Genomic DNA, 144,179 nt, shown 5'->3' with positions numbered 1-144,179 from the left:
ATTTACAGGCTGTTATCCAGGAATGCAAGCCTGTCGTCCTGCTCTGGATTCAAGGCAGCGCGCTTTTTTGTTTGTTTGCATTGAACACAGAGAGGGGCGTGTACTTACAAAGCATTTTCAAATCTGATTCGCTGGTAGGATGGGACCAGCAAATCAGATGCTAGTTAACACGAGCAGGAGAAGAAGAGCCCGCCCACTGCTTGTCTGGCAGAAGTACTGTAACTAGCAAGGCAGGGTGCAGTTTCATTGATAAACTTAAATAATGTTATTAACTATGCGCGTTACAAAAATATAATTATTGAATCTATTATTCAGTATTTATATCGATGTATATAAGGAGGAATGGAATCAATCAAAAAATCGATTTAATTGTAGCAGCCCTAGTCCTGAGATTCTACAGTTCAGTAAAACACAATTGGGGACAGGCAAAAATACAAAACAAAATTGGCATGAAATGGTTATTATTGCCTTTGGAAAAGAAGGTGCAATGAAATTAGTTATTTACACCAGGTTTATTGTTTACAAATCATGCACAAAAGTGCCTTCTGTGGCCAAAACATAGCGTTTCATTTTGAATTTACCAGCTTTCCTTGATGAAAACGAATCCACGTCTGGGAGGTTACTAGACGTCCTCTGCTTTTCACCAACTCTGAGGACCAACTCATCTTTTTCATATTTTTAACAGCACTGTAATGATATGAATGCCTTGCTTTCTTGGATTTAACATGGTAACACTGGGCAGTCACGTGACAGGATGTAAAAACTAAAACTGAATTCACAAATGCACTGTCTTTGCGTTTTCTCTGCAGTGGAATCCATTCTGTCTGCTAAGAGCTGAGTTTACTGTTTTAGACATGTAATCAAATATGCATTGATCAGTTTCCATCAGTACTGTTCAATTGGTAGCAGCATCCTGTGTAAATGACACATGCCAGAGGTCCAGGCTCTGATTTAATAGAGGGGATTGTATCTTACATGATCAGTTATGACAGGCTCTGTATTAATAGAGGGGATCGTATCTTACAGGATCAGATATGACAGGCTCTGTATTAATAGAGGGGATCGTATCTTACAGGATCAGGATCACACACACACAAACACACACACTGCCCCATGCAGTATTTTTATAATCTCTGGTGAACTCCATAAAGAATTGTATTTAAAATAGCAACAACTTTGATAAGGTGAACACAGTTTAAAATAAGGTTTGCATTGTGTGAGACAGTACAGAGAAAACCGCGATTGCTGTGGTCTGTACTAGGAGTGATACGAGACTGCAACCAAAGAGAACACTTTGAACTTGTAACTTAAAAACAGCACGTTCCCTTTCAAGTTCGAAATGGGTATCAACCCCTTTAAAAAATAAATAAAAAAAGAAACTCTTCTGATAATAAGCTAACGTTTCCTGGAGTTGTTCAGGTGTTGTGGAGCTGAATTCTTCTTCTCTGCAGAGTGACATTCCTGTTTTGTTTTTGTTTTGGTTTTTTGTCGTCAGGGTTTCCATGGCAATTGTTAGGGAGCGTGTTAAAATGACGCGCTTTCACATTTCTATTTTTCCATTTCTGTGTTCACGGGTTTGTTCTGAGGGTGGTTGTGTTTGCTCACATTTCTGTGAACCCTTTTTGTGTGAAGTGGATTCCCTTCAGTCCGAATCAGAGTGTATTTCAAAGCCCGTTGGTGTGGGTCCGGGTGATTTTTCGGGTGTCCGGTTTCTCCATGTTCGCGGTGACTCCCTCATGGAAATGCAGCTCTGTCCTCAGATGGGATGCGGAGCGGCTGTTGCCGAGGTGGTTCCGATGTTGGAAACGCGGGTTTCTCTTGGATTGATCAGGGAGGGCTGGACGGGTTTCTTTATCAAGCGCTCCCGAGAGGATTGTGGGATGTGCTGCTGTTTAATATAACGTTATAACTACATTAATAACATACGCGTACAGACACCTTACAGTACGCTGCTGAAGAATAAGAATCACACGAAGCTGAATAATGTATAAAGAGATATTAAAAATAAAACATGTCTATATATGTTCGTTGCTGTGAGGACAGATTCACATCCCAGCGCTTTGGTATCTCTGGGTTTGAAACGACACTCCATAAGTGTAACACCAATTATTATTATTATTATTATTTAGTTTTATTTATCAGAAATATAAAAACATATTAGTATTTCTATTGTGTGTGTGTGTAAACATTATTTTTTAAACTATAATAACGTTCCACGGTGGAAGGGAGCAGGGAAGATGTAGGAGGGAGCAGGGAGTAGGGAGCAGGCAGGATGGTGGAGGGAGTAGGGAGCAGGGAGGATGCAGTTGGGAGGAGGCAGGAGGGTGCAGGGAGGTTGGAGGAGGGAGCAGGGAGTAGGGAGCAAGGAGGATGCAGGTGGGAGCAGGGTGGAGGCAGGAGGGTGGAGGGAGCAGGGAGGAATGAGGAGGGAGCAGGGAACAGGGGGAGGGAGCAGGGAGAATGGAGGAGGGAGCTGGTGGAGTAGTGAGGAGGGAGGATGGAGGAAGGAGCAGGTAGGAGGGTGGAGGGAGCAGGGAGGAGGGAGCAGGCAGGGTGGAGGAGGGAGTAGGGAATAGGGAGCAGGGAGGATGGAGAAGGGAGCATGCAGGATGGAGGAGGGATCAGGGAGTAGGGAGCAGGGAGGATGCAGTTGGGAGGAGGGAGTAGGGCGTAGGGAGTAGGCCGTATGGAGGATGGAGCAGGGATTAGGGAGCAGGCAGGATGGAGGAGGGAGGAGGGAGTAGGGAGCAGGGAGGATGCAGTTGGGAGGAGGCAGGAGGGTGGAGGGAGCATGGAGGAGGGAGCAGGGAGTAGGGAGCAGGCAGGATGGAGCAGGGAGCAGGGAGGATGGTGCAGGGAGGTTGGAGGAGGGAGCAGGGAATAGGGAACAGGGAGAATGCAGGTGGGAGCAGGGTGGAGGCAAGAGGGTGGAGGGAGCAAGGTGGATGGAGGAGGGTGGAGGGAGCAGGGAGGATGGAGGTTGGAGCGGGGAGGAGGGTGCAGCGTGGAGGGAGGATGGAGCATACAAGGAGAAGGAAGCATAGAGGAGGGAGGAGGGAGCAGGGAACAGGGACTGATGAAGCAGAGAGGAGGGAGCAGGGAGGATGCAGGTGGGAGCAGGGAGGATGGAGCATAGAAGAGGGAGAAGGAAGCATAGAGGAGTGAGCAGGCAGGGGGAGCAGGGAGGATGGAGGAAGGAGCAGGGAGGAGGGAGGATGGAGCAGGGAGTGATTTGAGGACGGCGCAGACAGTGACTGTTGTATGTTTCAATTCTATTTCTCTCTCTTTTTTTCTGCCCAGTGAATGAAGTTGCAGTTTACAGTCTGCAGGCTCCAGAGCCAAGGAACAGAGCTGAGTTTTTAAAATGTAAGTCTGTTTTCACTGAAACATTTGATTGAAAGATGTGTCACTCCATTGTGAGAAGAGCTAACACTACAGAACAGGGAGGGGTGGAGCTTGAGGGCAGCAATTATTATTATTTATTAGTAATTGTGAAGCCATTAATCTACACTCCTCTCCAACAAGTATTGGTTCAGATGAATACATGCAGAAACAGGCATTTGTTGCCTGTTTTTCCACTCAGACCTTTCTCTCCCTAAATATCTTGGTATCCCTGAATAGATAATCATCCCATCTTTTAATACATGTACAATGCATGTGAAACCAGTTGTGGGGTAAAATGAACAGCTATCCCTCCCAGTCATCCTGTGCTGGTAGTAAATGTATATTGCAGTATCACTGCACTTGTGGGATGGATTGCTCATTAAAATATTAGACAGATATTTGAAGAGTGGATGATATTCTATTGAAGATATTTAGTAAGCAAGGGGTCTGAGTGGGTAAAATGGCAACACATACCCTGTAGGAACATTAAGTGAACTGTAATTGTATGCAGAGCTGCATTTGATTGGTTCCAACTGAAGAAGTTTGATAAGATCGAGGAATTATAATGAACAAAACAATCAAACAGGTTTAATTACTAGCAGCAGCAGTTTATTGAAGACAGAAAAATAAAAAGAGAGAACTTATCCAGTCAGAAATAAATCTCAAGTAAGAATTATAGATCAAATCTATTGATTCTTAATTATTACAGTCTAAATATACTTGTCAATAAAAAAGCAGGGAGGAGGGAGCAGGGAGCCTGGAGCAGGGAGGAGGGAGCAGGGAGGAAGGAGCATGAAGGTGGGGGCATAGAGGAGGGAGGAGACAGGAGGTAGCAGGGAGGAGAGAGGTGGGAGCAGGGAGGAGGAAGCATAAAGGAGGGGGCATAGAGGAGGGAGAGGAAAAGGGAGGAGAGAGGATGCAGCAGGGTGCATGCAGGAGAGAGGATGGAGCATAAAGAAGAGAACAGGGAGGAGGAAGGCGTGAGCCTACAGGAGGGAGTAGGGAGCAGGGAGGAGGGAGCATAGAAGGAGTAGGGAACAGGAAGAAGGGAGCATGGCGGAGGGAGTAGGGAGGAGTGAGCATTTAGGAGGGAGCAGGGAGCATACAGGAGGAGGCAGGGATTAGGGAGCATACAGGAGGGAGCAGGATGGAGGGAGGATGGAGTAGGGAGCATACAGGAGGGAGCATAGAGGAGAAAGGATGGAGCAGGGAGGAAGGAATATAAAGGAGGGAGTAGGGAGCATGAAGGCGGGAGCAGGGAGGAATCGGCATAGAGAATGGAGCAGGGAAACAAGAGGAGAGGATGCAGCAGGGTTCATGCAGGAGAGGGGAGGGAGCATAAAGAAGGGAACAGAGAGGAGGGAGCATATAGGAGGGAGTAGGGACAAGGGAGGAGGGAGCATGGAGGACGGAGGAGGGAGGAGGAATAATACAGGAGGGAGTAGGGAGGCATGAGCAGGTAGGATTGAGCATAGATGGAGGAGGGAGCAGGGAGGAGGGAGCATATAGGAGAGAGCATATAGGAGAGAGCAGGGAGGAGGGAGCAACAGAACAGAGGGGGAGCATAGAGGGAGGAGGCAGCAGGGAGGAGGGAGCAGTAGGCAGCATACAGGAGGAAGCAGGTAGCAGTAGGGAGCATACAGGAGGGAGCAGGGAGGAGGGAGCATACAGGAGGAAGCAGGGAGGAGTAGGCATAAAGGAGGAAGCAGGAAGGAGGGAGTATAGAGGGAGGAGAGAACAGGAAGGACAGAAGAGGGAGCAAAGAGGAGGGTCCATAGAGCAGGGACTATAGAGGGAGGAGGAGGCAGGGAGGAGAGATCAGGGAGGAGGGACCATAGAAGAGGGAGGAGGGATCATAGAGGAGGGTGCAGGGACTGGTGAAGCAGGGAGGTGGGAGTGATTTGAGGACGGCGCAGACAATGACTGTTGATTTTCTCAGTGATTTGACTTTTCTAACCGTCTCTCCTCTACCCGTCCTCTTCTCTTCAATCAGATTCCTGTCAGCTCACACTGGACCCCAACACAGCGTTTAGAAACCTCTGTCTGTCTGAAGGGAACAGAAAGGTGACACTGGTTTGGACCCAGCAATTTGCTGATGATCACCCAGAGAGATTTGACAGAAAGGCCCAAGTGCTCTGCAGAGAGGGTTTGTCTGGGACTCGCTGTTACTGGGAGATTGAGTGGAGTGGGAGAGGGGCTTCTATAGGAGTCACATATAAAGGAATCAGCAGGAAAGGAGAGGATTATTCCTGTGTCCTTGGATTCAATGACAAGTCCTGGAGTTTGGAATGCTCTGGTTCCAGGTACACTGCCCGGCACAATAGCAATCACACTGCAATAACTGCCCCCCGCTCCCCCAGAATAGGAGTGTATCTGGACTTTAATGCCGGCACGCTGTCCTTTTATGGCGTCTCTGACACAATGACCCTCCTGCACAGATTCCAAACCACATTCACTGAGCCGCTCTATCCTGTGTTTAGGCTTTGGGATTATGATTCCACTGTAACAATCTGCCAGCTGAACTAGACTGTTTTGTGTTGTAAGAAACCCTTTGTATTGAACTCCCTGTCTGTCCTCTCCACTCCTCGGGTGAAGGGAATGTTCAATCTGACACAACTTTGGATGAAAGTTAGGGGGTAAAACGGCGCCACCTGCAGAGCGAAACGAGGTGAATTATTTGTTTTTTAGCAACGAATGGATTTCATACGAAATTACTGTATTTAATTTATTTTTTAAGAATTGTTATGTTTTATATATATTTTAGAAAATGGCATCCAATATTCAGTGCTGTAACAGTTTTTAAAAAAGTAAACTTAAGTTTGCTTTATTGTGTGTGTGTTTTTGTTCGCTGATTTCAATAAAAATGTTTGTTCAGTTTATTTTTTCAGATTTTAGGAATGTGATTTAATAAAAAAAATAATTTGATTAACTGTGACTCTTATTTATTAATACTCATTAACACATTTTTTAGAATGAGAAAGAAAGAGGGGAATGAGAAAGCATTGTAAAGCACAGAGAGGTGTGGTAAAGCATAGGGAAGCATTGTAAAGCACAGAGAGGTCTGGTAAAGCATAGGGAAGCATTGTAAAGCACAGAGAGGTGTGGTAAAGCATAGGGAAGCATTGTAAAGCACAGAGAGGTCTGGTAAAGCATAGGGAAGCATTGTAAAGCACAGAGAGGTCTGGACTCTAACCCTGGGCTTGAGACTCAGCTCAGTGATTTGGATTCCTGAACAGCTTCTTAGTAAAGGTATTATTCAGCATGCCGCCGCACCGTGAACTAATAAGAAAAGACTTTCAGTACCTGGCAGGCTCTTGTGACATATCAGGCGGGTCATTCTCTTTACTCCTTCTTCTTCTCCTTGGAGTCGGGTCCATGCCTCTCTCTACTGAATCACTCGTTCCTCAGTTAACTGTGTTTCTCCTCTGCAACACAATTGAAACAAGTCCGTTGTTAAAGAGTACAGAGCTTCAAATGTCATTTTTCTTTCTCTTTCTTTAGAGCGACCCCTTATCTTTTCATGCTGTTTGAAATCATCCCGAGCGCTTCTTGTTATCACAGTTACTCAAATGCTGGGTTCGTTTTTGGAAACGTCTGTGTTGCTATTTGAGTGCCATGGGAGCATTGTATTTTAAACAATTTTGTATCAATTAAGATTATGTTTCATTTTGAATTATTAATTTTTAACTTTAAATATACAGGTTAATATTAACAGTTACAACAGCACCTAATAGGAAAAAATACTATGATCTTTTTGTATGTTTTGTCCAGTTGTTCTGCTTGGATTTTGGTGTCTGATCAAATTTATATTACAGCTTGAGTTTCTCGCACTGTTCATGTCGTTAGGGTTACCAGATTTGCCCTGAAAAACTAAATAAGACGTTCTTTTTCTCCAAGTCACTGACGCAGTACCAAAATAACAGTATTGTGCAGTAAAGAAACAAGGACCAGGGGTCACAAATGGAGATTAGATAAAGGGGCATTCAGAACAGAAAATAGGAGGCACTTTTTTACACAGAGAATTGTGAGGGTCTGGAACCAACTCCCCAGTAATGTTGTTGAAGCTGACACCCTGGGATCCTTCAAGAAGCTGCTTGATGAGATTCTGAGATCAATAAGCTACTAACAACCAAACGAGCAAGATGGGCCGTACTGGCTGACTTTCACCTGGGATTATTAGTATTATATTTATGTGTGTAATAATTCTTCTTCTTCTTCTTCTTCTTCTTCTTCTTATTATGCAGTTTTATTAACCACTATCCTCAACAATACAAAGAATAACATCCATTCGCCACAAGCGCTCCTCTTCACTGTAGCTGAAGCGAACTGCGGGTCACATGACACAGGAAGTAAATGTCTTCAAAGCAGTTCCTTGGGTTGGGCAGCAGCTGGTTCATGACGAGAGAAAAACACAGACCTGTTCAGAGTCATGCGAGTCACGAACGACTTTAAATAATCCTGTGTGTGTCTTTATCTCACCTCGCTCGACCCGCTGACAAGTCTTGACAGCCCGCTATTAATAATGAACCGGGGAAATGCTGAGGTTCCCATGCAGCTGTGGAGACATCTTTGTTTCCTCCTCCTTGAAGTCATCTCCGTGTCTGTATCTCCGAAATCACTCGTTCCGCAGACAGCTGTGTTTCGACTGTGCAACACAACTGAAATCATTAACGAGGGGAGCACAGAGCACCCCGATATACTCACAGCAGAACAGCCTCCATTCACAAAACCTATAGCAACGCGATCATTAACGAGGGGAGCACAGAGCACCCCGATATACTCACAGCAGAACAGCCTCCATTCACAAAACCTATAGCAACGCGATCATTAACGAGGGGAGCACAGAGCACCCCGATATACTCACAGCAGAACAGCCTCCATTCACAAAACCTATAGCAACGCGATCATTAACGAGGGGAGCACAGAGCACCCCGATATACTCACAGCAGAACAGCCTCCATTCACAAAACCTATAGCAACGCGATCATTAACGAGGGGAGCACAGAGCACCCCGATATACTCACAGCAGAACAGCCTCCATTCACAAAACCTATAGCAACGCGATCATTAACGAGGGGAGCACAGAGCACCCCGATATACTCACAGCAGAACAGCCTCCATTCACAAAACCTATAGCAACGCGATCATTAACGAGGGGTGCACAGAGCTCCCCGATATACTCACAGCAGAACAGCCTCCATTCACAAAACCAATAGCAACGCGATCATTAACGAGGGGAGCACAGAGCACCCCGATATACTCACAGCAGAACAGCCTCCATTCAGAAAACCTATAGCAACGCGATCATTAACGAGGGGAGCACAGATTTGCAATTTCCAGTAAAATGTAATGTTTCTATATTCCAAGCTGTGCCAAACGTCACTTTTAAACCCGTGTATTATGAATGTAAAGCCTAGTCCGGGTCTGTCCCGCGACACACCCGTTTCATTCACAATGTAATGCGGACTCACATGAACATAATATTTCTACCTGTGCTGAGTGGGAGCTGCACAGGGACTGTGTTTTACGTAACTTCGTTAAACTGCAATAAACTCTCTGTCAGACTTTTTGTGTCCTCACCTCGGACTGTATAAAGCAGGATAGGACAGTCAATCCCGTGATGCAGCTCGGTACTTAATTACAGGCGCCATTTTTGGAGCCCACTCAGTACTGAATACAGTGCGGCGATGCTGTGGAGCCCACTCAGTACTGAATACATTGCGGAGATGCTGTGGAGCCCACTCAGTACTGAATACATTGCGGAGATGCTGTGGAGCCCACTCAGTACTGAATACATTGCGGAGATGCTGTGGAGCCCACTCAGTACTGAATACATTGCGGAGATGCTGTGGAGCCCACTCAGTACTGAATACATTGCGGAGATGCTGTGGAGCCCACTCAGTACTGAATACATTGCGGAGATGCTGTGGAGCCCACTCAGTACTGAATACATTGCGGAGATGCTGTGGAGCCCACTCAGTACTGAATACATTGCGGAGATGCTGTGGAGCCCACTCAGTACTGAATACATTGCGGAGATGCTGTGCTGCAGCGCCAGGATATACCGGTATTTTTTTTTAAATAACAGTACAAAATATCGTTAATATAAAGTGACTGACTGTTATTTATGTGAATTAATTGTTGATTATGTCAAGAATCATTTTGCCAGGGCGAGCGTGAACACGTTAAAAGCATTGCGAGCGCGCAGTGAAAGAGCTCTGCGGGCTCCAGAAATGTGCCACTGTTTACTAACTCCGCCCACTTGTGACATCATTGTCCTATCCTGCCTTCTATGAACGCACCCGCAATTTTATTGAGTGCGTGACGGTTACCAACTAATTTTACAAAACCCCGCCCACATCTTCCTCAAAACCCGCCCAATCAGCAACGTAAATTGTGACATCACAATTACCTCTAATGTTGTTCCCCATTGTAACCCTAATTACACTATTTGTAATGGGTTTTTTTGTGTTTTATGTTGTTAATTATGACACTGAATTCTAGCCTTTTATTTTAAATGCGCAATAACGCAATTTTTTTTTTAAAAAATGTTCATCTGAGAATTTAGTTTTGTTTTTGTTTTATAGTGTGGAAAACTAGGACCCCTGGCAATTACTAAAGATTCAGCTGAAACACGAATCAATCGCTCATTTTCTTTACTCAAGTGAAACCCTTGAGATCACATTCTCATTTCAATAACGCCTTGTTACCAGACTGTGCCTTTTAGAAAGAGCTCCGTTTGTAGCCCAGAGTAATACACTACCCATAATGCAGTGCACGTCACATCCACAGATATTGATGCGTGTTATTATTACAATGTTTAGCAACAGTGATGTAAACACTAACGGCTGTGTAGTATGTTGTTTAAAACATCTTTAATACTTTATAACTATTCAAAACATATCCAATTGTAATACCCGCACAAATGCCCCAAACTAGCCCAAAAATTAGGCACCCGCCCAAAGCCATTCTTTTCACGCACATAAAAATAAAAATTTGTCAACACTGCTTGCAACACGTCGATGAAATAACAGACGCTACCCACTCTCGCGAGAAGTGATCATTACTCAATGCACCATGGGAATTGTATTCCTTATACAAAATCAGACCAGAGATTGTTGATTGAAAGTCATCTGTTTTAGTTGTGAGCGGGAGAAAGGGAGAAATTGGATCATTGCTCGTTGTCTGCTGCTGAGGAGAAGCGAGCCAGGTTACAGATTACTGGAAGAGCCTTCATGTTGTTTGTTTGTTTTTGCAGGATTTGATTTTAATGTATGGCTATGTCTGTTACACCAAGAAAAACCCAAAGCATCTCCTGGATACAACATACATACAAGAAACAGGGGTTAAAGGTTTTGAAATGTGTTCTTTCAGCGATCATTTATAAATGTTAAAAACGCATATCACAAATTCAACATTTAAAAATTCAACATTTAAAGTCAGTATGACAATCTTTTTTTTTTTTTTTACACTTGTCAAGTCAACATTTAGCTGACATGTTAAATCTGGGAATCTAACAAATAATTCAGAAAAAAATACATGGATCATAAATCTGTATTTTACACTTGGCATCAACATTTACGAACAGATAAATCCGAATATGAAACCTCTAACACTGAGACATTGTCCCCCCCTGCTGTCAGAAACAAAGAACTGCAGTTTAGTCTCCTCAATACAAGGGTGGTTGGATAGCGGCTTCCCTTTGATCAAGGTGTTTTTTTAGAGCATTTTACCGCACTGAGGAATCCCCCTGCATTGCTGTTCAGATCAGTAACGACCCTGATAACTCTAATGTTACCAGTCGTAAATACTGAATACCATTGGAACTGAAACTGACTGGCAACAGGGAGATGCAGCTTCTATACATCCCAGAATCCATGCCAGGGATCTGGAGAACAACTGAAGCAGTCACTGCGGCTCTGCCTGGTTCTCATATCGCAGGGGTCTAGCATCAGTAAGTGCTGACAGGTCTGTGCTGTTCTGTTGTGTCTGTCATTGCTGGGAAACTGAACGTTCTGACTTCACTGTGATGTCACAGTGCCTGTGATGTCACTGCGAACACTGACACCCAAGCTGAAGTTTATTCATATGGTAAACCAAGTCAAACCTTTTGTGAAGGAGGGCTGCAGAGCAAACTCAGACTTCACCTCTGGAGTATAGTGATAGTGCTGCTTGAATCACTATACCTTTTCTACACTCCACAATATTAGAAGAGCAAATCTGTATCAAACTACAGCATGATTTCAATAACTCTGCCAGCTAATGCAAGTGAAGAGGATCTGGTGGCTGCTGTATGTCTTTTGAGAAGTGAAAACCCAAAGCTGAACCGTCAGTACATTCCAGATACATCTGCAGGTGTGATGAAGGACAAAAGAGCTTCACAGCTTATCATTGCAAAGCCTTTCATCACTCATGAAGAACACATGACATGTCCCTGCAGATATACAGAGAGTCCTCGATTTCTCTCCAGTAGAAAGGAAAGATCTCTTCTGACTCACTCCAGGATTTCTCATGCAAACCCATCACGTGTCCTGTGTATAGGACTGGGTTCTTGGAAGGAGGTGGGATTGTTTGTGTGGCCAGTGTCCCGCCCGCATTCAGAGTCTCTACTGGGAATGGGCCTGTCCCATTGGGAGAAAGCTTCAGTCTTGAAGGAGCGCTGTGACAGAGGGTGTCATTCTCAAACTCCTGTCCCACTCTCTCCTCTCCGCCCCTCTCACACTGATTCAGCAGTCTCTGCTCAGCTTGCTTGTCTAAACCTGTCCTCAGTCCCAAACCCTGCCTCTTAGATCTTTATATAACTCCTGGAATTCAGAAACACAGGGAAGTTTCGTTTCTTGTGAAACCCATCCCTGTCTCTGTATCATTTCAACAGAAACAGCAGAAGCACATATTGTGATTCCAGCCCAGGATCACACTTCATGGTGAATCGAGGGTATTGACACAACTATTCCAATGGCTGGAGTTCCATCCTTCTTATATTCCTGTTCAGAACTAGACACTCTAACACAGCAGTCAAACCCATTGTTAATACTGTGATAAATCAGGAGAAATGGACAGTCTAAACATGAAAACAAGCTTGTTCTTGTTATTCCGGGCCTCTGCTGGTGTTTTCTGCTGTTGTGCAGCTTTGAATGTTGTTGATGCAGCTTGGTTTGGTTGGGGGGAGGTCAGGCTTGTTGTTTAGCAGTCTTTGGTTTGTGTTGATCAGGGTCTTGAAGTGTACATGGGCAGCTGGTGTGAGTGCTGTGGAGGCGAGTCCATCACATTTACACACTGGTTCTCCTAGGACTAAGCTCTAACAGAAGTTGTTCATGTGTAAGTTCTAATAGGAGCAACAGCAGGGCAAGGGCCCTCCACAGATATGCAAGTACAGTATATTATGTGTCTGTGTGGCAAAGCTCAAGTTTCAAATCATGAGCGCATGTGCAATGCAGGTCCTTCAAGTTTCATTTGTGATCTTTTATTTAAACTCCACCATTATCATTATCAAGAAACGTTCATGATTACTGTGCACTTTGTTTGGATTTATTTGAAAGTCTGTCATTTCCCAGAAATGCATGTTTTGTTATTATGCAGGAAGCAGCTGTGTTCATATCTTGAGGAAGCACAGGTTTGGCACTCACTCCCACAGCTCTTATTTACAATGCTGGATGCCAAGCCTTTGTTTTATGGGTGGACACATAATGGAAAGCTGCTTTAGTGTTAAGTAGTTGTATGCAAAATATTAGACAAAATATCTATAGGTAACATGGATACAAAATATGCGTCATAATGATGCTCATTTGATTTCTCCAAACACCTGTATTATCTGCACATGTATATAATCTGTACCTAACCATGTGTTTGTTATTAGCACAATAAATGTGTATTCCAGTTAAGAATGTGTAAATACATTGTGAGGCTCCTCACTGGCCCTGGCTGCTTTCTGCTTCACACAGGCTTGCTTCAGTGTGCTGCCTTTCTGACTGAAAGAAAAAATGTAAAATCAAATGAAATGTCTGAAATCCTCTTTGAACTTTGATTATGGAATTTAGTGCACCAGGCCTCCAGAGGAAGGTGAAAGGCAGCAATGAGAGGCTGGTGAATTAGCCCAGTGTAGGACTAGGAGCACTAACAGGAGCCATGATTGAGACAAAATAAACCAAAATTGTTCATGTGTATGTTCTAATAGGAGCACCAGCAGGGAAAGGGCTCGCCACAGATATGCAAGTATATTATGCAGGAGATTCTCTGTGTGGCAAAAATAAACTCCAGTTTCAGATCAAGATAGCTGGTAAACTGATGGGTAACTTTACATGTGCAATGCAGGCCCTTCAGGCTGCATTTGTGATTGTTTATTTGAACACCATTATCAAGAAATGTGTTTTCCTTCAGTTTCATTATTACTGTGCACTTTGATTGGATTTATTTTAAAATCTACCATTTCCCAGAAATGTAAGTTTCATTTTTACTGTGCCCTGGGCGGTTTTTCAGGAAGTGGGCGGTTTTTACTGTTTACCTGGCGGGGTTTCAGAAAGTGGGCGGGTTTTTACTGTGCACTGGGCGGGTTTTCAGGAAGTGGGCGGTTTTTCAGGAAGTAGGTGGGTTTTTCAGGAAGTGGGCAGGTTTTTACTGTTTACCTGGCGGGGTTTCAGAAAGTGGGTGGGTTTTTAGAAAAGTAGTTGGGAAAGATCAACTGGTTGGCTGCCTTGGTTAAAAGGAGAAAACTACAAGAAAGTCACCTCAGAAAATTGGCAGCTGTGAAGAACACTTTTCTTATTATTTTCTATATATCTTCAAAAAGAAAATAAGTTAGCAGATATTTAATCTTAAATAACCAAGAGCTTTGCTGAACCTGAATCCTGTATTCAATCATTCAGAAGTCTGGTGAGTGACATTTTAATATGCATGAATTGTGTTTATTTTATTACTATTTTTAATATTATTGTGTATAGTAAAGTAAAAATACACTCAGACCAGCCAGAATTACTTATGGATTCATATTTGTAGTTTTATGCTGAAAAGTGGAGTTTGAGCTGTAAAATGGAGAGTTGAGAATTAACACAGAGAATGTTCTTGAAATTAAAACAAATCCTCCTAGATACATATTAAAACTATAGTTTATCATTTTATTATGGATCTGTTTGTTAAATTGCCTTCTGCATTGACAGATTCATATTAAGTATTTTAGTAGGAAATATTTTATTTTGGATTTATTTAGACGGGTACTGGTCCACACACACACAGACCCACAGACACACACACAGGTACTGAGACAAACACACAATCACACACACAGGTACTGACACCCGCACACACACAAACACACACAGGTACTGACACACACACACAGTGCTGGCGCTGGGAAGCTTGTCTGGAGACTTATTGATCCCAGAATCTCATCAAGCAGCTTCTTGAAGGATCCCAGGGTGTCAGCTTCAACAACATTACTGGGGAGTTGGTTCCAGACCCTCACAATTCTCTGTGTAAAAAAGTGCCTCCTATTTTCTGTTCTGAATGCCCCTTTATCTAATCTCCATTTATGACCCCTGGTCCTTTTTTCTTTTTTCAAGTCAAAGAAGTCCCCCGGGTTGACATTGTCTATACCTTTTAGGATTTTGAATGTTTGAATCAGATCGCCGCGTAGTCTTCTTTGTTCAAGACTGAACAGATTCAATTCTTTGAGCCTGTCTGCATACGACATGCCTTTTAAACCCGGGATAATTCTGGTTGCTCTTCTTTGCACTCTTTCTAGAGCAGCAATATCCTTTTTGTAGCAAGGTGACCAGAACTGAACACAATATTCTAGATGAGGTCTTACTAATGCATTGTAAAGTTTTAACATTACTTCCCTTGATTTAAATTCAACACTTTTCATTATATATCTGAGCATCTTGTTGGCCTTTTTTATAGCTTCCCCACATTGTCTAGTTGAAGACATTTCTGAGTCAACATAAACTCCTCGGTCTTTTTCATAGATTCCTTCTTCAATTTCAGTATCTCCCATATGGTATTTATAATGCACATTTTTATTGCCTGCGTGCAGTGCTTTACACTTTTCTCTATTAAATGTAATTTGCCAGGGAACTTGTATGTTATTGCATTGGGGTGGGAGTCTGTTCTCCAGAATGAGCCACACATAGAGAGAGTCCTATCACTGTGGAGACTGTTGTTCCTTGTGAATGAAACATCAGGATTGTGTGCAGTCTTGGATACGACAGTGAAGCGAGCACTTCCAACTGTCAGCCCTCTTTCAAAGTCACTGCAATAGGATCTGATGTGCTGTTCTACCATTGGAACTGAAACTGACTGGCAACAGGGAGATGCAGCTTCTATACATCCCAGAATCCATGCCAGGGATCTGGAGAACAACTGAAGCAGTCACTGCGGCTCTGCCTGGTTCTCATATCGCAGGGGTCTAGCATCAGTAAGTGCTGACAGGTCTGTGCTGTTCTGTTGTGTCTGTCATTGCTGGGAAACTGAATGCACATATTGTGATTCCAGCCCAGGATCACACTTCATGCTGAATCGAGGGTATTGACACAACTATTCCAATGGCTGGAGTTCCATCCTTCTTATATTCCTGTACAGAACTAGACACTCTAACACAGCAGTCAAACACATTGTTAATACTGTGATAAATCAGGAGAAATGGACAGTCTAAACATGGAAACAAGCTTTTTCTTTTTATTCCGGGCCTCTGCTGGTGTTTTCTGCTGTTGTGCAGCTTTGAATGTTGTTGATGCAGCTTGGTTTGGTTGGGGGGAGGCCAGGCTTGTTGTTCAGCGGTCTTTGGTTTGTGTTGATCAGGGTCTTGAAGTGTGCATGGGCAGCTGGTGTGAGGTGCTGTGGAGGCGAGTCCATCACATTTACACAGTGGTTCTCCTAGGACTAAGAGCTCTAACAGAAGTTGTTCATGTGTAAGTTCTAATAGGAGCAACAGCAGGGCAAGGGCCCTCCACAGATATGCAAGTACAGTATATTATGTGTCTGTGTGGCAAAGCTCAAGTTTCAAATCATGAGCGCATGTGCAATGCAGGTCCTTCAAGTTTCATTTGTGATCTTTTATTTAAACTCCACCATTATCATTATCAAGAAACGTTCATGATTACTGTGCACTTTGTTTGGATTTATTTGAAAGTCTGTCATTTCCCAGAAATGCATGTTTTGTTATTATGCAGGAAGCAGCTGTGATCATATCTTCAGGAAGCACAGGTTTGGCACACACACCCACAGCTCTTATTTACAATGCTGGATGCCAAGCCTTTGTTTTATGGGTGGACACATAATGGAAAGCTGCTTTAGTGTTAAGTTGTTGTATGCAAAATATTAGACAAAATATCTATAGGTAACATGGATACAAAATATGCGTCATAATGATGCTCATTTGATTTCTCCAAACACCTGTATTATCTACACATGTATGTAATCTGTACCTAACCATGTGATTGTTATTAGCAGAATAAATGTGTATTCCAGTCAAGAATGTGTAAATACATTGTGAGGCTCCTCACTGGCCCTGGCTGCTTTCTGCTTCACACAGGCTTGCTTCAGTGTGCTGCCTTTCTGACTGAAAGAAAAAATGTAAAATCAAATGAAATGTCTGAAATCCTCTTTGAACTTTGCTTATGGATTTTAGTGCACAGGGACAGAGAACCCAGGCCTCCAGAGGAAGGTGAAAGGCAGCAATGAGAGGCTGGTGAATTAGCTCAGTGTAGGACTAGGAGCACTAACAGGAGCCATGATTGAGACAAAATAAACCAAAATTGTTCATGTGTATGTTCTAATAGGAGCACCAGCAGGGAAAGGACCCTCCACAGATATGCAAGTATATTATGCATGAGATTCTCTGTGTGGCAAAAATAAACTCCAGTTTCAGATGAAGAGAGCTGGTAATCTGATGGGTAACTTTACATGTGCAATGCAGGCTCGTCAGGCTGCATTTGTGATTGTTTATTTAAACTCCACCATTATCAAGAAATGTGTTTTCCTTCAGTTTCATTATTACTGTGCACTTTGATTGGATTTATTTTAAATTCTACCACTTCCCAGAAATGTTCGTTTTGTTATTACGCAGTCCTGTCGGGACGCAATCAAATTGAACACAGTCACTATTTGTTTACAATGGGGAACAACAGGTGATTGCGATGCCACAACTTATGCTGCTGAATGGGCGGGTTCTGGGCGGGTTTTCAGGAAGAAGTGGGCGGGTTTTTGGAAAAGTCGTTGGCAGCTGGTTGGCTGCCTTGGTTAAAAGGAGAAAACTACAAGAAAGTCACCTCAGAATTTGCAGCTGTGAAGAACACTTTTCTGATTATTTTCTATATATCTTCAAAAAGAAAATAAGTTAGCAGATATTTAATCTTAAATAACCAAGAGCTTTGCTGAACCTGAATCCTGTTTTTAATCATTCAGAAGTCTGGTGAGTGACATTTTTTTTTAATATATGTGTGTGTGTGTGTGTGTGTGTGTATAGTAAAATACACTCAAACCAGCCAGAATTACTCATGGATTCATATTTGTAGTTTTTATGCTGAAAAGTAGAGTTTGAGCTGTAAAATGGAGAGTTGAGAATTAACACAGAGAATGTTCTTGAAATTAAAACAAATCCTCCTGGATACATTTTAAAACTATAGTTTATCATTTTATTATGGATCTGTTTGTTAAATTGGCTTCTGCATTGACAGATTCATATTAAGTATTTTAGTAGGAAATATTTTATTTTGGATTTATTTAGAAAGAAACGTGACTGAAGACAGTAACATTAATCTGAGTTCAGTCGAATTATAATAGAAGGAACCCAAACTTGGGTACCATTGAAATTAGAAGGCTAATTTAACTTCCTGATGAATATAAAGACATACTAAATGCTAAGCAGGACAACACAGCGGCTAATAAGAAAAAGCAAGATACTTGGAAAGTTGTTTTAAACTCTGGACTGCAGTTCAATGTAAAACATGTGCTGTGGGCTTTCTCATTGAATGGTGGAGGAACGTCAACATTTGCCCTGACCATTAAAAGTACAGCCAGGTGTGTTCGTTGTTTTGAATTATTTTCAGGTTATTCAATAAACAAAGTAACTTGACTTGATTCATCTGAGGTCAGTATCTGATGGCTAGTTGTAATTGGCAGTAATGTATTGGGATGTATTTTGTATTGTTTTGGCCAGGTTACAATATTTGCACTATTCCGATTATTTTATGAAGGGTATTATTTGTCAGAATTAAACAGATGTAGAAAATGCAGGTTGCTATATGATGTGTTATTTTATTCTGAATACAGCAAAAAGTATTATTTGGGACTCTGCTTTGTACTGCACAACATTATGCCACTGTAGCTTTAATTAGAAGAGATACGCGCTGTGGCTTTGCTGCTCAACTGCATCTTGGTACAAGTTGCATTGAGTTCTATATTTTAACTCAGTAAACAAAAGGAGAAACCCGTGCCTGAGGATATAAAGAGTTTTGAATGAAGAAATGTCGTCTTGGACATTGTTTGGACACTTCATGAAGCTGACCGGCTCCTCTGAAGAGTAAACTTACAGCTTTACCAGCTTACATACAGTGCTATGCTGTCTGCTTGTGGCACATATATGTATTTGCCTTGGGAGTGTAAGAGCATGGACTAGAGTTTGGGTAAATCGAATAAACGGAAATGTTGGCCCTGTGTATTCGAATAGGAAACTATTGGAAATTCCCATCCTCAATAAATACCAATATAAACCCCAGACATCTTTTTTTTTCCACTCTGAATCGCTACAATCGTCATGTGACTCGTTTGTGACTCGGTGATATTTGCTAGGACACTGCCACCCCTCGCCTCCGTGTCGCCACTGCTCCCCTGAGGAAGTCCTTCTCTGCGGTTGTTCTGGTCTGTGTTCTATGCGCATCGTCTCCTGCGGGTCACATCTAATTTGAAGAGCTGTGCTGCCCTTCTGTAGAATGAAAATTTCAGACCAAAATTACAAGCCTTTTGGGCGTTGGTGAGCGACAAATAAAAAACAACTAGAACTTTTTTTTTCACTATCCGGATCTCGGAATCCAAGCAGAACGAAATGGGTCACGTCGAGAGACTGAACCCACGAAACCACACATGCAATATTGTGAGCAAATCCATCGAACGGGGTCAAAGTTATTAAAATACAAAAAATGGGGTTTAACATTAAAGTGACTGCTTAACCCTAACTATACATGATAATCAGCGCCATAACCAGAGCTTACATTCTACCAGGTCAAGCTTAGGTTTCAAGCTCTAGCTGCATGTCACAAAGACGGCCGGAGGGGGTGGCGTCAGACCAGAGCCAGGAAATAAACGACAGAGAGGTGTGGTTTGGTGAAGCTGAGTGAATGGTTTCGCTCAGCATTTAATAAACAGAACAGAAAATAAAAAGGTTGTAAACATACAAGAACACAGGGCACGGCACTGGTAGCCAAAATAAAGAGACAAACAAAACGGACAGACACTAACAAACAGGGACGAACAAACACGGTGAGAAACACTTATTATTATTATTATTATTATTATTATTATTATTTTTCTTCTTCTTCTTCTTCTTCTTCTTCTTATTATTATTTTTACCTCCTCTCTCTCTCCCGTTCTTTCACCCTGAACACCCAACCCCGAGTGAATGAAAATGTGTCTATATATACTGTTGTGCTGGGATTCAATTACTAATTAATTATTCACTTGAATCCCAGCACGTGAATTCATTACATGCAACCCCGTGCTCACATATTACATTTAACCAGCACGTGAAGTGATTTGTGCCCTCCTCGTGCCTAAATACAAATCTACATTTTTAAATACATGTGAAACACAGACCCGTTTATATCCCGTGTACCATCTCTATACACCAACATTAACACACACACGCAACATACACCATATAACACACACATGCACACAGGGGCGGGGCACATTGCCACACTGCAGTATTTATATGACTGCTTGGTCTTTACTATTCAACCTCCAAATCTATGTTGCACAGCAAACCGACAGAGAACACGAAGGAGTCTTTTGCACTTTACCAGAATTTATACATGAGCATGGGCATTAAAAACAACCGAGGACACGACCTTGGTGTCGTCATAGCTAGTTACGGCCATGATAATAATGTATCCATAGTAAAATACACATTGATTTCCATTCTGTATATTTATCATTTTCAAAGCTGCAGTCTTGTAATGTAATTTCACTGTCTCAACACTGCACTACACTTGAAGATGGAAGCTACTGATCAGATGTGTCACCCTTGTTTTGTAGGGCCTCTTCTTCAGATAAAGCATGGCTAATGCAGGGGATGAGACGCTGGAGATGGCAGCTCTCGGACGACCCTTCCAGCTGGGAATGCTGTATGACTGCCGGAAGGATCGCCTCATTCCAGGTGACTGCTGACCCTTGCTTGCACTTATTCAGCCCACACGAGTGAGACAGAGCACCAGTGTGAGACGCAGGAACAGGAGAGATTCAATAGGGAGCCCCCGCAGGGTAATCAGCCACTCTGCATCTGAACAGTTTGCATGTTACAGTAAAAGTTCAAATCTGGAAAATCTTACGTTTTACCGGAAACTGTCAACATTTACCAAGTAAGATGGTAAATGTCTGGAATTATGAAGAAATAGATCGCTTTTCAGACATTTACCTGTTTATCTTACTATTTACCGAAGCTTTATTGGTAAAAGCACTTGGTTATTCTTGAGTAAATGTCTGCAGTAAAGCGGTATGTTTATTTCGAGATTTGCTAATATTCAGACTTACTGTAACATATTGTAGCGAACCTCAGTTAATGCAGACAGGAGCATCGCACAGGGCGAGGCAATCCACACACAGGTGGAGGGCGAACACGAACGCGGGACCTCTCACACTAAAGCATAGTGCTGATACCACTGTACAAAAGAGCCATTTCCTTTGCAAGGAGCGTGTATCGGGCTTAAGTCTTCGTGTGTGATTACATCACCCACCAGCCCTGCTGCTGCCTTCCCCCACGCATGCTACACTATATATGTGTATGTGTGTGTGTGTGTGTGTGTGTGTGTGTGTGTGTGTGTGTATATATATATATATATATATATATATATATATATATATATATATATATATATACCAAGCATCAAAAGAAACTTATCGCTATTATAAAAAATGGTATATAAATTATGGACATTTACAAAATGTTTTTGGTTTCTTTTTAATCACTTGAGTGACTATGACTGAAGCATATGCACTTAATCACCTAATTAGTGAGACAGTTGATTGGACACTGGATATGGAGTGATTTCAGCTTTCAATTTCAAGCTTGAATAAAAGCAATAAAAGACAATCACAGAAAAAAAAAAAATATGCTACGTCTGTCAAGAGAGCAGCGCCTTCGTGCGATCGGCATGTTGGAGGCTCGACTAGGGCAGCGTGCTGTGGCTCGCCATCTTGGGTGTTCACAGCCAGCGATTTCAAACCTGGCGAGATAGTATAACCAGACACACTCTGTCAATGACAGAGCCACGAACTGGGAGACCAAGAATCACAACACCTGCCCAAGATCCACAGATCATTCTGCACCATCTTCGTGATGTCAATTGTTAATCAGCACAATAAAAAGTCACTGCACCTGCTCTAAAACAGAGTTTATCATTTTTCAATCACATCTAGTGAATTTTATCCAGATATAAGTGATAAGTTTCTTTTGATGCTCAAATATAAGTGATACGTTTCTTTGGATGCTCAGTATACAGACACGCACGCACGCACGCACGCACGCACGCACAGACTGCTTAGTCCAGGAACATTAATGTGGATTTTAAAAAAGTTTGGAAATTTAAAGCCTGAAGTAAACTTTGCCTTGAGATGAATGTATTAAGTTGTTTATCTTGATTGCATGGCAGGAATTACTTTGTGGAACCCAGAAGAACTACAAAGCAGCATAAATAAAGAAAACCAGCCGATAACCGAGTTCAGTGTGAGCACCTCGGACTCCATTGAAGAGAAGGCTTCTGCTTTGAAAGTGGACGCTTCCCTGAAGGCGAGTCTCCTGGGGGATTTGGTTCAAGTGAGTGGAGCTGCAAAGTACTTCAAGGACACAAAGAAATCAACAAGACAATCCCGAGTCACTCTGCAATACTACACAACGACACGATTTGAGAATCTGACCATGAATCACCTGGCCAAAGGGAAAGTGTCTCACCCCAGCGTGTTTGAAGACAAGACAGCGACTCACGTGGTCACCGCTGTGCTGTACGGAGCTCAGGCGTATTTTGTATTCGACCGGCAGGTATCCTCAGAGGAGAAGAAACAGGAAATCCACGGAAAAATGGAGCTTGCAATATGTAAAATACCTAAAATTAAAATGGAAGGTCAAGGCTCTATTGACCTGGAGGAAAAAGAAAAAGCTGAAGTTGAAAAATTCGAATGTACATTTTATGGAGATTTTCATCTCGAATCTAACCCGTTGACTTACCAAGATGCTGTGAAAGCCTACTCAACTCTTCCAAAATTGCTCGGGGACAAAGGAGAGAATGCAGTGCCTGTGAAGGTCTGGCTGTACCCGTTAATCAAGCTGGACTCCAGGGCTGCCAAGCTGGAAAGGAACATAAGTGACTACTTGGTAACATCTGCCCAAACTGTTTTAGAGCAATTTAATACAATTGAAATGCAAAGCAACGACATGATAAAAGACATTGTTACCCAAACGTTTCCTGAAGTCAATGAGAAGATTCAACAACTGAAACAAAGGGGCACGCAGTACAAGCTGAATTTCATGAGAAAACTGTCCGCAGTGCTGCCTTCCATCCGCGGAGGTGTGCAAGAGGAAGAGTCGCTCGGAGAGATTCTAAAAAATCACGAAGAGTCCCCTTTTAACTTTAAAGCACAACATGCTTGGCTGAACAGCAAAGAAAGAGAAATCAATGCAGTGGGACATTGCCTTGCTATTTTAAAAGACATACATGCTGTATCTTCTGTGAAGGAGCTAGACCGAGAAGAATTAAACAATGAGACTGAAAACATTGTTTGCTTTACATTCACCTCACTGCACGAGCCAGAACCATATCTGGAAGATCTACAAAACCACCTTAAAACCCAAGCAAGTAAGAACACTCAAAGTTCAACTCCTAGTAATTATTTGGATCAAGATAGCAAGCAATGGATGAGCAGTGAAACTAATCTGAAGATAAAAATGTATTTGAAGGTATTCCAGGAGTTAGTGAACATCAACAGGGAGAATAAGAAAACAAAGTTCTTCATAGCGTCTAAGGAAGACCAGGAGTTTCCTGGAGCCTGCATTCTCCTGCATGAAAATGAATCATCGAAATACATACATTTCAAGATCCCAGCAAAACCTGACGTCCCTGAGGTCTGTGATGTCACCCATGACAGTGTGACTCTGAAGGTGGTGCCTCCCAGTAGTGATGCTGAACAAAAACTAAAATACCATCTGGAGTATAAGTGCATTAATCAGAAGGAATGGGCAATTCAGTCCAGCACTGATAAAACAGAGACCCTCACTGTATCAGGCTTGCAGCCGAACAAAGAGTATGAATTTAGATACACAGTGGAAGGGAAGTTGGGGTATTCTGTGAGCAGTGACACAACCAGCAAAGTCAAGACAACAAGTCCACCTGCACAAGCCACAGGTCAGTGGTTAGTTCCTTTTTTTAAATGTCACAAATGTCTTCTATCATCACCCTTCTCTATAGTAATCATTGACAAGTTAGAGTCTTATACCTTTTTTTAGGGCTGTGTCCGAAGGTTCGTTCTGTAGCCACGGATTCAAAGATTATTTTAAACTAAAGCATAGAGCCGATACCGCTCTGAAGCATAGCGCGGGGCTGACAGGGGAGAGTGTAGCGTGCACGGGGGAAGGCAGCAGCGGGGCCGGCAGGGGAGAGTGTAGCGTGCACGGGGGAAGGCAGCAGCGGGGCTGGCAGGGGAGAGTGTAGCGTGCACGGGGGAAGGCAGCAGAGGGGCTGGCAGGGGAGAGTGTAGCGTGCACGGGGGAAGGTATTAGCGGGGCTGGCAGGGGAGAGTGTAGCGTGCACGGGGGAAGGCAGCAGCGGGGCCGGCAGGGGAGAGTGTAGCGTGCACGGGGGAAGGCAGCAGCGGGGCTGGCAGGGGAGAGCGTAGAGTGCACGGGGGAAGGCAGCAGCGGGGCTGGCAGGGGAGAGTGTAGCGTGCACGGGGGAAGGCAGCAGCCGGGCTGGCAGGGGAGAGTGTAGCGTGCACGGGGGAAGGCAGCAGCGGGGCTGGCAGGGGAGAGCGTAGAGTGCACGGGGGAAGGCAGCAGCGGGGCTGGCAGGGGAGAGTGTAGCGTGCACGGGGGAAGGCAGCAGCGGGGCCGGCAGGGGAGAGTGTAGCGTGCACGGGGGAAGGCAGCAGCGGGGCTGGCAGGGGAGAGTGTAGCGTGCACGGGGGAAGGCAGCAGCGGGGCCGGCAGGGGAGAGTGTAGCGTGCACGGGGGAAGGCAGCACTGGGGCTGGCAGGGGAGAGTGTAGCGTGCACGGGGGAAGGCAGCAGCGGGGCCGGCAGGGGAGAGTGTAGCGTGCACGGGGGAAGGCAGCAGCGGGGCTGGCAGGGGAGAGCGTAGAGTGCACGGGGGAAGGCAGCAGCCGGGCTGGCAGGGGAGAGTGTAGCGTGCACGGGGGAAGGCAGCAGCGGGGCTGGCAGGGGAGAGTGTAGCGTGCACGGGGGAAGGCAGCAGCGGGGCTGGCAGGGGAGAGTGTAGCGTGCACGGGGGAAGGCAGCATCGGGGCTGGCAGGGGAGAGTGTAGCGTGCACGGGGGAAGGCAGCAGCGGGGCTGGCAGGGGAGAGTGTAGCGTGCACGGGGGAAGGCAGCAGCGGGGCTGGCAGGGGAGAGTGTAGCGTGCACGGGGGAAGGCAGCAGTGGGGCTGGCAGGGGAGAGTGTAGTGTGCACGGGGGAAGGCAGCAGCGGGGCTGGCAGGGGAGAGTGTAGCGTGCACGGGGTAAGGCAGCAGCGGGGCTGGCAGGGGAGAGTGTAGCGTGCACGGGGGAAGGCAGCAGCGGGGCTGGTAGGTGACATAATCACACACGAAGACATAAGCCTGATATACCGCTGTACGAAAGAGCCGGCTCCTTTGCAAGAAATGTCTATCGGGCTTATGTGTTTTCAGATTGCATCGCGTATCAGCCCTGTGCACGCTACAATACATTATTTGACATTTTACAAAATGCAATTCCAAAAAGCACTTACTGTGCTTTCTCAGTCAATTCTTATGCCAAAGTAATCAGACGTGCACGTTAACCAGAGACAGAAACAACAACAAGAAAGCGATCACAAACACAAACTGACTTTGCAGGGCGGCAACAAATCCTGTTTCATCTTTCTAACAGTACAGTAATGATATGAATCCCTGGCTTGCTTGTATTTAACATGGTTACCCTGGGTAGTTACGGGACAGTAAAGTGAAACTGAATTCAAATGCACCGTTTTCTTTTTACCTGCAGGGGAATCCATCCTGTCCTGCTAAGAGCTGAGTTTACTGTTTTAGACACGTAATCAAATATGCATGGATCACTTTCCATCAGTACTGTTCAATTGGTAGCTTCCTGTATAAATGACACATGCCACAGGTCCAGGCTCTGTATTAATAGAGGGGATCATATCTTACAGGATTAGATATGACAGGCTCTATATTAATAGAAGGGATCGTATCTTACAGGATCAGATATGACAGGCTCTGTATTAATAGAGGGGATTGTATCTTACAGGATCAGATATGACAGACTTACTCCCCCCACACTGGGGAATACATGGCAGCATTAACTTAGGATACTTGATGACAATAACCTGGCTAATTAGTACTTCACATCACACAGTACTAAGCAGCTGGGTTATTTTTTGCAAACATGTTAGTAGTTTTACAGTGTGTTTACTGTGTGAAGTAATAATATGTAATTGAACTGAGTGCGTTTTAATTTCAGAGTTTATGTAGAAATGGAAGGACAGAAAGGAGCTGTACAATATCTATAGAATACAGCATGGGGTGGTGTGTGATATGAGAATGTAATGCACACCAAGGGGGTTATCCAGGCATTACATGCTCATGTATCACACACACACACACACACACTGCCTATCACACTCTCATACACACACACACACACACACACACATTGCCTATCACACACACACACACACACACACACACACACACACACACACACACACACACTGCCCCATGCAGTATTTTTATAATCTCTGGTGAACTCCATAAAGAATTGTATTTAAAATAGCAACAACTTTGATAACGTGAACACAGTTTAAAATAAGGTTTGCATTGTGTGAGACAGTACAGAGAAAACCGCGATTGCTGTGGTCTGTACTAGGAGTGATACGCGACTGCAACCAAAGAGAACACTTTGAACTTGTAACTTAAAAACAGCACGTTCCCTTTCAAGCACAAAATGGGTATCAACCCCTTTAAAAAAATAAAAAAATAAAAATACATTTAAAAAAAGAAACTCTTCTGATAATAAGCTGACGTTTCCTGGAGTTTTTCAGGTGTTGTGGAGCTGAATTGTTCTTCTCTGCAGAGTGACATTCCTGTTTTGTTTTTGTTTTGTTTTTTTTTCGTCAGGGTTTCCGTGGCAATTGTTAGGGAGCGTGTTAAAATGACGCGCTTTCACATTTCTATTTTTCCATTTCTGTGTTCCCGGGTTTGTTCTGAGGGTGGTTGTGTTTGCTCACATTTCTGTGAACCCTTTTTGTGTGAAGTGGATTCCCTTCAGTCCGAATCAGAGTGTATTTCAAAGCCCGTTGGTGTGGGTCCGGGTGATTTTTCGGGTGTCCGGTTTCTCCATGTTCGCGGTGACTCCCTCATGGAAATGCAGCTCTGTCCTCAGATGGGATGCGGAGCGGCTGTTGCCGAGGTGGTTCCGATGTTGGAAACGCGGGTTTCTCTTGGATTGATCAGGGAGGGCTGGACGGGTTTCTTTATCAAGCGCTCCCGAGAGGATTGTGGGATGTGCTGCTGTTTAATATAACGTTATAACTACATTAATAACATACGCGTACAGACACCTTACAGGACGCTGCTAAAGAATAAGAATCACACGAAGCTGAATAATGTATAAAGAGATATTAAAAATAAAACATGTCTATATATGTTCGTTGCTGTGAGGGCAGATTCACATCCCAGCGCTTTGGTATCTCTGGGTTTGAAACGGCGCTCCATAAGTATAACACCAATTATTATTATTATTATTATTATTATTAGGAGGTAGGAGGGAATATTGAGGACCCGCCGCAGCAATACAGTGTTGATGGCATCCTTAAACTTGATTTCAACTTGAAATTACAGAAGAAAAAAAATGATTCAGAAATTATTATTATTATTATTATTATTATTATTATTTAGTTGTAGTTATCAAAAATATAAAAACATATTATTTCTATTAGTTGTGTGTGTGTGTGTGTGTGTAAACATTATTTTTTAAAATATAATAACGTTCCACTGCGGCTCTCAGTGATGAAGTTTCATGATTGCTTCAGCTCACATTCAGCAGGTTCGTCAGGCTGTGTGACTGACATATAATCTGACCAATGAAAACGCAGAAAGGGTGGAAACGGTTGTATTATTGGCTGATCGCCCCAAAACAGCAAAAAAAACCGTCTGATTACTTGTGGAGAAGGGAGGAGAGAGCAGGGAGGATGGAGGAGGGAGCAGGTAGGAGGGAGCAGGTAGAATGGAGGGGGGAGCAGGGAGGATGAAGGAGGGAACAGGCAGGATGGAGGAGGGAGCAGGGAGGGCAGAGCAGGGAGCATGGGGGAGGGAGCATGAAGGGAGTTGGGAGAAGTGAGCAGGGAGCATGGAGGAGAGCATGGAAGAGGGAGGAGGGAGCATGAAGGTTAGAGCAGGGAGGAGACAGGAAGGAGGAAACAGGGAGGAGGGAGCATGTATGTGGGAGGAGGCAACATGGAGGAGGGAGCAGGGAGTGATGATGCAGACTGGAGGGAGAAGGGTGCATGCAGGAGCCAGCAGGGAGGTGGTAGGAGGGAGGAGGTAGAAGGGAGCAGGAAGGATGGAACAAGGACTGATGAAGCAGGGAAGATGGAGTGATTTGAGGTTGGAGCAGGCAATGACTGCTGTATGTTTGATGCACAAGGGTGTCCTAATATGTACACTATACTGCTGGGTAAAGATATGTGATGGAGAGGAAGGAACACAAGACTCCAGTGCAGTGGCAGACGTGTTCACATTGACTTTGGCTGCTGCACCGATACAGAAGGAATACATATTCATTGTAATCATGAACATCTTGAAGTACGGATTTTTACATCCTGAAATGCCGTGAATAAGCCTTGTTTCTTTTCATATTGCTGTTTGGAGTCTTGTGTGTGTTGTGTATTAATCCACATGTTTCAATTCTATTTCTCTCTCTCTCTCTCTTTTCTGCCCAGTGAATAAAGTTGCAGTTTACAGACTGCAGGCTCCAGAGTCAAGGAACAGAGCTGAGTTTTTAAAATGTAAGTCTGTTTTCACTGAAACATTTGATTGAAAGATGTGTCACTCCATTGTGAGAAGAGCTAACACTACAGAAGAGGGAGGGGTGGAGCTTGAAAGCAGCAATTATTATTATTTATTAGTAATTGTGAAGCCATTAATCTACACTCCTCTCCAACGAGTACTGGTTCAGATGAATACATGCAGAATGACTGGGGGAGGGGCATTTGTTGTCTGTTTTTTCACTCAGACCTTTCTCTCCCTAAATATCTTGGTATCCCTGAATAGATATTCATCCCATCTTTTAATACATGTACAATGCATGTGAAACCAGTTGTGGGGTAAAATGAACAGCTATCCCTCCCAGTCATCCTGTGCTGGTAGTAAATGTATATTGCAGTATCACTGCACTTGTGGGATGGATTGCTCATTAAAATATTAGACAGATATTTGAAGAGTGGATGATATTCTATTGAAGATATTTAGTAAGCAAGGGGTCTGAGTGGGTAAAATGGCAACACATACCCTGTAGGAACATTAAGTGAACTGTAATTGTATGCAGAGCTGCATTTGATTAGTTCCAAATGAAGACGTTTGATAAGATTGAGGAATTATAATGAACAAGACAATCAAACAGCAAGAGGGTTTAAAGGGTTCATAAGGACCTTTGTATTTTATTGTGTTGCATGTTCCCATGTGATTCTACAACTGTTTACGTGAGGTGTGTGTATTGTTTTAATTATTTTTATTTTTTTACATTTTGACCACTTTTTTATACTTATAGATGGCTTCACATGTAACTGCATGGGCCTCTCAGAACTACATTTCCCATCATCCTCCTGCTCACATATGTGATTGAGATGGAATTACCAGTGAGCAGGAGGATGATGGGAAATGTAGTTCTGAGGGGTCCATGCCGGTCCGCGGGAAGCCATCTTGAGGCAGAAAATGCAATTTAAAAGTTTAAAAAAGTGGTCAAAATGTATTAAAAAAAATAATTAAAACAACACACACACCTTCCATAAACAGGATGTGAGGATGCAGCAGACAATGACTGTTGATTTTCTCAGTGATTTGACTTTTCTAACCGTCTCTCCTCTACCCGTCCTCTTCTCTTCAATCAGATTCCTGTCAGCTCACACTGGACCCCAACACAGCGCATATAAACCTCTGTCTGTCTGAAGGGAACAGAAAGGTGACACTGAGGGGAGAGAACCAGAGATATCCTGATCACTCAGAGAGATTTGACAGCCGGTCCCAAGTGCTGTGCAGAGAGGGTTTGTCTGGGACTCGCTGTTACTGGGAGATTGAGAGGAGTGGGGGAGGGGCTGATATAGGAGTCACATATAAAGGAATCAGCAGGAAAGGAGGGGATCGTTCCTGTCTCCTTGGATACAATGACAAGTCCTGGAGTTTGGACTGCTCTGACTCCAGTTACACTGCCCGGCACAATAACAATCACACTGCAATAACTGCCCCCCACTCCCCCAGAATAGGAGTGTATCTGGACTTTAATGCCGGCACGCTGTCCTTTTATGGCGTCTCTGACACAATGACCCTCCTGCACAGATTCCAAACCACATTCACTGAGCCGCTCTATCCTGGGTTTAGGCTTCATTGGTATGATTCCCCTGTAACAATCTGCCAGCTGAACTAGACTGTTTTGTGTTGTAAGAAACCCTTTGTATTGAACTCCCTGTCTGTCCTCTCCACTCCTCGGGTGAAGGGAATGTTCAATCTGACACAACTTTGGATGAAAGTTAGGGGGTAAAACGGCGCCACCTGCAGAGCGAAACGAGGGGAATTATTTGTTTTTAGCAACGAATGGATTTCATAGGAAGTAACTGTATTTAATTTATTTTTTAAGAATTGTTATGTTTTATATATATTTTAGAAAATGGCATCCAATAGTCAGTGCTGTAACAGTTTTTAAAAAAGTGAACTTAAGTTTGCTTTATTGTATGTGTGTGTGTGTTTTCTTTGATTTCCATAAAATGAGTTTTATGTTTATTTTTTCAGATTTTAGTAATGCGATTTAATAAAAAATAATAATTTGATTAACTGTGACTTATTTATTAATACTCATTAACACGGTTTTTCAAATGAGAAAGAAAGATAGAGAGAGGGAATAAGAGAGAAAGACGTATGGTAAAGCATAGGGAGGCATTGTAAAGCACAGAGAGGTCTGGTAAAGCATAGGGAAGCATTGTAAAGCACAGAGAGGTCTGGTAAAGCATAGGGAAGCATTGTAAAGCACAGAGAGGTCTGGTAAAGCATAGGGAAGCATTCTAAACCACAGAGAGGTCTGGTAAAGCACAGGGAAGCATTGTAAAGCACAGAGAGGTCTGGTAAAGCATAGTGAAGCATTGTAAAGCACAGGGAGGTCTGGTAAAGCATAGGGAAGCATTGTAAAGCACAGGGAGGTCTGGTAAAGCATAGGGAAGCATTGTGAAGCACAGAGAGGTCTGGTAAAGCATAGGCAATAACTGTAAAGCGCAGAGAGGTCTGGTAAAGCATAGGGAAGCATAGGGAAGCAGTGTAAAGCACAGGGAGGTCTGGTAAAGCATAGGGAAGCATTGTAAAGCACAGGGAGGTCTGGTAATGCATAGGGAAGCATTGTAAAGCACAGAGAGGCATGGTAAAGCATAGGGAAGCATTGTAAAGCACAGAGAGGTCTGGTAAAGCATAGGGAAGCATTGTAAAGCACAGATAGGTCTGGTAAAGCATAGGGAAGCATTGTAAAGCACAGAGAGGCATGGTAAAGCATAGGGAAGCATTGTAAAGCACAGAGAGGTCTGGTAAAGCATAGGGAAGCATTGTAAAGCACAGAGAGGCATGGTAAAGCATAGGGAAGCATTGTAAAGCACAGAGAGGTCTGGTAAAGCATAGGGAAGCATTGTAAAGCACAGATAGGTCTGGTAAAGCATAGGGAGGCATTGTAAAGCACAGAGAGGTCTGGTAAAGCATAGGCAATAACTGTAAAGCGCAGAGAGGTCTGGTAAAGCATAGGGAAGCATAGGGAAGCAGTGTAAAGCACAGGGAGGTCTGGTAAAGCATAGGGAAGCATTGTAAAGCACAGGGAGGTCTGGTAATGCATAGGGAAGCATTGTAAAGCACAGAGAGGCATGGTAAAGCATAGGGAAGCATTGTAAAGCACAGAGAGGCATGGTAAAGCATAGGGAAGCATTGTAAAGCACAGAGAGGTCTGGTAAAGCATAGGGAGGCATTGTAAAGCACAGAGAGGTCTGGTAAAGCATAGGGAAGCATTGTAAAGCACAGATAGGTCTGGTAAAGCATAGGGAGGCATTGTAAAGCACAGAGAGGTCTGGTAAAGCATAGGCAATAACTGTAAAGCGCAGAGAGGTCTGGTAAAGCATAGGGAAGCATAGGGAAGCAGTGTAAAGCACAGGGAGGTCTGGTAAAGCATAGGGAAGCATTGTAAAGCACAGGGAGGTCTGGTAATGCATAGGGAAGCATTGTAAAGCACAGAGAGGCATGGTAAAGCATAGGGAAGCATTGTAAAGCACAGAGAGGCATGGTAAAGCATAGGGAAGCATTGTAAAGCACAGATAGGTCTGGTAAAGCATAGGGAGGCATTGTAAAGCACAGAGAGGTCTGGTAAAGCATAGGCAATAACTGTAAAGCGCAGAGAGGTCTGGTAAAGCATAGGGAAGCATAGGGAAGCAGTGTAAAGCACAGGGAGGTCTGGTAAAGCATAGGGAAGCATTGTAAAGCACAGGGAGGTCTGGTAATGCATAGGGAAGCATTGTAAAACACAGAGAGGCATGGTAAAGCATAGGGAAGCATTGTAAAGCACAGGGAGGTCTGGTAAAGCATAGGGAAGCATTGTAAAGCACAGATAGGTCTGGTAAAGCATAGGCAATAACTGTAAAGCGCAGAGAGGTCTGGTAAAGCATAGGGAAGCATAGGGAAGCAGTGTAAAGCACAGGGAGGTCTGGTAAAGCATAGGGAAGCATTGTAAAGCACAGGGAGGTCTGGTAATGCATAGGGAAGCATTGTAAAGCACAGAGAGGCATGGTAAAGCATAGGGAAGCATTGTAAAGCACAGCGAGGCATGGTAAAGCATAGGGAAGCATTGTAAAGCACAGAGAGGTCTGGTAAAGCATAGGGAGGCATTGTAAAGCACAGAGAGGTCTGGTAAAGCATAGGGAAGCATTGTAAAGCACAGAGAGGTCTGGACTCTAACCCTGGGCTTGAGACTCAGCTCAGTGATTTGGATTCCTGAACAGCTTCTTAGTAAAGGTATTATTCAGCATGCCGCCGCACCGTGAACTAATAAGAAAAGACTTTCAGTACCTGGCAGGCTCTTGTGACATATCAGGAGGGTCATTCTCTTTACTCCTTCTTCTTCTCCTTGGAGTCGGGTCCATGCCTCTCTCTACTGAATCAGTCGTTCCTCAGTTAGCTGGGTTTCTCCTCTGCAACACAATTGAAACAAGTCCGTTGTTAAAGAGTACAGCGCTTCAAATGTCATTTTTCTTTCTCTTTCTTTAGAGCGACCCCTTATCTTTTCATGCTGTTTGGAATCATCCCGAGCGCTTCTTGTTATCACAGTTACTCAAATGCTGGGTTCGTTTTTGGAAACGTCTGTGTTGCTAATTGAGTGCCATGGGAGCATTGTATTTTAAACAATTTTGTATCAATTAAGATTATGTTTCATTTTGAATGATTCATTTTGAACTTTAAATATACAGGTTAATACTAACAGTTACAACAGCACCTAATAGGAAAAAAAAACTATGATCTTTTTGTATGTTTTGTCCAGTTGATCTGCTTGGATTTTGGTGTCTGATCAAATTTATATTCGAGCTTGAGTTTCTCGCACTGTTCATGTCGTTAGGGTTACCCGATTTGCCCTGAAAAACTAAATAAGACGTTCTTTTTCTCCAAGTCACACACGCAGTACCAAAATAACAGTATTGTGCAGTAAAGAAACAAGGACCAGGGGTCACAAATGGAGATTAGATAAAGGGGCATTCAGAACAGAAAATAGGAGGCACTTTTTTAAACAGAGAATTGTGAGGGTCTGGAACCAACTCCCCAGTAATGTTGTTGAAGCTGACACCCTGGGATCCTTCAAGAAGCTGCTTGATGAGATTCTGGGATCAATAAGCTACTAACAACCAAACGAGCAAGATGGGCCGTACTGGCTGACTTTCACCTGGGATTATTAGTATTATATTTATGTGTGTAATAATTCTTCTTCTTCTTCTTCTTCTTCTTCTTCTTCTTCTTATTATGCAGTTTTATTAACCACTGTCCTCAACAATACGAAGAATAACATCCATTCGCCACAAGCGCTCCTCTTCACTGTAGCTGAAGCGAGCTGCGGGTCACATGACACAGGAAGTAAATGTCTTCCAAGCAGTTCCTTGGGTTGGGCAGCAGCTGGTTCATGACGAGAGAGAAACACAGACCTGTTCAGAGTCATGCGAGTCACGAACGACTTTAAATAATCCTGTGTGTGTCTTTATCTCACCTCGCTCGACCCGCTGACAAGTCTTGACAGCCCGCTATTAATAATGAACCGGGGAAATGCTGAGGTTCCCATGCAGCTGTGGAGACATCTTTGTTTGCTCCTCCTTGAAGTCATCTCCGTGTCTGTATCTCCGAAATCACTCCTTCCGCAGTTAGCTGTGTTTCGACTGTGCAACACAACTGAAATCATTAACGAGGGGAGCACAGAGCACCCCGATATACTCACAGCAGAACAGCCTCCATTCACAAAACCTATAGCAACGCGATCATTAACGAGGGGAGCACAGAGCACCCCGATATACTCACAGCAGAACAGCCTCCATTCACAAAACCTATAGCAACGCGATCATTAACGAGGGGAGCACAGAGCACCCCGATATACTCACAGCAGAACAGCCTCCATTCACAAAACCTATAGCAACGCGATCATTAACGAGGGGAGCACAGAGCACCCCGATATACTCACAGCAGAACAGCCTCCATTCACAAAACCTATAGCAACGCGATCATGAACGAGGGGAGCACAGAGCACCCCGATATACTCACAGCAGAACAGCCTCCATTCACAAAACCTATAGCAACGCGATCATTAACGCGGGGAGCACAGAGCACCCCGATATACTCACAGCAGAACAGCCTCCATTCACAAAACCTATAGCAACGCGATCATTAACGAGGGGAGCACAGAGCACCCCGATATACTCACAGCAGAACAGCCTCCATTCACAAAACCTATAGCAACGCGATCATTAACGAGGGGAGCACAGAGCACCCCGATATACTCACAGCAGAACAGCCTCCATTCACAAAACCTATAGCAACGCGGTCATTAACGAGGGGAGCACAGATTTGTAATTTCCAGTCAAATGTAATCTTTCTATATTCCAATCTGTGCCAAACGTCACTTTAAAACCCGTGTATTATGAATGTAAAGCCTAGTCCGGGTCTGTCCCGCGACACATCCGTTTCATTTACACTGTAATGCGGACTCACAGGAACACAATATTTCTACCTGTGCTGAGTGGGAGCTGCACAGGGACTGTGTTTTACGTAACTTCGTTAAACTGCAATAAACTCTCTGTCAGACTTTCTGTGTCCTCACCTCGGACTGTATAAAGCAGGATAGGACAGTCAATCCCGTGATGCACTTCGGTGCTCAATTACAGGCGCCATTTGTGGAGCCCACTCAGTACTGAATACATTGCGGAGATGCTGTGGAGCCCACTCAGTACTGAATACATTGCGGCGATGCTGTGGAGCCCAGTCAGTACTGAATACATTGCGGCGATGCTGTGGAGCCCACTCAGTACTGAATACATTGCGGAGATGCTGTGGAGCCCACTCAGTACTGAATACATTGCGGAGATGCTGTGGAGCCCACTCAGTACTGAATACATTGCGGCGATGCTGTGGAGCCCACTCAGTACTGAATACATTGCGGAGATGCTGTGGAGCCCACTCAGTACTGAATACATTGCGGAGATGCTGTGGAGCCCACTCAGTACTGAATACATTGCGGCGATGCTGTGGAGCCCACTCAGTACTGAATACATTGCGGCGATGCTGTGGAGCCCACTCAGTACTGAATACATTGCAGAGATGCTGTGGAGCCCACTCAGTACTGAATACATTGTGGAGATGCTGTGGAGCCCACTCAGTACTGAATACATTGCAGAGATGCTGTGGAGCCCACTCAGTACTGAATACATTGTGGAGATGCTGTGGAGCCCACTCAGTACTGAATACATTGCAGAGATGCTGTGGAGCCCACTCAGTACTGAATACATTGCAGAGATGCTGTGGAGCCCACTCAGTACTGAATACATTGTGGAGATGCTGTGGAGCAGCGCCAGGATATACCGGTGTTTACTAACTCCGCCCACTTGTGACATCATTGTCCTATCCTTCCTTATATAGTCCTAGGTCCGCCCCAGTGCTTCGTAAAGCCGACAGCTATTGGCTGGTCTCGACACACATCATACAAGAGTTCCGTCAGACTTTCCAACAAGCAAGACTTTTATTTGACCCGCGTTTTATGGAGCCTCGTTATCATAACGTCTCTTATTATCATTAACGTCCGAATTATAATTATACGATTTTAAACCATCAAAAACGAAACCTGCCGAACCTCTGGAACCAGACCGATAAAAAGAAACTCAAAACTGGATGTCAAAAATGGAAGCAAAAGACGAAAAAAAAAATAAAATAAACTGCAATAAACACACTGTCAACCTTTCTGTGTACATTTCAAAATGATTATTTCTGTAAAGGGTGTGTTCTGTTTTCTGTTAACTGTTACTAAGTAGGCTAAATTTTAAAAAAAAAACTGTATAAATGGGGAATTGTATGTAAAAACAATGTGATATCTTGTAACAATTGTAAGTTGCCCTGGATAAGGGCGTCTGCTAAGAAATTAATAGTAATATTGTAATAATGATGATTAATAAAAGCGACAGAGCGGTGTGTTTTTGTTATTGGTAAAGTGAATCTGGTTTGGTGTGAATGGGATTTCCTTTGCGTCACTTTGCCCCTGTTGTTAATGTAGATTTTGTATCTATATCTGGATATTCCCTACTGGAAATTTACACAGAGTTATTGTATTAGAATGCAATACATTGTGACAGAATTGTATTAAAACATATTTTACATGTGTATGTGTTTCAGATGAGTCATGCGAATCACATTTGAAATGCAGATTCAACAGATAATCACATAAGAAATGTATATGAAAGACATTAAAACATGATGGGAATGCATTACATCTGAAAACAGGTTTTTGACGTGTTTCTAATGCGTTTTGTTGAATCACATTCATTTCGAAGTGTAGTTGATTTTCAAACTGGAGTCCCCTTATTCTCGTGTGTGCACTAAATAAACTGCAGTGCCTGCATCAAAACAATGAAATATCCAACACAATACCAAAAAGAGACTTCACAAGTTTAGAATATGAAACGTTTGTTTGTTCTTCTTCTTTGGAACATGTAGGCAGTTTCATTGATGGTGTTGTATTTAAGGGGAAGTACAGCCTATAGGTGTTTCACATTGTTTACAATTGAATCATCTTAAATGTTTCTGTTTTTCTAAATCGCATGAATCATAAAAATGTTTGCAAAGCTTTAAAATGTGGAACTTTGCTGACATTAATCAAAGACAAAGCGCGATTCGGTTAGAGATTGCAGCCAAAATCCCCACAAGGCAGCAGTGTGATGGAAAGATGCACACAGAGCATTTGTGTTTGATTTTTCTGCAGTAAAAAGGTTAAAAGCTTCCACACCAATTCAAATATTCTCTTCATGTATTGGCACAGTAAAAAGCATCTGAAAATGATAACGCAACATTTGTACAGTTTACCATGTAGGCTACTTTGTTACGTTTGTTAACACAGTGTTTAATACAGCATTTCACAATTGAAAACGAAATGTATGCTAAATACAGCAGCATGACTGAAGTAAAAAAATGAGCCTTTTATAAAAATAGATTCACTAGAACAACATTGACAATTAACAGAAAACAAAATCTAAAAGCAACGCTCACTTTATTACTGTTATTATCATGACGTGATTTAGCAGACCCCCTTATCCAGGGCGACGTGCGATGCATGTGACAATACAAATCAATACAATACACCGGTTCCAGTTTTTACAAAAGAAGGTTTGTTGGTTAATCCTTGCAACTCGAGTCTACCCAGCAATGATAAACAGTGTCCAGAAAGCAGTCTCGCTGACCTTTAGTCCTTATGATTCGCTCCATTTGAAAGCGCTACATTGTGATCACGTGTAGTGCGCTGTGCGGAAAAATGACAAGCCCCTTTAACATTGCACGAAATGCCTGCATCTTTCCTGTCATTTGCAGCCATCGGTTTAGATGTGAATGGGTGCCAGCCAATGAATAAATAAATAGATAAATAGATAAATAAAACCAACAGGAATTTTGCAGCCATTTTGTTAGCTGTAAAATTTCTGATGTTTTCTGATAGTTTTTCTAGCTGGGAAAGCACATATAAATCTATAATATTTTCAAACGTCATGATTTCCGGTTTGATCGACTATCAGCCCAACCTGAGTAACACATGAACTCGTCTCTCTCTAGAACAAATATACATTCTGTCATTGGCTGACGTAATGAAACATTCCCCCCCAAATATAAAGGTGAAACTGCAGTCTCCTGATTAATATCCTCCACTTCACATAAAAAGGAACATTTAATTGAGAAATGCTTCCATTTTACATTAAATCTCTTCACAATCTGCAAAGCTCTTAGGATGACAACAAAATCTCTCCTGTCAGGAAAGGACACTTGAACCAAAGCAGTAATGAATGCAAATCTTTCGTTAAAACATACAGCATAATTAGCTCTCCTAGTCTGCCCTGTGTGAGTAATAGAGGAACATTTTACATTACCAATTTTAAATCGAGTGTACTCCTCTGAAGCCAAACCTGATAAACTCACATTATATAATACTTCAAGCACAAGTCTATGAGAAATGCCCACTTCTTGACAATGACCAAGACATTCAACATCTGTACGCACTGCTAAAATACTCCTGGGAGTGAAGGACTTAAAGAGTTGATGCAACATAACAGCACATTCATGGCAAGCATTTGCAAAATAAAAACTGCTATTGAATGGCAAATCCCTTAGAAGGCAAACATTTCTGAATATTTGCATTGGAACACTTTTGAACCCATGACAGAAACCAAGAATACAATGATTAAATGATTCAAAAGGAAAGCATGACCAAGCCCACATAGGACCCCAATCGCGGACAGCTTGAGGAATATACAAGAACAGATGAACATTGTAAGAACTGTGTTCCTTTCCATACAAAGGCTGGACTAATTCTACAAAAGAATTGAGATGTAGCGGCACTGCATCTAACTCTATGATAGAGAGTTCTCTTTGGAGTAGTGCATAAATTGATGGAACTAGCAATGACCAGTGAACATAAAACTTCCACCCCAAACGTCCTCGCAACAAAGGTAGGGAATAAAAAAGGAAAAAGCTTCTCCATTCATTTGCCTTCCAGTACTTCCGTACTTTTACAGACCGTGGGTATCTAGTCACTTCCTCTGGAGGCGTGAAGCGCTGTGGCTCATCATCTATGGCTGTAATCTTACCACCCATATACCAAGGATCTGCGTGATGACAAGAGTCAAACCACAATGATGCCATTTGTTTAACTACACCTAACAACGCTGCATGCATATAATCGGGTACATAGCTATCAACTGAATCAAAACAAGGAATAAGCATCAAAGGAGACGGACCCTTCACTCCCTTTTTGGGCTGACCACCATCCAGGGCATCCAAAGAACATTGTACCAGTGAATCATGAGTTTGCACTACATTGGAAAAGACATCGGGATATACATGACAAAACCCCCTCCCCTTGGGCACATGCTCCCCTTTCTGTTCACACCAGCTACATCCACACTCTCCATTACACTGTACCAGATTCTGTAAAAGAGGCCTTGCAACTCTGTCACATGTACAAATTACAGGAAAAACCCTGCTAGTCACAGAATTCGAAGTGGAAGGGTTTTCCCACACAAACCCCTCATTACCCAACTTTACAGTTTCTCCAACAAATGGTTTAAGGAACGTGTCAATGCGTGGTTTGGAGGAGCCACACCACAAAGCTGTTAAAAAGGAATGTTTCCTGTGCAGCTCTGGAGCAATTTCATTTCCACGGAACTGTAGGGGCTACATTGAATACGAGGATGATTTAAACACTGCTACTCCATCACAATGCCATGTGAGGGAGAAGTCATTTTTGCCAAACTGTCAACCAATTTTTCAAAACACAATCCATCATATCCATCACAAAAGACATGACTTTTGGTACATTTTTCCCAGTCTATGATGTGTGTAGCTGCATCAGTAAATTGCAAGAAATCTTTTAAGTTGTTTTTCAATTGGCAAATAAATAAAATTGCTCTTCATGTTATCAAGTAACAAGGCCTCATTCCAGTCTGGGCAGCTGGTGCGTGATGGATCAGCTCCACAATAAGAAAAACAGACATGGCAATAAAATAGAATTTCACAACAATCTTTATAGTTAGAGAAGTGTTTGAACAGCTGGAAAACACCAGGAGGAAACACACCTGGACATATGACATCTAATAACTGTGATAGATCTGTTGTTGCTTCTGTACTTAAACCATGTTTTAAAATAACAGCATAACCCAATAGAATCGATTGTGCCTTGGTGACAGTGGAGCCGTGGAAAAGTGTATCATCACCATTTTCAATAGAATAATATGATGATTCTTGCTGAATGTCATCAGTTTCATGAATATTAGTTGAGTTACTTGGCACAAAATTCCTTGATCCCAATTCTTCATATTCAATTTCCATCAATATGTCAGAGTTACAAACAGCATTGTTACACGATATCACATTATTTTTACATACAATTCCCCATTTATACAGCTGGGTTTTTACTGGAGCAATCTAGGTAAAGTACCTTGCTCAAGGGTACAGCAGCAGTGTCCCCCACCTGGGATTGAACCCACAACCCTCCGGTCAGGAGTCCAGAGCCTTAAACACTACTCCACACTGCTGCTCTAATTGTTTATAAATTATATCTTTGGATTTCTGAAATGGTTGGATAATGTATTTTCCTTGTGATTATTATTATTATTATTATTATTATTATTATTATTATTATTATTATTATTGTGGTTTAATTGTTTATAAATTATCTCATCGGATGGTTGAAATGGTTGGATAATTGCCCTAACAAGCATTTAATTAGATGCATTTCGTCTACTCATTAGGCAGTTCAGAGTTTCAATATTTATTTATTGCTTACTTGAACAACAATGTGAGAGAAATATCATCAGAAGAAAGAAGACATTTCCATGGATATCGTGAATCACAATCAAATTGCATTACATGTGCATTCTGCCCACAGTGGAAAAGCAGAAACGTGTTTTAAGCCTGGCCTTTGTCGCCCTCTTCAGGACAAACTCCCCAGCTGCACAGAGCTGATAGAAATCCATTCTTTTCACTTGGGAAATGTAGAGCTATTCACACAACCTTGAGGACTGTTCTAAGCGCTGTTTTAAAGACTGTTTATATACAGTGTTGCTTTAACTAAACAATACCAGCAGACCAGCCTATTTCATACAGGTCTTTGTAACTAAACAATACCAGCAGACCAGCCTATTTCATACAGGTCTTTGTAACTAAACAATACCAGCAGACCAGCCTATTTCATACAGGTCTTTGTAACTGAACAATACCAGCAGACCAGCCTATTTCATACAGGTCTTTGTAACTAAACAATACCAGCAGACCAGTCTATTTCATACAGGTCTTTGTAACTAAACAATACCAGCAGACCAGCCTATTTCATACAGGTCTTTGTAACTAAACTATACCAGCAGACCAGCCTATTTCATACAGGTCTTTGTCCAGTGACTGCTGGGTCTGATGTAAGAAGAAAAAAACAGAGCGATTCAGCCTATTGTATCTTTCAAAGGTTTGCCTGCCAGTTGAAGGAGCCAATGATAGCAGGGTAATACTATTGTGAAGCTGCTCAAAGAACACTACAGGTACAGTCCTGAATCCTCCCAGAAGCTGAGGGTGTGAAGTATAGTCTGCTCTGGATAGACAAACACCAAAAAGATAACAAAGTTACATACTGAATGAAAGGAGACAGTACAATATTGTGGATCAAATAAAAGCAGGTTTTTCACATCTTCAGAGTGCCCAGCTGGGCCTCAGTCTCGTTGCTTGTGGTCGTGGACTCGCTTGCAGCTCGATTCCTCTTCTTGATTCTGTTTTCAGGCAGAGTCCCGGAGTTGCAGTTTTGCTTTTCAGAGTGACAGCACCTTGTTTATCATTCGATGTGGAGCAACATGTTTAGCTTTGCTTGGATATTTATAGTCTGTTTCACTCTGCTAAATATCCACTGTCATGAGATCATTTGTGTATCGTGCCTTTTTTTAAACTCACAGTCCTTTGATGTTTTAATGTCCTTTTCCACGTGGACAGCGCTAGTTCATGTCTGCCTTGCGTCAAAATGCTTGTTGCTGCCCGTGTGAAGTATCTGTCCATAATTCAACTGTCCGCTCAGCCTAATCCAGTCCAGGCACCGCTCCTCTAATCAGTAGCTCACATAGTTCAGTCTGTCTGCAAGCCAGAGGCCCCTTCTCAAGACACAGCAGTTTGCCTTGATTCTCAAGACACACAGTTTCATCAGTGAATGCAGTTCCATCTCTACTGCACGTTCATGTATTATTATCATATTCAGGAATATGCCCCACAGCGGGGTGTACCCTGTCGCAGGGGCTCAAACAGATTTTACCTCAATTACTTATTCAATTTGTCTTAATTGCTATCTGTGCCGTGTTTGCCCGCTGTTTGTGTACCAAAATCCATCGCAATAGACTTTGAATTCGAGAATTCACCCCTGTCTCCCTGAGTCCTGCTTCATACAACCTGACAAAAACCATCCAGTATAATTTCAGTATCTGCTCCTCACTTTGCAGGCTGTAGATAATTATCAAACAACCTTTAAGAACACAATAAACCACAAATGTGCAAACTTTGCCAATACTTTATTGCCAGAATCGATCCTGTTGTGATAGCAGAGATACAGCTGGGGTGTGATAATCACCCTGCAACACAAAGCAGGGGCGCTGGGATACATGCAGTTGTGTTCATTTTACGATAGCTTGTAAATATGAGTTTATATTAAATTGTAATATCTCTGAGTATCTCCGCAGGATAACACAGTACAAATATCATGATATGCATCAGAAAATATAAAGGACAGTAAGCAAACGCATTCTACAGGGAATGAAAGAGAAAAGCAACAACCTTTCTCACAATAGTATATACTGTACATATTTCACAGTGATATGGATTTGACAGGGCTAAACAATTATTATTACTTATTTCTTAGCTGACGCCCTTATCCAGGGCGACTTACAATTGTTACAAGATATCATATTATTTTTACATACAATTACCCATTTATACAGTTTGGTTTTTACTGGAGCAATCTAGGTAAAGTACCTTGCTCAAGGGTACAGCAGCAGTGTCCCCTACCAGGGATTGAACCCACGACCCTCCGGTCAAGAGTCCAGAGCCCTAACCACTACTCCACACTGCTGTCCACACAATGTCATAAGGCTCCTGTCTTTCTCTACTGGAAACTTTGATTAATGGCTGTTTTTATTTTATTTACTGTCGTTCAAACAAGGCGCTTCCTCCCTGTTAATGGCCATTGGGAATTTGAATAACAAGCTGACATTGATATGCTGATATCCAAATGCATTCATTTTTCAGCAGGCTTTTTAATATTGTTTATTTTATTAGACACCTACTGTTTTGAATGCCGTGTGTGTGTGTGTGTGTGTCAGTGTGTGAGTGTGTGTGTGGTGTCAGTGTGTGTGTGTGGCATTTGAGTGACGTGTCAGTTTATTGGATGCTGAGCTTCAGGGGGAGGGAGGGGGCGTGGTTTAGGATGCGCTGATTGAAGTCCTGCAATAAATTAAAAAAAAAAAACACACAGGGTAAAAATAAACAAAAAATATCAAACCGCTAAAGACAACATTTACCCGCGAGACGCTCTCAAAACAAGCCACTTTGAAACTGTTCTCTGTAAAAGGAAGCGTTTCTGCTATTATTTTTTTTATTTATTTATGTCTCTTCAATTTCAGGCTTGTTTGTATATTTGCTTCAGAGACGGTAAGATATTAAAGTTTTCAATGAGGCAGTTGATATTTTTTCGAGGCGACTCGTAGAGCACAGACGCGCCGGATGAGGAGAAAATTACTTTGAATAATCCTGTAAATTGTTTTGGCGTCAGATAAATGAATCATCATCATCATCCTCATCAGTTCAATCAGGGGTGGCTGTTTCCAGACTTGACACTTCACCGTTGTGGCATGAAACTTGACAAAAATAGATATATTACAACAACAGTTCTAGTGAATGTCCACACGATGGCAGCATTGTATAAGGAATAGCGAGAGCTGCGTTCTGCCCGTCTCCATGAAGTCCAGGTTTACAGCACGGGAAGCCCCGAGACCCGACACCTCCCCATGCGAGTTTAATTATTTATTCTTAAAACCAATACTATTTTAATCCACAGCAGGGACTGATAAAACAGCCTTTGTACAGCAGTTGTCCTGCGGTGTGCAGGTCAGGGAGCTGTGTGGGTGCTGGAGTGCGCTGCAGAGCGGATTCCCACTCGATCACACAAGGGAATATAAAGGATGCCGTGTTCAGAGCTGACTCTGCGATTTAGTGCGAGGAGAGATTGAAACCACTGAAGCTCTTTAAAAAAAAAAAGAAAATGCACGTGATCTTTAATTCGCTGTTTTTTACAAACAAAAATTCAACAATAAAAGCGTGTGTGACGCTTATTTCCCTGCAAGCCCTTGTCTTTAACCACGGGAGCACACAGACTCTTCTAATATAAATTTAGTCAGACACCAAAATCCAAGCAGAACAACTGGACAAAACATACAAAAAGATCATAGTTTTTTTTTTCCTATTAAGTGCTTTTGTAACTGTTAGTATTAACCTGTATATTTAAAGTGAATCATTCAAAATGAAACATAATCTTAATTGATACAAAATTGTTTAAAATACAATGCTCCCATGGCACTCCATTAGCAACACAGACGTTTCCAAAAACGAACCCAGCATTTGAGTAACTGTGATAACAAGAAGCGGTCGGGATGATTTCAAACAGCATGAAAAGATAAGGGGCCGCTCTAAAGAAAGAGAAAGAAAAATGACATTTGAAGCGCTGTACTCTTTAACAACGGACTTGTTTCAATTGTGTTGCAGAGGAGAAACACAGCTAACTGAGGAACGAGTGATTCAGTAGAGAGAGGCATGGACCCGACTCCAAGGAGAAGAAGAAGGAGAAAGAGAATGACTCTCCTGATATGTCACAAGAGCCTGCCAGGTACTGAAAGTCTTTTCTTATTAGTTCACGGTGCGGCGGCATGCTGAATAATACCTTTACTAAGAAGCTGTTCAGGAATCCAAATCACTGAGCTGAGTCTCAAGCCCAGGGTTAGAGTCCAGACCTCTCTGTGCTTTACAATGCTTCCCTATGCTTTACCAGACCTCTCTGTGCTTTACAATGCTTCCCTGTGCTTTACCAGACCTCCCTGTGCTTTACAATGCTTCCCTATGCTTTACCACACCTCTCTGTGCTTTACAATGCTTCCCTATGCTTTACCACACCTCTCTGTTCTTTACAATGCTTCCCTATGCTTTACCACACCTCTATGTGCTTTACAATGCTTCCCTATGCTTTACCAGACCTCTCTGTGCTTTACAATGCTTCCCTGTGCTTTACCACACCTCTCTGTTCTTTACAATGCTTCCCTATGCTTTACCACACCTCTCTGTTCTTTACAATGCTTCCCTATGCTTTACCACACCTCTCTGTTCTTTACAATGCTTCCCTATGCTTAACCAGACCTCCCTGTGCTTTACAATGCTTCCCTATGCTTTACCACACCTCTTTGTACTTTACAATGCTTCCCTATGCTTAACCAGACCTCCCTGTGCTTTACAATGCTTCCCTATGCTTTACCACACCTCTTTGTACTTTACAATGCTTCCCTGTGCTTTACCAGACCTCTCTGTGCTTTACAATGCTTCCCTATGCTTTACCACACCTCTCTGTTCTTTACAATGCTTCCCTATGCTTAACCAGACCTCTCTGTGCTTTACAATGCTTCCCTATGCTTTACCAGACCTCTCTGTGCTTTACAATGCTTCCCTATGCTTTACCAGACCTCTCTGTGCTTTACAATGCTTCCCTATGCTTAACCAGACCTCTTTCTCTCTCATTCACCTCTTTCTTTCTCATTCTCATTTGAAAAACCATGTTAATGAGTATTAAGAAATGAGAAAAAGTCAGTCTATCACGTTAATTTTTTTTATTAAATCACATTACTAAAATCTGAAATATTAAACATTTTAAGGAAATCAAAAAACAAAAACACACACACAATAAAGCAAACTTAAGTTCACTTTTTTAAAAACTGTTACAGCACTGACTATTGGATGCCATTTTTTAAAATATATATAAAACATAACAATTCTTAAAAAATAAATTAAATACAGTTACTTCATATGAAATCCATTCGTTGCTAAAAACAAATAATTCACCTCGTTTCGCTCTGCAGGTGGCGCCGTTTTACCCCCTAACTTTCATCCAAAGTTGTGTCAGATTGAACATTCCCTTCACCCGAGGAGTGGAGAGGACAGACAGGGAGTTCAATACAAAGGGTTTCTTACAACACAAAACAGTCTAGTTCAGCTGGCAGATTGTTACAGGGGACTCATAACGAAGCCAAAACCCAGGATAGAGCGGCTCAGTGAATGTGGTTTGGAATCTGTGCAGGAGGGTCATTGTGTCAGAGACACCATAAAAGGACAGTGTGCCGGCATTAAAGTCCAGATACACTCCTATTCTGGGGGAGTGGGGGGCAGTTATTGCAGTTTCATTGTTATTGTGCCAGGCAGAGTAACTGGAATCAGAGCATTCCAAACTCCAGGACTTGTCATTGCATCCAAGGAGACAGGAACGATCCACTCCTTTCCTGCTGATTCCTTTATATGTGACTCCTATATCAGCCCCTCCCCCACTCCACTCAATCTCCCAGTAACAGCGAGTCCCAGATAAACCCTCTCTGCAAAGCACTTGTTCCCAGTAGTCACATCTCTCTGGGTGATCATCAGGATATCTCTGGGTCTCTCTCCTCCATGTCACCTTTCTGTTCCCTTCAGACAGACAGAGGTTTCTATTCGCTGTGTTGGGGTCCAGTGTGAGCTGACAGGAATCTGATTGAAGAGAAGAGGACGGGTAGAGGAGAGACGGTTAGAAAAGTCAAATCACTGAGAAAATCAACAGTCATTGTCTGCTGCATCCTCACATCCTGTTTATGGAAGGTGTGTGTGTTGTTTAAATTATTTTTTTTAATACATTTTGACCACTTTTTTAAACTTTTAAATTGCATTCCCTGCCTCAAGATGGCTTCCCACGGACTGGCATGGACCTCTCAGAACTACATTTCCCATCATCCTCCTGCTCACTGGTAATTCCATCTCAATTACATATGTGAGCAGGAGGGTGATGGGAAATGTAGTTCTGAGAGGCCCATGCAGTTACATGTGAAGCTATCTATAAGTATAAAAAAGGGGTCAAAATGTAAAAAAAATAAAAATAATTAAAACAATACACACATCTCACGTGAACAGTTGTAGCAACACATGGGAACATGCAACACAATAAAATACAAAGGACCTTATGAACCCTTTAAACCCTCTTGCTGTTTGATTGTTTTGTTCATTATAATTCCTCAATCTTATCAAACTTCTTCAATTGGAACCAATCAAATGCAGCTCTGCATACAATTACAGTTCACTTAATGTTCCTACAGGGTATGTGTTGCCATTTTCCCCACTCAGACCCCTTGCTTACTAAATATCTTCAATCGAATATCATCCACTCTTCAAATATCTGTCTAATATTTTAATGAGCAATCCATCCCACAAGTGCAGTGATACTGCAATATACATTTACTACCAGCACAGGATGACTGGGAGGGATAGCTGTTCATTTTACCCCACAACTGGTTTCACATGCATTGTACATGGATTAAAAGATGGGATGATTATCTATTCAGGGATACCAAGATATTTAGGGAGAGAAAGGTCTGAGTGGAAAAACAGGCAACAAATGCCCCTCCCCCAGTCATTCTGCATGTATTCATCTGAACCAATACTTGTTGGAGAGGAGTGCAGATTAATGGCTTCACAATTACTAATAAATAATAATAATTGCTGCCCTCAAGCTCCACCCCTCCCTGTTCTGTAGTGTTAGCTCGTCTCACAATGGAGTGACACATCTTTCAATCAAATGTTTCAGTGAAAACAGACTTACATTTTAAAAACTCAGCTCTGTTCCTTGGCTCTGGAGCCTGCAGACTGTAAACTGCAACTTCATTCACTGGGCAGAAAAAAGAGAGAGAGAAATAGAATTGAAACATGTGGATTAATACACAACACACACAAGACTCCAAACAGCAATCTGAAAAGAAACAAGGCTTATTCACGGAATTTCAGGATGTAAAAATCCATACTTCAAGATGTTCACGATTACAATGAATATGTATTCCTTCCGTATAGGTGCAGCAGCCAAAGTCAATGTGAACACGTCTGCCACTGCACTGGAGTCTTGTGTTCCTTCCTCTCCATCATATATCTTTACCCAACAGTACGGTGTCCATATTAGGACAGCCTTGTGCATCAAACATGCAGCAGTCATTGTCTGCTCCATCCTCACATCACTCCCTCCTCCCTGCTTCATCAGACCCTGCTCTGTATTCCCTGCTCCCTCCTTCCTGCTCATTCTTCCATGTTTTCTCCTCCCTGTTGCCTCCTCCCTCCTCCATGCTCCCTCCTTCCCTGCTCCCTCCTCCATGCTTCCTCCTCCCTGCACCTTCGTCCATGCTCTCTCCTTCATGCTCCCTGCTCCCTCCTCCATTTACCATACTCCCTGCTCATTCTTCCCTGCTGCCTCCTTCCTTCCTCCTCCCTGCTCCCTCCTACCTGCTGCCTCCCACTCCTCCCTGCTGTCTCCTCCCTCCTCCATCCTCCCTCCTCCCTGCTGCAATATTCATATAGCCATAAATCTGCAAGAGGTCTTTATTAATGTCTTGCAAGTCCTGTCCCTCCTCAAGCCATGGTCTATATGAGAAATCTCTACCAAAGGAATCTATTTCACACCAACCTGTTGTGGTAATTTTGACTAATTCCCCCTTGCAGAAGTTCTCAATATGGTCTTTAAGTTCAAATACAGCTTTCCTCACAGCCCAAAAAGAGATGTCTGTATTGACAGTAACGCTGGGTAAGTCTCCAGCTTCAGGAGGGGCACAGAGAGACTGGAAATTCTACAACAGGAAAGTGGAGAAAAGGAGTTTTCAGTGAAACAGAATGGGGTCCAAAACATTCCTGGGGAAAAGCAAGGATTCATTCAATTGGAGAGGTCTGTCTGAAACCGTCCCAGTTATGGACTTGAGATTTTCTAACAAGCAGTGATGTTACCTGTAGAAAATTGATGTGATCCTCTGTCTCTGAAAGCTGTTTCAGCTCAGCGTTTCTCCTCCTTAGCTCAGCAATCTCCTGCTCCAGTTTCTTCATGCGTCCTTCAGCCTGATTCACTGCAGCCTTCTCGTTAGCTCCAATCAGCTCGATAACCTCAGTGTAGATCTTCTCAATGGATCGGATCAGCTCAGTAAAGATCTTCTCACTTTCCTTTATTTCTATGCAGAATTGATATCAAAAACACATCAGGCATAGACAGTAAACTTCTGTAGATGTGTTCCAGTCCATCTGTTAATAATAATAATAATAATAATAATAATAATAATAATAATAATAATAATAATAATAACACCCTCTTGTCAATACCCACTTTCAGTGACTCCACAGCCTGTTTCAGCTCATCAATTTCTTTCAGTCTCTCCTGGATTCTCTGTTGTATTTCTGTCTGTGTCTCTTCCAGCTGCTTCTGTGTAGAAACACAGTGACACAGTGACATTTCTGACAGGGCATTGAGTGATATCCTGTCACACTCAATACAGACTATTTCAGAGCAGGCTGTGTTTTCACACCTCTCCCCCCTTTATATGAAGTTAGATTAACATAAGAACATAAGAACATAAGAAAGTTTACAAACGAGAGGAGGCCATTCAGCCCATCTTGCTCGTTTGGTTGTTAGTAGTTTATTGATCCCAGAATCTCATCAAGCAGCTTCTTGAAGGATCCCAGGGTGTCAGCTTCAACAACATTACTGGGGAGTTGGTTCCAGACCCTCACAATTCTCTGTGTAACGATACACACATTATGCACACAGATACCCTAAGGGTCGAATGCACCAGCGTGGATTAACCACTAACCCAGATTAAATCAAGGATTATATTTGAATCATGTTGCACAAAACTTTAAACCAGGATTTATATGTAATCCTTGTTTAAAATTAATCCAAGGTTAAACATTTAAAAAGATTAAATATAATGAAATTGCACCACTCATTTTAATCCATGTTTAAATGTGATAGCTGAATTAAATTGAAAACTTCCTTGGAGGTGGTTTAAACTTGGACAAAGGCAGCAGTTTCAGACAACATGTGTGTATAGTAGTAAGATACAGCACCATCTAGTGCACAGCTGCCAGCAATACAAAAGGACACTTGATCCACAGTAGCTGTCCACTAGATGGTACTGTTTCATACTAGTAACAGTGAATGATGGCTGATCTAGCATGTGTTACATGTTTGTTTTGTCAAGCACCTAGGAAACTGAAGCAGCTTTCTCTTTAATGGATATTTAGTGCTTCTGATTTCTGTTTTTAATCGATAAGCACAGATAAAACAGCACTGAAACAAAACAATGAAATCAGTGTAAAAAATGCCTAAATACACAAAATCCCCAGAAGAATGAGCCCGTGAGCAGAAGGACTTCACTGTGGAAGAGAGCAAAGGAAAGAGGGGACTAGTAGGGTGAGCAAAAGAAATTGTAGATTTTAACAAACAAAATCCTAAATAGGTTATTACATTTCGTTTTAAACTAACTTAAACATATCTGTTTTAATCATGTAAAAATGTGTTTTAACGCACCAAATTAAGCTATTTTTTCTGCCCGATTTATATTGTATATCATGTAAATATTGTATTTTGTACATCATATTAATCTTGTATATTGAATATCATATTAATCTTGTATATTATTAATATTATTAATTTATATCATAGGAGATGCCCTTATCCAGGGTGACTTACAATTGTTACAAGATATCACTTTATTTTTTACATACAATTCCCCATTTATACAATTGGGTTTTTACTGGAGCAATCTAGGTAAAGTACCTTGCTCAAGGATACAGCAGCAGTGTCCCCCACCTGGGATTGAACCCACGACCCTCCGGTGAAGAGTCCAGAGCCCTAAACACTACTCCATATCATATTAATCTTGTATATTTTATATCATATTAATCTTGTTCTTTTTGCTTTTTTAAATTAGGTGATTGACTTTTCTGGGAATGTCATTTTAAAAAAGTTTAACTAATTAAACTATAATATCGTAAACAATGAAACTGATCTATGATTTTATTAAGTTGCAAGATACATATTAAAAACACTAGGAATATAAATCATGCTAATTTTACACTACAAATTCCAATGCACCACAAAACAGCTGAACAAATCCTTCTTACCCTGTGAGGCAGGGCTGAGGTCCTGCACGTGTAAACAGTGTGTTTTTGTTTCATTGTAAATAATGTTTTTGATAATCAAGTGTGTGCTAGATATGGCAGGGCATATTCAAATCCAGGATTTTAATCCCACCCATGTCTAGAGAGGAGGTGTCAGGGAGACTGTTCCTGGAGCGGGACCTCCTTTCTTGTTTGGTCATCTTTTATTTTCTAGCTGTTTTCGAGCAGTGTTTTATTTTGAATGTTTTGTGTTTTTGTATCAAAGAAAACCTCCTGTGTCTCTCCTGTCAATCAGCGATATCCACACCCATAACAACACCCCTGTTACACCCTGAAATACATTGTAGTACATCATAGTTTAGAAAGAGCAATTAAAAAACTAGGGCTCTTTAAATAGCTCTTAATATACAATTAAAATCTGATCTGATGTGAAACTGTATAACCTAGTAAACAGACATGTTAAATATCCCTGGGAATTCTTATCTTCTAGGATAGCTACAAGGAAATGGTTCAAACCCTTACCTGTTTCACACTCCTTTCTTTCTCAGCTGAGACTGTATCATGGCTCTTGTGATCCTCATCTGTACACAACAAGCAAATACATGTCTGATCGGTTCTACAGAAGACCTCCAAAACCTTCTGGTGTTCAGCACAAAGCTTCTGCTCCAGATCTCCAATTGCATTGATCAGCTTGTGCCTCTTGAAAGCAGCCCCCTCATAGTGTGGCTTGACTTGTGTTTCACAGTAAGAGGCCAGGCACGTCAAACAGGATTTCACAGCTTTGAACTTTCTCCCAGTGCAGACATCACACGGCACATCTCCAGGTCCAGCATAACTTTGAGCAGGAGGAGGATTGAGTCCTGTCTTCTTTAATTTCTCCACAACTTCAGCCAGCACGGTGTTTCTGCACAGATCAGGCCTTGGAGTAAAGGTCTTTCTGCACTGGGGGCAGCTGTAGACACCTGTATGATCAGTCTGATCCCAGCAGTTCTTAATACACCGCATACAGTAACTGTGTCCACATGGAATAGCGACTGGGTCCTTTAGTATCTCCAGACACACTGAACAGCTAAACTGGTCATGCGCTACCAGAATATTTGCTTCTGCTATTCTTGCTGCAATGAGACAAGGAGACATGCTGTCACTTAACTGCCCAGTGTAACCATGTTAAATACAATGAAGCAAGAGATTCATATCATTACAGTTCTGTTAAAAAGCTGAAACAAGATTTTTTGCCGCACCCCAAAGCCAGTTTGTGATGGCTTTCATGATGTTGTTTGTGTCTCGGGTTAACCCACGCAGCACAAAAAATAAATAAATAAATAAATAAATAAAAAGAAAACCTGTCTGATTACTGTGGCAGAGTGAGAACGCACGGGAGCTTTGTGGAATTGTATTTTGGAAATTGTCAAATACCGTATTACAGTGCTTTGTTTTGCAATAATGTTCTCTGATTTTATTAGTATAGTATACGTGTCGATACTTTGATGTTTTAGACCAACGTTTCTCAAATGGGGCATCAGTGTGATTTTGTGCGGCCACAGCAGCCCCCAGCAACTCCTCTCTAAAGCGTGATTCACACGGGACTAAAAACCAGGCGTCCTCAGAGTGGCTCAAAAGCAGAGGACGTCTAGAAACCTCCCAGACGTGGATTAATTTTCATCAAGGAAAGCTGGTAAATTCAAAATGAAATGCGATGTTGTGGCCACAGAAGGCACTTTTATGCATGATTTGTAAACAATAAACATGGTGTAAATAGCTAATTTCATTGTACCTTCTTTTCCAAAGGCAATAATAACCATTTCATCCCTTGAGTGATATGCATTTCCATACATATCTTAAAATGCACTGTTAATAAAAGCATCAATTGTTTAAGAGTTGACAATTATGTTTTGTATTTTCTCAGGACAGATCGTACTAATCTGAATATTATATTATGGTTTATTGAGAAGGCTGCTGTTTTGAGGCGAATACCCTGGAAAAGCTGCATCAATTCTAACATAACCTGTAAAAAAATCAGGAGGACCTCTGAGAATGATCTGGGATCAAACCTAGCGACCTCGTGCATGCAAGGTACCGCGTGAGAGTCATTTCAATACAATGAATAATGTTAATGCATGGACATGTATTTAAATTGTTTCCCCTTAGACCGCGGGGGAGGTGTTTGTTATACTAACCATATTCACTTAAGCGCGGTACCTTTACTGAATGTCTCAAGGTGTGTTAACAGAACCGCGTTTGGGAACCCGGCGATTTCAACTAAATCACACCATAAATAGAGCAGCTCACTACCAGTGCCGATCACGAAACAAGACACATCCACAACACACATACAAGAACACACACACACACACCCAGACACATCCACAACACACATACAAGAACACACAAACACCCAGACACATCCACAACACATACAAGCACACACACCCCACACATCCACAACACACATACAAGAACACACACATCCACAACACATACAAGCACACACACATCCGCAACACACATACAAGACCACACACACACTACACATCCAAGCACACACACCCAGACACCATCCACAACACACATACAAGCACACACACATCCACAACACATACAAGCACACACACATCCGCAACACACATACAAGACCACACACACACTACACATCCAAGCACACACACCCAGACACCATCCACAACACACATACAAGCATACACACACACCCAGACACATCCACAACACACATACAAGAACACACACACCCCCGACACATCCACAACACACATACAAGAACACACACACCCAGACACATCCACAACACACATACAAGCACACACACATCCGCAACTCACATACAAGCACACACACGACACATCCACAACACACAAGCACACACAACACATCCGCAACACACATACAAGCACACACGCACACCCAGACACATCCACAACACACATACAAGCACACACACACACGACACATCTGCAGCACACACACACAACACATCCTCAACACACATACAGGACCAGGATTGGGAAAGCCTGGTACACACGCTGTGTTACAAGGTGTGTGCTGATTAGGAGGTTACACACACACCCTCAACACACATACAGGACCAGGATTGGGAAAGCCTGGTACACACGCTGTGTTACAAGGTGTGTGCTGATTAGGAGGTTACACACACACCCTCAACACACATACAGGACCAGGATTGGGAAAGCCTGGTACACACGCTGTGTTACAAGGTGTGTGCTGATTAGGAGGTTACACACACACCCTCAACACACATACAGGACCAGGATTGGGAAAGCCTGGTACACACGCTGTGTTACAAGGTGTGTGCTGATTAGGAGGTTACACACACACCCTCAACACACATACAGGACCAGGATTGGGAAAGCCTGGTACACACGCTGTGTTACAAGGTGTGTGCTGATTAGGAGGTTACACACACACCCTCAACACACATACAGGTCCAGGATTGGGAAAGCCTGGTACACACGCTGTGTTACAAGGTGTGTGCTGATTAGGAGGTTACACACACACCCTCAACACACATACAAGCACACACACACACACAACACGTCCTCAACACACATACAGGACCAGGATTGGGAAAGCCTGGTACACACGGTGTGTTACAAGGAGTGTGCTGATTAGTAGGTTACTCCACTGTATTATTGCATCTATTGAGTTTAGTGAATAAGGTGTTTATCACTGTATGAAACAGCGTGAAGTGATCTTCCTTTATCACTGTATGAAACTGCGTGAAGTGATCTTCCTTTATCACTGCATGAAACTGTGTGAAGCGATCTTCCTTTATCACTGTATGAAACTGCGTGAAGTGATCTTCCTTTATCACTGTATGAAACTGCGTGAAGTGATCTTCCTTTATCACTGTATAAAACTGTGTGAAGTGATCTTCCTTTATCACTGTATGAAACTGCGTGAAGTGATCTTCCTTTATCACTGTATGAAACTGCGTGAAGTGATCTTCCTTTATCACTGTATGAAACTGCGTGAAGTGATCTTCCTTTATCACTGTATGAAACTGCGTGAAGTGATCTTCCTTTATCACTGTATGAAACTGTGTGAAGTGATCTTCCTTTATCACTGTATGAAACTGCGTGAAGTGATCTTCCTTTATCACTGTATAATGTCCAAAACACTGCCGTGTAGTGAATGAGGCACTTTGTTTAAAGTTAATTGAGTGACGTATTGATATTTATTGATATCAATAAACAGAAATGTTTTGCATTTTACAAGTCATCTGTTGAAACTGTATTTATTTACTTTGATCAACTTTACTCCTGTTTCTTTTCCCTGATCTGAATTGCCCAGTTTGAATGTCCCCTCACCACTGTAATGCAGGACTGAAGATGAAGCTCCTTTCACACTCTCAAGCGAGTCGCCTCTTTTAACTCAGAGTTACTAAGTTACTGAATCCTGGAGGCGAGGAAGGAAGTCTCTGCCTGGAATCATAAAGGCCCCTGACCAGCAGGGGGCGCTGTTTCAGCTATACATCCAGATATGTGGATGTGATGCTGCAAGTCCCATCCCATAAACAATACAGCCTTGCTTGAGCCTACATGGACATTAAAATGAGGCTTTTGTTTTAAAACAATGACCACATACCTATCGTGGCTGTAAACTGTGGATTTAACCAATGTGCGTCCCTGGTATAAACAAAAGACAAAAATATAAAGAAAATAACAATCTACTTACCTGGTTCTTGTTCCTCTGTCTCTCCTGTTTCCTCTTCTGCACTCGCTTCACATCCAGACACTACACAAAAAAGGAAATGTTTAAATCACACACAACTAATGATTCATGTTTATATACATTCAACTAGTTAAGAGTAGAATGTATATCTAAACGAGGTGTGTAACAATTCATCATGTATCGATGAATCAGGACACTTTCTTTACATGAGATATCGTATCATCATAGAGGTCTGTATCGTGTGCATCGTGATTCAAGACCAAAGCACAGCTCAGCTCACTGTAGTTCACAGAGCGGTTCTTGAATGAAGAGTGTGTTTTATAGTTGGTATGGATACATACTCTCCCTGTCTCATTTCATTTGTCTTCTAATAAAACAGTCACTTGTTAAATGATCATTTGATCCTATTGTGCTTCATACAAGTAGCCCATCAGGACCATTGCATGCATTGTGATTCATATCGTATCCTGACCTGCATATCGTGATGCGTATCGTATCGTGACATTAGAGTTACACCTATAATGAAAATGAATATTAATAAGAAAAGGTTACTGGATGTTGGAACTCTTCACAACAATGTATAGAGTTCAGCATCAAATAACTTTACTTGACAATCTGAGGAGATGTTCTGGACTCAGCTGTTAAATACAGTACAGGTTGAAACATGCTTTCTTTTCCACACAGGATGCTGCATATGTCAGTTATATAAACAGAATACTGCATGAACTTTCACACAGTGCTGTGGCTATTTCACTGATGAGGATATCCATAAACATGTCGTCTGTATCCTCATTCATGGAATAGCACCCCTGTTCTGTACTCTGTGATCCTCCACGACTCTGTCCTCTGCATTCTACTCTTCACTCACTGTTAGGATGGCCTTCCTCACTACTGTTTCTTCGTCTTCGTTTTCGTCGAGGCTCTGGCTGTTTCTTCATTTCCTCTTCACACTTTTCCTTTGCTAAGATAAAACAAAACAAAAAAACAAGGTTTCTTTCCCACTCATTTCTTTTAAACAAAGTAACAAATAAATAAATAAATAAAATAAAGTTTGCAAAAACAATCTAACACATTGGTTGATATTTCACGTTGTTTCGTTCAAAATGACATTTTTTTTTTTTAAATGCTTTCCCAATTTCAATTCACATTCCCTTTTAATCAATTCAATTTACGGCACATAAGCTTTATTGAGCAAACATGCATAACCTCATCAGACACATGTAAGGCGTGTGTGTGTTTGTTCAATACAGCCTGTGCAATAAAAGGAATTGGAATTGATTTAAAGGGTTATTCAGAAGTGATTCGAGTCGGGGTCTGCAGTAGGGGGCTACAGTAAACCTTACTGAATACTAATACATGAATTACGCAGTTTCAATAAAACAACACGATAGAAATAATAACAAGCAACACCTTTCCCTAAAATGGCCGTTCAGAAATCGAAAGTAAACCGTGGCTATCCTGTGCATTTCATATATTTAGACAACCAAACACAATCTAATTGAGAATAAGCCCTTTTTGGCCACACATACTCTTTATTACAGCAGAAGCTCTACACAGAAAATGTAAAAGTAAATACTTACACGGATCCGGCGCTGAGGCTCCGGTATCCATCGCTATCTATCTGCTATTCCTTTACAAAACTTTTCTTCCTTTCTTATACGTCGATGTGTCATGCATGCAGTTTTCTTTGTTTTTGTTTGTTTTTGGTAATATCTTTTAAATAGGATTAGCTCAAATATATATAACACAGATATACACTGGCTTTCTAGACCACCCACACAAATAAAGTATATTCTTCGAAGTGTTAATAGAACTTCGGTGTAGAAATCGCTCTGTCAGAACTTGCGTTACAAACAGGATCTGAAAGCGCCGAAGCGCCGCCCGTGGCAGCGCTCAGAACTGCAAGCATTACATCACATCAAACGCGCTGTCTCCCCTTCTGCATTCTCCTGGCCGGGAGGAAGACTGTTCACCTGTCAGACATTAATAAGCAGAGTCACGGACACAGCAAGATGAAAAACACGATCATTTACTCAATTCTGATACGAGTCTCAAACAGGGGCGTCATTCAGTGCCCCTGCTTTTTTGTGCGCATGTCACATTATGAGCAACGCAGTGTTCATAGGTGTTGTTTATTTAGATATCACATTTCAACTTGAAAAGTAATGTGTTTTATTTGTTTGTTTTTTGCTGAATTATTAAACGTGTATGGAGTTCACGGAAGATTAACATAAATGGCAAGTTCTGCGCGTATCCGCGGAACATTCAAACCGCCGGGAACGCGCTTTGATTAAACGAGTAAGGCACGCATGCGCACAACAAACAGGGGCTCTGAATTTGATACTACACCGGTCGAGCCCGCCAGGGGCCCCCCAGGGCAGTTTCTGTGATGAGTTAAAGGGCTTAAGGAAAGTGTTCCTGTTTTGGGGCATCGAAAGTGCAGCGACTAGTCTGACAATGTAACGCTGTTGAATGAAACATTCTCTTTTTTCTTGCTAAAAGCTGCAATAGTACTATGTTTTAAAATTGTTCCGCCTAGAAAAACGTCATAGCAACAGCCTCGCCCAAGTTATTGCGATAATTTGAATTTGTTGAAATTCTAAATTAACGATAATAGCTGTTGTGTTACAAAATGCAAGAGAGAAAGGTACGTGTTAGTAATAATTCTGTTCAAGTGTTTAAGATGTGTTCTGGGAACGTGTCAGTAAAAGTGCTTGGCTTATAACATCTATCACGTGACAGCAACTAAGCAAATAGCAAAATAATAGCCAGTGCCATTTTAACTAATTAAGAAGTTAACTGAGTCGAAGAGGACAACGAAAAGCTAAACTCTTCTGTTTTTAAGGTGATATAACTCTAAAAGGATACTTGCTAATACTTATACTCAGGGCTTAAATTCATTTATTTTCACGAGGACTGTAGTAATTTATTTTCATGGCAAATATTACAAGTGAAAATATTTACTTACAGTGGGCTCTGTGCTCGTGTCGGTACCAACATTTGTTAATAAGGAAGGTTTAAGGCACATTTAAAGAATATTTGCGAGACTCAAACGGGCAGCAGTGTGGAGTAGTGGTTAGGGCTCTGGACTCTTGACCGGAGGGTCGTGGGTTCAATCCCAGGTGGGGGACACTGCTGCTGTACCCTTGAGCGAGGTACTGTAATGAACCTGCTCGTTCACGGCTACTGGATTAAATATGCAATAGCGAGCCGATACCACCGCCTTTGTTTAACAGGATGATCCGGTAGTTGGGTATATTTATAGAATAAGGGAGAGTGTATGAAGTGACGTCAAAGACACAAGGAACAGCAACTCAGAGCAAACAATTTATTAGTATAGTTAATTAAAACAGGGCAGTTAGCGATCTTAGACCATACCAATAAATTAGACCAAATGAGCTAGATTAATTATTCACTGCGGTATAGGAAACGCAAGGAGGCAGACACGCCCACTGCAAATCCCGTGGAGTAAGAAAATAAAACTCAAAAACAATAATTCATTAGTGAACATGAATCACACTACAATCAAAAAATAGCGCTAAAATACATTAACTACAACAAGACAGCTCAAAGAAAACTATAAACAGATAAATCAAATCATTAATAGTGACCCAAAATAGACAATAACCATACAACACAGCAAACTGAAATACACAAAATAAACCTCCACCAAGGATGTGAGTGAGCGTGTCTGCCCCCTGCAGATCCACGCAGTGTTTACAGTGTAATAGTTTGGAATTGAAGTGTGGTTAAGATCAATAAAACACCCAGATTACAAAGTAGAAATACAACAATAGTATAGCAATTTAAAAGAGTCCTCCCCTGATTTCTCATTAAAGCCAGTCCCCTTACAGATTCGTCATCACAGTGCTCACACAGAGCAATCTATCCCAGTAAGGCGCCCGGTGTCGAGCTTTTTAAAGTCCAGGCAATCCAATCGTGATCGCCGGCACCTGCCGACCGACTGCTTTACCGTAACAAAACTCAGGTGTGCGGTGATAGTCGTAATGGGCAATCAGCGAGGTGCATTACAGTACTTTACCTAGATTGTTCAAGTTAATACCCCACTGTATAAATGGGTAATTGTATGTAAAAAATAATGTGATATCTTGTAACAGTTGCAAGTCGCCCTGGATAAGGGCGTCTGCTAAGAAATAAATAATAATAAAAACACTCCTTCCCACATTCCGTCTATTTAAGGAAAAAAAATACCGCTGTTTTTCACAATTCTAACGGTTTTGCGTGTTATCTCATTAACTGGTCATGTAGGAGTTCGAAGTGATACACAAGATTTCGTTATTTATTTGTACATTTTATTACAGCGGTTGACGATATGCCTCGATTGTACATAATTCTACGATAAAGCAGCAAACTTTATCCATCGAGTCTGCAGTAAAATGCTCAAATAAACAACATCCCCGATAGCTGTTTAATTCACTGGTCATTTCGGTTTTTTTCAAACGTCTTTATTTTGTTTCAATCATTTATTTATTTATTTATTTATTGTGTGTAGCAGTAGTTTGATAACTCATGAAAAGTACTACAAAAGAAGGGGATTCTGGGACACTTCCCGTTACACACAGGGTGCGTTCACGTGGTTCATTAACCGCAGATTCTGTGCAGACTCTGACCAGTTTAACCAATGATCTTTTAAGAATGAGCTCTGTGAACGCACCCATTGGCTAAATCGGTCAGAGTCTGCACAGAATCTGCTCTGAATGATCCCCGTGAACGCGCACACAAATCTTCTATCAGCCGCACACACGCCGTTGCACAGCTGTGAAAACATTTTGTAAACTAGTCTCAAGTATGCTACCCCCGTTTGTAGTTATTTTTTTGACTTACTGAAATACCGGGCTGCATTAGGAAATGCATCACAGCGTCTTTCAGTATGGAGAGTGCTGAATTAACGTCATTGTGTTTAAATGCATTAATCAACCTCCCACAAAACTGTGTTATTAATGAGAAAATAAATGATTGACACAACATTATATCTTGTTGATGACTTTAATCCCATCATGATGAGATATATTATATATTTTATGTGAAAGCATATAGAAAACTGTATATTTTGTGATTATCCCTGTATTTTAAACACAATATTAATAAAAAATACAGTCACAAAACACAAATTACAAAATACAATCACAACTCTAAGTCGCCCTGGGTAAGGGCGTCTGCTAAGAAAATAAATAATATGAGCTCCCCAGTGTCCCAATGAGGAAACCCCCGGCCAGATCCTTAAAAGCACACCTCACCTGCGAGAGCTACCCAACTGGAAACTTTACATCGATTGCTTACAAATGTAGCAGCACTTGTAACTTGGCAGAAACGACAATAAGAAGAAGGAAGTTCCCATACGAGACCAGTATGCCTGTGTTACCATGTAGACATAACAATGCAAGTCTAATATTGACCAGACTGCACCCAGCTACCTCCAGACCCTCATCTCTCCCTACACCCCGACTCGACCTCTCCGCTCCTCCTGCACTAGAAGACTGGCTCTACCTCCTTTACGCTCCCCTGCTTCCAGAGCCCGCTCCTTCTCCACCCTCGCCCTGCAGTGGTGGAATGACCTTCCTACAGATGTCAGGACTGCCCAGTCCCTGACCACCTTCCGGCGCCTCCTCAAGACTCACCTCTTCAGACAGCACCTGTAGAACTCCTCTGTTTTTTCCCTCTGAACACTTTATCACCTTCCTTAATGCGATTTACTTGCTCTTATCTGCCCCTATTTTACTGCATTTAATCCTGTACTTCAGAGTACTGTAATCTGTCAAGTGTTATTTAATCTGTAGTATTTTGTATTTAATTATATCCTGATGTAACTATCACTGACACTGTTATCTGCTCCGTTATTGAATCGTATTTTGTCACACTTGTACTTGCTAGAACCAGTCATTGTATTTTTTATCTTGCTCTTAATTATATTATTACTTGTACTGTGATTCTTGAAATGTATTTTTGTTTACGACTGTAAGTCGCCCTGGATAAGGGCGTCTGCTAAGAAATAAATAAATAATAATAATAATATTGTGCAGTGATTGCAGGGAGAGGGCTGCCTGTATGAACAGAGACTTGCATGTTTCAAACATCCATTTGAAGCCCCCAGGTTTGTTATTATTATTAGTTAGTCCTGCTATCGTGCATTGTTTCCAGGACAACAGTTTACACTCTTAAAATATTTTGATTTATTAGTGACGTAATAAACAGGACAGAGGGTCATATTTGCTAATCCATATCGACCAGATGCTGAAATCCATTGAGAATAATGACCACACACCTTTTCAGCATTTGTGGAGGGCTATTAATTTATCATCTTTAGGTCTAACAGGCTGGAAGTTGGTACAGACTACCCTTGTGTACAGTAGATTGTGCAAACCGAATCTCTGACCTGTAACTTCAGTGGTTTGGCTGAAGGACCCTCCCATAGAACCTGGAAAAAAAACACTTACAAAATACTACTCGTTTTCTACCTTCTTTACCCTAATTCAGCAACCCCTTGGCATAGAAACACCATTCAAAGTGTTCTGACATCAGAGTGATGCTCTGAATACGTGTGCCAGATATCAGAAAGATCAATACTGTAATACAAATGTTATCCCAAAAAAGATTGGAAAATACAGACTACTTTGTTAGGCTTCAAAACGCTATCTATGTTTGGTTGCTGAGAGGGTTCTGGATGGTCTAGAAAGCTCAGCAAAGAACCTCTCTTTTATCTGGATGTCAGATTCCAAATATGTCTAATAAGGGTCTGCAAATTTTGGTTCTCTTGCAGCGCCCCCTTGAGTTTGGGGTTTTCTCAATTTTTGACAATCTGTGAGGCATTTTCAATGAAATGTGCGCATTAGAAGATTCACAATCTAAAGTGTTTAGTACCCACTAGTGAGCAGGCACTAAGCCGTCGGTGGAAAAATAAGCCGTTGACCAACAGCTTCCAGTTGTCCTGGGCGAGGATTGGTTTTAACACCTTTTCTTGGTGGTTGCTCTCCTGGGTGGAGGAATGTTGTCTTTTGTGTGTAATGTTTTGATGGAACTGGTGGCAACTTATTGGTCATGTTACGCTTGTCTTCCAATGCTAAGGCCAAACAATGCAGCACCTGGTCATGGTGCCAAGTAAACAGTCCTTGGCTAAGAGTCACCTTACATCCTGTCAAAATGTGCCTTAATGTTGCAGGTGATGAACACAAAGGACATTAGGGATTCTCTTCTACCTAGAGGTTTAGGTTCTGTGGTGATGGGAGAACATCATATGTTGACCTGATGAGGAAACTGATCCTGCTCTGTTCCATTGTCCATAGGTCTTGCCAGCCAATCTTGCGTTGTTCCACACTCTCCCATCTCATCCATTCTCCCTGCTTGGCCTGGGAAATGGCCTTTATACACCTCATCTCCTCCTGCTTTTGCACCTCGTTGACCACCAGCTTCCTCTGTTGAGCTGAGGCTGCCTTGTGCCATGTAGGAGGAGCTGAACTGAGACCAAGAACCCCTCTTCCATGCTGAACTTGCCTCATGATATCACCGATTCGAAGGGCAGCCTTTGCATAATAAGCAGAAAACATCTGTTTATTAGACTGGTTAAGATTTACAGATGTAGCTTAGTACTGTATTATTCGTTTGACCCTTAATTAGCATGTCTGTTTCCTAGACAGAACAAGATTAAGCACATCCAACAGGACCACACACACACACACACAGCTACTCCTACCGTTGTGCACAGCATCATTACTGTAATAACTTCAGTATTCCAAAAGATCATTAAATACAACTATAAAACAAAACTTAAACCTCGAAATTAAACCTAACACACGTGATCCATGCAGAAACCTTTACTCTTTAAGAAATGTGAGCCAGGAAGTAAAATACAGGGAAACAGCACCTCCCTGCACAGGTTATGTAAATGTCCAGTTTCAATCCAGCGAGGGGCGGGAGTTTTCAAGCAGCACTACACTCACGCACAGGACAACAAACTGACAGCTCTCCCAGAAGCTTCCAGCAGGGGGCATGTTCAATACTGTATTATTATTATTATTATTATTATTATTATTAATAATAATAATAATAATAATAATAATAATAATAATAATAATAATAATAATAATAATAATAATAATAATAATATATCTGTATGCATGTCAGTGTCCCTATACATCTTTTTTATTCAATTTTATTTTATGTACTGTTTTTAACTTTCTGGGTCACATTTCGTCACGAATTGAGGAATTAAGAATGGTGTGTGCAACATATTAAACTATCACATTTGTTCCTGTGTGGGATGGGACAATAAAAAAACAAAAAATGAAAACGATGTTTATCTTTACAGCTTCCATGTTAGTAACATAAATAACAAGGGAAATAGCGCCCCCTGTCAAGCTGCAGAAAGAAAAGCTTACAGCACCTGGTATTCCCAGGCGGTCTCCCATCCAAGTACTAACCAGGCCCGACCTTGCTTAGCTTCCGAGATCAGACGAGATCGGGCGTTCTCAAGGTGGTATGGCCGTAAGCGAACGACTCTCTTGGTTTATCTCTTTCATAGTATTAAGTTAATATCATTCATGCAGTGACAGGTTGGGGGAGGGATTTCCAGATCTCTAATTTGTCACAAACAGTAACACTTAAGCAGCTCTGGGCTGCACATGCGCGGGCCAATAGCAAGGCTCCTGCATGGTAATACATGTTACTAGAAGGGAGAGCTAGCCTTGAGCTTTGCAGCATAAAACAATACATTTGAATGGTCTTTATGCAAAAGAGCTATTCGTCCAACATTGTGCCCCACACCCACCTTTTTATACTCGATGGCACCTCTGATTTGAAGCAGAGAATGTACAAAAGACACATTGGGCAAACATTTGTTTCCATTTTTGAATTTCATTCACGCAGACGTGTCGGCTTTTCTACACATCCATCCCTTTTGTGGAACAACTCACATGTCGCAAATGCAGGAATCTCGTCTGTATCGTTTCTGGGAGTGGGGGGCTGCGTTCGCGCTCTCCCCTGGTGTTATAGTCCAAGTTAAAAACACAGGTATTTGAAAGCAATTAGCGATTCTTCTATATATCTCCAGCAGGTGGCTCTGTCAGACTGGGAATGAGATTTTGTTTTTTCTTTCGGAGCGTATAATGTTCTAGAAAGTACCTGAGTGTTTTATGTACATGTATTGTGAAGTGTTTCATATTGAGAAGACAAAGTAACGAGTCAGCGGCACGTGTATCAAAGTTACAAAGTTGCTAATATTAAGAAGACGAGGTTCAGCGGTCCAGTTGTTTTTTTAAACATAGTGTTTCAGTGCTGTACAGACGTTCTATGTCGTTAGTAGTAATATTACTGTAGCTTATGTCAAAAATCTGATTTATGATCCTTTGGACCTTTTGACCTTATATGTATGAAAATATGAATATATAATGAGGGGGCGTGGATTTTATATAGGAATATGAGAAATATATATATATATATATATATATATATATATATATATATATATATATATATATGCATATACACTTATTGCATTTGTCCATATTTACAAAAATCCTTGTTTAATAAGACGCATGAGGTTGTTCAAAGGTTTGAGGCGCAGTGATTTTTTCATTTTGATATGCTCATGTTATCTTATGCGGGGTGTATACATATTTTTACCAGGATACGTTAAAAGCAAAAGATATTTTCACATACAAAAACCAATAGTTGAAACAGGAGAAAGTTTAAAATAGCGCATCACAAAAGCAAAAGAAAAATTCAGAAAACAACTTATTCGACATTTAAAACGTGTTTAAACAAGTATCACACACATAAATCACAGTACAACTTGAGCGTTAGTCGATTTAAAAGCGTATCGACAAAACAAAATAAATAAAAGAGATACTAAATTAAATATTTATAAAAGAACAAAAACAAAACAAAATCTACCAGAGTACAATTTCTGAAAAAAAAGCTCTCTTACCGTTTTCAAAAAAACTCCCCGGACAAACGCATAAATCCTGCCTGAATTCTCTCTCATGCTTCTTCTCTCTTCAAACTTCAGCTGAGGAATCACTTCAAAAGCGCGTCTGTGACTTAAATAGGGGGCGGTTCCTTTACACCGCACATGCGCGCTACTACATACAGACACACTCACACGTGCGCGCACACGCACACACACCACCATACACACACACACACACACGCACACACACACACACCACCATACACAGACACACACACACACACACACACACACACACACACACACCACACACACACACCACACACACACACACACACACCACCACACAAAGACACACACACACACACACGCACACGCACACGCACGCACACACACCACCACCACCACCATACACACACACTCACTCCCACACACACACACAGACCCCCACACACACACAGAAACCCCCGCGGAGAATGCTTTTTGAAAATGTGTGAATCTTGATGGCGTCTGCTCTAGGCATGATCCGAAACCGAGATGTTATTTCAACTTGAATATACAGCTGCAATCAAAAAGATGAGAAAATAAATGTTTTAAGAAAAAATCAAATAAAATCGAAATACGTGTTATATTGCAAATAAAAATAAAAGAGAACAATATTGTAAGTGCTTTTTTCACCAACAGTTTTGAATAGCCTCATACACGACCAGACTATTCACCATCAGATTTGAATAGCCCTCAAACACGATCAAACTATTCTGATGATTTTCAAATTATTAATAAGTATTACTGTTCAGATATTTTAAACCATATGAGCAGTTTGATCGTGTTTGAGGGCTATTCAAATCTGATGGTGGGAATCTGATACACCCTACTGACAGTGATATGGCAGGTTTATCAGTCCCAGGGGGTCCTACACCCTACTGACAGTGGTATGGCAGGTTTATCAGTCCCAGGGGGGCTCCTACACCCTCCTGACAGTGGTATGGCAGGTGATTCAGCCCCATGGTGTCTGTTTTGACCCTGATGTGCTCGTCTGTCTGTTTAGATGTTGTTTCTTGAAGGGTTTTTAGGCTCCTCTGTAACAGTTCGTTCTTCACTCTTCAATAATAGCAATGCATTGGAGCAGCTGTCCAGCAGATATTTCACATGATTCCCTTTGATTGGAATTGAAGCAGCTCACTGTCACTCTGTCACTGTGTAATATTGCATTATACTGGAGAGGGATCCTTAGTTTGTCTGCAGGCATTGCTCTCTGATGAAAGCCTCGCTGACGGACGTCAGAGTGTTTTAAAATGGAGAAGAAACCAGTTTGCAGTTCTGAGCGTGGCTCTTAATTATTATTATTATTATTATTATTATTATTTATTTCTTAGCAGACGCCCTTATCCAGGGCGACTTACAATTGTTACAAGATATCACATTATTTTTACATACAATTACCCATTTATACAGTTGGGTTTTTACTGGAGCAATCTAGGTAAAGTACCTTGCTCAAGGGTACAGCAGCAGTGTCCCCACTGGGGATTGAACCCACAACCCTCCGGTCAAGAGTCCAGAGCCCTAACCACTACTCCACACTGCTGCCTTAATTATTACCAATGCTTCTGATTATTTTACAGTCGCTCCTGAGTTAAGCAACAGCACTTGTGTTGAGTGAAATTCTGTAAAATGTCACTCTTGAATTCAATTCACAGTAAAATAAATCCATTATATGTGACAAAGGTTTAGTATAAAGAGTCTGATTCCAATCCCACACCTCTTACCACGCAATCCCCTCCTCTCACACATCATGTGTTATATATTATATTTGAAATGGTGAGGATACACAGGTCCTTATTATCACAGCGTTTACGACTGGTAACATTAGAGCTATCAGGGTCGTTACTGATCTGAACAGCAATGCAGGCGGATTCCTCAGTGCGGTAAAATGCTCTAAAAAAACACCTTGATCAAAGGGAAGCCGCTATCCAACCACCCTTGTATTGAGGAGACTAAACTGCAGTTCTTCGTTTCTCCCAGCAGGGGGTGATAATGCTTCAGTGTTGGATGTATTTTAACCCCTATAGTTCTGACTAGCACTTCTGGATTTCTTCAAAGGGAACACAAACACAGGAAAACCTGCTACATGCAGCACACACTTTTGTGTCATCCACAGGCCTGATTGAAATGGTATTCCTGACATGTATTCTGTGATGTGTAAAAGATGCATCTCCCTGACACAAATCCGTTTCAGTCACGATGGGACCACAGGGCAATAGATCTGACAGACTTTTGATAGAGGGCTGATAAGAGGTGCTTGGTTGGCAGATGCTTCCATTTTCAAGGTGGCAGAAATTACTACTGAGGCTTTTTCACATGGAACAGTCTCTAATGTGACTCTCTTTCTGTATGGGCCATTCTGACTTGACTGCAGATTTCCACCCCCAATACAACACAACCTGAAGGAATTAGAGGCTGGTAATCATTGAGGAATGGTCCCGTATCCCTCCAGCACAATTTAAAAAGCACCTTGCAGAATCACTACCTGCCACGTCCAATCAGTGCTGTGCTGGCTGCCCATGGAAGCCCTACACCATATTGACACTGCTATGGCAGGTGTTGCTATTTTTGTACAAATAATGAAAAACCATTAAATAAGCAGATTAATTTAAAATAAATGACCCATACAATGAAGTTTAAATCATTTGTGTTTAATGTGATTTGTCCTGATTTGTTTACAGCTAATATAGTTTTATATTTAAATTTATTGCAGATTTCTTAGATCTATTCAGTATTTATAACACATTAGTAAATGCTGTTATTACCCTGTATTACTTGTTCTATAATGCATTATAAAACATTATAAGCCATATTTTAAGCATCTATAACGGGTTAATAAACTATTTCAAAATGACACCTTCATATAAAGTGTTACCATCAACTTCAGCATCAAGTTCAAACGCTATTCAGCTAACAGGATTCTACTGTATACAGGAATCTGCTAGAAACTATTGTAACGGACACTTCATTTACATGTAGTATCCAGCTAGAGCGAAGAAAAGGAATCCAGGACAGTTAATATGCATCAGCAATTACTACTGTTTAGTGTCTATCCCACCAAATAGCTGACAACAATCCTCACACTCGCCATGCCAATAATACAAATGATACATCTGCCCAACCCTGAAGACATCAAAACATATTCAAAAAACGACCATATGGTAATTTAAATAAGCTGCCGTGCAAACAGATACTAGTATAAACGTTAGCATAAACCCCACAATAGAGAAACGCCAGCTCAACCCCTTCTGCATAGATAAACTGCAGCGCAATCACTGAAATGATCTTAAAAGGAAAACTCGACACTACAGTGAAATCACTACTTCATAGTATGAAGCAAAACATCAACAGAATGACACAGCTGATTGCAAAATGCAGAGATATTAGAAGGACCGCCAGACAATAACAGCTTCAGTTGTAAAAGTCTGTAAAATAGTTCAAATAACAGTCCAAATCCAGAGATCCGCGAACAGAACAAAAAATGTCTCTCACAAAAAACAAAACAGAATGTCCATTCAAAAACAAAATGATAATCCATCCGCAAGAGAACAAACCCGGATCTCACGCAGTCCTGTCCAGGTTCGTGGAGTAGAGTCTTCTTCAGAACAATGAAACGATCCGGACCTTTTAAACCAGGCTTCAAAAACCCGGAGCTACCGCACTCACAGCGACGCATCAAGATGAAAAGAGAAAGAGACGACAAAGCTCGGGCTGACCAAACGAAAATAGAAAAAACAAATAAAAACAATAAAAAATAAAGCATACAACTTGAGTGTAAGAACAAACATTAGTAAAGCTGGGTCGACACTACAATGTCTATGTAAGACCGAATATACCTAAGCAAAGGAAACTGTGACTTAAAACAACCAGACCTGTAGACAACCCAGACTAATGAAACAGAAGATCAAACTAGATGGTAACTTTACCAGTACAGTTGTGGGGCTCGCTTTATTGGGAAAGTGGTCAAAGCAGCTGATTTGTGTCAAAAGTCACGTTGTTTACTGATTGTCTCGTGCTTAGAATGTGCGAGAATTTGAAATTTCTCAAAGTTCTATGGCAGTTAATTCAACAGCGGGAAGCAGCCTCCTGAAAGAAGTTGATGCGGTTACTAAAACAGCTGGACCTCTTGATCGGTAGACGCCATTCCTGTTTTGATTTCAGATTTGAATAGTTGAGAAGTAGAGGAAGATTTCATTTCCTCTAAGTATTTGTCTAACTTGTTGGGAAAGTGGTCAAAATTTCAGTTGTTTATAAAACGTTAGAGAAAATTTAGTTTATGCGGTTACTAAAACAGCTGTACCTCTTGATTGGTAAAAGTTATTTCTGTTTTGATTTCAGATTTGAATAGCAGAGAAGTAGAGGAAGATTTCGTATACTCTCACTTTCTGTCTTACTTGTTGGGAAAGTGTTCAAAGCAGCTGATATGTGTCAAAAGTTAGATCGTTTACAGGAAATAGAATGCTGGAAGTCTGGGAGTTTTTAAACAATGGGGGAAAAGTCCCATTAAAGTGAATGAAGATGGACAAAAAAAGGAAAAAAACTTAATAGTTTAAAAAGTATAAAAGATATCAAAACGTTGTATACAAGCACACTCTTCCAGACCGGTCTACACGTTTGAAAGTTTGAACGGCGTTTGTAGCTGAAACGGTGTAAGAGGTGTAGCGTGCCAAAGAAGAAGAAGAAGAAGTATGTCGAAGATTTAAAGTGGGGACTCTTGCTAATAAAATCAAACTTAACCAAAAATTCAAAAACGGCAAGTCTTAAGAGCGCACAGCGTACCAAACAAAACACACCCAGAGATGTCATCACCATCTTTTCTAAATCCCCGGCTACCAAACACACGAGGAAAAAATCAGCCTTAAAACCATGGCAAGCCGATAGGGCCAGAAAAACGAGAAAAGCGCAGCAGTAATTAGAAAGTACTAAATCTCAGCAAGGCAATACCAGACATAGAACTGCTGCCAAAACGATTAGATTAGAAAAATAAACTAATGAGCATAGTATTAGTTTATAATAAAGTATCCATCATATATAATATTATTCACTGTTGAAAAATATAAAGGGAGTATGCATGTAGTATAATATTAGCAACTAGAATATGATAGGACAGAACCTGACCAGGTCCTCTGCAATTCATTTAAGAATTAAGCAGGTGTTGCGCTTTTTGCAACACATTGTGTGGCAGTCGCCACACAGTCTATCAATGATCTCTGTGTCCCAGTTTGAATTGCACAGTCTATCAATGATCTCTGTGTCCCAGTTTGAATTGCACAGTCTATCAATGATCTCTGTGTGCCAGTTTGAATTGCACAGTCTATCAATGATCTCTGTGTCTCAGTTTGAATTGCACAGTCTATCAATGATCTCTGTGTCCCAGTTTGAATTGCACAGTCTATCAATGATCTCTGTGTCCCAATTTGAATTGCACAGTCTATCAATGATCTCTGTGTCCCAATTTGAATTGCACAGTCTATCAATGATCTTTGTGTCCCAGTTTGAATTGCACAGTCTATCAATGATCTCAATGTCCCAGTTTGAATTGCACAGTCTATCAATGATCTCTGTGTCCCAGTTTGAATTGGACAGTCTATCAACAATCGCTGTGTCCCAATTTGAATTGCACAGTCTATCAACGATCACCGTGTCCCAGTTTGAATTGCACAGTCTATCAATGATCTCTGTGTCCCAGTTTGAATTGCACAGTCTATCAATGATCGCTGTGAGCCAGTTTGAATTGCACAGTCTATCAACGATCTCTCTATCTCTTGTTTCTCCAGATGAGGAAAGCTGAAGGAGGTTTGGGAAGCAGGGAGCAGCGGATCCAGCGCTCTGATGCCAGGAAGAAACCACACTGTCAGGGGATGAAAACAATCACACAAAGAAAGCATCTAGATCCTAAAATAAAAACAATTGGACTATATGAAAGACTTGAGTGCTTTATTTTGTATTGACACCTTTCTGCAATGTGATTCTGTTTGGTGTCTGACCATGTGGTGCTCAACTCTGTTGAAATTACACTATGTAACACAATTTTTATTCCTGGGTAGTAAGTGTTATTTCCTAATTGCTTATGCCTCAAAAGTATAGAAAATGGCTATTATTCCCCACAAACTTTGCTTTTGTGACCAGGACAGTGATATTTTGAAATTTACCTATTTCCAATGAGAAAACGGGCGAATTTGTGTCTTTTCGTTCACATAGTCAGAAAAAAACAACATATGAATCCAAATTAACATGTATTTATACTAAAATAATACAAAAATGACTACAAAAGATTTAGAAGTGAGTAGTTTTTCGAGATTTACGATTATACTGTAAATCACTTTCACGAATCAGCCCCCAAATGTAGTCTCCCATCATGTTCTCGTTATACTGTCCTTGGTGGCGGCATTCAAAGTCCAGTATATCCTGGTGGAAGCGATCGCCTTGCTCCTCCGAGTACGCTCCCATGTTCTCCTTGAATTTATCAAGATGAGCATCAAGGATATGGACTTTGAGGGATATCTTACAGCCCATTGTGCCGTAGTTCTTCACCAGAGTCTCAACCAGCTCCACATAGTTTTCGGCCTTGTGATTGCCCAGGAAGCCCCGAACCACTGCGACAAAGCTGTTCCAAGCCGCTTTCTCCTTACTAGTGAGCTTCTTGGGGAATTCATTGCACTCCAGGATCTTCTTTATTTGTGGTCCGACGAAGACACTGGCTTTGACCTTTGCCTTAGACAACTTAGGGAAGAAGTCTTGAAGGTACTTGAAGGCTGCCGACTCCTTATCTAGAGCTCTGACAAATTGTTTCATAAGGCCCAATTTGATGTGCAGTGGTGGCATCAGCACCTTCCGGGCATCCACCAGTGGCTCCCACTTGACATTGTTCCTTCCCACAGAGAACTCGGTCCGCTGTGGCCAGTCCCGCCTGTGGTAGTGCGCCTTGGTGTCCCTGCTGTCCCAAAGGCAAAGATAGCAGGGAAACTTGGTAAAACCGCCTTGGAGACCCATCAGGAATGCCACCATTTTGAAGTCTACTATGACCTTGATGCCATCTCAGAAAAATGCAGATATGTATCCACTTAGGCAGCTGGGACTAAACTGAACTGGTGGGCTTAAGGCCCCTGTATTTATACTACTATTTATATTACTGGACAGTTCTAGAAAGTTCTAGAAGTTACTCCAAGTTTACTCAGCACTGAATCTATCTGGAATGTTCTGGAAAATAGGTAAATTTCAAAATATCACTGTCCTGGTCACAAAAGCAAAGTTTGTGGGGAATAATAGCCATTTTCTATACTTTTGAGGCATAAGCAATTAGGAAATAACACTTACTACCCAGGAACCAAAGAAAAAAAAAATTGTTACACTGTGTTATCTATGATAGATTAGCCCGAATTTTCAATGACTTTTACTCTAGTCTTTTTAATTCCTTCCTCTTTCTTGAAAGGGGTAGAACACAATTTTACAGAGCCTTGTGAAAACTGGAGGGTACATTGAAAGATGATATGCAATGAAAAAATGTCCGACCAGAGGGTCGTTGAATTGAAACCCTTTCAAAATAAAAATCCCCCTGTCAATTCTGTAAATCAGTTTTTTCATTTTGCACTTTGAATTTCATTTTGAATTATCCCGGGTTTAAAAGGCATGTCGTATGCGGACAGGCTAAAAGAATTGAATCTATTCAGTCTTGAGCAAAGAAGACTACGCGGTGATCTGATTCAAACATTCAAAATCATAAAAGGTATTGACAATGTCGAGCCAGGGGACTTTTTCAACCTGAAAAAAGAAACAAGGACCAGGGGTCACAAATGGAGATTAGATAAAGGGGCATTCAGAACAGAAAATAGGAGGCACTTTTTTACACAGAGAATTGTGAGGGTCTGGAACCAACTCCCCAGTAATGTTGTTGAAGCTGACACCCTGGGATCCTTCAAGAAGCTGCTTGATGAGATTCTGGGATCAATAAGTCTCCAGACAAGCTTCCCAGCGCCAGCACTGTGTGTGTGTGTCAGTACCTGTGCGTGTTTGTGTGTGTGCGTTTTTGTGTGTGTGTGTCAGTACCTGTGTGTGTGTCTGTGTGTGTGTGTCAGTACCTGTGTGTGTGTCTGTGTGTGTGTGTCAGTACCTGTGTGTGTCTGTGTGTGTGTGTGTGTGCGTCAGTACCTGTGTGTGTTTGTGTGTGCGTTTTTGTGTGTGTGTGGGTGTCAGTACCAGTGTGTGTGTGTGTGTGTGCGTGTCAGTACCTGTGTGTGTCAGTACCTGTGTGTGTGTGCGTGTCAGTACCTGTGTTTGTGTGTGTGTGTGTGCGTGTCAGTACCTGTTTGTGTGTGTGCGTGTCAGTACCTGTGTGTGTCAGTACCTGTGTGTGTGTGCGTGTCAGTACCTGTGTTTGTGTGTGTGTGTGCGTGTCAGTACCTGTTTGTGTGTGTGCGTGTCAGTACCTGTGTGTGTCAGTACCTGTGTGTGTTTGCGTGTCAGTACCTGTGTGTGTGTGTGTGTGTCTCAGTGTGTCTGTGTGTCAGTGTGTGTGTATAAGTCTGTGTGTGTGTGTGTGTAAGTACCTGTGTGTGTGTGTGTGTGTGCTTGTCAGTATCTGTGTGTGTGTGTGTGTGCGTGTCAGCACCTGTGTGTATTTTTGTGTGTGTGTGCGTGTCAGTACCTGTGTGTGTGTGTGTGTGTGTGTGTGTGCGTGTCAGTTCCTGTGTGTATTGGTGTGTGTCAGTTCCTGTGTGTATTTGTGTTTGTGTGTGTGTTTGTGTTCTTGTCTACCTATCTAAGTGGGGTCTTAGGTGTGGTTACACATCCACCAAGTGGGGACTCGGTAGCCAGGTGGGGACCAAATCCAAAACCCCAAAACGGACTTGTTTCAATTGTGTTGCAGAGGAGAAACCCAGCTAACTGAGGAACGAGTGATTCAGTAGAGAGAGGCATGGACCCGACTCCAAGGAGAAGAAGAAGGAGTAAAGATAATGACCTGCCTGATATGTCACAAGAGCCTGCCAGGTACTGAAAGTCTTTTCTTATTAGTTCACGGTGCAGCGGCATGCTGAATAATACCTTTACTAAGAAGCTGTTCAGGAATCCAAATCACTGAGCTGAGTCTCAAGCCCAGGGTTAGAGTCCAGACCTCTCTGTGCTTTACAATGCTTCCCTATGCTTTACCAGACCTCTCTGTGCTTTACAATGCTTCCCTATCCTTTACCAGGCCTCTCTGTGCTTTACAATGCTTCCCTATGCTTTACCAGACCTCTCTGTGCTTTACAATGCTTCCCTATGCTTTACCAGACTCTCTGTGCTTTACAATGCTTCCCTATGCTTTACCAGACCTCTTTCTCTCTCATTCCCCTCTTTCTTTCTCATTCTCATTTGAAAAACCATGTTAATGAGTATTAAGAAATAAGAAAAAGTCAGTCTATCACGTTAATTTTTTTTATTAAATCACATGACTAAAATCTGAAATATTAAACATTTTATGGAAATCAAAAAACAAAAACACACATAATAAAGCAAACTTAAGTTCACTAAAAACTGTTACAGCACTGACTATTGGATGCCATTTTTTAAAATATATTTAAAACTTAATAAATCTTAAAAAATAAATTAAATACAGTTATTTCGTACAAAATCCATTCGTTGCTAAAAACAAATAATTCACCTTGTTTCGCTCTGCAGGTGGCGCCGTTTTACCCCCTAACTTTCATCCAAAGTTGTGTCAGATTGAACATTCCCTTCACCCGAGGAGTGGAGAGGACAGACAGGGAGTTCAATACAAAGGGTTTCTTACAACACAAAACAGTCTAGTTCAGCTGGCAGATTGCTACAGTGGAATCATAATAATGAAGCCTAAACCCAGGATAGAGCGGCTCAGTGAATGTGGTTTGGAATCTGTGCAGGAGGGTCATTGTGTCAGAGACGCCATAAAAGGACAGCGTGCCGGCATTAAAGTCCAGATACACTCCTATTCTGGGGGAGCGGGGGGCAGTTATTGCAGTTTCATTGTTATTGTGCCGGGCCGTGTAACTGGAACCAGAGCTGCGCAAACTCCAGGACTTTTCATTGCATCCAAGGCCACAGGAATCACCCCCTCCTTTCCTGCTGATTCCTTTATATGTGACTCCTATAGAAGCCCATTCCCCACTCCACTCAATCTCCCAGTAACAGCGAGTCCCAGACAAACCCTCTCTGCAAAGCACTTGCTCCCAGCTATCAAATCTCTCTGAGTGATCAGGATATCTCTGGATCCCTCTCCTCCATGTCACCTTTCTGTTCCCTTCAGACAGACAGAGGTTTCTGTGCGCTGTGTTGGGGTCCAGTGTGAGCTGACAGGAATCTGATTGAAGAGAAGAGGACGGGTAGAGGAGAGACGGTTAGAAAAGTCAAATCACTGAGAAAATCAACAGTCATTGTCTGCTGCATCCTCACATCCTGTTTATGGAAGGTGTGTGTGTTGTTTTAATTATTTTTTTTAATACATTTTGACCACTTTTTTAAACTTTTAAATTGCATTCCCTGCCTCAAGATGGCTTCCCACGGACCGGCATGGACCTCTCAGAACTACATTTACCATCATCCTCCTGCTCACTGGTAATTCCATCTCAATCACATATGTGAGCAGGAGGATGATGGGAAATGTAGTTGTGAGAGGCCCATGCAGTTACATGTGAAGCCATCTATAAGAATAAAAAAGTGGTCAAAATGTAAAAAAACTAAAAATAATTAAAACAATACACACACCTCACGTAAACAGCTGTAGCAACACATGGGAACATGCAACACAATAAAATACAAAGGACCTTATGAACCCTTTAAACCCTCCTGCTGTTTTATTGTTTTGTTCATTATAATTCCTCGATCTTATCAAACTTCTTCATTTGGAACCAATCAAATGCAGCTCTGCATACAATTACAGTTCACTTAATGTTCCTACAGGGTATGTGTTGCCATTTTCCCCACTCAGACCCCTTGCTTACTAAATATCTTCAATAGAATATCATCCACTCTTCAAATATCTGTCTAATATTTTAATGAGCAATCCATCCCACAAGTGCAGTGATACTGCAATATACATTTACTACCAGCACAGGATGACTGGGAGGGATAGCTGTTCATTTTACCCCACAACTGGTTTCACATGCATTGTACATGTATTAAAAGATGGGATGATTATCTATTCAGGGATAGCAAGATATTTAGGGAGAGAAAGGTCTGAGTGGAAAAACAGGCAACAAATGCCCCTCCCCCAGTCATTCTGCATGTATTCATCTGAACCAATACTTGTTGGAGAGGAGTGTAGATTAATGGCTTCACAATTACTAATTAATAATAATAATTGCTCCCCTCAAGCTCCACCCCTCCCTGTTCTGTAGTGTTAGCTCTTCTCACAATGGAGTGACACATCTTTCAATCAAATGTTTCAGTGAAAACAGACTTACATTTTAAAAACTCAGCTCTGTTCCTTGGCTCTGGAGCCTGCAGACTGTAAACTGCAACTTCATTCACTGGCCAGAAAAAAGAGAGAGAAATAGAATTGAAACATGTGGATTAATACACAACACACACAAGACTACAAACAGCAATCTGAAAAGAAACAAGGCTTATTCACGGCATTTCAGGATGTAAAAATCCGTACTTCAAGATGTTCATGATTACAATGAATATGTATTCCTTCTGTATCGGTGCAGCAGCCAAAGTCAATGTGAACACGTCTGCCACTACACTGGAGTCTTGTGTTCCTTCCTCTCCATCACATATCTTTGCCCAACAGTACGGTGTCCATATTAGGACACCCTTGTGCATCAAACATACAGCAGTCATTGTCTGCTCCATCCTCACATCACATCCTCCTTTCTGCTTCATCAGTCCGTTCCATCCTCCATTCTCCCTCCTACCACCTCCCTGCTCCCTCCTGCATGCACCGTTCTCCCTCCAGTCTGCTTCATCACTCCCTGCTCCTTCCTCCCTGCTCCCTTCTCCCTGCTCCCTCCTCCATGTTGCCTCCTCCCACTTATGTGCTCCCTCCTCCTTGCTCCCTCTTTCATGCTCCTTCCTCACTGCTGTCTCTTCCAGTCTTCATGCTCCCTTCTCTCTGCTCCCTCATCCCTGTTGCCTCCTTCCTGTCTCCTACCTGATCTCTCCTTCATGCTCCCTCCTCTCTCTTCCACCCTCTCCTACATGCTCCCTGCTTAATTCTCTCTTCTCTGTCCATGCTCCCTCTCCAATGCTCCCTGCTCTGCCCTCCCTGCTCCCTCCTCCATGCTGCCTCCTCACTCCTTCCTCCTCCCTGCTGCCTCCTCCCTTCTCAATACTACATTATTTATATAGCCAGCAATCTGCAAGAGGTCTTTATTAATGTCTTGCAAGTCCTGTCCCTCCTCAAGCCATGGTTTTTTTGAGAAATCTCTACCAAAGGAATCTATTTCACACCAACCTGTTGTGGTTATTTTGACTAATTCCCCCTTGCAGAAGTCCTCAATATGATCTTTAAGTTCAGATACAGCTTTCCTCACAGCCCCAAAAGAGATGTCTGTATTGACAGTAACGCTGGGTAAGTCTCCAGCTTCAGGAGGGGCACAGAGAGACTGGAAATTCTACAACAGGAAAGTGGAGAAAAGGAGTTTTCAGTGAAACAGAATGGGGTCCAAAACATTCCTGGGGGAAAGCAAGGATTCATTCAATTGGAGAGGTCTGTCTGAAACCGTCCCAGTTATGGACTTGAGATTTTCTAACAAGCAGTGATGTTACCTGTAGAAAATGGATGTGATCCTCTGTCTCTGAAAGCTGTTTCAGCTCAGCGTTTCTCCTCCTTAGCTCAGCAATCTCCTGCTCCAGTTTCTTGATGCGTCCTTCAGCCTGATTCACTGCAGCCTTCTCGTTAGCTCCAATCAGCTCAATAACCTCAGTGTGGATCTTCTCAATGGATCGGATCAGCTCAGTAAAGATCTTCTCACTTTCCTTTATTTCTATGCATTCAGATCTCTGAGTGAAAGAACACAGTAGAGGAGACATGGTTAGAATTGATATCAAAAACACATCAGGCATAGACAGTAAACTTCTGCAGATGTGTTCCAGTCCATCTGTTAATAATAATAATAATAATAATAATAATAATAATAATAATAATAATAATAATAATAATAATACCCTCTTTTCAATACCCACTTTCAGTGTCTCCACAGCCTGTTTTAGCTCTTCAATTTCTTTCAGTCTCTCCTGGATTCTCTGTTGTATTTCTGTCTGTGTCTCTCCCAGCTGCTTCTGTGTAGAAACACAGTGACACAGTGACATTTCTGACAGGGCATTGAGTGATATCCTGTCACACTCAATACAGACTATTTCAGAGCAGGCTGTGTTTTCACACCTCTCCCCCCTTTATATGAAGTTAGATTAACATAAGAACATAAGAACATAAGAAAGTTTACAAACGAGAGGAGGCCATTCGGCCCATCTTGCTCGTTTGGTTGTTAGAAGCTTATTGATCCCAGAATCTCATCAATCAGCTTCTTGAAGGATTCCAGGGTGTCAGCTTCAACAACATTACTGGGGAGTTGGTTCCAGACCCTCACGATTCTCTGTGTAACGATACACACATTATGCACACAGATACCCTAAGGGTCGAATGCACCAGCGTGGATTAACCACTAACCCAGATTAAATCAAGGATTATATTTGAATCATGTTGCACAAAACTTTAAACCAGGATTTATATGTAATCCTTGTTTAAAATTAATCCAAGGTTAAACATTTAAAAGATTAAATATCATGAAATTGCACCACTCATTTTAATCCATGTTTAAATGTGATAGCTGAATTAAATTTAAACCTTCCTTGAAGGTGGTTTAAACTTGGACAAAGGCAGCAGTTTCAGACAACATGTGTGTATAATAGTAAGATACAACACCATCTAGTGCACAGCTGCCTGCAATACAAAAGGACACTTGATCCACAGTAGCTGTCCACTAGATGGTACTGTTTCATACTAGTAACAGTGAATGATGGCTGATCTAGCATGTGTTACATGTTTGTTTTGTGAAGCACCTAGGAAACTGAAGCAGCTTTCTCTTTAATGGATATTTAGGGCTTCTGATTTCCATTTTTAATTGATAAACACAGATAAAACAGCACTGAAACAAAACAATGAAATCAGTGTAAAAAATGCCTAAATACACAAAATCCCCAGAAGACCCGTGAGCAGAAGGACTTCACTGTGGAAGAGAGCAAAGGAAAGAGGGGACTAGTAGGGTGAGCAAAAGAAATTGTAGATTTTAACAAACAAAATCCTAAATAGGTTATTACATTTCGTTTTAAACTAACTTAAACATATCTGTTTTAATCATGTAAAAATGTGTTTTAACGCACCAAATTAAGCTATTTTTTCTGCCCGATTTATATTGTATATCATGTAAATATTGTATTTTGTACATCATATTAATCTTGTATATTGAATATCATATTAATCTTGTATATTATTAATATTATTAATTTATATCATAGGAGATGCCCTTATGCAGGGTGAATTACAATTGTTGCAAGATATCACTTTATTTTTTACATACAATTAGCCATTTATACAGTTGGGTTTTTACTGGAGCAATCTAGGTAAAGTACCTTGCTCAAGGGTACAGCAGCAGTGTCCCCCACCTGGGATTGAACCCACGACCCTCCGGTCAAGAGTCCAGAGCCCTAAACACTACTCCATATCATATTAATCTTGTATAGTTTATATCATATTAATCTTGGTCTTTTCTGCTTTTTTTAAATTAGGTGATTGACTTTTCTGGGAATGTCATTTTTAAAAAGTTTAACTAATTAAACTATAATATCTTAAACAATGAAACTGATCTATGATTTTATTAAGTTGCAAGATACATATAAAAACACTAGGAATATAAATTATGCTAATTTTACACTACAAATTCCAATGCACCACAAAACAGCTGAACAAATCCTTCTTAGCCTGTGAGGCAGGGCTGAGGTCCTGCATGTGTAAATAGTGTGTTTTTATTTGATTGTAAATCATGTTTTTGCCAATCAAGTATGTGCTAGATATGGCAGGGCATATTCAAATCCAGGATTTCAATCCCACCCAAGTCTAGAGAGGAGGTGTCAGGGAGACTGTTCCTGGAGCGGGACCTCCTTTCTTGTTTGATCATCTTTTATTTTCTAGTTGTTTTCGAGCAGTGTTTTGTTTTGAATGTTTTGTGTTTTTTGTATCAAGAAAACCTCCTTGTTCTCTCCTGTCAATCAGCGATAGCCACACCCATAACAACACCCCTGTTACACCCTGAAATACATTGTAGCACATCATAGTTTAGAAAGAGCAATTAAAAAACTAGGGCTCTTTAAATAGCTCTTAATATACAATTAAAATCTGATCTATTGTGAAACTGCATAACCTAGTAAACAGACATGTTAAATATCCCTGGGAATTCTTATCTTCTAGGATAGCTACAAGGAAATGGTTCAAACCCTTACCTGTTTCCCAGTCCTTTCTGCCTCAGCTGAGACTGTATCATGGCTCTTGTGTTCCTTGTCTGTACACAACAAGCAAATACACGTCTGATCTGTTCTACAGAAGACCTCCAAAACCTTCTGGTGTTCAGCACAAAGCTTCTGCTCCAGATCTCCAATTGCATTGATCAGCTTGTGCCTCTTGAAAGCAGCCCCCTCATAGTGTGGCTTGACGTGTGTTTCACAGTAAGAGGCCAGGCACGTCAAACAGGATTTCACAGCTTTGAACTTTCTCCCAGTGCAGAAATCACACGGCACATCTCCAGGTCCAGCATAACTTTGAGCAGGAGGAGGATTGAGTCCTGTCTTCTTTAATTCCTCCACAAGTTCGGCCAGCATGGTGTTTCTGCGCAGAACAGGCCTTGGGGTAAATGCCTCTCTGCACTGTGGGCAGCTGTAGACACCTGTATGATCAGTCTGATCCCAGCAGTTCTTAATACACCCCATACAGTAACTGTGTCCACATGGAATAGTGACTGGGTCTTTCAATAGCTCCAGACATACTGGACAGCTGAACCGATCCTCTGACCATACTTTTGAAGCCATTCTTGCTGCAGTGAGACAGAGAGACTGACGATTTCACAAGAAACTTCACTGTGCTGATTTCCTGGAACTGTGTACAGCTCTGAGAGGCGGGGTTTGGGACTGAGGCCAGGTTTAGACAAGCAGGAGGAGCAGAAACTGCTGAATCAGTGTGAGAGGGGTGGAGAGGAGAGAGTTGTGAGTGGGACTGGAGTTTGAGAATGGCTTTGTCACAGTAACCCTTCTATAGCTACAGTATGTATTTGACTGCACTAGACCTTCACTTCTGTGTGGGTCTGAATCCTCAGAAGTTCACAAGGGAAGTGAGTTTGGTGGAGTTCGATCTTCGTGGGCATTAATCCACATCTCAAAGTCCATTAGTCCTCAACCACAAACTTGTCTCTGAGCACCAGCTGCTTTCTTCCCTCCAGTTCAGGGCAAGCTTGAGGCACAGAGTCTGAACTGCTCTCCCCCCCTAAGAGAACGTGAAGGGTGGTCCCTCCAGTCCAGGGGAGGCTGTATATTATGAGAACTAGACATGTTCTAGTGTTATCAGACAGGGTGTGTACGTTACTGACATACTCATTTATTACAGTGATGATTTCATGAGTTAAAACCATTTTATACAAAACAGACACTCAAACAAAGCTTACAATCAAGGGACCTACTTTTCAAATCTGTGCACTATTTGTTTTATTCATTTCAGACAATGTCTTCCCTCTCATCAGCAGAACATCGTTCTCTCAAGTCCCTTCTTGTTTTGCTGTTGCTCGTTTTGTTTTCCACACTTCTTTATTTCCACTCTCTTTGACTCAGGTGAAGCCCATTGATCCTGCAGCCCCCACACTGGTTTCCTCTCCCCGTTCACTTCCTTCCTTCCTGTGTTACAGGTAATAGGACCCCACCTCCTGACCCCCTCCATCAAACATTTCAAAGAGATTTCATTTCAATCAGCCATGCTGCTGTGTTTTCATGAACAGATACAATCTGTCATTTTGAAAACTCTCCTGATAGATAGATATTAATGAACACTCATGGGGACCACACTAAGGTTAAAGGTTTAAACGTCATCATGTTCTTTACATTTCTTACCTGATGAGGATTTTCTATGGCTGTTTCTGATTAGATTTTATTCTCCATGCTTACTAACTATTCCAGCAAAACACTGCTTCTGAAAAGACTCCTGGAGGCTGATTGTGGGGAAGCGTATGTCTGTTGCACAGGCTGCAGTGCACAATGCTTACCCTGTGGACTTCAGTGCCCAGCGCACCACCAATATGCTTCCCCACCTCGTTTCCACACAATCAGCCTGGATAAGAGTTTTCACAGGCAATTCTTGCTGAAATAGTTAGTAAGCATTTCAAATAAAGATCTAAGCAAAAATCAAATTGAATCATTCAGCACACACATACTAGGATATTAAAGATCAGAAATGTAATATTAAGAATATATAGATGATATAAACAATACTTTAATCAACCTATTTTCAATTGTATTTCTTTAATAAAAATATTTACATGCAGTTATTGCTGATCAAATTTAAAACCATTACATTGTTTTGATTAAAGTGCAAATTGAAAAATCATATCTCTTATATTAAAACTTAAATGCAACCTTATTTAATCATTTTAAATTGGTTTATTTATTTATTTTCATTGTGAAAGTAAAATGACAATCTGACAATCTTTAGCTTGTATTTGAAGACGGTGCTATTAGAGTTATTGAAATCATGCTGTAGTTTGATACAGATTTGTTCTTCATGAGTGATGAAAGGCTTTGCAATGATAAGCTGTGAAGCTCTTTGGTCCCTCATCACACATGCAGATATATCTGGAATGGACTGACGGTTCAGCTTTGGGTTTTCACTTCTCAAAAGACATACAGCAGCCACCAGATCCTCTTCACTTGCATTAGCTGGCAGAGTTATTGAAATCATGCTGTAGTTTGATACAGATTTGTTCTTCTAATATTATGGAGTGTAGAAAAGGTATAGTGATTCAAGCAGCACTATCACTATACTCCAGAGGTGAAGTCTGAGTTTGCTCTGCAGCCCTCCTTCACAAAAGGTTTGACTTGGTTTACCATATGAATAAACTTCAGCTTGGGTGTCAGTGTTCGCAGTGACATCACAGGCACTGTGACATCACAGTGAAGTCAGAACGTTCAGTTTCCCAGCAATGACAGACACAACAGAACAGCACAGAACTTTATTTTTCATTATGGTTTTAATAAAGATGAGTCGCTTATTGACATGTTGCGATCTCGTTCTGCTTGTTAAAGAAAAATGAAGGCTTGGCCAATTTAAAAGCCTATTTACACAGAAAAATAACATTATATTAAATCAATGTTACTATGAACGCGTTTCTCAGTGTGATTGAGATACACGAATGTCTTCACAGGTATCAATTGAATTGTTAAAGGAGAGCGGAGAAGAACTCGGGGTAAAGCATCGACAATCACAAGCCCTGCTTCTGTTACACAGCAGAGTCTGCAGAATTGGGGTTCATATGCAGCCGACTGATTCACCCAGTCAGGAAACAGACACATATGAAACTGTATCCTGATTCTTCTAAATAAATTAAACAGTAAATCCATCTGTTTCTGAAGCCAAATCCATGTTAACTAACTTATTCCCATGTTATGATGGTAACTGCTAATACGGAGCCTGTGTAATAAATAATCCATTCCTTACTCAAGCTTGCGTTTTATTGTCTTAATATCAATACGGTACAATCCATTTTCAACAAATTGAGAAATACAAATCTGATGCTTTATAATGTTAAACTGGTGACCCTGAAGTCAGTCACTAGGTTACTAAAAATATCAATTAGACTAAACAATTAAAATCTCAGCGGAAACGTATTTGTTAATAATTAATTATACAAGACTGTAATGTGTGAGTTTAGTTATGGGGTCTGATGGAAGCGCTTCTCTTTTCAGGTTAACGACATGCGCAGATACACCTGCTTATAAAATGCGGTCTGATATACAGTCTATGCAGGCGCCTCATAAAAAAAAAAAAATACATACTGATTCGTGAAATTAGTTCCTCCATTGAATGTGCTCTGACTGTTTTTTCTACTTTCTTTAGGAAACATTACGAGCTGTGGCCGCTAGGTGGCACAAAGGGCGTCTGACAAATATATTAATAGTAATAATAGCAAATCCGAACACAACACTTGATGTGAAATACAGGGATACGTGTTTTTAGTTTACTGACAGAGTGTCTGAATGCATAGATAATATAATTATTCATCAGTAAATGAAGTCAGAGACGCTCAAACACTCACCCATGATCTGATGCGTCACGGGCTTCCAAAGCATTTACAATAAAGAAAATAGATTTGCAGAATGGCATCGGTAGAAATACAAGGTAAGTGATGACCTGCGCACAGTAACATGGATAATAATAATAATAATAATAATAATAATAATAATAATAATAATAATAATAATAATAATGTTGCACTTTAAAATACTTTAAACAGTTAATAAACAAAGAGGATCCAGGAAGGAATTTGTAAAGAAACACGGTTGGGATTGCATATATAAAATGTATAACAATAAAATAATCGTGTTGAAAATATCTGACAGCTCTTCTGACAGCTGGAGATGCACCGGCTTCAGATTGGACTTCTACTGCTACCAGAACCACGAAAAAAAAAATACTACTACAACTGTACAATTACTACTACTGATAATGAGAACAATAACACTGCTGGATATATAGGCATGTTCAATAACTCTGCTCTATAGATTTCACAAGTCCAGCCTTTATTTTACATCGGAGTTGCCGGAGGTCAGGGTGGTAAACTTTTATCAAAGCAAGCTCTGTTTGTAATGGGACCGCCCATCTCTAGTGTGTCCAATAGGAATGCGTGGGCGGGGTCATGTATTTATTTCCAGTCTTTAGGATCGTTTCCAGGTCGCGTCGGGTGTGGATGCAGCTTCAGGGTGCATGTTTACTAGAGCAGGTGTTTCTTTCAACACTGCACATTTGAGACCTATATAATGAATGGAAGTGCACAGCAGCTGAGATTCATGGGATTATTTTGTCAGCTCCAATCCCTATCAATGTGAGGTCGTGTAAATAGCAGCTCACAATACTGTGGTTTTCTTTGACGTCTCATGTCTCTCATATGAGCAGCAGGTATGTTCTGTGGTTTTCTTTGACGTCTCATGTCTGTCATGTGAGCAGCAGGTATGTTCTGTGGTTTTCTTTGACGTCTCATGTCTGTCATGTGAGCAGCAGGTATGTTCTGTGGTTTTCTTTGACGTCTCATGTCTGTCATGTGAGCAGCAGGTATGTTCTGTGGTTTTCTTTGACGTCTCATGTCTCTCATGTGAGCAGCAGGTATGTTCTGTGGTTTTCTTTGACGTCTCATGTCTCTCATGTGAGCAGCAGGTATGTTCTGTGGTTTTCTTTGACGTCTCATGTCTCTCATATGAGCAGCAGGTATGTTCTGTGATTTTCTTTGACGTCTCATGTCTGTCATGTGAGCAGCAGGTATGTTCTGTGGTTTTCTTTGACGTCTCATGTCTGTCATGTGAGCAGCAGGTATGTTCTGTGGTTTTCTTTGACGTCTCATGTCTGTCATGTGAGCAGCAGGTATGTTCTGTGGTTTTCTTTGACGTCTCATGTCTCTCATGTGAGCAGCAGGTATGTTCTGTGATTTTCTTTTAGATTCAATCAAGTTGAAATGGGGGAGGTTCGGGGAGGGGGAGGGGTGTAGAATGTTAAAGTCAACATGATGCTCAGCATGAGGAATGAGGGATGGCAGAAAATCAACAATTACAAAACAAAGTAAAAGTCTAGATCTTGGTATTATGTGTCTTTCTTCCCCTTATTATTCCTGTCCCACTCTCTCCTCTCCACCCCTCTCACACTGATTCAGCAGTCTCTGCTCAGCCTGCTTGTCTAAACCTGGCCTGAGTCCCAAACCCCACCTCTTAGAGCTTTATATAACTCCTGGAATTCAGAAACACTGGTAAGTTTTGTTTCTTGTGAAACCCATCCCTGTCTCTGTATCATCTCAACAGAAACAGCAGAAGCACATATTGTGATTCCAGCCCAGGATCACACTTCATGTTGAATCGAGGGTATTGACACAACTATTCCAATGGCTGGAGTTCCATCCTTCTTATATTCCTGTACAGAACTAGACACTCTAACACAGCAGTCAAACCCATTGTTAATACTGTGATAAATCAGGAGAAATGGACAGTCTAAACATGGAAACAAGCTTGTTCTTGTTATTCCACTTGTTCTCCTTGTTGAAGGAGAAAACTCCCCTCCCCTCCAAAAACAATTGAGAACTGAAGTGGGGGCATTTCTGTCCATTTTACCCAATCAGATCCCTCGCTTTCTAATAGCAGTGTTCAGGGGCACTCAAGCAGGAACTGTGCAGCGCCGCGCTGTGAGGAGTGTAGGAGGAAGCCGCAGTGGTGCATTTGCATTGACTCAGACAGTAAGGCTGGGAGCATTGTCAATGTTTGTTGTTGCAGATGTGACTTTTGAGCTGATAAGGGAATGGTCACAATCCCCTAGAAGTTGTACAAAGAGCATTTCAATGTAAAGTGGAGCGATGAAAAAAAGAAGCCAAGTTAGAAGCAACAATTGTGTGAATGTTTGGCCACAGCACCTTTCCAAGTGTGCCTATTTGCTTGATGCTTGACAAGGTTGCCCCAATTGCTTCTCCTAACTTGGGCTTTTGTGTTTGATATCACCCCTTTAAACAGCTGTTGCGTTTTTCTAACTTGTTTTTTTACATTGACAATGTTTTTGTTTATATATATATATATATATATATATATATATATATATATATATATATATATATATTCATTCATTTACTCCTCCTCTCTGGCAGGTTTGGCTTGTTCTAGTTATTTGTAGTAATGACCCTGTAATGTACAGTATTCCATTTCATTATCTGTATTTCTCAATCAGGAATGTGCAGGCGATGTATTGCACTGTGATTAGATCAGTCTGCAGCCATGTGAATGACGTCTTGTAACATAAGCTGCTTATTGTAACTCAATCAGCCTCTTGTAACTTTGACGTCTCATGTCTCTCATGTGAGCAGCAGGTATGTTCTGTGATTTTCTTTTAGATTCAATCAAGTTGAAATGGGGGAGGTTCGGGGAGTGGGAGGGGTGTAGAAAGTTAAAGTCAACATGATGCTCAGCATGAGGAATGAGGGATGGCAGAAAATCAACAATTACAAAACAAAGTAAAAGTCTAGATCTTGGGATTGTGTGTCTTTCTTCCCCTTATTATTCCTGTTATGCTTATATTGTTTTGTTTATTTTCCACTGAAATATAACACTAGAACCGCCACGCCCGTCACAGTTTGACCGGTCTGGATTGAAAATGTAAGCGACTCTGCGTTTGTGAATGCATCGCGCTTGAACCTTTTATTTCGTTTTTTTCGTTTTTAAACAGACCACCGCATTGCATTCACAAATGCAGAGACGTTTACATGTTAAAACCCATTAACCCCGCAGTGTCTCAAGTGATAATCTGAAGATTCATTCAGGTTTCCATACAGCACATCAGAAGTGACCCAAAGTAATTCAGACTTGAATTATTCATTGTATTTTCTGTGGTGTCCTGATTTCCATCGTTTCGGTCGTACAGTTTCACATACAGCTAATGTATACACTTTCTTTTCATATATTACATGTGTATGAATCATTTGACTAATCTGTGGTTGCTGTTTGTAAAGTTTGTTTTTTATTTTTTCTCCTAGAAATTAGTCTGGACTTTCAGGGGACAGTAAGCCTTTTAATATGCAGGTAACACATTTTAATATTATGTGTTTTATTTCTTGATGCTTAATGATGAATCTTGCATAGCTTGGACATTTATATATACTGTGTGTGTGTGTGTGTGTGTATGTGTGTATATATATATATATATATATATATATATATGGGTTGTAGGGAGATATGCAAATAAAGCATTACAAGAGCCAATCAAATCGCGTGAAAGTTGCCTAACGGCTTCTACATTCACAGCGTTTTAAAAGTTAAAGTACAGTAGCTGCATACATGTTTCACCCTTTTTGGGGCTCATCAGTACAGCGCAACTGTATTTTGACTTCAGAAAGGCTCAGGAGAGTAAGTAAAAACAAGTAGCTTTCGAGTTAAGGTGAGAGAAAGCAGGGTTGTAGGGATATATGCAAATAAAGCATTGCAAGAGCCAATCAAATCGCGTGAATATATATATATATATATATATATATATATATATATATATATATATATATATATATATTACAATTAAAACCAGTTTGTATCTCTTTTTTAATTTCTGTTTTCAGCATATTCTTAATTAGACTGTTTTTAATTGAATGGTCTCATTGGGATCGCCTTGGGATTCCCATGAATTTCATTGTGATTTTCTTTGCTTTGTATTGTACGGTGCTTTGATGAAAGGCGCTATATAAATAAAATTTGATTTTATATATATATGAGTTCTACAAAATATTAAACACCTGCCATACCACTGTAAATAGGGTGCAGGACCACCGTGGGACTGAACCACCCCCCATAACTCTACAACACAGACATGTATCTGTTAGAAAGCCCACTTTCTGCCCTCTCATTGTAGTGCTGTCTCTGGGAAGTGCTCCTCCACATGCATAGAATAAGACACAGGTATGTGGAGCGCGTGATCCTGAGGGGAGAGAGACACAGAGAGAGAAGAAGCAGGAAGAGAGTGTAGAGGGAGGAGGAGAGGTAAGGGCTGGGATAGAGACATAAGGAGAGGGGGAGAGGTGTGGAGAGCTTTTTTTATTATCAAAATCACATTTCTTCCATTGACATATGAGACATCTCTAATACGTGTGACCTATTACCTAGTTTGGTGTGTGTTGTATATTTTTTTGTGTAATTCGCTGGGGGTCGGAAGGGGTGAAAAGAAACTAAATGCAGGGCTGCTTTTCTTACTGGCTCTTTCTTTGTCTGGAGTTTCTGTTTCTGACTACAAATATGAGGGAATTCAACATTCACTGCTATTGCCTGCTACTTGAGTCGACTACAATATGCATTGATGGGGAAGCTACTGTATAGTCCTTTTAAAAGGACTAGAAAAGCTGGGAGAAAGATTGCATTGCTTTGAAATGCTGCTATTGAATCTACATGTATAGCATGCTGTGTTAAATTGGGATACAGGCAGAAGAACATGTTTTAAAATCACGAGGCCAGCACTTTAAATGTGATACCTACCCCATTTCTCTTAGTATTGTATTAACATCACTGCACTGCTCCTCGATAGGACTCTTATAAACTGGAGAGAAGAGCCACAGAATTCCCTGGACGAGATTCTGCTCTAGTGGCTGAAACACAGAGACAGTATTTTAATAAGAAGGGGCTTGTATAAAGAGAACACTTTCTCAACAAGTGATGTTTTCATATGTGTGCAGAGCACAAGAGATCTCAGAGAATGATAAACGCTAACAAACATCTCATTTTCTGCTCAACCTGCTTGTCTAAACCTGGCCTCAGTCCAAAACCCTGCCTCTTACAGCTTTATATAACTCCTGGAATTCAGAAACACTGGTAAGTTTCGTTTCTTGTGAAACCCATCCCTGTCTCTGTATCATCTCAACAGAAACAGCAGAAGCACATATTGTGATTCCAGCCCAGGATCACACTTCATGGTGAATCGAGGGTATTGACACAACTATTCCAATGGCTGGAGTTCCATCCTTCTTATATTCCTGTACAGAACTAGACACTCTAACACAGCAGTCAAACCCATTGTTAATACTGTGATAAATCAGGAGAAATGGACAGTCTAAACATGGAAACAAGCTTGTTCTTGTTATTCCACTTGTTCTCCTTGTTGAAGAAGAAAACTCCCCTCCCCTCCAAAAACAATTGAGAACTGAAGTGGAGGCATTTCTGTCCATTTTACCCACTCAGATCCCTCGCTCTCTAAATATATTGGTGCATCTGAAAAGATAATAGCACCATCTTCAAATACAAGCTAAAGATTGTCAGATTGTCATTTTACTTTCACAATGAAAATAAATAAATAAACTAATTTAAAATGATTAAATAAGGTTGCATTTAAGTTTTAATGTAAGAGATATGATTTTCAATTTGCACTTTAATCAAAACAATGTAATGGTTTTAAATTTGATCAGCAATAACTGCATGTAAATATTTTTTATTAAATAAATACAATTGAAAATAGGTTGATTAAAGTATTGTTTATATCATCTATATATTCTTAATATTACATTTCTGGTCTTTAATATCCTAGTATGTGTATTCTGAATGATTCAATGTGATTTTTGCTTAGATCTTTATTTGAAATGCTTCCTAACTATTTAAGCAAGAATTGCCTCTGAAAACTCTTGTCCAGGCTGATTGTGTGGAAACGAGGTGGGGAAGCATATTGGTGGTGCACTGGGCACTGAAGTCCACAGGGTAAGCATTGTGCACTGCAGCCCGTGCAACAGTCATACGCTTCCCCACAATCAGCCTCCAGGAGTCTTTTCAGAAGCAATGTTTTGTTGGAATAGTTAGTAAGCATGGTGAATAAAATCTAATCAGAAACAGCCATAGAAAATCCTCATCAGGTAAGAAATGTAAAGAACATGATGCCGTTTAAACCTTTAACCTCAGTGTGGTCCCCATGAGTGTTCATTAATATCTATCTATCAGGAGAGTTTTCAAAATGACCAATTGTATCTGTTCATGAAAACACAGCAGCATTGCTGATTGAAATGAAATCTGTTTGAAATGTTTGATGAAGGGGGTCAGGAGGTGGGGTCCTATTACCTGTAACACAGGAAGGAAGGAAGTGAACGGGGAGAGGAAACCAGTGTGGGGGCTGCAGGATCAATGGGCTTCACCTGAGTCAAAGAGAGTGGAAATAAAGAAGTGTGGAAAACAAAACGAGCAACAGCAAAACAAGAAGGGACTTGAGAGAAGGATGTTCTGCTGATGAGAGGGAAGACATTGTCTGAAATGAATAAAACAAATAGTGCACAGATTTGAAAAGTAGGTCCCTTGATTGTCAGCTTTGTTTGAGTGTCTGTTCTGTATAAAATGGTTTTAACTCATGAAATCAGCACTGTAATAAATGAGTATGTCAGTAACGTACACACCCTGTCTGATAACACTAGAACATGTCTAGTTCTCATAATATACAGCCTCCCCTGGACTGGAGGGACCACCCTTCACGTTCTCTTAGGGGAGGTGGAGCAGTTCAGACTCTGTGCCTCAAGCTTTCTCTGAACTGGAGGGAAGAAAGCAGTTGGTGCTCAGAGACAAGTTTGCGGTTGAGGACTAATGGACTTTGAGATGTGGATTAATGCCCACAAAGATTGAACTCCACCAAACTCACTTCCCTTGTGAACTTCTGAGGATTCAGACCCACACAGAAGTGAAGGTCTAGTGCAGTCAAATACATACTGTAGCTATAGAAGGGTTACTGTGACAATGCCATTCTCAAACTCCAGTCCCACTCACAACTCTCTCCTCTCCGCCCCTCTCACACTGATTCGGCAGTTTCTGCTCAGCCTGCTTGTCTAAACCTGGCCTCAGTCCCAAACCCTGCCTCTCCTCCTTTACACAACTCCAGGAAATCAGCACAGTGAAGTCTTGTTTCTTGTTAAATCGTCAGTCTCTCTGTCTCACTGCAGCAAGAATGGCTTCAAAAGTATGGTCAAAGGATCAGTTCAGTTGTCCAGTGTGTCTTGATATATTGAAGGACCCAGTCGCTATTCCATGTGGACACAGTTACTGTATGTGGTGTATTAAGAACTACTGGGATCAGTCTGATTATGGTGTCTACCGCTGCCCCCAGTGCAGAAAGACCTTTACCCCGAGGCCTGTTCTGGGCAGAAACATCATGCTGGCTGAAGTTGTGGAGAAATTAAAGAAGACAGGACTCAATCCTCCTCCTGTTCAAAGTTATGCTGGACCTGGAGATGTGCCGTGTGATTTCTGCACTGGGAGAAATTTCAAAGCTGTGAAATCCTGTTTGACGTGCCTGGCCTCTTACTGTGAAACACACGTCAAGCCACACTATGAGGGGGCTGCTTTCAAGAGGCACAAGCTGGTTAATGCAATTGGAAATCTGGAGCAGAAGATTTGTGCTGAACACCAGAAGGTTTTTGAGGTCTTCTGTAGAACCGATCAGACGTGTATTTGCTTGTTGTGTTCACAAATTGAACACAGGAGCCATGATACAGTCTCAGCTGAGGCAGAAAGGACTGGGAAACAGGTAAGCATTTGAACCATTTCCTTGTAGCTATCCCAGAAGATAAGAATTCCCAGGGATATTTAACATGTCTGTTTACTAGGTTATACAGTTCCACATTAGACCAGATTTTAATTGTATATTAAGAGCTATTTAAAGAGCCCTAGTTTTTTAATTGCTCTATCTAAACTATGATGTACTACAATGTATTTCAGGGTGTAACAGGGGTGTTGTTATGGGTGTGGCTATCGCTGATTGACAGGAGAGACACAGGAGGTTTTCTTTCATACAAAAACACAAAACATTCAAAACAAAACACTGCTTGAAAACAACTAGAAAATAAAAGTTGACCAAACAAGAAAGGAGGTCCAGCTGCAGGAACAGTCTCCCTGACACCTCCTCTCTAGACTTGGGTGGGATTAAAATCCCCTAAACTTGTTCCCTATTCCTTCCAGTGCTAGCGATCAATTTAAATATGCCCTGCCATATCTAGCACGAACTTGATTATCAAAAATATTATTTACACTCAAACAAAAACACACTATTTACACGTGCAGGACCTCAGCCCTGCCTCACAGGGTAAGAAGGATTTGTTCAGCTGTTTTGTGGTGCATTGGAATTTGTAGTGTAAAATTAGCATGATTTATATTCCTAGTGTTTTTTATATGTATCTTGCAACTTAATAAAATCATATATCAGTTCCATGTTCAATATATTATAGTTTTATTGGTTAAACTGTTTAAAAATAAAATTCCTAGCAAAGTCAAGCACCTAATTTAAAAACAAAAGACCAAGATTAATATGATATACAATATACAAGATTAATATGATATTCAATATACAAGATTAATATGATATTCATTATACAAGATTAATATGATATACAATATACAAGATTAATATGATATTCAATATACAAGATTAATATGATATTCAATATACAAGATTAATATGATATTCATTATACAAGATTAATATGATATTCAATATACAAGATTAATATGATATACAATATACAAGATTAATATGATATTCAATATACAAGATTAATATGATATACAATATACAAGATTAATATGATATCCAATATACAAGATTAATATGATATTCAATATACAAGATTAATATGATATTCAATATACAAGATTAATATGATATTCAATATACAAGATTAATATGATATTCAATATACAAGATTAATATGAAACACAATATACAAGATTAATATGATATTCAATATACAAGATTAATATGATATTCAATATACAAGATTAATATGATATTCAATATACAAGATTAATATGCTATACAATATACAAGATTAATATGATATTCAATATACAAGATAAATATGATATTCAATATACACAGGGCTTCTGTCTTTCGGTGTTTATTAATTTCATTAACCCAAGATCCAGTCATGCTTGTGTTTGTAGTGATGTGGTGGAAATATGATCCTCGCTTGGAAAATTGGTTCTGCAGCCGGAGGATGGAGCGAGCTTCACCCAGTGCTGCCTCTATGATGCAGGGCCTCTTTAATATATTGAAACAATGATTGCAGCACAGGGATCATAATATCTTCTTAATAAACTAATACATCACATTTTAAACAAGACTTTAATAATTGTGTTTTGATATACAGTAAACAAAACCCATGCCTTTAAAAGTGACACATACACATCTATCTGCACTGGCAGAGCTGCTGTGCCCGTGCCATGTCGTTCTTGCCAGTCTGCCCACAGTGAGGGGTGTGTTTTTGGGAGGATTGCTTGTACTTTTATAACGTTTGATCTTTCAATTTATAACCACAATCTAGCTGAGAAGAATTATTTTTTATTGAAAGCTCAAAGTCAGTGGAGCGTGTATCAAATTCAAGATGGCTGCTAGACAGAAATAGTAGCTGAATTTGGTGCGTTAAAAACATTTTTACATGATTAAAAGAGATATGTTTAAGTTAGTTTAAAACGAAATGTAATAACCTATTTAGGATTTTGTTTATTAAAATCTACAATTTCTTTTGCTCACCCTACTAGTCCCCTCTTTCCTTTGCTCTCTTCCACAGCGAAGTCCTTCTGCTCACGGGCTCATTCTTCTGGGGATTTTGTGTATTTAGGCATTTTTACATTTCTTCACAATTTTCAATTCTGTTTTAAATTCCACGAGTGTGTGAATCCTCTCTATTGAACTGTAATATAGCTTTAAATCCCACGAGCAAGAACAACCCTCGGTTTCTAATTGTAATCTCGTTTTAAATCTCACAAGCATGTGCAATCCTCCAATCCTCACATGGAAAGGGGTGAAGTCAACATGAATTGAGAAACCATGTCCAATGTTTTTCTGGTGTTTATTGGGTATACACTGATTTCATTGTTTTGTATCAGGGCTGTTTTATCTGTGTTTATCGGTTAAAACAGGAAATCAGAAGCCCTAAATATCCATTAAAGAGAAAGATGTTTCAATTACTTAGGTGCTTCACAAAACAAACATGTGACACATGCTTGATCAGCCATCATTCACTGTTACTAGTATGAAACAGTACCATCTAGTGGACAGCTACTGTGGATCAAGTGTCCTTTTGTATTGCTGGCAGCTGTGCACTAGATGGTGTTGTATCTTACTACTTTACACACATTGTCTGATCTAGTCTGTGCTACAGATGTCTATGGTGTGCAACTAGAACTGAAGTCAAAATATATTTGACTCAGAATTATTGCACACATTGTAAAGATGTAAGGGGACAAAAAAATAGAAAATATATTTGAAATAAATGATTCTGTCAGTTTCAATAGCATACTTAAACAGGCCTGTGATGGGTGTGACAGGATATCACTCAATGCTCCATCAGATATGTCACTGTGTCACTGTGTTTCTACACAGAAGCAGCTGGGAAAGACACAGACAGAAATACAACAGAGAATCCAGGAGAGACTGAAAGACGTGGAGGAGCTGAAACAGGCTGTGGAGTCACTGAAAGTGGGTATTGACAAAAGGGGATTATTATTATTATTATTATTATTATTATTATTATTATTATTATTATTATTAACAGATTGACTGGAACACATCTACAGAAGTTTACTGTCTATGCCTGATGTGTTTTTGATATCAATACTAACCATGTCTCCTTTACTGTGTTCTTTCACTCAGAGATCTGCATGCATAGAAATAAAGGAAAGTGAGAAGATCTTTACTGAGCTGATCCGATCCATTAAGAAGATCCACACTGAGGTTATTGAGCTGATTGGAGCTAACAAGAAGGCTGCAGTGAATCAGGCTGAAGGACGCATGAAGAAAATGGAGCAGGAGATTGCTGAGCTAAGGAGGAGAAACGCTGAGCTGAAACAGCTTTCAGAGACAGAGGATCACATCCATTTTCTACAGGTAACATCACTGCTTGTTAGAAAATCTCAAGTACATAACTGGGACGGTTTCAGACAGACCTCTCCAATTGAATGAATCCTTGTTTTTCCTCAGGAATGTTTTGGACCCCATTCTGTTTCACTGAAAACTCCTTTTCTCCACTTTCTTGTTGTAGAATTTCCAGTCTCTCTGTGCCCCTCCTGAAGCTGGAGACTTACCCAGCGTTACTGTCAATACAGGCATCTCTTTTGGGGCTGTGAGGAAAGCTGTATCTGAACTTAAAGACCATATTGAGGACTTCTGCAAGGGGGAATTAGTCAAAATAACCACAACAGGTTGGTGTGAAATAGATTCCTTTGGTAGAGATTTCTCAAATAGACCATGGCGTGAGGAGGGACAGGACATGCAAGACATTAATAAAGACCTCTTGCAGATTGTTGGCTATATGAATATTGCAGGAGGGAGACAGCAGGGAAGAATGAGCAGGGAGGAGAGATTTTTACACCCTGAAATGCCGTGAATAAGCCTGGTTTCTTTTCAGATTGCTGTTTGGAGTCTTGTGTGTGTTGTGCATTAATCCACATGTTTCAATTCTATTTCCCTCTTTTTTTTCTGCCCAGTGAATGAAGTTGCAGTTTACAGTCTGCAGGCTCCAGAGCCAAGGAACAGAGCTGAGTTTTTAAAATGTAAGTCTGTTTTCACTGAAACATTTGATTGAAAGATGTGTCACTTCATTGAGAGAAGAGCTAACACTACAGAACAGGGAGGGGTGGAGCTTGAGGGCAGCAATTATTGTTATTTATTAGTAATTGTGAAGCCATTAATCTACACTCCTCTCCAACAAGTATTGGTTCAGATGAATACATGCAGAATGACTGGGGGAGGGGCATTTGTTGCCTGTTTTTCCACTCAGACCTTTCTCTCCCTAAATATCTTGGTATCCCTGAAGAGATAATCATCACATCTTTTAATACATGTACAATGCATGTGAAACCAGTTGTGGGGTAAAATGAACAGCTATCCCTCCCAGTCATCCTGTGCTGGTAGTAAATGTATATTGCAGTATCACTGCACTTGTGGGATGGATTGCTCATTAAAATATTAGACAGATATTTGAAGAGTGGACGATATTCTTTTGAAGATATTTAGTAAGCAAGGGGTCTGAGTGGGTAAAATGGCAACACATACCCTGTAGGAACATTAACTCTTTGTGGTCCTATGTCAGACCCAATCCGACATTGCGATATTCTCTTTCCGGTCCAATTTCAGACCCTGTCCGACATCATCAAAAAGCCGCAAAAAAAAAACAGGTCTCTAGTTGTTTTTTTCTCCGGTAAATGCCAAGAAAACCGTTCAATGGCCGAGTGAGACCGATAGGAGCTGAAAGGGGGAGTGTGACAGGGTGGTGCAAGGGACCACAGACCAGAGACAGACTGCAGTTCAAACAAAAGACTTTTATTAAATAAGAGACACAAAATAAACAGGCACGAGGGCCAAACAAAAAGGTTCTTAAACACAAAAAATAAACACAAAGTAAAACTTACATAAATAAGGCTTCCAGGCTGAGCTATGCCTTCACTGGAATGCAAAAAATTCAAAAAACAGCACACAAAGGGAAAAAAAACCCAGCAAGAAACACAAAATACCCCCTTGCTTCCTCAGCTACCTCTCTCTACTGAGGAGCTGAGGACTCCTTTTATGTCAGGTGGCTGGGTGCTGATTGATTGTTAATTACTCCCACCTGACACAATAAACCTGGGCAGGGAGGGGAATTTAACCCTATCCCTGCCAATATTTACAAGGCAGTTTCTCATGACAGCCCCTTCAGCCCCGACACCACATAGATAACACTGACATAAACAAACAAGATAGCTGCTTCTGCAACCAGCGCTCAAAGAATGACAGACATTTGCAGAGCTTTTTTTAGATGTTAATAGTAATAAAATAATTACTTGGATCACGTGATTGAGGAGCTTGGTGATAAAACGAGTGATCAGGAGATGATTTATCAGTATGCACGACTATGAAGAGGTATGTGATAAATACAGCGAACAAGGAGCGGGGCTGGAGAAGCAGTACTGAGAGTCCTGTTGATATGCAGAGACTTTTAAACCTGTTGTACTGTGAAAAAAATACTTTTAAACAGCGCGTCTAAAATAAACTGAGGATTCATAGAGCAGGGAGCAGACAAAAAGGGAGGAGGGAGGATGCAGCAGGGAGCATGCAGGAGAAATGAATTGTAACTGGGGTTAAATTAGGTGCGATCCTTATTTTTCCATTTTAAACGTGATTCAAATGCGTTTGTCTCTAGACTGATGTGAACTGGGGGAACGCTAATCAAAGGTTATCAGCATTTATATTTATGTAATGTCAACTAGAAAACTCTGCTATTCAGAAGGAGCTTCTTTTTTACATGGGATATAAAAAGAAAAACTGTGTCATGTAAGATATAGCAAAGTTATATTTTGAAAAACCGCAATGTGAAACAACACGGAGCACAGAAATGACACATTTTTGCATTGTCGTTGATACACTAATGACTCAATAATCATCAATTGAATTTGTAAAAGGGGGGAGAAAAGGTCACACACTTATTCAACTATAACACATACATTGGCATGTGTGTCAGCCGTTTTGACCCTGAAATCAGTGTTGGGCTGAGCAAATAAGAACTGAACATTGTTTAGGAGCTGCCCCTCTGTAAATATCCACAGAGAAATTAGCAGCCCAGCGTGATTTAATCTCTCACATACAAAGTCAACCATTCAGTTTGGAGCAAAGTCTGAATAAGAAACAAGCGAATAAGAAACAGGTGAATAAGAATCTATCTTCAGCCTCGTGTGAAACTGGTCATTTGTGAACAGGGTTCAGGTCAATTCCTTTTTTTCAATCTCAATTCCTTTTTAAAATCAATTCCCATTCCCTTTTAATCAATTCCAACACATCATTGATCACAATTGTAATTAGCAGTATTCTGTTAAAATGAGCTTCTCGCAGTGGCAACAAATTACATTGAATTCACTCCTGTTTGTTACTCAATTAAATCGACTTCAGATGAAAGATGTTGAACAATCACAACAATTATTATAATGTCTCTAAAATATCAATTCCAATTCCTTTGAAGGAATTGCTTTTAAAAAGGAATTGCCTCAACCCTTGTTGTGCATATGACAGGCTCTGTATTAATAGAGGGGATCGTATCTTACAGGATCAGATATGACAGGCTCTGTATTAATAGAGGGGATCGTATCTTACAGGATCAGATATGACAGGCTCTGTATTAATAGAGGGGATCGTATCTTACAGGATCAGATATGACAGGCTCTGTATTAATAGAGGGGATCGTATCTTACAGGATCAGATATGACAGGCTTACTCCCCCACACTGGGGAATACATGGCAGCATTAACTTAGGATACTTGATGATAATAACCTGGCTAATTAGTACTTCACATCACACAGTACTAAGCAGCTGGGTTATTTTTTGCAAACATGTTAGTAGTTTTATAGTGTGTTTACTGTGTTAAGTAATAATATGTAATTGAACTGAGTGCGTTTTAATTTCAGAGTTTATGTAGAAATGGAAGGACAGAAAGGAACTGTACAATATCTATAGAATACAGCATGGGGTGGTGTGTGATATGAGAATGTAATGCACACCGAGGGGGTTATCCAGGCATTACATGCTCATGTATCACACACACACACACACACACACACACACACACACACACTGCCCCATGCAATATTTTTATAATCTCTGCTGAACTCCATAAAGAATTGTATTTAAAATAACAACAACTTTGATAACGTGAACACAGTTTAAAATAAGGTTTGCATTGTGTGAGACAGTACAGAGAAAACCGCAATTGCTGTGGTCTGTACTAGGAGTGATATGCGACTGCAACCAAAGAGAACACTTAGAACTTGTAACTTAAAAACAGCACGTTCCCTTTCAAGCACGAAATGGGTATCAACCCCTTTAAAAAATATATAAATAAAAGTACATTTAGAAAAAGAAACTCTTCTGATAATAAGCTGACGTTTCCTGGAGTTTTTCAGGTGTTGTGGAGCTGAATTCTTCTTCTCTGCAGAGTGACATTTCTGTTTTGTTTTTGTTTTGTTTTTCAGTCGTCAGGGTTTCCGTGGCAATTGTTAGGGAGCGTGTTAAAATGACGCGCTTTCACATTTCTATTTTTCCATTTCTGTGTTCACGGGTTTGTTCTGAGGGTGGTTGTGTTTGCTCACATTTCTGTGAACCCTTTTTGTGTTCAGTCCGAATCAGAGTGTATTTCAAAGCCCGTTGGTGTGGGTCCGGGTGATTTTTCGGGTGTCCGGTTTCTCCATGTTCGCGGTGACTCCCTCATGGAAATGCAGCTCTGTCCTCAGATGGGATGCGGAGCGGCTGTTGCCGAGGTGGTTCCGATGTTGGAAACGCGGGTTTCTCTTGGATTGATCAGGGAGGGCTGGACGGGTTTCTTTATCAAGCGCTCCCGAGAGGATTGTGGGATGTGCTGCTGTTTAATATAACGTTATAACTACATTAATAACATACGCGTACAGACACCTTACAGTACGCTGCTAAAGAATAAGAATCACACGAAGCTGAATAATGTATAAAGAGATATTAAAAATAAAACATGTCTATATATGTTCGTTGCTGTGAGGGCAGATTCACATCCCAGCGCTTTGGTATCTCTGGGTTTGAAACGGCGCTCCATAAGTATAACACCAATTATTATTATTATTATTATTATTATTATTATTATTATTATTATTATTATTTAGTTTTATTTTTCAGAAATATAAAAAAATATTATTTTTTTCTATTTTTTGTGCGTGTTTGTAAACATTATTTTTTGTACTATAATAATTTATAGTAAAATATAGAAGTTTTACGCAGGGAGGATGGAGGAGGGAGCAGGGAGGATGCAGGTGGGAGTAGGGAAAATGGAGGAGGGAGCAGGCAGCATGGAGGAGGGAGCAGGGAATAGGGAGCAGGGAGGATGCAGGTGGGAGCAGGGTGGAGGGGGGAGGGTGGAGGGAGCAGGGCGGATGGAGTAGGGAGAAGGGAGCAGGGAGGATGCTTGTGGGAGGAGGCAGGAGGGTGGAGGGAGCATTCAAGAGGGAGAAGGAAGCATAGAGGAAGGAGCATGGAGGATGGAGGAGGGAACAGGGACTGATGAAGCAGGGAGGAGGGAGTGATTTGAGGATGGCGCAGACAGTGACTGTTGTATGTTTCAATTCTATTTCTCTCTCTTTTTTTTCTGCCCAGTGAATGAAGTTGCAGTTTACAGTCTGCAGGCTCCAGAGCTCATTAAAAAATTAGACAGATAATTGAAGAGTGGATGATATTCTATTGAAGATATTTAGTAAGCAAGGGGTCTGAGTGGGTAAAATGGCAACACATACCCTGTAGGAACATTAAGTGAACTGTAATTGTATGCAGAGCTGCATTTGATTGGTTCCAATTGAAGAAGTTTGATAAGATCGAGGAATTATAATGAACAAAACAATCAAACAGCAAGAGGGTTTAAAGGGTTCATAAGGTCCTTTGTATTTTATTGTGTTGCATGTTCCCATGTGTTGCTACAACTGTTTACGTGAGGTGTGTGTATTGTTTTAATTATTTTTATTTTTTTTTTACATTTTGACCACTTTTTTATACTTATAGATGGCTTCACATGTAACTGCATGGGCCTCTCAGAACTACATTTCCCATCATCCTCCTGCTCACATATGTAATTGAGATGGAATTACCAGTGAGCAGGAGGATGATGGGAAATGTAGTTCTGAGAGGTCCATGCCGGTCCACGGGAAGCCATCTTGAGGCAGAAAATGCAATTTAAAAGTTTAAAAAAGTGGTCAAAATGTATTAAAAAAAAATTAAAACAACACACACACCTTCCATAAACAGGATGTGAGGATGCAGCAGGCAATGACTGTTGATTTTCTCAGTGATTTGACTTTTCTAACCGTCTCTCCTCTACCCGTCCTCTTCTCTTCAATCAGATTCCTGTCAGCTCACACTGGACCCCAACACAGCGAATAGAGAGCTCTGTCTCTCTGAAGGGAACAGAAAGGTGACACGGGGGGAAGAGAACCAGAGATATCCCGCTCACCCAGAGAGATTTGATAGCTGGCCCCAAGTGCTTTGCAAAGAGGGTTTGTCTGGGACTCGCTGTTACTGGGAGATTGAGTGCAGTGGGGGATGGGCTTCTATAGGAGTCACATATAAAGGAATCAGCAGGAAAGTAGAGGATGATTCTGGTGTCCTTGGATTCAATGACAAGTCCTGGAGTTTGCTCTGCTCTGACTCCAGTTACACTGCCTGGCAAAATATCAATCACACTGAAATAACTGCCCCCCGCTCCCCCAGAATAGGAGTGTATCTGGACTTTAATGCCGGCACGCTGTCCTTTTATGGCGTCTCTGACACAATGACCCTCCTGCACAGATTCCAAACCACATTCACTGAGCCGCTCTATCCTGGGTTTGGGCTTTGGGATTATGATTCCACTGTAACAATCTGCCAGCTGAACTAGACTGTTTTGTGTTGTAAGAAACCCTTTGTATTGAACTCCCTGTCTGTCCTCTCCACTCCTCGGGTGAAGGGAATGTTCAATCTGACACAACTTTGGATGAAAGTTAGGGGGTAAAACGGCGCCACCTGCAGAGCGAAACGAGGGGAATTATTTGTTTTTAGCAACGAATGGATTTCATACGAAGTAACTGTATTTAATTTATTTTTTAAGAAATGTTATGTTTTATATATATTTTAAAAAATGGCATCCAATATTCAGTGCTGTAACAGTTTTAAAAAAAGTGAACTTAAGTTTGCTTTATTGTGTGTGTGTGTTTTTGTTTTTTGATTTCCATAAAAAATGTTTAATATTTCAGATTTTAGTAATGTGATTAAATAAAAAATTAAGGTGATAGACTGACTTTTTCTTATTTCTTAATACTCATCAACATGGTTTTTCAAATGAGAATGAGAAAGAAAGAGGGGAATGAGAGAGAAAGAGGTCTGGTAACGCATAGGGAAGCATTGTAAAGCACAGAGAGGTCTGGTAAAGCACAGGGAAGCATTGTAAAGCACAGAGAGGTCTGGTAAAGCATAGGGAAGCATTGTAAAGCACAGAGATGTCTGGTAAAGCATAGGGAAGCATTGTAAAGCACAGAGAGGTCTGGTAAAGCATAGGGAAGCATTGTAAAGCACAGAGATGTCTGGTAAAGCATAGGGAAGCATTGTAAAGCACAGAGAGGTCTGGTAAAGCATAGGGAAGCATTGTAAACCACACAGAGGTCTGGTAAAGCATAGGGAAGCATTGTAAAGCACAGAGAGGTGTGGTAAAGCATAGGGAAGCATTGTAAAGCACAGAGAGGTCTGGTAAAGCATAGGGAAGCATTGTAAAACACAGGTAGGTGTGGTAAAGCATAGGGAAGCATTGTAAAGCACAGAAAGGTCTGGTAAAGCATAGGGAAGCATTGTAAAGCACAGGGAGGTCTGGTAAAGAATAGGGAAGCATTGTAAACTACAGAGAGGTCTGGTAAAGCATAGGGAAGCATTGTAAAGCACAGAGAGGTCTGGTAAAGCTTAGGGAAGCATTGTAAAGCACAGGTAGGTCTGGTAAATCATAGGGAAGCATTGTAAAGCACAGAGAGGTCTGGTAAAGCATAGGGAAGCATTGTAAAGCACAGAGAGGTCTGGACTCTAACCCTGGGCTTGAGACTCAGCTCAGTGATTTGGATTCCTGAACAGCTTCTTAGTAAAGGTATTATTCAGCATGCCGCCGCACCGTGAACTAATAAGAAAAGACTTTCAGTACCTGGCAGGCTCTTGTGACATATCAGGCGGGTCATTCTCTTTACTCCTTCTTCTTCTCCTTGGAGTCGGGTCCATGCCTCTCTCTACTGAATCACTCGTTCCTCAGTTAGCTGTGTTTCTCCTCTGCAACACAATTGAAACAAGTCAGTTGTGGGGTTTTGGATTTGGTCCCCACCTGGCTACCGAGTCCCCACTTGGTGGATGTGTAACCACACCTAAGACCCCACTTAGATAGGTAGACAAGAACACAAACACACACACAAACACAAATACACACAGGAACTGACACACACAAATACACACAGGTACTGACACGCACACAAAAATACACACAGGTGCTGACACGCACACACACACACACACAGATACTGACAAGCACACACACACACAGTTACTGACACACACACAAACACAGGTACTGACACGCACACACATACAGGTACTGACACACAGGTACTGACACACACACACACACACAGGTACTGACACGCACACACACACACAGATAATGACCCGCACACACAGATACTGACACACACACACACACAAGTACTGACACGCACACACACACACACAGGTACTGACACACACACAGATACTGACCCGCACACAGAGATACTGACACACACACACTCACACAGGTACTGACACGCACACACACACACACACACACACAGGTACTGACACACACACACACACACACACAGGTACTGACACGCACACACACACACAGATACTGACCCGCACACAGAGATACTGACACACACACACTCACACAGGTACTGACACGCACAGACACACACACACAGGTACTGACACACACACACACACACAATCACACACAGGTACTGACACCCACACACACACAAAAATGCACACACACAAACACACACAGGTACTGACACACACACACAGTGCTGACGCTGGGAAGCTTGTCTGGAGACTTATTGATCCCAGAATCTCATCAAGCAGCTTCTTGAAGGATCCCAGGGTGTCAGCTTCAACAACATTACTGGGGAGTTGGTTCCAGACCCTTACAATTCTCTGTGTAAAAAAAAGTGCCTCCTATTTTCTGTTCTAAATGCCCCTTTATCTAATCTCCATTTGTGACCCCTGGTCCTTGTTTCTTTTTTCAGGTTGAAAAAGTCCCCTGGGTCGACATTGTCAATACCTTTTAGGATTTTGAATGTTTGAATCATATCGCCGCGTAGTCTTCTTTGTTCAAGACTGAATAGATTCAATTCTTTGAGCCTGTCTGCATACGACATGCCTTTTAAACCCGGGATAATTCAAAATGAAATTCAAAGTGCAAAATGAAAAAACTGATTTACAGAATTGACAGGGGGATTTTTATTTTGAAAGGGTTTCAATTCAACGACCCTCTGGTCGGACATTTTTTCATTGCATATCATCTTTAAATCCACCCTCCAGTTTTCACAAGGCTCTGTAAAATTGTGTTCTACCCCTTTCAAGAAAGAGGAAGGAATTAAAAAGACTAGAGTAAAAGTCATTGAAAATACGGGCTAATCTATCATAGATAACACTGTGTAACATTTTTTTTTTTTTTTTTTTTGGTTCCTGGGTAGTAAGTGTTATTTCCTAATTGCTTATGCCTCAAAAGTATAGAAAATGGCTATTATTCCCCACAAACTTTGCTTTTGTGACCAGGACAGTGATATTTTGAAATTTACCTATTTTCCAGAACATTCCAGATAGATTCAGTGCTGAGTAAACTTGGAGTAACTTCTAGAACTTTCTAGAACTTTCCAGTAATATAAATAGTAGTATAAATACAGGGGCCTTAAGCCCACCAGTTCAGTTTAGTTCCAGCTGCCTAAGTGGATAGATATCTGCATTTTTCTGAGATGGCATCAAGGTCATAGGAGACTTCAAAATGGTGGCATTCCTGATGGGTCTCCAAGGCGGTTTTACCAAGTTTCCCTGCTATCTTTGCCTTTGGGACAGCAGGGACACCAAGGCGCACTACCACAGGCGGGACTGGCCACAGCGGACCGAGTTCTCTATGGGGAGGAACAACGTCAAGTTTGAGCCACTGGTGGACCCCCGGAAGGTGCTGATGCCACCACTGCACATCAAATTGGGCCTTATGAAACAATTTGTCAGAGCTCTAGATAAGGAGTCGGCAGCCTTCAAGTACCTTCAAGACTTCTTCCCTAAGCTGTCTGAGGCAAAGGTCAAAGCCGGTGTCTTTGTCGGACCACAGATTAAGAAGATCCTGAAGTGCAATGAATTCCCCAAGAAGCTCACTAGTAAGGAGAAAGCGGCTTGGAACAGCTTTGTCGCAGTGGTTCGGGGCTTCCTGGGCAATCACAAGGCCGAATACTATGTGGAGCTGGTTGAGACTCTGGTGAAGAACTACGGCACAATGGGCTGTAGGATGTCCCTCAAAGTCCATATCCTTGATGCTCATCTTGATAAATTCAAGGAGAACATGGGAGCGTACTTGGAGGAGCAAGGCGAGCGCTTCCACCAGGATATACTGGACTTTGAACGCCGCTACCAAGGACACTATAACGAGAACATGATGGGAGACTACATTTGGGGGCTGATTCGTGAAAGTGATTTACAGTATAATCGTAAATCTCAAAAAATTACTCACTTCTAAATCTTTTGTAGTCATTTTTGTATTACTTTAGTATAAATACATGTTAATTTGGATTCATATGTTGTTTTTTTCTGACTTTATGTGAACGAAAAGACACAAATTTGCCCGTTTTCTCATTGGAAATAGGTAAATTTCAAAATATCACTGTCCTGGTCACAAAAGCAAAGTTTGTGGGGAATAATAGCCATTTCTATACTTTTGAGGCATAAGCAATTAGGAAATAACACTTACTACCCAGGAACAAAAAATGTGTTACATAGTGTACTTTCAACAGAGTTGAGCACCACATGGTCAGATACCAAACAGAATCACATTGCAGAAAGGTGTCAATACAAAATAAAGCACTCAAGTCTTTCATATAGTCCAATTGATTTTATTTTAGGATCTAGATGCTTTGTTTGTGTGATTGTTTTCATCCCCTGACAGTGTGGTTTCTTCCTGGCATCAGAGCGCTGGATCCGCTGCTCCCTGCTTCCCAAACCTCCTTCAGCTTTCCTCATCTGGAGAAACAAGAGACAGAGAGATCGTTGATAGACTGTGCAATTCAAACTGGGACACAGAGATCATTGATAGACTGTGCAATTCAAACTGGGACATGGCGATCGCTGATAGACTCTGCAATTCAAACTGGGACACAGCGATCATTGTCAGACTGTGCAATTCAAACTGAGACACAGAGATCATTGATAGACTGTGCAATTCAAACTGGGACACAGCGATCATTGTCAGACTGTGCAATTCAAACTGGGACACAGAGATCATTGATAGACTGTGCAATTCAAACTGGGACACAGAGATCATTGATAGACTGTGCAATTCAAACTGGGACACAGCGATCATTGATAGACTGTGCAATTCAAACTGGGACACAGGGATCATTGATAGACTGTGCAATTCAAACTGGGACACAGAGATCATTGATAGACTGTGCAATTCAAACTGGGACACAGAGATCATTGTCAGACTGTGCAAGTCAAACTGGGACACAGCGATCGTTGATAGACTGTGTGGCGACTGCCACACAATGTGTTTGAAAAAGCGCAACACCTGCTTAATTCTTAAATGAATTGCAGAGGACCTGGCCAGGTTCTGTCCTATCTTATATTCTAGTTGCTAATATTATACTACATGCATACTCCCTTTATATTTTTCAACAGTGAATAATATTATATATGATGGATACTTTATTATAAACTAATACTATGCTCATTAGTTTATTTTTCTAATCTAATCGTTTTGGCAGCAGTTCTATGTCTGGTATTGCCTTGCTGAGATGTAGTACTTTCTAATTACTGCTGCGCTTTTCTCGTTTTTCTGGCCCTATCGGCTTGCCATAGTTTTAAGGCTGATTTTTCCCTCGTGTGTTTGGTAGCCGGGGATTTAGAAAAGATGGTGATGACATCTCTGGGTGTGTTTTGTTTGGTACGCTGTGCGCTCTTAAGACTTGCCGTTTTTGAATTTTTGGTTAAGTTTGATTTTATTAGCAAGAGTCCCCACTTTAAATCTTCGACATACTTCTTCTTCTTCTTCGGCACGCTACTCCTCTTACACCGTTTAAGCTACAAACGCCGTTCAAACTTTAAAACGTGTAGACCGGTCTGGAAGAGGGTGCTTGTATACAACTTTTTGATATCTTTTATACTTTTTAAACTATTAAGTTTTTTTCCTTTTTTTGTCCATCTTCATTCACTTTAATGGGACTTTTTCCCCCATTGTTTAAAAACTCCCAGACTTCCAGCATTATATTTCCTGTAAACGATCTAACTTTTGACACAAATCAGCTGCTTTGACCACTTTCCCAACAAGTAAGACAAAAACTGAGAGTATACGGAATCTTCCTCTACTTCTCTGCTATTCAAATCTGAAATCAAAACAGAAATAACTTTTACCAATAAAGAGGTACACCTGTTTTAGTAACCGCATCAACTAAATTTTCTCTAACGTTTTATAAACAACTGAAATTTTGACCACTTTCCCAACAAGTTAGACAAATACTTAGAGGAAATGAAATCTTCCTCTACTTCTCAACTATTCAAATCTGAAATCAAAACAGGAATGGCGTCTACTGATCAAGAGGTCCAGCTGTTTTAGTAACAGCATCAACTTCTTTCAGGAGGCTGCTTCCCGCTGTTGAATTAACTGCCATAGAACTTTGAGAAATTTCAAATTCTAGCGCATTCTAAGCACGAGACAATCAGTAAACAACGTGACTTTTGACACAAATCAGCTGCTTTGACCCCTTTCCCAATAAAGCGAGCCCCACAACTGTACTGGTAAAGTTACCATCTAGTTTGATCTTCTGTTTCATTAGTCTGGGTTGTCTACAGGTCTGGTTGTTTTAAGTCGCAGTTTCCTTTGCTTAGGTATATTCGGTCTTACATAGACATTGTAGCTTCGACCCAGCTTTACTAATGTTTGTTCTTACACTCAAGTTGTATGCTTTATTTTTTATTATTTTTATTTTTTTTTTCTATTTTCGTTTGGTCAGCCCGAGCTTTGTCGTCTCTTTCTCTTTTCATCTTGATGCGTCGCTGTGAGTGCGGTAGCTCCGGGTTTTTGAAGCTGGTTTAAAAGGTCCGGATCGTTTCATTGTTCTGAAGAAGACTCTACTCCACGAACCTGGACAGGACTGCGTGAGATCCGGGTTTGTTCTCTTGCTGATGGATTATCATTTTGTTTTTTGAATGGCCATTCTGTTTTGTTTTTTGTGAGAGACATGTTTTGTTCTGTTCGCGGATCTCTGGATTTGGACTGTTATTTGAACTATTTTACAGACTTTTACAACTGAAGCTGTTATTGACTGGCGGTCCTTCTAATATCTCTGCATTTTGCAATCAGCTGTGTCATTCTGTTGATGTTTTGCTTCATACTATGAAGTAGTGATTTCACTGTAGTGTCGAGTTTTCCTTTTAAGATCATTTCAGTGATTGCGCTGCAGTTTATCTATGCAGAAGGGGTTGAGCTGGCGTTTCTCTATTGTGGGGTTTATGCTAACGTTTATACTAGTATCTGTTTGCACGGCAGCTTATTTAAATTACCATATGGTCGTTTTTTTAATATGTTTTGATGTCTTCAGGGTTGGGCAGATGTATCATTTGTATTATTGGCATGGCGAGTGTGAGGATTGTTGTCAGCTATTTGGTGGGATAGACACTAAACAGTAGTAATTGCTGATGCATATTAACTGTCCTGGATTCCTTTTCTTCGCTCTAGCTGGATACTACATGTAAATGAAGTGACCGTTACAATAGTTTCTAGCAGATTCCTGTATACAGTAGAATCCTGTTAGCTGAATAGCGTTTGAACTTGATGCTGAAGTTGATGGTAACACTTTATATGAAGGTGTCATTTTTAAATAGTTTATTAACACGTTATAGATGCTTAAAAGATGGGTTATAATGTTTTTATAATGCATTATAGAACATGTAATACAGGGTAGTAACAGCATTTACTAAAGTGTTATAAATACTGAATAGATCTAAGAAATCTGCAATACATTTAAATCTAAAACTATATTAGCTGTAAACAAACCAGGACAAATCACATTAAACACAAATGATTTACACTTCATTGTATGGGTCATTTATTTTAAATTAATCTGCTTATTTAATGGTTTTTTATTATTTGTACAAAAATAGCAACACCTGCCATAGCAGTGTCAATATAGTGTAGGGCTTCCATGGGCAGCCAGCACGGCACTGATTGGACGTGGCAGGTAGTGATTCTGCAAGGTGCTTTTTAAATTGTGCTGGAGGGATATGGGACCATTCCTCAATGATTACCAGCCTCTAATTCCTTCAGGTTGTGTTGTATTGGGGGTGGAAATCTTCAGTCAAGTCAGAATGGCCCATACATAGAGAGAGTCACATCACTTTAGAGACTGTTCCTTGTGAAAAAGACTCAGTAGTAATTTGTGCCGCCTTGAAAATGGAAACATCTGCCAACCAAGCACCTCTTATCAGCCCTCTATCAAAAGTCTGTCAGATCTATTGCCCTGTGGTCCCGTCGTGACTGAAACAGACTTGTGTCAGGGAGATGCATCCTTTACACATCACAGAATACATGTCAGGAATACCATTTCAATCAGGCCTGTGGATGACACAAAAGTGTGTGCTGCATGTAGCAGGTTTTCCTGTGTTTGTGTTCCCTTTGAAGAAATCCAGAAGTGCTAGTCAGAACTGAAGGGGTTAAAATACATCCAACACTGAAGCATTATCACCCCCTGCTGGGAGAAACAAAGAACTGCAGTTTAGTCTCCTCAATACAAGGGTGGTTGGATATCGGCTTCCCTTTGATCAAGGTGTTTTTTTAGAGCATTTTACAGCACTGAGGAATCCCCCTGCATTGCTGTTCAGATCAGTAACGACCCTGATAGCTCTAATGTTACCAGTCATAAACACTGTGATAATAAGGACCTGTGTATCCTCACCATTTCAAATATAATATATAACACATGATGTGTGATAGGAGGGGATTGCGTGGTAAGAGGTGTGGGATTGGAATCAGACTCTTTATACTAAACCTTTGTCACATATAATGGATTTATTTTACTGTGAAAATGAACAGAAATAAATACAATCAAAAATACGTCATCATCTTATTGAATGAGAGTGACATTTTACAGAATTTCAACACAAGTGATGTTGCTTAACTCAGGAGCGACTGTAAAATAATCAGAAGCATTGGTAATAATTAAGAGCCACACTCAGAACTGCAAACTGGTTTCTTCTGCATTTTAAAACACTCTGACGTCCGTCAGCGAGGCTTTCATCAGAGAGCAATGCCTGCAGACAAACCCAGGATCCCTCTCCAGTATAATGCAGTATTACACAGTGACAGAGTGACAGTGAGCTGCTTCAATTCCAATCAAAGGGAATCATGTGAAATATCTGCTGGACAGCTGCTCCAATGCATTGCTATTATTGAAGAGTGAAGAACGAACTGTTACAGAGGAGCCTAAAAACCCTTCAAGAAACAACATCTAAACAGACAGACGAGCACATCAGTGTCAAAACAGACACCATGGGGCTGAATCACCTGCCATACCACTGTCAGTAGGGGGTAGGACCCCCATGGGACTGAATCACCTGCCATACCAATGTCAGTAGGGTGTAGGACCCCCTGGGACTGATAAACCTGCCATACCACTGTCAGTAGGGTGTAGGACCCCGCTGGGACTGATAAACCTGCCATACCACTGTCAGTAGGGTGTAGGACCCTATGAGTCTGATAAACCTGCCATACCACTGTCAGGAGGGTGTAGGACCTCCCTGGGACGGATAAACCTGCCATACCACTGTCAGTAGGGTGTAGGAGACCCATGGGACTGATAAACCTGCCATACCACTGTCAGTAGGGTGTAGGACCCAGCTGGGACTGATAAACCTGCCATACCACTGTCAGTAGGGTGTATCAGATTCCCACCATTAGATTTGAATAGCCCTCAAACACGATCAAACTATGCTCACATGGTTTAAAATATCTAAACAGTAATACTTATTAATAATTTGAAAATCATCAGAATAGTGTGATCGTGTTTGAGGGCTATTCAAATCTGATGGTGAATAGTCTGGTCGTGTATGAGGCTATTCAAAACTGTTGGTGAAAAAAGCACTTACAATATTGTTCTCTTTTATTTTTATTTGCAATATAACACGTATTTCGATTTTATTTGATTTTTCTTAAAACATTTCTTTTCTCATCTTTTTGATTGCAGCTGTATATTCAAGTTGAAATAACATCTCGCTTTCGGATCATGCCTAGAGCAGACGACATCAAGATTCACACATTTTCAAAAAGCATTCTCCGCGGGGGTTTCTGTGTGTGTGTGTGTGTGTGTGTGTGTGTCTGTGTGTCTGTGTATGGTGGTGTGTATGCGTGTGCTCGCACGTGTGAGTGTGTGTGTGTGTGTCTGTGTCTGTGTGTGTGTGTATGGTGGTGTGTGTGTGTGTGTGTGTGTGTGTCTGTGTGTGTGTGTGTGTGTATGTCTGTGTGTGTGTGTGGGAGTGTATCTGTGTGTGTGTGTGTGGGGGGGAGTGTGTGTGTGTGTGTGTGTGTGTGTGTGTGTGTGAGTGTGTCTGTGTATGGGAGTGTATGTGTGTGTGTGTGTGTGGGAGTGTGTCTGTGTATGGGAGTGTATGTGTCTGTGTGTGTGTGGGAGTGTGTGTGTGTGTGTGTCAGTGTGTGTGTGTGTGTGTCTGTGTGTGTGTGTGTGTGTGTGTGAGTGTGTGTGTGTGTGGTGGTGTGTGCGCGCACGTGTGAGTGTGTGTGTGTGTGTGTGTCTGTGTGTGTGTGGTGGCGTGTGTGCGTGTGCGCGCACGTGTGAGTGTGTGTGTGTGTGTGTGTGTGTGTGTGTGGTGGCGTGTGTGCGTGTGCGCGCACGTGTGAGTGTGTGTGTGTGTGTGTGGTGGTGTGTGTGCGTGCGCGCCCACGTGTGAGTGTGTGTGTGTGTGTGTGTGTGTGGTGGTGTGTGTGCGTGCGCGCGCACGTGTGAGTGTGTGTGCGTGTGCGTGTGCGTGTGTGTGTGTGTGTGTGTGTGTGTGTGTGCGTGCGCGCCCACGTGTGAGTGTGTGTGTGTGTGTGTGTGTGTGTGTGCGCGTGCGCGCCCACGTGTGAGTGTGTGTGTGTGTGTGTGTGTGTATGGTGGTGTGTGTGCGTGTGCGCGCACGTGTGAGTGTGTCTGTATGTAGTAGCGCGCATGTGCGGTGTAAAGGACCCGCCCCCTATTTAAGTCACAGACGCGCTTTTGAAGTGATTCCTCAGCTGAAGTTTGAAGAGAGAAGAAGCATGAGAGAGAATTCAGGCAGGATTTATGCGTTTGTCCGGGGAGTTTTTTTGAAAACGGTAAGAGAGCTTTTTTTCAGAAATTGTACTCTGGTAGATTTTGTTTTGTTTTTGTTCTTTTATAAATATTTAATTTAGTATCTCTTTTATTTATTTTGTTTTGGCGATACGCTTTTAAATCGACTAACGCTCAAGTTGTCCTGTGATTTATGTGTGTGATACTTGTTTAAACACTTTTTAAATGTCGAATAAGTTGTTTTCTGAATTTTTCTTTTGCTTTTGTGATACGCTATTTTAAACTTTCTCCTGTTTCAGCTATTGGTTTTTGTATGTGAAAATATCTTTTGCTTTTAACGTATCCTGGTAAAAATATGTATACACCCCGCATAAGATAACATGAGCATATCAAAATGAAAAAATCACTGCGCCTCAAACCTTTGAACAACCTCATGCGTCTTATTAAACAAGGATTTTTGTAAATATGGACAAATGCAATAAGTGTATATGCATGCATATATATATATATATATATATATATATATATATATATATATATATATATAATTATACACCATAAGCATATATGTCTGTGACTCTTTTTAAAACGACAAAACGCTCCAAGTTTTACTGTGATTTCTGTGTGTAATGTTTGTTTAAATGCTTTTAAATGTCGAATAAGTTGTGTTCTTTTTTTCTTTTTCCTTTTATTACCCTGTTTTTAAACTTTCTCTTTTTCATTAAGTATTTTATGTAAAAAAATACTAAGACTTTAATGTTGTCTGCACCAAGCATAAGTTAACATAAGCATTTATAAAAACTTGGTTAAACTCCCTAGCTCCTGATTACATAAATAACATATTAAACACTGATTTGTGTACATATCTTATAAAAGACGTGCAATAAGCTTATAGGCATATATATATATATATATATATATATATATATATATATATATATATATATATATATATATATATATTAGCTCAAAGAGCCAGCTGCCCAACGTTTCGATATGTTGTACATATCTTTCTCAAGGGAGCCTGTGTTTGAATCCAAACATTGGAGGTATTTATAGGTGTTTGACGGCATGACAACTACTTGTTATTGTTTACATTCAAATCCATGATTTGTTCTTACATGATGTAATGGTGTTCTATATATTGTGACATCATTTTTACTTCTATCTTTGAATCTGTATTCATTCTAATTAACACTACTTTATATAAACTTATATTTTTATTATATCATGCAATGCTGGCTCTGAGGATCAGTCTAGATTTGGCCTCCCCAGCGCATCAGCATGCACAACTTTTGAATGAATTTTGTTTATTTATTTAAATGTTATATATTTATTGAAGTTAATTAGTTCATTCTTTTCTGTTGAGTCCCGCTGGCATAATCGTGTTCAGTCTATTTATCCATTTACTTTCTTTTATTCTTCTATATGTCGCATTGTCTAATTTGAGCTGTTCTAATACTACAAACTTTACATCATTTATGTCATGTCCCTGACTGGTGAAGTGCTGTACTATTGGTTCATTCATTTTTTTATTTCTAATTAATGAAAGGTGGTTCTGAATTCTTTTATATAAAGTAGTTCCAGTCTCTCCAACATATTTGATTTCATCACATTTTTCACAGGCTATTCCATAAACAACATTGCTATTTTTACAGTAGGTATTAGTTTTTAGTGGATATGTGGTGTTCTTATGTTTAATTATATTTTTACGTTTGTCTATGTATTTACACACTTTACATCTACTAGTGCATATGTTCGTAGAACCTATTTTGTCAATTATTCTTTTATGTTTACTGTGAACTAAAATATCACCTAAATTAGCTTCTCTTTTGAATGCTACAACTGGGGCCTGAAGAAATACTTTTTTTAATTTTTCTGAATTATGTAGAATCCACAAGTGTTTCCAAACTATCTTAGAAATATTGGGCAAAAGTTTAGAGTAAGTCATTATTAATGGGACTCTTTTGACCTTTTTATCTCTATTTTTATAATCTAGTAGATCATCTCTTTTTAGTTTATCCACTTTTCTTAACTCCGTCTCTACAATTCTTTCTTTGTATCCTCTTTTTTAAAGATTTGTTTTTAATACATTTCTTTGTTTTACATAGTCACTTTCTTTTGAGCATATTCTTCGTATTCTTAATCCTAGACTCTTTGGGATTGCCCTTTTAGTGTGTATCGGATGTGCAGAGGACATGTGTAAATACTGGTGCATGTCAGTAGGTTTACAGAAGAGGTCAGTCTCAATTGAACCTTCTTCAAGTTTTACTATGGTATCTAAAAATTCTATTTCTTTCCTTGTCCATCGAAGGTCCACCTTAATATTACTGTGTATTTCATTTGCCATTTTATGAAACTGGAAAAGAGATTCTTCTCCATGTGTCCAAACCCCAAAAATATCATCTACAAACCGAATGTATTCTAAAGGTTCTCTTTCTGATTTTCTAAGTAATTGTTCTTCCCATTTCCCCATGTATGTACTGGCAAAATGCATTCCTAATTTAGATCCTATTGCGGTACCATCGTTTTGTTTGTAATTCTTATCAACAAATGTAAAATAACTGTTTTCTAAAACTATGTTGATCATGTTCAGTACCTCTGCTGTAGGTATTGATTTATCTAGTCTATTATCTAGTGCTTTTTGACAAGCTTCTAAAGTTTCTTTACGAGGGACACTTGGGTACAAGGATTTTACATCCATGCAAAATAAAATTGTATTCTCTGGAAGGTTGTGTTTTATTGATTCAAGTCTTTTTAAAAATTGTGTTGTATCCTTAACATAGCTTGTTAATTTCTCAACGTGCGACCTAAGTTGTTTTTCTGCTATTTCAGCTATTATGTGTGTTGGATTATCAATTGTACTGACTATCATTCCCATAGGGTGATTTTCTTTGTGCATTTTAGGATTTCCTCTTGCTAGGCCTGTTCTTGCATTATGTGGCTGCATGTATTTTTTTAATTCTTTTGATATAATGCCTTTATTGTATAGTCTCTCATTATATATATATATAATGTTCCTATAAGCTTATTGCACGTCTTTTAGAAGACATGTACAAAAATCAGTGTTTAATATGTTATTTATGTAATCAGGGGCTAGGGGGTTTAACCAAGTTTTTATAAATGCTTATGTTAACTTATGCTTGGTGCAGACAACATTAAAGTCTTAGTATTTTTTACACAAGACACTTAATGAAAAAGAGAAAGTTTAAAAAGAGGGAAATAAAAGGAAAAAAGAAAACAACTTATTCGACATTTAAAAGCATTTAAACAAACATTACACACAGAAATCACAGTAAAACTTGGAGCGTTTTGTCGTTTTAAAAAGAGTCACAGACATATATGCTTATGGTGTGTGTATATATATATATATGCATATACACTTATTGCATTTGTCCATATTTTCAAAAATCCTTGTTTAATAAGACGCATGAGGTTGTTCAAAGGTTTGAGGCGCAGTGATTTTTTCATTTTGATATGCTCATGTTATCTTATGCGGGGTGTATACATATTTTTACCAGGATACGTTAAAAGCAAAAGATATTTTCACATACGAAAACCAATAGTTGAAACAGGAGAAAGTTTAAAATAGCGTATCACAAAAGCAAAAGAAAAATTCAGAAAACAACTTATTCGACATTTAAAAAGTGTTTAAACAAGTATTACACACATAAATCACAGGACAACTTGAGCGTTAGTCGTTTTAAAAGCGTATCGCCAAAACAAAATAAATAAAAGAGATACTAAATTAAATATTTATAAAAGAACAAAAACAAAACAAAATCTACCAGAGTACAATTTCTGAAAAAAAGCTCTCTTACCGTTTTCAAAAAAACTCCCCGGACAAACGCATAAATCCTGCCTGAATTCTCTCTCATGCTTCTTCTCTCTTCAAACTTCAGCTGAGGAATCACTTCAAAAGCGCGTTCTGTGACTTAAATAGGGGGCGGTTCCTTTACACCGCACGTGCGCGCTACTACATACAGACACACTCACACGTGCGCGCACACGCACACACACCACCATACACACACACACACACACACACATACAGACACACACACACACACCACCATACACACACACACACACACACAGACAGACACAAACACACACACACACACACACAGACAGACACACACACACACACACACACACACACACACACACAGACAGACAGACAGACAGACACACACAGACACACACACACACACACACACTGAAACACACACACACACACACACACACGTGTGCACACACGCACACACACACACACACACACACAGAAACCCCCGCGGAGAATGCTTTTTGAAAATGTGTGAATCTTGATGCCGTCTGCTCTAGGCATGATCCGAAAGCGATATGTTATTTCAACTTGAATATACAGCTGCAATCAAAAAGATGAGAAAAGAAATGTTTTAAGAAAAAATCAAATAAAATTGAAATACGTGTTATATTACAAATAAAAATAAAAGAGAACAATATTGTAAGTGCTTTTTTCACCAACAGTTTTGAATAGCCTCATACACGACCAGACTATTCACCATCAGATTTGAATAGCCCTCAAACATGATCAAACTATTCTGATGATTTTCAAATTATTAATAAGTTTTACTGTTTAGATATGTTAAACCATATGAGCATAGTTTGATCGTGTTTGAGGGCTATTCAAATCTGATGGTGGGAATCTGATACACCCTACTGACAGTGGTATGGCAGTTTTATCAGTCCCAGCGGGGTCCTACACCATACTGACAGTGGTATGGCAGGTTTTATAAGTCCCATGAGTGTCCTACACCTTACTGACAGTGGTATGGCAGGTTTATCAGTCCCAGCCGGGTCCTACACCTTACTGACAGTGGTATGGCAGTTTTATGAGTTCCATGGGGTTCCTACACCCTACTGACAGTGGTATGGCAGGTGATTCAGTCCCATGATGTCTGTTTTGACACTGATGTGCTCGTCTGTCTGTTTATATGTTGTTTCTTGAAAGGTTTTTAGGCTCCTCTGTAACAGTTCGTTCTTCACTCTTCAATAATAGCAATGCATTGGAGCAGCTGTCCAGCAGATATTTCACATGATTCCCTTTGATTGGAATTGAAGCAGCTCACTGTCTCTCTGTCACTGTGTAATATTGCATTATACTGGAGAGGAATCCTGGGTTTGTCTGCAGGCATTGCTCTCTGATGAAAGCCAAGCTGACGGACGTCAGAGTGTTTTAAAATGGAGAAGAAACCAGTTTGCAGTTCTGAGTGTGGCTCTTAATTATTACCAATGCTTCTGATTATTTTACAGTCGCTCCTGAGTTAAGCAACATCACTTGTGTTGAAATTCTGTAAAATATCACTCTTGAATTCAATAAGATGATGACGTATTTTTGATTGTATTTATTTCTGTTCATTTTCACAGTAAAATAAATCCATTATATGTGACAAAGGTTTAGTATAAAGAGTCTGATTCCAATCCCACACCTCTTACCAGGCAATCCCCTCCTCTCACACATCATGTGTTATATATTATATTTGAAATGGTGAGGATACACAGGTCCTTATTATCACAGCGTTTACGACTGGTAACATTAGAGCTATCAGGGTCGTTACTGATCTGAACAGCAATGCAGGGGGATTCCTCAGTGCGCTAAAATGCTCTAAAAAACACCTTGATCAAAGGGAAGCTGCTATCCAACAACCCTTGTATTGATGAGACTAAACTGCAGTTCTTTGTTTCTCCCAGCAGGGGGCGACACTGTCTCAGTGTTGGAGGTTTCATATTCGGATTTATCTGTTCGTAAATGTTGGACGCCAAGTGTAATATAAAGATTTATAATCCATGTATTTTTTTCTGAATTATTTGTTAGATTCCCAGATTTAACATGTCAGCCAAATGTTGACTTGCCAAGTGTAAAAAAAAAAAAAGATTGTCATACTGACTTTAAATGTTGAATTTGTGATACGCGTTTTTAACATTTCTAAATGATCGCTGAAAGAACACATTTCAAAACCTTTAAGTATGTTTTGTTAACATTTATGAATTAAGTTAAATCTGGATTTTTTTTTGTTAACTTAAATCCGAAAATAAACAACACCTGGTAAATATTTTTTCTTTGCAAAAGCTATGCGGCACATCATATGGCTTTTTTTCAGCAATGGCTTCCTTCTTGCCACCCTCCCATGCAGGACATGTTTGTGGAGTACTCTTGAAATTGTTGAACAGTCAACATTTTCCCCCAATCTCAGCCAGAGACCTCTGTAGTTGTTTTAAAGTAATCTTCGGCCTCACAGTGACCTCCCTCAGCAGTTTCCTTAAGCCACGGCTACTGACTTTGGAGGGACGGCCTGATCAAGGCAGTGTCTTGGTGGTGCCAAACTGTTTCCACTTTACAATGATGGACCTGACAGTGCCCCAAGGGATATTCAAAGACATTGAAAGTTTCTTATAGCCTTCCCCCAACCTGTACCTTTCAATAACTTTATCCCGGAGTTCTTTTGGCAGCTCTTTGTTTTGCCATTTGCTTCAAATTCACTTCATACAACAGAAACAGCTTAATTCTTCATCCAGGAGTATTCAAATCAGTTGAACTACTGCGATTGGACACAGGTGGGCTCTATTTAACTTATTATGTGCCTTGTTAGGGCAATTTGTTGTACCTGAGCTAATTTGGGTTTGCTATGACAAAGGGTGTGAAGACTTATGCAATCAAGACCTTTTGGTTTTTTATTTTTAATTACTTTTTGAATATTTCTATAATTGTTCTTTCACGTTGAAAGTGTAGATGATGTTGTGTAGATCAGTGAAACAACCTCCTACTTTAATGCATTTTGAATTGTATTTTTTAGGTAGCAGAATGTGAAAAATGTTCAAGGATGTGAAGACTTTGTGAAGGCACTATAAATAAAATGCAACGACTTAGTTAAAATACTGATAATTCTATGAAGTGTGTTTGTGTTTTATAGATCCGTATTTTCACATGCACAAATAATACAACCCTTTTACATAACAAGAGGGAAAATGCATAACGCCATATTATCTACTGCAGTATATTATACAGCAGGACAGAGTTACTGTAGGTACCATGGCAGGAAATAACAGCTCATGTCATGTGAACACTTTGTGAAAAGTACATGCAATCTAATGGAACATTTGAGAGGTTCAAGTTATTACATTTGATATTGATTGAACTGTACTGTCACTAGTTGTTCCAGTCTGGCTGCATTACTATTTTACAGTGAGTGTGTTGTCTGATATGCAACTGCCTGGATTTATTTTTTATTTTTTTTATTATCATTTTACAATTTTGAATTAACCAATATGTTTTGCATGGATTCTTCATTTTATTAAAAAGAAAAAAAAACACATAGAAAAGATAAATGAAAAATTTGTTTATTTAGTTTTTCAAGAAAATGTTTATATTTGAACCAAAAAATACTGTATATTTCTTTTATAATAAACATTTGTACAATTTACAAATGTCATCTTATATCTTAAGTATATGTTGTATCCAGGAGATGCTTTGGGTTTTTCTTGGTCTAACAGACATAGCCATACATTAAAATCAAATCCTGCAAAAACAAACATGAAGGCTCTTCCACTATTCCACTAATCTGTAACCCGGCTCGCTTCTCCTCAGCAGCAGCTAGACCAGACAACGAGCAATGATCCAATTTCTTCCTTTCTCCCGCTCACAACTAAAACAGATGACTTTCAATCAACAATCTCTGGTCTGATTTTGTATAAGGAATACAATTCACATGGTGCATTGAGTAGTGATCACTTCTCGCGAGAGTGGGTAGCGTCTGTTATTTCATCGACGTGTTGCAAGCAGTGTTGACAAACTTTTATTTTTATGTGCGTGAAAAAAAAGGCTTTGGGCGGGTGCCTAATTTTTGGGCTAGTTTGGGGCATTTGTGCGGATATTACAATTGGATATGTTTTGAATAGTTATAAAGTATTAAAGATGTTTTAAGCAAAATACTACACAGCCGTTAGTGTTTACATCACTGTTGCTAAACATTGTAACAATAACACGCATCAATATCTGTGGATGTGACGTGCACTGCATTATGGGTAGTGTATTACTCTGGGCTACAAACGGAGCTCTTTCTAAAAGGCACAGTCTGGTAACAAGGCGTTATTGAAATGAGAATGTGTTCTCAAGGGTTTCACTTGAGTAAAGAAAATGAATGATTGATTGATTCGTGTTTCAGGTGAATCTTTAGTAATTGCCAGGCATCCTAGTTTTCCACACTAAAAAAATAAAAACAAAACCAAATTCTCAGATAAAAATTGCGTTATTGCGCATTTAAAATAAAAGGCTAGAATTCAGTGCCATAATTAACAACATAAAACACTAAAAAATACAATTACAAATAGTGTAATTAGGGTTACAATGGGGAACAACATTAGAGGTGATTGTGATGTCACAATTTACGTTGCTGATTGGGCGGGTTTTGAGGATGATGTGGGCGGGGTTTTGTAAAATTAGTTGGTATCCGTCACGCACTCAATAAAATTGCGGGTGCGTTCATAGAAGGCAGGATAGGACAATGATGTCACAAGTGGGCGGAGTTAGTAAACAGTGACGCATTTCTGGAGCCCGTAGAGCTCTTTCACAGCGCGCTCGCAATCCTTTTAAAGTATTCACGCTCGCCCTGGCAAAATGTTTCTTGACATAATCAAGCATTAATTCACATAAATAACAGCCAGTCACTTTTTATTAACGATATTTTGTACTGTTATTAAAAAACAAATACCGGTATATCCTGGCGCTGCAGCACAGCATCTCCGCAATGTATTCAGTACTGAGTGGGCTCCACAGCATCGCCGCAATGTATTCAGTACTGAGTGGGCTCCACAGCATCTCCGCAATGTATTCAGTACTGAGTGGGCTCCACAGCATCGCCGCAATGTATTCAGTACTGAGTGGGCTCCACAGCATCTCCGCAATGTATTCAGTACTGAGTGGGCTCCACAGCATCTCCGCAATGTATTCAGTACTGAGTGGGCTCCACAGCATCTCCGCAATGTATTCAGTACTGAGTGGGCTCCACAGCATCTCCGCAATGTATTCAGTACTGAGTGGGCTCCACAGCATCTCCGCAATGTATTCAGTACTGAGTGGGCTCCACAGCATCGCCGCAATGTATTCAGTACTGAGTGGGCTCCACAGCATCTCCGCAATGTATTCAGTACTGAGTGGGCTCCACAGCATCGCCGCAATGTATTCAGTACTGAGTGGGCTCCACAGCATCTCCGCAATGTATTCAGTACTGAGTGGGCTCCACAGCATCTCCGCAATGTATTCAGTACTGAGTGGGCTCCACAGCATCTCCGCAATGTATTCAGTACTGAGTGGGCTCCACAGCATCTCCGCAATGTATTCAGTACTGAGTGGGCTCCACAGCATCTCCGCAATGTATTCAGTACTGAGTGGGCTCCACAGCATCTCCGCAATGTATTCAGTACTGAGTGGGCTCCACAAATGGCGCCTGTAATTGAGCACAGAACTGCATCACGGGATTGACTGTCCTATCCTGCTTTATACAGTCCTAGGTGAGGACACAGAAAGTCTGACAGAGAGTTTATTGCAGTTTAACGAAGTTACGTAAAACACAGTCCCTCTGCAGCTCCCACTCAGCACAGGTAGAAATATTGTGTTCATGTGAGTCCGCATTACAGTGTAAATGAAACGCATGTGTCGCGGGACAGACCCGGACTAGGCTTTACATTCATAATACACGGGTTTTAAAGTGACGTTTGGCACAGATTGGAATATAGAAATTACATTTTACTGGAAATTGCAAATCTGTGCTCCCCTCGTTAATGATCGCGTTGCTATAGGTTTTGTGAATGGAGGCTGTTCTGCTGTGAGTATATCGGGGTGCTCTGTGCTCCCCTCGTTAATGATCGCGTTGCTATAGGTTTTGTGAATGGAGGCTGTTCTGCTGTGAGTATATCGGGGTGCTCTGTGCTCCCCTCGTTAATGATAGCGTTGCTATAGGTTTTGTGAATGGAGGCTGTTCTGCTGTGAGTATATCGGGGTGCTCTGTGCTCCCCTCGTTAATGATCGCGTTGCTATAGGTTTTGTGCATGGAGGCTGTTCTGCTGTGAGTATATCGGGGTGCTCTGTGCTCCCCTCGTTAATGATCGCATTGCTATAGGTTTTGTGAATGGAGGCTGTTCTGCTGTGAGTATATCGGGGTGCTCTGTGCTCCCCTCGTTAATGATTGCTAGGGTTGCCACCCCGATGTCCGGTAATTCTAATCATTCTACGCTATTGGATATGTTCCTAAAAAATGTGTTACAATAAACAATTTAATATCACATGTTGTGCTTGTATGAGTGAAACTCAAATACTATAACACAGCGGTGTGTAAATGCACCAGATAGAATTGAGGTAACAACGTAAGCCACCAAAACGCTGTGCCGTGATGTTTTTCTTGCGTGCTCACCGCTGTGTGTTATCTGGTTATGAGCATGCGCTCTGCTGTTAAGTTTGACAGCCCTTTGAATGAAGAAGTGCGAAACTATTAAGTAGCGAAACTGTAACGTTAGTCACCATGGCAGAGACAAATGAAGAAGTAGACAATCTTCCCACCACTCCACCAAGACAGAGAGCACAAGCTAAGAGGAAGAGGACGTGTGTCTTCAATGACGACTGGTTAAAAGAATCAGACTTTAAAGACTGGCTCGCTAAACGGCAGACAGTACGATTGCCGTGGTACTGTCTGCGAGTGTAAGTTCACTGTGAAGTTTGATGGTGTCGATGCCGTAAAGCAGCACAGGAAAGGGAAAAAAACATGAAGCAGCTGTAGAGAGTGTATGCAAGACCAAGACCACCCAGGAATACAGCGAGAGAAGACACTGTAACGGCAAGTGAGTTAGCCTACGTGTTTCATGGTGTTAAACATCATTACAGCTTTCTGTCAATGGATTGTGGCAGTAAACTTGTTACACGACTGCATGCTGATTCACCCGGAGCAAGCAAGGTGCAGTTGGGTCGAACCAAAATACAGAGTCTGGTGGTGAATGTACTCGGGCCTTTTTCTATCTGTTGAGACCGCAGTTAAGAAACTGAAAGACAGCCGATCTCCATTTGCAGTTGCGACAGATGCCTCTAACAAGGGAAACAGAAAATGTTTCCCATTGGCTGCCCGTTTTTTTGACATAGGAACAGGGGTTAGCAATGTTCTTTAGGATTTTTATGAGGAGTCTGATGAGACATCAGCATCCATTTTTGAGTGCATTCCTGGTGCTCTGACAGACCATGGGCTGGACGTTAAGGACGGGTGTGCTTACGGGGCAGACAACACATCCGTCAATTATGGAAAAAACTGTTCTGTCTTTGCAAAATGGAAGGCTCTGCAACCTCTGATCATTCAGGCAAACTGCAATTGCCACGTGCAGTGGCTTACCTTGAGAAGTGGTTCTCTTTTAAAGATTCCCCTTTTAAAGTATTTTCTTCACTAAACTTCAAGACTGTGCAATCGTTGGATGATTTGATGAAGCTGGACAACCTTTTGAAAGCAAATTCTGCGGCGGGCATGAATGATGATCTGTACACGGAGTACTGCGTCTTACGCACCGCTGCCCCAGCGCTAATTGAGGATGACTCACAGGGCCTGTGGACAAATGGTGTGCATTTTTCAAGAAAGTGGAATGCCCAACACTTCTGAGAATGGTTCAGCATGTCTTCTCAGTACCTTGCAGTAATGCGATCATAGAACGCATGTTCAGTGTTATGGGAAATCTGTGGACCGACGAGAGAAATCGCCTCAGCATTGACACAGTTAAAAGTGAACTCTGCGTTAGATGCAATCTGAACTACTCGTGTCTTGAGGTTTTTTTTATGTCAGTATCCAGAACAGGCTAAATCAAACATAAAACACAGCTTCAAGAAATGAACTGGACAGAATAATGGAAATAGTTCAAAATTCAGAAAAAGGAAAAAGTTCACATTCGGAGATGGCTAAACTAAAGTTATTTACCAAGACTGCATCTTCCATGTCCATGTATAGAAGTTTAAGGTAAGACAATGTACTATCTCTGTGTGTGCGTGTGTGTGTGTGTGTGTGTGTGTGTGTGCGCGTGCATATGTGTGTGTGTGTGTGTGTGTGTGTGCATATGTGTGCGTGTGTGTGTGTGTGTGTGTGTGTGTGTGTAGGCTATTTATTTATTTTGTGCTGGGGGGGCGTCTGGTATTTTCGTATCTCAAAGGTGGCAACCATAGCAGAAGGTGAAAGCACAGCACAAACAAACGAAGACAAAGGGGTAATTGATGATCAATTCTTTGATTGACACCTGGACACCTGCTGCACATTCCTTTAGGTAGGGAGGGCAGTGTAACCCGCACCCCATGACACTCCATTAGCAACACAGACGTTTCCAATAACGAACACTTATCTTTTCAAACAGCATGAAAAGATAAGGGGCCGCTCTAAAGAAAGAGAAAGAGAAATGACATTTGAAGCGCTTTACTCTTTAACAACAGACTTGTTTCAATTGTGTTGCAGAGGAGAAACCCAGCTAACTGAGGAACGAGTGATTCAGGAGAGAGAGGCATGGACACGACTCCAAGGAGAAGAAGAAGGAGTAAAGAGAATGACCCTCCTGATATGTCACAAGAGCCTGCCAGGTACTGAAAGTCTTTTCTTATTAGTTCACGGTGCGGCGGCATGCTGAATAATACCTTTACTAAGAAGCTGTTCAGGAATCCAAATCACTGAGCTGAGTCTCAAGCCCAGGGTTAGAGTCCAGACCTCTCTGTGCTTTACAATGCTTCCCTATGCTTTACCAGACCTCCCTGTGCTTTACAATGCTTCTCTATGCTTTACCAGACCTTTCTGTGCTTTACAATGCTTCCCTATGCTTTACCAGACCTCCCTGTGCTTTACAATGCTTCCCTATGCTTTACCAGACCTCTCTGTGCTTTACAATGCTAACCTATGCTTTACCAGACCTCTGTGCTTTACAATGCTTCCCTATGCTTTACCAGACCTCTTTCTCTCTCATTCACCTCTTTCTTGCTCATTCTCATTTGAAAAACCATGTTAATGAGTATTAAGAAATGAGAAAAAGTCAGTCTATCACGTTAATTTTTTTTATTAAATCACATTACTAAAATCTGAAATATTAAACATTTTATGGAAATCAAAAAACAAAAACACACACACAATAATGCTAACTTAAGTTCACTTTTTTAAAAACTGTTACAGCACTGACTATTGGATGCCATTTTTTAAAATATATATAAAACATAACAATTCTTAAAAAATAAATTAAATACAGTTACTTCATATGAAATCCATTCGTTGCTAAAAACAAATAATTCACCTCGTTTCGCTCTGCAGGTGGCGCCGTTTTACCCCCTAACTTTCATCCAAAGTTGTGTCAGATTGAACATTCCCTTCACCCGAGGAGTGGAGAGGACAGACAGGAAGTTCAATACAAAGGTTTTCTTACAGCACAAAACAGTCTAGTTCAGCTGGCAGATTGTTACAGAGGAATCAGAATAATGAAGCACAAACCCAGGATAGAGCGGCTCAGTGAATGTGGTTTGGAATCTGTGCAGGAGGGTCATTGTGTCAGAGACGCCATAAAAGGACAGAGTGCCGGCATTAAAGTCCAGATACACTCCTATTCTGGGGGAGCGGGGGGCAGTTATTGCAGTGTGATTGTTATTGTGTCGGGCAGTGTAACTGGAACCAGAGCAGTCCAAACTCCAGGACTTGTCATTGTATCCAAGGCGACAGGAACGATCCCCTCCTTTCCTGCTGATTCCTTTATATGTGACTCCTATAGAAGCCCCTCCCCCCCTCCACTCAATCTCCCAGTAACAGCGAGTCCCAGACAAACCCTCTCTGCAAAGCACTTGGGGATATATATCAAATCTCTTTGGGTGATGAGGATATCTCTGGGTCTCTCTCCTCCATGTCACCTTTCTGTTCCCTTCAGACAGACAGAGGTTTCTATGCGCTGTGTTGGGGTCCAGTGTGAGCTGACAGGAATCTGATTGAAGAGAAGAGGACGGGTAGAGGAGAGACGGTTAGAAAAGTCAAATCACTGAGAAAATCAACAATCATTGTCTGCTGCATCCTCACATCCTGTTTATGGAAGGTGTGTGTATTGTTTTAACTATTTTTTTAATACATTTTGACCACTTTTTTATACTTTTAAATTGCATTTTCTGCCTCAAGATGGCTTCCCATGTCCCCGCATGGACCTCTCAGAACTACATTTCCCATCATCCTCCTGCTCACTGGTAATTCCATCTCAATTACATATGTGAGCAGGAGGATGATGGGAAATGCAGTTCTGAGAGGTACAAGGGAAGCTATCTTTAAACCCTCTTGATTGTTTTATTCATTATAATTCCTCGATCTTATCAAACTGCTTCAATTGGAAGCAATCAAATGCAGCTCTGCATACAATTACAGTTCACTTAAAACCTCTTACGCCCTCTAGTCCCGCGGGCGGAACATGGAACTGCACGTAAATATTATATTTCATAACTCATTGTAAACTTTTAATAAGCTGATTATAATATATGCCAGCCAATCATACCCATTTTTAGAATCCCTTATAACATATTTACAAGCACATAATACATCAAACTAAATGAATTTAATAAAGATGCTGTATTTATTTGTTTCATTTTTTAGGAAATGAAGGGCCAATACTAAAAGGGAGAAGGGCAGCACATTCAACACAAAATACACAAGTTAGAGATTTCATTCATTTTTACATTAAATTTAGTTTTGAATTAACTCACACACACACTGTAAGTGTATTAAAAATGAATGTATTCATACAACATGGTACTGCAATTACACATTATATTTCATAAATCATTTTTAATATTATTACAAAAGCAAAAGAGAAAAAAAGCTGACTCGATATCAAAATCGTTGTTTTTCTACCGTCAAACAGCGAAGGAATTTTTCGAATCCGTCATTTCACCGCTGAGATATCCCATTCGCAATGTGTCTAGAACCCCCATGCATTCAAAACAAAAGCAATCGACTAGCTTGCGTTTTGCTGCTCTGGTCTTACAACCTTCATGACGATGAAATCTCCCTGATCACGTTGTAGGGGAGGTCACAAGCTTTCCATTCATACCTTTACTTTGTTTGTAGCCCAATCCATCACAGAGTAATCGATGTGCAAACAAACACGCCCACCTCTTGAATGAGATAAGAGAAAAAAAAAAACAGCCTTTCAAAGGCTAATGCCTGTGAGGTGCCAGAAGATAACATCCCTTTTAGAACTTAGTATATCAATTGACATAAAGATTTACACAATGTTTATTTTTGGAGAGGTTTGGGGACCCTTGGGCTTAGCTTTGTAAAAACTCCTGTAGAATTTGATCCCTTTGTTCAAACAGTTCCAAATTGTTACCCAGTATAGTAGACAAGTTGGTGAAGCACTGGAAAAAAATCTGGCTCTTTTCATATGCTACAAGTTGAAAAAATGACTATAGAACATAAAAAAATGAAAAGCGTTTGTTGTTTTTTTATGTATTTTTTCTGGATATCTCCTTCCAGTGTGGTACCGAGTAAGACTTTTATCACACCTGAGGTTTTAGTCTTGATGCCCAAGGGGTTACCTTGAATTCAAGCCCTGAACCATGCCTGTGCTGTCTATACTTTAGAAGATATTGTGATTTATTTAAGGGCACAGCCCCCCAGGCGGAAATTGTCTGTGAGGGGCTGGGGTTTTGAGAGGTTAATGTTCCTACAGGGTATGTGTTGCCATTTTCTCCACTCAGACCCCTTGCTTACTAAATATCTTCAATAGAATATCACCCACTCTTCAAATATCTGTCTAATATTTTAATGAGCAATCCATCCCACAAGTGCAGTGATACTGCAATATACATTTACTACCAGCACAGGATGACTGGGAGGGATAGCTGTTCATTTTACCCCACAACTGGTTTCACATGCATTGTACATGTATTAAAAGATGGGATGATTATCTATTCAGGGATACCAAGATATTTAGGGAGAGAAAGGTCTGAGTGGAAAAACAGGCAACAAATGCCCCTCCCCCAGTCATTCTGCATGTATTCATCTGAACCAATACTTGTTGGAGAGGAGAGTAGATTAATGGCTTCACAATTACTAATAAATAATAATAATTGCTGCCCTCAAGCTCCACCCCTCCCTGTTCTGTAGTGTTAGCTCTTCTCACAATGGAGTGACACATCTTTCAATCAAATGTTTCAGTGAAAACAGACTTACATTTTAAAAACTCAGCTCTGTTCCTTGGCTCTGGAGCCTGCAGGCTGTAAACTGCAACTTCATTCACTGGGCAGAAAAAAAGAGAGAGAAATAGAATTGAAACATACAACAGTCACTGTCTGCGCTGTCCTCAAATCACTCCCTCCTCCCTGCTTCATCAGTCCCTGTTCCCTCCTCCATCCTCCATGCTCCTTCCTCTATGCTTCCTTCTCCCTCTTGAATGCTCCCTCCACCCTCCTGCCTCCTCCCACAAGCATCCTCCCTGCTCCCTTCTTCCTACTCCATCCACCCTGCTCCCTCCACCCTCCCCCCTCCACCCTGCTCCCAACTGCATCCTCCCTGCTCCCTATTCCCTGCTCCCTCCTCCATCCTCCCTGCTCCCTCCTCTATCCTCCCTGCTCCCCCCTGCCTGCTCCCTCCTCCCTGTTCCCTCCTCCCTCCTCCATCCTCCCTGCTCCCTCCTCCCTGCTCCCTCCTCCCTGTTCCCTCCTCCCTCCTCTATCCTCCCTGCTCCTTCCTCCCTGCTCCCTCCTCCATCCTACCTGCTCCCTCCTCCCTTCTCCACAAGTAATCAGACATGTTTTTTTTGCTGTTTTGGGGCGATCAGCCAATAATACAACCGTTTCCACCCTTTCTGCGTTTTCATTGGTCAGGTTATATGTCAGTCACACAGCCTGACGAACCTGCTGAATGTGAGCTGAAGCAATCGTAAAACGTCATCACTGAGAGCCGCAGTGGAACGTTATTATAGTTTAAAAAATAATGTTTACACACAGACACACACACACAATAGAAATAATAATATGTTTTTATATTTCTGATAAATAAAACGAAATAATAATAATAATAATAATAATAATAATAATAATAATAATAATAATAATAATAATAATAATAATAGGTGTTACACTTATGGAGCGCCGTTTCAAGCCCAGAGATACCAAAGCGCTGGGATGTGAATCTGCCCTCACAGCAACGAACATATATAGACATGTTTTATTTTTAATATCTCTTTATACATTATTCAGCTTCGTGTGATTCTTATTCTTCAGCAGCGTACTGTAAGGTGTCTGTACGCGTATGTTATTAATGTAGTTATAACGTTATATTAAACAGCAGCACATCCCACAATCCTCTCGGGAGCGCTTGATAAAGAAACCCGTCCAGCCCTCCCTGATCAATCCAAGAGAAACCCGCGTTTCCAACATCGGAACCACCTCGGCAACAGCCGCTCCGCATCCCATCTGAGGACAGAGCTGCATTTCCATGAGGGAGTCACCGCGAACATGGAGAAACCGGACACCCGAAAAATCACCCGGACCCTCACCAACGGGCTTTGAAATACACTCTGATTCGGACTGAAGGGAATCCACTTCACACAAAAAGGGTTCACAGAAATGTGAGCAAACAGAACCACCCTCAGAACAAACCCGTGAACACAGAAATGGAAAAATAGAAATGTGAAAGCGCGTCATTTTAACACGCTCCCTAACAATTGCCACGGAAACCCTGACGACAAAAAACAAAACAAAAACAAAACAGGAATGTCACTCTGCAGAGAAGAAGAATTCAGCTCCACAACACCTGAAAAACTCCAGGAAACGTCAGCTTATTATCAGAAGAGTGTCTTTTTTAAAATGTATTTTTATTTATTTATTTTTTAAAGGGGTTGATACCCATTTCGTGCTTGAAAGGGAACGTGCTGTTTTTAAGTTACAAGTTCAAAGTGTTCTCTTTGGTTGCAGTCTCCTATCACTCCTAGTACAGACCACAGCAATCGCGGTTTTCTCTGTACTGTCTCACACAATGCAAACCTTATTTTAAACTGTGTTCACGTTATCAAAGTTGTTGCTGTTTTAAATACAATTCTTTATGGAGTTCACTCTCTGTTTAAAAACTCACTGACATTAACTAAGCAGAGTAAGGAAAAAAATGGCTCACCTGAGATTATAAAAATACTGCATGGGGCAGCGTGTGAGTGTGTGTGATAGGCAGTGTGTGTGTGTGTGATAGGCAGGGTGTGTGTGTGATAGGCAGGGTGTGTGTGTGTGTGTGTGTGTGTGTGTGTGTGTGTGTGTGTGTGTGATAGGCAGGGTGTGTGTGTGTGATAGGCAGTGTGTGTGTCCTTTTCTCCCACCTTTTACAAATTCAATTGATGATTATTGAGTCATTAGTGTCTCAACGACAATGCAAAAATGTGTCATTTCTGTGCTCTGTGTTGTTTCACATCGAGGTTTTTCAAAATATAACTTTGCTATATCTTACATGACACAGTTTTTCTTTTTGTATCCCATGTATAAAAAGAAGCTGCTTCTGAATAGCTGAGTTATCTAGTTTACTTGACATAAATATAAACACTGATAAACTTTGATTAGCGTTCCTCCAGTTCACATCAGTCTAGAGACAAACGCATTTGAATAACGTTTAAAATGGAAAATGAAGGATCACACCTAATTTAACCCCTGTCACAATTCACACAATTCACCTGCTCCCTCATCTCTCCTGCACGCTCCCTGCTGCATCCTCCCTCCTCCTTTTTCCCTGCTCCCTCCTCCCTGTGCCCTCCTCCCTCTATGCTCCCTCCTCCCTGCTTCCTCATCCATGCACCCTTACTGCTCCCTTCTCCCTCTATGCTCCCTCCTCCCTTCTCCCTCTATGCTCCCGCCTCAATCTTCTTTTCTCCCTCCTCCCTGCTCCCTCCACAGTGCTCCCTCCTCCTTCCTCCATTTTCCCTGCTCCCTGATATCTTCTCCATGCTCCCTCCTCCCTGCTCCCTCCTCCCTGCATGTATTCATCTGAACCAATACTTGATGGAGAGGAGTGTAGATTAATGGCTTCACAATTACTAATAAATAATAATAATTGCTGCCCTCAAGCTCCACCCCTCCATGTTCTGTAGTGTTGGCTCTTCTCACAATGGAGTGACACATCTTTCAATCAAATGTTTCAGTGAAAACAGACTTACATTTTAAAAACTCAGCTCTGTTCCTTGGCTCTGGAGCCTGCAGACTGTAAACTGCAACTTTATTCACTGGCCAGAAAAAAGAGAGAGAAATAGAATTGAAACATGTGGATTAATACACAACACACACAAGACTCCAAACAGCAATCTGAAAAGAAACAAGGCTTATTCACGGCATTTCAGGGTGTAAAAATCTCTCCTCCCTGCTCATTCTTCCCTGCTGCCTCCCTCCTGCAATATTCATATAGCCAACAATCTGCAAGAGGTCTTTATTAATGTCTTGCAAGTCCTGTCCCTCCTCAAGCCAGGGTCTATTTGAGAAATCTCTACCAAAGGAATCTATTTCACACCAACCTGTTGTGGTTATTTTGACTAATTCCCCCTTGCAGAAGTCCTCAATATGGTCTTTAAGTTCAGATACAGATTTCCTCACAGCCCCAAAAGAGATGTCTGTATTGACAGTAACGCTGGGTAAGTCTCCAGCTTCAGGAGGGGCACAGAGAGACTGGAAATTCTACAACAGGAAAGTGGAGAAAAGGAGTTTTCAGTGAAACAGAATGGGGTCCAAAACATTCCTGGGGAAAAGCAAGGATTCATTCAATTGGAGAGGTCTGTCTGAAACCGTCCCAGTTATGGACTTGAGATTTTCTAACAAGCAGTGATGTTACCTGTAGAAAATGGATGTGATCCTCTGTCTCTGAAAGCTGTTTCAGCTCAGTGTTTCTCCTCCTTAGCTCAGCAATCTCCTGCTCCAGTTTCTTCATGCGTCCTTCAGCCTGATTCACTGCAGCCTTCTCGTTAGCTCCAATCAGCTCAATAACCTCAGTGTGGATCTTCTCAATGGATCGGATCAGCTCAGTAAAGATCTTCTCACTTTCCTTTATTTCTATGCATGCAGATCTCTGAGTGAAAGAACACAGTAGAGGAGACATGGTTAGAATTGATATCAAAAACACATCAGGGATAGACAGTAAACTTCTGTAGATGTGTTCCAGTCCATCTGTTAATAATAATAATAATAATAATAATAATAATAATAATAATAATAATAATAATGATACCCCCCTCTTGTCAATACCCACTTTCAGTGTCTCCACAGCCTGTTTCAGCTCATCAGTTTCTTTCAGTCTCTCCTGGATTCTCTGTCGTATTTCTGTCTGTGTCTCTCCCAGCTGCTTCTGTGTAGAAACACAGTGACACAGTGACATTTCTGACAGGGCATTGAGTGATATCCTGTCACATTCAATACAGACTATTTCAGAGCAGGCTGTGTTTTCACACCTCTCCCCCCTTTATATGAAGTTAGATTAACATAAGAACATAAGAAAGTTTACAAACGAGAGGAGGCCATTCAGCCCATCTTGCTTGTTTGGTTGTTAGTAGCTTATTGATCCCAGAATCTCATCAAGCAGCTTCTTGAAGGATCCCAGGGTGTCAGCTTCAACAACATTACTGGGGAGTTGGTTCCAGACCCTCACAATTCTCTGTGTAACGATACACACATTATGCACACAGATACCCTAAGGGTCGAATGCACCAGCGTGGATTAACCACTAACCCAGATTAAATCAAGGATTATATTTGAATCATGTTGCACAAAACTTTAAACCAGGATTTATATGTAATCCTTGTTTAAAATTAATCCAAGGTTAAACATTTAAAAGATTAAATATAATGAAATTGCTCCACTCATTTTAATCCATGTTTAAATGTGATAGCTGAATTAAATTGAAAACTTCCTTGGAGGTGGTTTAAACTTGGACAAAGGCAGCAGTTTCAGACAACATGTGTGTATAGTAGTAAGATACAGCACCATCTAGTGCACAGCTGCCAGCAATACAAAAGGACACTTGATCCACAGTAGCTGTCCACTAGATGGTACTGTTTCATACTAGTAACAGTGAATGATGGCTGATCTAGCATGTGTTACATGTTTGTTTTGTTAAGCACCTAGGAAACTGAAGCAGATTTCTCTTTAATGGATATTTAGGGCTTCTGATTTCCGGTTTTAATCGATAAACACAGATAAAACAGCACTGATACAAAACAATGAAATCAGTGTAAAAAATGCCTAAATACACAAAATCCCCAGAAGAATGAGCCCGTGAGCAGAAGGACTTCACTGTGGAAGAGAGCAAAGGAAAGAGGGGACTAGTAGGGTGAGCGAAAGAAATTGTAGATTTTAACAAACAAAATCCTAAATAGGTTATTACATTTCGTTTTAAAGTAACTTATACATATCTGTTTTAATCATGTAAAAATGTGTTTTAACGCACCAAATTAAGCTATTTTTTTCTGCCCGATTTATATTGTATATAATGTAAATATTGTATTTTGTATATCATATTAATCTTGTATATTATTAATATTATTAATTTATATCTTAGCAGATGCCCTTATGCAGGGTGAATTACAATTGTTACAATATATCACTTTATTTTTTACATACAATTCCCCATTTATACAGTTGGGTTTTTACTGGAGCAATCTAGGTAAAGCACCTTGCTCAAGGGTACAGCAGCAGTGTCCCCCCCCACCTGGGATTGAACCCACGACCCTCCGGTCAAGAGTCCAGAGCCCTAACCACTACTCCATATCATATTAATCTTGTATATTGAATATCATATTAATCTTGTATATTGTATTGAATTGTGGTTTGTCACACTTGAGAATTATTGTATTTCTTGTTCTATTGTATGACTTATATTGTAACACTTGAATGTATTTGTATTTGCTTGCGATTGTAAGTCGCCCTGGATAAGGGCGTCTGCTAAGAAATAAATAATAATAATAATAATAATAATAATATTGAATATCATATTAATCTTGTATATTGTATATCATATTAATCTTGGTCTTTTCTGCTTTTTTTAAATTAGGAGCTTGACTTTTCTGGGAATGTCATTTTTAAAAAGTTTAACTAATTAAACTATAATATCTTAAACAATGAAACTGATCTATGATTTTATTAAGTTGCAAGATACATATAAAAAACACTAGGAATATAAATCATGCTAATTTTACACTACAAATTCCAATGCACCACAAAACAGCTGAACAAATCCTTCTTACCCTGTGAGGCAGGGCTGAGGTCCTGCACGTGTAAACAGTGTGTTTTTGTGTGATTGTAAATAATGTTTTTGATAATCAAGTGTGTGCTAGATATGGCAGGGTATATTCAAATCCAGGATTTTAATCCCACCCAAGTCTAGAGAGGAGGTGTCAGGGAGACTGTTCCTGGAGCGGGACCTCCTTTCTTGTTTGATCATCTTTTATTTTCTAGTTGTTTTCGAGCAGTGTTTTGTTTTGAATGTTTTGTGTTTTTTGTATCAAAGAAAACCTCCTGTGTCTCTCCTGTCAATCAGCGATAGCCACACCCCTAACAACACCCCTGTTACACCCTGAAATACATTGTAGTACATCATAGTTTAGAAAGAGCAATTAAAAAACTAGGGCTCTTTAAATAGCTCTTAATATACAATTAAAATCTGATCTGATGTGAAACTGTATAACCTAGTAAACAGACATGTTAAATATCCCTGGGAATTCTTATCTTCTAGGATAGCTACAAGGAAATGGTTCAAACCCTTACCTGTTTCACACTCCTTTCTGTCTCAGCTGAGACTGTATCATGGCTCTTGTGTTCCTTTTCTGTACACAGCCAGCAAATACAAGTCTGATCTGTTCTGCAGAACCCCTCCAAAACCTTCTGGTGTTCAGCACAAAGCTTCTGTTCCAGATTTCCAATTGCATTGATCAGCTTGTGCCTCTTGAAAGCAGCCCCCTCATAGTGAGGCTTGACGTGTGTCTCACAGTAAGAGGCCAGGCACGTCAAACAGGATTTCACAGCTTTGAACTTTCTCCCAGTACAGAAATCACACGACACCTCTCCAGGTCCAGCATAACTTTGAGCAGGAGGAGGACTGAGTCCTGTCTTCTTTAATTTCTCCACAACTTCAGCCAGCATGGTGTTTCTGCGCAGAACAGGCCTTGGGGTAAAGGTCTCTCTGCACTGGGGGCAGCTGTAGACACCTGTATGATCAGCCTGATCCCAGCAGTTCTTAATACACCCCATACAGTAACTGTGTCCACATGCTGTAGTGACTGGGTCCTTCAATAGCTCCAGACACACTGAACAGCTAAACTGATCCTCTGACCATAAGTTTGAAGCCATTCTTGCTGCAGTGAGACAGAGAGACTGACGATTTCACAAGAAACGAAACTTCACTGCGCTGATTTCCTGGAATTGAGTAAAGCTCTAAGAGGCGGGGTTTGGGACTGAGGCCAGGTTTAGACAAGCAGGCCGAGCAGAGACTGCTGAATCAGTGTGAGAGGAGCGGAGAGGAGAGAGTTGTGAGTGGGACTGGAGTTTGAGAATGGCATTGTCACAGTAACCCTTCTATAGCTACAGTATGTATCTGACTGCACTAGACCTTCACTTCTGTGTGGGTCTGAATCCTCAGAAGTTCACAAGGAAGTGAGTTTGGTGGAGTTCGATCTTCGTGGGCATTAATCCACATCTCAAAGTCCATTAGTCCTCAACCACAAACTTGTCTCTGAGCACCAACTGCTTTCTTCCCTCCAGTTCAGGGCAAGCTTGAGGCACAGAGTCTGAACTGCTCACTCCCCCTAAGAGAACGTGAAGGGTGGTCCATCCAGTCCAAGGAAGGCTGTATATTATGAGAACTAGACATGTTCTAGTGTTATCAGACAGGGTGTGTACGTTACTGACATGCTCATTTATTACAGTGCTGATTTCATGAGTTAAAACCATTTTATAGAGAACAGACACTCAAACAAAGCTTACAATCAAGGGACCTACTTTTCAAATCTGTGCACTATTTGTTTTATTCATTTCAGACAATGTCTTCCCTCTGATCAGCAGAACATCGTTCTCTCAAGTCCCTTCTTGTTTTGCTGTTGCTCGTTTTGTTTTCCACACTTCTTTATTTCCACTCTCTTTGACTCAGGTGAAGCCCATTGATCCTGCAGCCCCCACACTGGTTTCCTCTCCCCGTTCACTTCCTTCCTTCCTGTGTTACAGGTAATAGGACCCCACCTCCTGACCCCCTTCATCAAACATTTCAAAGAGATTTCATTTCAATCAGCCATGCTGCTGTGTTTTCATGAACAGATACAATTGGTCATTTTGAAAACTCTCCTGATAGATAGATATTAATGAACACTCATGGGGACCACACTGAGGTTAAAGGTTTAAACGTCATCATGTTCTTTACATTTCTTACCTGATGAGGATTTTCTACGGCTGTTTCTGATTAGATTTTATTCACCATGCTTACTAACTATTCAAGCAAAACACTGCTTCTGAAAAGACTCCTGGAGGCTGATTGTGGGGAAGCGTATGACTGTTGCACGGGCTGCAGTGCACAATGCTTACCCTGTGGACTTCAGTGCCCAGCGCACCACCAATATGCTTCCCCACCTCGTTTCCCCACAATCAGCCTGGAGAAGAGTTTTCAGAGGCAATTCCTGCTGGAATAGTTAGGAAGCATTTCAAATAAAGATCTAAGCAAAAATCACATTGAATCATTCAGCACACACATACTAGGATATTAAAGATCAGAAATGTAATATTAAGAATATATAGATGATATAAACAATACTTTAATCAGCCTATTTTCAATTGTATTTCTTTAATAAAAATATTTACATGCAGTTATTGCTGATCAAATTTAAAACCATTACATTGTTTTGATTAAAGTGCAAATTAAAAATCATATTTCTTATATTAAAACTTAAATACAACCTTATTTAATCATTTTAAATTAGTTTATTTATTTATTTTCATTGTGAAAGTAAAATGACAATCTGACAATCTTTAGCTTGTATTTGAAGACGGTGCTATTATCTTTTCAGATGCACCAATATATTTAGAAAGCGATGGATCTGAGTGGGTAAAATGGACAGAAATGCCTCCACTTCAGTTCTCAATTGTTTTTGGAGGGGAGGGGAGTTTTCTTCTTCAACAAGAAGAACAAGTGGAATAACAAGAACAAGCTTGTTTCGATGTTTAGACTGTCCATTTCTCCTGATTTATCACAGTATTAACAATGTGTTTGACTGCTGTGTTAGAGTGTCTAGTTCTGTACAGGAATATAAGAAGGATGGAACTCCAGCCATTGGAATAGTTGTGTCAATACCCTCGATTCACCATGAAGTGTGATCCTGGGCTGGAATCACAATATGTGCTTCTGCTGTTTCTGTTGAGAGGATACAGAGACAGGGATGGGTCTCACAAGAAACGAAACTTACCAGTGTTTCTGAATTCCAGGAGTTATATAAAGCTCTAAGAGGCGGGGTTTGGGACTGAGGCCAAGTTTAGACAAGCAGGCTGAGCAGAGACTGCTGAATCAGTGTGAGAGGGGCGGAGAGGAGAGAGTGGGACAGGAGTTGTAATCATTTTAGGAACAAATAACAACATATTTAGTTCTGTGGAGATTTTGTACTACTGTCATAAGGCTTGATGCAGTGAGGCAGAGACACTGATGATTTCACAGCAAACAAAACTTACCTGTCTTTATGATTTCCTGGAGTTACCAAGATATTGATGATGCAGTTGAATGACCCCAGGCAGGAAGCACAGGTAGTGAAGAGGTCCCCGCACAGGAAGTCATTGAACACTCTGAAATATTTACCCTGTGTTGCTTAAAAATATTGTGCTTGAAAATCAAGCAATGGAAATGTTGTTTGTCATTTTTAATTTTTAATGATTTCAGTGGGTTTCCTACCTGGGAGCAGTGTGTTCATGAGCAGTGAGATATACACCCCTTCCCTTTACACCTCTCTCCCTCTCTCTTTCTCAACCACTTAGCCTGGGTAGACTGGCTGCACGGGGCTTTCATGTGTTTTAAATGGCATGTTTTAGTCTTTTAGGGGCTGTTAGCTTGACTAACCATCTGGAAGTGTCTGATAGCTTGATCCCAGAGTCGAGAAGCGACTGAAATCATTTGAACCCGAGCTTGAGCTCTGAAGACAACAGAGCCTCACAGGCTCGTGCCAGCTGGGCACGATGAAGATGTGAAAAACCTGCTTTTATTTGATCCCACAATATTGTCCTGTCTCCTTTCATTCAGTTTGTAACTTTGTTATCTTTTTGGTGTTTGTCTATCCTGAGCGGACATTTCAGTTCTTCTATACTTCACACCCTCAGCTTCTGGGAGGATTCAAGTCTGTACCTGTAGTGTTCCTTGAGCAGCTTCACAATAGTATTACCCTGCTATCATTGGCTCCTTCAACTGGCAGGCAAACCTTTGAAAGATACAATAGGCTGAATCGCTCTGTTTTTTTCTTCTTACATCAGACCCAGCAGTCACTGGACAAAGACCTGTATGAAATAGGCTGGTCTGCTGGTATAGTTTAGTTACAAAGACCTGTATGAAATAGGCTGGTCTGCTGGTATTGTTTAGTTACAAAGACCTGTATGAAATAGGCTGGTCTGCTGGTATAGTTTAGTTACAAAGACCTGTATGAAATAGGCTGGTCTGCTGGTATTGTTTAGTTACAAAGACCTGTATGAAATAGGCTGGTCTGCTGGTATTGTTTAGTTACAAAGACCTGTATGAAATAGGCTGGTCTGCTGGTATTGTTTAGTTACAAAGACCTGTATGAAATAGGCTGGTCTGCTGGTATTGTTTAGTTACAAAGACCTGTATGAAATAGGCTGGTCTGCTGGTATTGTTTAGTTACAAAGACCTGTATGAAATAGACTGGTCTGCTGGTATAGTTTAGTTACAAAGACCTGTATGAAATAGGCTGGTCTGCTGGTATTGTTTAGTTACAAAGACCTGTATGAAATAGGCTGGTCTGCTGGTATAGTTTAGTTACAAAGACCTGTATGAAATAGGCTGGTCTGCTGGTATAGTTTAGTTACAAAGACCTGTATGAAATAGGCTGGTCTGCTGGTATTGTTTAGTTACAAAGACCTGTATGAAATAGGCTGGTCTGCTGGTATTGTTTAGTTACAAAGACCTGAGCGAAATATGCTGGTCTGCTGGTATTGTTTAGTTAAAGCAGCACTGTGTGGTCATTGTTATAGTAGAATATACAGTGCCTTGCGAAAGTATTCGGCCCCCTTGAACTTTGCGACCTTTTGCCACATTTCAGGCTTCAAACATAAAGATATGAAACTGTAATTTTTTGTGAAGAATCAACAACAAGTGGGACACAATCATGAAGTGGAACGAAATTTATTGGATATTTCAAACTTTTTTAACAAATAAAAAACTGAAAAATTGGGCGTGCAAAATTATTCAGCCCCCTTAAGTTAATACTTTGTAGCGCCACCTTTTGCTGCGATTACAGCTGTAAGTCGCTTGGGGTATGTCTCTATCAGTTTTGCACATCGAGAGACTGAAATTTTTGCCCATTCCTCCTTGCAAAACAGCTCGAGCTCAGTGAGGTTGGATGGAGAGCATTTGTGAACAGCAGTTTTCAGTTCTTTCCACAGATTCTCGATTGGATTCAGGTCTGGACTTTGACTTGGCCATTCTAACACCTGGATATGTTTATTTGTGAACCATTCCATTGTAGATTTTGCTTTATGTTTTGGATCATTGTCTTGTTGGAAGACAAATCTCCATCCCAGTCTCAGGTCTTTTGCAGACTCCATCAGGTTTTCTTCCAGAATGGTCCTGTATTTGGCTCCATCCATCTTCCCATCAATTTTAACCATCTTCCCTGTCCCTGCTGAAGAAAAGCAGGCCCAAACCATGATGCTGCCACCACCATGTTTGACAGTGGGGATGGTGTGTTCAGGGTGATGAGCTGTGTTGCTTTTACGCCAAACATAACGTTTTGCATTGTTGCCAAAAAGTTCAATTTTGGTTTCATCTGACCAGAGCACCTTCTTCCACATGTTTGGTGTGTCTCCCAGGTGGCTTGTGGCAAACTTTAAGAAATGTCTTTCTTCTTGCCACTCTTCCATAAAGGCCAGATTTGTGCAGTATACGACTGATTGTTGTCCTATGGACAGAGTCTCCCACCTCAGCTGTAGATCTCTGCAGTTCATCCAGAGTGATCATGGGCCTCTTGGCTGCATCTCTGATCAGTCTTCTCCTTGTATGAGCTGAAAGTTTAGAGGGACGGCCAGGTCTTGGTAGATTTGCAGTGGTCTGATACTCCTTCCATTTCAATATTATCGCTTGCACAGTGCTCCTTGGGATGTTTAAAGCTTGGGAAATCTTTTTGTATCCAAATCCGGCTTTAAACTTCTCCACAACAGTATCTTGGACCTGCCTGGTGTGTTCCTTGTTCTTCATGATGCTCTCTGCGCTTTAAACGGACCTCTGAGACTATCACAGTGCAGGTGCATTTATACGGAGACTTGATTACACACAGGTGGATTCTATTTATCATCATTAGTCATTTAGGTCAACATTGGATCATTCAGAGATCCTCACTGAACTTCTGGAAAGAGTTTGCTGCACTGAAAGTAAAGGGGCTGAATAATTTTGCACGCCCAATTTTTCAGTTTTTTATTTGTTAAAAAAGTTTGAAATATCCAATAAATTTCGTTCCACTTCATGATTGTGTCCCACTTGTTGTTGATTCTTCACAAAAAATTACAGTTTCATATCTTTATGTTTGAAGCCTGAAATGTGGCAAAAGGTCGCAAAGTTCAAGGGGGCCGAATACTTTCGCAAGGCACTGTATTTTATGTGTGTTTAACATTTTCTCCAAAGCTTTTTTGTTCACTTCACGTTTCCAGAGAGCAGCTGCTGTTGACAGTCCACTTAGTTTATGTTCATTTCAGAAGTAGGTGCAGAACAAAACATTTATTGAAAATTCAAACTGTACAAAACATTATATGGGGAAAAAATGTTAATTGATAAACAGAAACATTAAACATTAAAAAAAAGTTATTAAACTGGGTGCTTTTTTATATTTTGGTTTTAATTTAAAACCTGATTATAAGTATTATTGACCTTAAACAGTGCTTTGAATAATAATACAAAATAAATGTAATAAAATTAATAATAAACAATGCATTTCTCCCACTCTCATAAAACGTTATTTAACTTCATTTAAACCATTAAAAAAAAGAAATCAAGAGTCTTTAACAGAACAGTGCTTGGAACAGTCCTGAAGGTTGTGTGAATAGAGCCCTACATTTCCAATGGAACCACACCAAGTGAAAAGAATTATTTTCAATCAGGCTCTGCGCAGGTACAGAGTTTGTCCTGAAGAGGGCGACAAAGGCCAGGCTTAAAACATGTTTGTGCTTTTCCACTGTGGGCAGATTGCACATGTAATGCAATTTGATTGTGATTTACGATATCCATGGAAATGTCTTCTTTCCTGTAATGATATTTCATTCACATTATTGTTAAAATAAGCAAAAATAAATAAATATTGCAACTGAACTGCATAACAAGTAGACCAAGTGCATCTAATGAAGTGCTTGTGAGGGTAATTATCCAACCATTTCAGAAATCAGATGAGATAATTTACAAACAAAATAATAATAATAATAATAATAATAATAACACGAGGAAAAGGCATCCTGTATCTATTGATTGCCTGTATAAAGGTATGCATGTGGCTCCAGGTTTATAGATTTACCAGATGTAGCTAAATTATATAAATAATGCTTGTCATTGTCTAGATTATTGTTTAAGAGACTCACGCACGCACGCACACACACACACGCACGCACGCACATATATATGCTGAATAAATAAATTGTTACCGAACAGATTCCCCAGTGCTGTAGCATGCTGAAAAAAAAAAAAACACCTTGATCAAAGGGAAGCCGCTATCCAACCACCCTTGTATTGAGGAGACTAAACTGCAGTTCTTTGTTTCTCCCAGCAGGGGGCGATAATTTCTCGGTGTTGGAGGTATTTTAACCCCTTCATTTTTCACTT

At 40.9% G+C, this 144,179-nt stretch overlaps 5 protein-coding genes, 1 long non-coding RNA gene and 1 other non-coding gene across 9 annotated transcripts; 3 read left to right on the top strand and 4 right to left on the bottom strand.

Annotated features, from left to right (window-relative positions):
- Window positions 1–14,103: 14,103 nt before the first annotated feature.
- Window positions 14,104–30,867, top strand: LOC117432619 (neoverrucotoxin subunit alpha-like). Of its 2 annotated transcripts, none has more exons than XM_059016486.1 (5): window positions 14,104–14,253; window positions 20,629–20,749; window positions 22,242–23,987; window positions 28,774–28,839; window positions 29,941–30,867. In XM_059016486.1, exons 2-5 carry the CDS (start codon window positions 20,650–20,652, stop codon window positions 30,471–30,473), a joined length of 2,445 nt encoding a protein of 814 aa, XP_058872469.1. In that variant the 5' UTR covers window positions 14,104–14,253; window positions 20,629–20,649; the 3' UTR covers window positions 30,474–30,867. The 2 variants fall into 2 exon arrangements, with proteins under 2 accessions (XP_058872469.1, XP_058872470.1); XM_059016487.1 differs by lacking the exon at window positions 14,104–14,253 and adding an exon at window positions 17,632–17,788.
- Window positions 30,868–46,223: 15,356 nt separating this feature from the next.
- Window positions 46,224–58,481, bottom strand: LOC117433060 (tripartite motif-containing protein 16-like). Its single transcript, XM_059016583.1, has 9 exons — window positions 57,862–58,481; window positions 57,150–57,242; window positions 56,285–56,344; window positions 52,097–52,689; window positions 49,775–49,874; window positions 49,409–49,626; window positions 49,095–49,254; window positions 48,246–48,311; window positions 46,224–47,143 (listed from the first exon to the last, which is right to left on the bottom strand). Exons 1-9 carry the CDS (start codon window positions 57,890–57,892, stop codon window positions 46,611–46,613), a joined length of 1,854 nt encoding a protein of 617 aa, XP_058872566.1. The 5' UTR covers window positions 57,893–58,481; the 3' UTR covers window positions 46,224–46,610.
- A 6,186-nt stretch (window positions 58,482–64,667) lies between these two features.
- LOC131723231 (5S ribosomal RNA) lies at window positions 64,668–64,786 on the bottom strand. The gene has a single exon (XR_009320183.1). It is a non-coding gene; the product is annotated as a 5S ribosomal RNA (ribosomal RNA).
- A 10,859-nt stretch (window positions 64,787–75,645) lies between these two features.
- LOC131723127 (tripartite motif-containing protein 16-like) lies at window positions 75,646–82,339 on the bottom strand. The gene is made up of 6 exons (XM_059016577.1): window positions 81,702–82,339; window positions 79,389–79,484; window positions 78,972–79,205; window positions 78,658–78,817; window positions 77,663–77,728; window positions 75,646–76,560 (listed from the first exon to the last, which is right to left on the bottom strand). Exons 1-6 carry the CDS (start codon window positions 82,281–82,283, stop codon window positions 76,028–76,030), a joined length of 1,671 nt encoding a protein of 556 aa, XP_058872560.1. The 5' UTR covers window positions 82,284–82,339; the 3' UTR covers window positions 75,646–76,027.
- A 3,717-nt stretch (window positions 82,340–86,056) lies between these two features.
- On the top strand, window positions 86,057–91,418 carry LOC131723152 (uncharacterized). Of its 2 annotated transcripts, none has more exons than XR_009320142.1 (3): window positions 86,057–86,409; window positions 89,012–89,057; window positions 89,875–91,418. It is a non-coding gene; the product is annotated as an uncharacterized LOC131723152 (long non-coding RNA). The 2 variants fall into 2 exon arrangements; XR_009320141.1 differs by lacking the exon at window positions 86,057–86,409 and having other exon boundaries at window positions 88,426–89,057; window positions 89,875–90,002; window positions 90,506–91,418.
- Window positions 91,419–92,871: 1,453 nt separating this feature from the next.
- LOC117965742 (tripartite motif-containing protein 16-like) lies at window positions 92,872–103,776 on the top strand. Its single transcript, XM_059016580.1, has 6 exons — window positions 92,872–93,504; window positions 96,358–96,453; window positions 96,628–96,861; window positions 97,016–97,175; window positions 97,461–97,526; window positions 102,853–103,776. Exons 1-6 carry the CDS (start codon window positions 92,926–92,928, stop codon window positions 103,383–103,385), a joined length of 1,668 nt encoding a protein of 555 aa, XP_058872563.1. The 5' UTR covers window positions 92,872–92,925; the 3' UTR covers window positions 103,386–103,776.
- Window positions 103,777–127,177: 23,401 nt separating this feature from the next.
- Window positions 127,178–137,529, bottom strand: LOC131723134 (tripartite motif-containing protein 16-like). The gene is made up of 6 exons (XM_059016592.1): window positions 136,886–137,529; window positions 134,376–134,471; window positions 133,962–134,195; window positions 133,648–133,807; window positions 133,297–133,362; window positions 127,178–128,097 (listed from the first exon to the last, which is right to left on the bottom strand). The coding sequence occupies exons 1-6, from the start codon at window positions 137,465–137,467 to the stop codon at window positions 127,565–127,567; spliced, it is 1,671 nt and encodes a 556-aa protein (XP_058872575.1). The 5' UTR covers window positions 137,468–137,529; the 3' UTR covers window positions 127,178–127,564.
- Window positions 137,530–144,179: the final 6,650 nt, after the last annotated feature.

Source organism: Acipenser ruthenus, chromosome 53, assembly GCF_902713425.1.
Source record: "Acipenser ruthenus chromosome 53, fAciRut3.2 maternal haplotype, whole genome shotgun sequence".
NCBI classification, from domain to species: domain Eukaryota; kingdom Metazoa; phylum Chordata; class Actinopteri; order Acipenseriformes; family Acipenseridae; genus Acipenser; species Acipenser ruthenus.
The sequence above is the reverse complement of the archived record's forward strand: the minus strand, read 5'-3'. Positions and strand labels throughout refer to the sequence as shown.

Excerpts from the sequence above, each read along its gene's own strand:
- LOC117432619 (XM_059016486.1), top strand. The coding sequence starts at position 20,650 with ATGGCTAATGCAGGGGATGAGACGCTGGAGATGGCAGCTCTCGGACGA. Across the intron at positions 20,750-22,241 it reads GAAGGATCGCCTCATTCCAG|GAATTACTTTGTGGAACCCA; the intron begins GTGACTGCTGAC and ends ATTGCATGGCAG. Across the intron at positions 23,988-28,773 it reads TCCACCTGCACAAGCCACAG|TGAATAAAGTTGCAGTTTAC; the intron begins GTCAGTGGTTAG and ends TTTTCTGCCCAG.
- LOC117433060 (XM_059016583.1), bottom strand. The coding sequence starts at position 57,892 with ATGGATACCGGAGCCTCAGCGCCGGATCCGT. Across the intron at positions 49,875-52,096 it reads AAGAAAGGAGTGTGAAACAG|AAGCAGCTGGAAGAGACACA; the intron begins GTAAGGGTTTGA and ends GTTTCTACACAG. Across the intron at positions 49,627-49,774 it reads TGTGGAGTCACTGAAAGTGG|AAATAAAGGAAAGTGAGAAG; the intron begins GTATTGACAAGA and ends AATTCTGCATAG.
- LOC131723127 (XM_059016577.1), bottom strand. The coding sequence starts at position 82,283 with ATGGCTTCAAAAGTATGGTCAGAGGATCGGTTCAGCTGTCCAGTATGT. Across the intron at positions 79,206-79,388 it reads AGGCTGTGGAGACACTGAAA|AGATCTGAATGCATAGAAAT; the intron begins GTGGGTATTGAA and ends TCTTTCACTCAG. Across the intron at positions 77,729-78,657 it reads AGTCAAAATAACCACAACAG|TGAATGAAGTTGCAGTTTAC; the intron begins GTTGGTGTGAAA and ends TTTTCTGGCCAG.
- LOC117965742 (XM_059016580.1), top strand. The coding sequence starts at position 92,926 with ATGGCTTCAAAAGTATGGTCAAAGGATCAGTTCAGTTGTCCAGTGTGT. Across the intron at positions 97,176-97,460 it reads AGTCAAAATAACCACAACAG|TGAATGAAGTTGCAGTTTAC; the intron begins GTTGGTGTGAAA and ends TTTTCTGCCCAG. Across the intron at positions 97,527-102,852 it reads CAGAGCTGAGTTTTTAAAAT|ATTCCTGTCAGCTCACACTG; the intron begins GTAAGTCTGTTT and ends CTCTTCAATCAG.
- LOC131723134 (XM_059016592.1), bottom strand. The coding sequence starts at position 137,467 with ATGGCTTCAAACTTATGGTCAGAGGATCAGTTTAGCTGTTCAGTGTGT. Across the intron at positions 134,196-134,375 it reads AGGCTGTGGAGACACTGAAA|AGATCTGCATGCATAGAAAT; the intron begins GTGGGTATTGAC and ends TCTTTCACTCAG. Across the intron at positions 133,363-133,647 it reads AGTCAAAATAACCACAACAG|TGAATAAAGTTGCAGTTTAC; the intron begins GTTGGTGTGAAA and ends TTTTCTGGCCAG.